At 37.3% G+C, this 144,179-nt stretch overlaps 4 protein-coding genes across 5 annotated transcripts; 2 read left to right on the top strand and 2 right to left on the bottom strand.

Annotated features, from left to right (window-relative positions):
• Positions 1 to 40,136: 40,136 nt before the first annotated feature.
• On the bottom strand, positions 40,137 to 49,030 carry LOC130228248 (mothers against decapentaplegic homolog 1-like). Its single transcript, XM_056456771.1, has 4 exons — positions 48,984 to 49,030; positions 48,852 to 48,868; positions 42,909 to 43,165; positions 40,137 to 40,501 (listed from the first exon to the last, which is right to left on the bottom strand). The coding sequence occupies exons 1-4, from the start codon at positions 49,028 to 49,030 to the stop codon at positions 40,358 to 40,360; spliced, it is 465 nt and encodes a 154-aa protein (XP_056312746.1). The 3' UTR covers positions 40,137 to 40,357.
• An 11,908-nt stretch (positions 49,031 to 60,938) lies between these two features.
• On the bottom strand, positions 60,939 to 100,950 carry smad1 (SMAD family member 1). The gene is made up of 7 exons (XM_056457834.1): positions 100,845 to 100,950; positions 88,849 to 89,433; positions 80,562 to 80,840; positions 78,017 to 78,133; positions 66,976 to 67,197; positions 64,903 to 65,159; positions 60,939 to 62,461 (listed from the first exon to the last, which is right to left on the bottom strand). The coding sequence occupies exons 2-7, from the start codon at positions 89,246 to 89,248 to the stop codon at positions 62,318 to 62,320; spliced, it is 1,419 nt and encodes a 472-aa protein (XP_056313809.1). The 5' UTR covers positions 89,249 to 89,433; positions 100,845 to 100,950; the 3' UTR covers positions 60,939 to 62,317.
• A 22,432-nt stretch (positions 100,951 to 123,382) lies between these two features.
• LOC130241358 (transcription elongation factor A N-terminal and central domain-containing protein) lies at positions 123,383 to 125,102 on the top strand. Its single transcript, XM_056473105.1, has one exon. The coding sequence runs from the start codon at positions 123,617 to 123,619 to the stop codon at positions 124,799 to 124,801; it is 1,185 nt and encodes a 394-aa protein (XP_056329080.1). The 5' UTR covers positions 123,383 to 123,616; the 3' UTR covers positions 124,802 to 125,102.
• A 2,529-nt stretch (positions 125,103 to 127,631) lies between these two features.
• Positions 127,632 to 143,930, top strand: mmaa (metabolism of cobalamin associated A). 2 transcript variants are annotated; one of them, XM_056457821.1, is made up of 7 exons: positions 127,632 to 127,870; positions 131,489 to 131,911; positions 132,007 to 132,129; positions 136,645 to 136,815; positions 136,919 to 137,004; positions 137,445 to 137,594; positions 143,379 to 143,930. In XM_056457821.1, the coding sequence occupies exons 2-7, from the start codon at positions 131,518 to 131,520 to the stop codon at positions 143,664 to 143,666; spliced, it is 1,212 nt and encodes a 403-aa protein (XP_056313796.1). In that variant the 5' UTR covers positions 127,632 to 127,870; positions 131,489 to 131,517; the 3' UTR covers positions 143,667 to 143,930. The 2 variants fall into 2 exon arrangements, with proteins under 2 accessions (XP_056313796.1, XP_056313787.1); XM_056457812.1 differs by lacking the exon at positions 127,632 to 127,870 and adding an exon at positions 128,471 to 128,629.
• The last annotated feature ends 249 nt before the right edge of the window (positions 143,931 to 144,179 follow it).

Here is a 144,179-nt window from a genome sequence, read left to right as displayed (position 1 = left end):
TTGAACACATCAGAGACCTCTGCTCTTCACATAATAGACTTTCAACATGAGGTCAACAGGTTGTGAGGGAAGGATTTTTTTTGAAATGTCACAACATTTGAGTAATATGTCATATTCAGTATCTCCAAATGACATACATCAAGCCATATAAGGAGTGTAAATGCATTCCAGAATAAACTGTGGCAGATCAAAGCCTTGTCTGCAAGTAATCATCATGCACACAAACGTTTTTGATTTTTAAGGCAAACAGATGGTGGCAGTCCCTGTACACATTACAATAATTCTTTCAGTGACCCCAATTTTAGACCGTTAAAGGGATAGTTCACCCAAAATCGAAAATTCATAGTTGATAATCCCTCCAACATCTGGTTTAGCCTCAACAAAAATTATTGGGCCTGCCAATCCTGTCCGGCCTCCTCCTCTGCCAGTGGATCCAACTCACCATCAGGTATACCAGTGTCCAAGACATACAGTCGGAGATCAGATGAAGCAACCAGAAAGTAAATGATCGTCCTCCAGCCTAGTTGCCATGTGCACTGATGGACACACTCATGCTAAAACATGGTTATGGATATGGTTATGTTATGGACAATCTGTTAATAGCATAGAAATCCAATAACAGGACACCACTCTTGACTGTCTTAGGCAACATGGGCATTGTTCTAAATAGAACAACTGAGACCCCAGTCGGAGCACAATCTAGTGCCCCTACAAAGAACTCAAAGACAGTTGGGTTTTCTGCACAGGTACCTGTTCCTAAAGCACAAACTACTGTGAGAGATCTTTCACCAGCCTGTGGGCACTACCAGGTATAGTTAGTTAGTGATAGTTTACCTATTTAATGAAAACTGCTATCATAATTCTTTCAGCCTAATGTTACTTTAATTTAAACTGGTGTTACATCGTGTCTTTTGTGAAACATAAAATTATATTTTGACAAATGTCTTGTATTTTGTTCATGGTGGAATTCACTGAAACAGTTTTCTAAAACTTATTCAGTGTTTCATAGAAAAACAAAGTCTTTGTTTGCATTCATTTTAGTTAATGAAGCAAAAAACAAACTAATGAACAGCCAAAATGGTGTATTACATATTTATTACTCAGTATTACATATTTAAGTATTTTAAACAGTGCTTAAACTACACAATCGTGTCATCTTTCTTCAAAATACATATTTTTTGTGAAAGAAACTTCAAGGTTTGGCAACACCTGGCTTCAACTCCTGTACATTACTGAAATTATCTTTATCTTGATTATCATTCTCATCTATTAGCATATTAAGAAACAGTCATTGCATATTGCAATTAATAATTCATTGAAAACTGTCAGTTTTCATTATACAATCAGAAAATTTTAGAAAAATACAATACAATTTTTTTATTTTCTTTACATTTACTTTGTGTGCTGTTTTGGCCAGAAAAATAATGAACATTATCATCAGCACAAGGAATTCAATGAGTGACCTTCTGACTCCAAAAACATTTAAAATTATGTTTTATTGTGTAGTTCTTTGACGTGATGTGCAAATAGTAAAATCATCTGGTGGGTGGCATCACATCAATCTTCTAACCACACACTGTGACAACACAGGAGCTTAGCATCGCCTCTGCATGATAACACACTCGCTCAACTACCAGGATTATGTTTAATTGCGTTATCACGATGAACAGGCTCTGAGGTTTGGCGGAGTGTCAAAGGCAGATAATGCTTACAGGTCTTTCTACCCACCCAGTGATGTGCAACGGTGCACTTGACAAATCCAAAGCTTCACACACAGTGAAATGCATCCGAAAAGTGCTGTTCCTCTGCACTGATTGTGTCATTGTAAAGAGTAAAAAAAGGTGCTTGTGGTTGAAATGCCACACATGCTTTTATACAGTGCCATATGAGACTGATTTGAGTTCTGCCTTAAGGGTGAGTCTGCAGTAATCTCATAATTAGCATGGTGCACTGTCACTTCTATGCACCTCCACACATTCAGTGAGGTTTATACTTGTTGAAGCTATATTATCCCTTGCAGGTTAAACAACCATAATTTATACAAAAGCATTTGTTGTTGTTTGAGGACAGTATGTTCAGGCAGGGCCATCCACAGGGGGGTGGCCCAGTGGCTAGAGCCACTGCCCCTTTGCCCTCATTGGCTGAGGTGCCCCTCTTGCTCAATCGCCCCCCCCATCCCCCCCTTCACTTTGCGATCAGCAAACATCCTCCCTTACTTTTCGATGGCTGACCGTCCACTATAACCCCACTGACCCCCCCACCTCCCCCATCCACCCCTCACACCTGCCCCTGTGTTTAGGTACTCCATTTGTGTCAGACATAGTGGTTTTGTACTTCGCATTGATGTGTCGTACACCACTATGCATGTATAGAGGTTAATAACAGCGACCACTTCATACTAAAGCTGTTTATCCGGTTGATACACCATTATAAATGGAATTTTAATTTCCAATTCATTACAACACAGGAATTACATAAGATACATAGGTCTGAAGTGTCATAGACCTGACTCTGTTGGTATACTTGTCATGCTAACTATAAAGATTATTTTTGCTATTGCAAAATAAAATAAAAATTTATATTTTTACACGTAATTTCCTTTAAATTACAGTTCTATTTCCCGCCATTCACATTTAAAATCCAATTCACCTTTTCTATTGTGTGGGCAATTCGCTTAAAAATACATGAAAAGAAAGTTGATTGAGTTTTAAACAAACCTGTAGTTTGTAATAAACAATGCTTCCTAATGAGATTACTAGAGTGAAATAACAATAAACTTCTTTTCCTATTTTATGATAAAATATATTTTATGAAAAATATGTTACAAATATAGGTTGACTCCTCTATGAATCACCATTTGGGTTTGAGTGCCAGACTGATCCTGAGAGCTATGTTGTCGGGGGCTAATGACCCTGAAAGGCTCATTCCCCTACAGGGGGTGCCGTAAGGGGTCAGTGCATTGACGAAAAGGTGGTGGTCAAAGGTTAGAACCACGACAACCTGTTCAGGGATAGGTCTCTCACTGTGGTTTGTGCCTATGAGCCAAACACCAGTGCAGAGTACCCGCCCTTCTTGGAGTCTTGGGAGGGGTGCTGGAAGGTGCTCAGACTGTGAACTTTGTTGTACTACTGGAGGACTTCAATGCCCATGTAAGTAAAGACAGTGATACCTGGAGAGGCGTGATTGGGAGGAACGGTGCTAATCAGTTTGTCCATAACAAACACCATGTTCAAGCATAAGGGTGTCCTCCAGTGCACATGGCACCAGGACAGCCTAGGGCGGAGGTTGGTGATCAACTTTGTGGTTGTATCATCTGACCTCCGACCGTATGTCTTGGACACTCGGGTAAAGAGAGGGGTAGAGCTGTCAACTGATCACCACCTGGTGGTGAGTTGGATCTGCTGGCAGGAGGGAAAGCTGGACAGACACCGGCAAGCCCAAAGGTATCGTAAGAGTCCTCTGGGAATGTCTGGCTGAACCTTAAGTAAGAGGGATTTTGAACTCTCACCTCTGGAACAGCTTTGACCACAGATGTTAAGGGAGGCTGGAGACATTGAGACCGAGTGGGGTCCTTGTTTTCCAACTCCCTTGTTGACGCGGGTGTGAGAAGCTGTGGCAGTAAGGTCTGTGGTGCCTGTCAAGGTGGCAATCCACAAACCCTGTGGTGGTCACCAGAAGTAAGGGGTGCCGTCAAGCTGAAGAAGCAGTCCTACAGGGCTTGGTTGGCCTGCAGGACTCCCGAGCCAGCTGATGGGTACCGAAAGGCCAAGCATGCTGCAAACCGGGCAGTTGTGGAAGCAAAAACTTGGGCCTGGGAAGAGTTCAGGGAGACCATGGAGGAAGACTACCAGTCAGCCACAAAGAGATTCTGGCTAACCATCCGGTGCCTCAGGAGGGAAAAACAGTTCCACAATGACATCGTTTACAGTGGAAGTGGGTAGCTATTGACCTGTACTGGGGATGTTGTCAAACTGGGGAAGAAATACATTGATGATCTCTTCAACCCCACTGACATGTCTTTCATTGAAGAAGCAGAGACTGGGGATGCAGGAGTGGACTCACCCATCACCCAAACTGAGGTCACTGAGTTAGTTTGGGAGCTCCGCAGTGGTTGAACCTATGATCCAGGAGGAACAATGCGGTTTTTATTCAGGCCATAGTACACTGGACCAGCTTTATACCCTCCCCAGGGTGCTCGAGGGTTTATGGGAGTATGCCCAACCAGTCCACATGTGTTTTGTGGAGTTGGAGAGGTATTCTGTGAAAGGTGCTCCGAGAGTATGGCTGTTTCGTCCCTGTATGAACAGAGTAGGAGGTTGGTTCTCATCGCCGGCAATAAGTCAGACTTGTTTCTAGTGAATGTTGGACTCCGGCAGGGCAGCCCTTTGTCACCAATTCTGTTCATAATTTTTATGGACAGAAATTCAAAGCGCAGCCTTGAGAAGTCAGCTGAGGTGGCTCAGGCATCTGTTTCAGATGCCTCCTGCACACCTACCTAGGGAGGTGTTTCAGGCATGTCCCTCTGGGAGAAGGCTTCGGGGAAGACCCAGGACACGCTGAAGGGACTATGTCTCTCGACTGGCCTGGGAATGCCTTGGAATCCCCCTGGAGAAGCTGGCAGAAGTGTCTGGAGAGAGGGAAGTCTGGGCTTCTCTCCTAAGACTGCTGCCCCTGCGACCTGACCCCAAAAAAGCGGAAAACAATGAATGAATGAATGAATGAATATATTAGATTAGATTAGATTAGATTAGATTAGATTCAACTTTATTGTCATTACACATGTACAAGTACAAGGCAACGAAATGCAGTTTCGGTCTAACCAGACTTGCAATAGCAGCAAGTGCAGGATACAGGTATAAATTATAAAGTGCAGTTATAGAAAAACTATGGTAATATTTACAGATGGATGTACTATGAACATTATATACAGGTTGTATTAGCTATGAACAGAGATTAACAATAAATGAATATATGTACAGGATGCTATTAATAATCAGAAGTGTGCAGATAGATAAACATAATTACAAATGTTTATGTACAGTGGGTGTGTACATAATTACAAATGACCATGTGCAGTGGGTATGTACAGTTCAAATGAATGAATCAGTGCAATGAATATGTGCAAACTTTAAATGTGCAAATGTTAAATAGTGTAGTGATTGTGAGGAGTATAAGTTAGAGGAGTGTGGGGGGGTGTATTGGGGGGGGGGGGGGGGGGGGGGGCAAAAGAGTCAGTGAGGGGCAGAGTTCAAAGGGAGACAGCTCTGGGGAAAAAGCTGTTCCTCAGTCTGCTGGTTTTTGTCCGGGGGAGCCTGAAGTGCCTGCCGGAAGGCAGGAGAGAAAACAGTCTGTGAGCAGGGTGAGAGGTGTCCTTAAGAATACTGCGTGTTCGGCGCAGACAGTGTTTCTTCTGGATGTCCTCAATGGCTGGCAGTGTAGTCCCTGTGATGCGTTGGGCGGTTTTCACCACCCGCTGCAGTGCCTTCCGCTCAGCAACAGAGCAGCTTCCACACCAGACTGTGACGCAGTTGGTCAGGATGCTTTCTACTGTGCAGCGGTAGAAGTTCACCAAGACAGCTGATGAAACCTGGTTCTTCTTAAGTTGCCTCAAGAAGAATAGGCACTGGTGAGCCTTCTTGACCAGGCTGAGGTGTTGGTGGTCCAGGAAAGGTCCTTTGAGATGTGGGTCCCCAGGAACTTGAAGGATGAGACAGGCTCAACGGTCATCCCATTATTGTGGATGGGATCATGTGAGCCTGTTCGTCCCTTCCTGAAGTCCACAATGAGCTCCTTGGTCTTGTTGGTGTTAAGGAGCAGATTATTGTCAGTGCACCAAGTGGCCAGATGCTGTATCTCCTCCCTGTAGGCAGTCTCATCATTATTGCTGATTAGACCAATCACTGTGGTGTCATCTGCAAATTTGATGATGGTGTTGGATCTGTTCACAGGCCTACAGTCGATGGTAAAAACGGAGTAGAGGAAGGGATGCAGCACGCAGCCCTGTGGTACACCAGTGTTGAGTGTGACGGTGGTGGAGCAGATGTGGCCTGATCTAACATTCTGAAGTCTGTTAGTCAGAAAGTCCATAACCCAGATGCAGAGAGACGTGTCGATATCCAGGTCTCTGAGTTTGATCAGTAATTTAGAGGGTATGACAGTGTTGAATGCTGAGCTGAATTCAATAAACAGCATTCATGCTTTTTATAAGTGTTTTTATTGTCCAGGTGTGTGAGAACAGAGTGCAGTGCTATGGAGACGGTATCTTCTGTGCTCCTGTTGCCACGGTAGGCAAACTGATGTGGGTCCAGTGTGGATGGCGGAGAGTCTTTCAGATGTGCCAGGACCAACCGCTTGAAGCACTTCATGAGGATGGGTGTGAGTGCTACAGGGCGGTAGTCATTCAGGCATGTTGGGCTGGAGTGTTTGGGCACTGGCACAATAGAGGTGGTTTTAAAGCATGTTGGCACAGTTGCTAGGTTAAGCGACAGGTTGAAAATGTCTGTGAATACCAGTCCAGCAGCCTTTCGCACATTGATCCGACTCAGTGCGGTATAGACTTCTGAGGAGGTGAGTGTGATAGGTGAGCGGTCGGTTGAGTGAGTGTTCCTAGTGTAGGGTTCTGTATTGTCTCTTGCAAAGCGGGCATAAAAGTCATTTAGCTCGTTCAGGAAGGAGACATTTGTGGCTGTGGGGGTGGACTGGCTGGGTTTGTAGTTGCTGATGGCATGGATGCCCTGCCACATGCGCCGAGGATCAGAGTTGGAAAAGTGCTCCTCTAGTTTTAGCTTGTAACAGTGCTTGGCCTTTTTGATGTCCCTCTTCAGATTAGCCCTGGAAGTGCTGTAGGCCTGTGCATCCCCTGATCTGAAGGCAGTGTTGCGCATCTTCAGCAGGAGGCGCACCTCCTTGTTCATCCATGGCTTTTGATTTGGATATGTGGTGATCTGTAACACTGTCTATGGTGGTGTTGATATATTCCAGAATAGAGGAAGTGTAACTGTCAATGTCTGTGTGAGAGCCACATGTGGCCTGGGAAGCAAACATACTCCAGTCTGTGTGTTCAAACCTGTCCTGGAGTGTGGAGTCAACCCCCGCTGGCCACACTTTGATGGTTCTTGCTGATGGCTTCACACGGTTGATAAGGGGTGAGTACTTGGGGGTGAGAAACAAAGAAAGGTGATCTGATTGACCCAAGTGGGGGAGGGGGGTTATAGCGTATGCTTCAGCCATGTTTGTGTAAACTTGGTCTAAAGTTTTGCTTCCCCTTGTGTGGCAGAAAATGTTTTGATGGAATTTGGGGAGCATTGTCTTTAAGTTTGAGTGATTAAAACCCCCCGCAACAATAAAAGCAGCCTCCGGGTGAGCAGTCTGTTGTTTGCTGATGGCTGCATGAAGTTCATTCATAGCAAACTTGGCATCAGTATTGGGAGGAATATAGGCAGCAGTTATTATGGTGAAGGTGAACTCCCGTGGCAGATAAAACGGTCTACATTTAACCATTAGAAATTCCAGGTTAACAGAGCAATGTCTCCCAACGACGACAGAGTTTGTGCCTAAAGCTTTGTTAATATAAATGCATAATCCTCTGGTCTTACCGGAGTCATCCGCTGTTCTGTCTGCTCGGAATGTTTGACGCTCAGTTAGCGATACACTGTTGTCTGGTATCCCGCTGTTTAGCCATGTTTCTGTGAAAATCATGACATTACAGTTCCATGATCTTTTGCTGTGGTTGATGCGCAGTCGCATCTCATCCATTTTGTTCACCAGTGACCGTACATTGGCAAGAAAGATGCTGGGTAAAGAGAGCCGGTGTGGTGTTAGCTTTAGCGGCGACGGTGCTGTACATCAACCACATGGAGGGTATCTGCTCTCGCCGCAAGCTCCTCTGGAGTCATTCATGGCTGAAATAGCTGCATGCCATTCACGGTGAGCTCAACCATGCGGGCGATGCACTCTCATGCCCAGATCTCTGGAACCTCCACATGTGGTCTATAGACGGAGCGCAGAAGACCTAGGTGACATACTGGCTGCGGTGGTTAACACCATTACTCAGGGCTTGGCCCCGGACCTGGCAGATCAGCGTTGTGCTTTCTTTCCTTTAAGATAGGTTGGAGCAGAGGCTGTCACCCTCCACACTAAGGGTTGCTGCCATTTTCGCTCATCATGACACAGTGGATGGTAGAGTGGTGGGAATGCATAACCTCATCATCCGGTTTCTCAGAGGTGCGAGGCAATTAAATCCACTTGCCCCCCTCTCATGCCCTCTTGGGATCTCTCTGTAGTGCTCACAAGCCTACAAGGGGGTTTGTTCAAACCACTCGACTCAGTATCCTTAGGATATCTGTCCTTGAAGACAGCTCTGCTGGTCGGGTTGGTATCGATCAAGAGAGTTGGGGACCTGGAGGTCTTTTCGGGTCAGTGATTTGTGCAGTTCTTTGTTACGGCAGTCGGCAGAAGGGAAGTGCCGTATCCAAACAGAGGTTGGCCCACTGCATAGAGGATGCCATCTCCCTCACTTGTAAGTGCCGTGTCCAATGGGAGTGAGAGCACACTTAATTAGGAGTGTTGCATCCTTTTGGGCGTTACCTTGCGGCGCCTCTCTAACAGACATCTGTAGAGCTGCAGGCTGGGTGACACCTAATACATTTGCGAGATTCTATAATCTTCGAGTGGAGCCAGTTTCCTCACTTGTGCTTGACAATGCCAGTGAATGAGAAAATTTGGTGTGGTATTGTAACAACCTTGTAGCGCCTTTCTCTCTAACACAGATATCTAACACCTTTCTTACTCTGTTCTGTTGAGTTCCCCATTTGGCGAATCCTACAGAGTTCCTCTGAGGCCCCCTGCACCTGACTCAGAGGAGGAGGTGGGTGCGGGGGACTAGAAATGCTATGTTCCTTCACCACTGTGGTTGTGCCTTCAGCTTGAAAAGGTGCTTAGCAACGCAGATCTAGCATTCTTAGGCTAGCAAGTAGGCTCACTGGAGAAAAATGCGTATTTACGCATGGCCCGGGGTCAGCTGTGTAAGCCAGTGCACTAGAACGCACCCATAATAGCCATGGGTGGAGTGTCAATTTTGCCAGGCATGAGCTGCCATGAGAATGCATCGGCTGCACGTTTGAGCACATCGGGGAAGAATGGGATGCAGCGATTCCACCGTAGATGACTCAGGAAGAGCAGGCAACGAGCAAACTGAGACATGCGGCGAGGGTGGATATCCCTCATACAGTTGATATATGCCATCGTCACCGTGCTGTCCGTCCTGACTCGCACGTTTCCCCTCTAACAACAGAAAAAAACGGCGCAGCGTGAGAAACACTGCCAGCAGCTTCAGAAAATTAAAATGCCAATGCAACCAGGTTCCTTCCACGGACTCGCAATTGCATGCCTGCAACACTTAACCCCCAAGCGCATACTGGAAGCATCCATAGAAACGGCGACATGCCTGGACACTTGTTCTAGAGGCACACAGGCATGAAGAAATGCAGGGTCTACTGCTGCAAACCAATCCTGAGGACGGACGCACCAGAGGATGTGCCTCTGCGTGATCATTCTGAACAGCAGCCTTTGAAGACAGTGGTTCAAAACTTGCAGGTCTAGGATTGGCCGTAGCCCACCTCTCTTTTTGGGTACGATGAAGTACGGGCTGTAAAACCCGCGCCTCATCTCTGGAAGGACCAGCTCAATTGCATCCTTCGCCAGGAGGACAGCAATCTCCTCTAGCAAAACAGGGACAGATTCAGGGCTGACCCTGGTGAAATTCAAGCCTGTGAACTTGTGAGGCCGTTGGGCGAATTGAATCATGTAGCCGAGTCTATTCCTGCGAATGAGCCATTGCGAAGGGGTGGTCCGCGCTAACCAGGCCAACAGAGCCCATGCAAGTGGCATCACAGGCAAGATCGTTGACGTTCAACCAGGGAGTGCTGGGTTCCCGCGGAGGAGCAGGAGGCGAGAGATTCACTCCCAGGTTCCTGAGGGGGGGCTGGGAGTGTGAGAGAAGGGGGACTATCCTCCAACACTCTGAGAGCCACTGGCGAGGTGCACTGATCATGCGGGCTGGAAGGCATAGCGTCACAGAGACTGGCAGTGTTCAGGCTGACACATCCAGGGAAGAGGAAAAATGCTCTGTCACTGAGAATTTGAGGAGTGGGAGGTCCGCAAGCCAACTCCCACTGTGACACTTAGATCTGCCCAAGTGCAACCACGTTGCGGGGGACAACTGGGGTGGGTCACCCTTTAGCAAGAGCGAGCCGCGATCTTCATTGCCCCTTTTATTACTCTTTCAGATGACTGGTTTCTGACAAAATCCCCACAGTGGAAGTTTCCACATAGCATTGAAGTTCCCCTCCCTCCGAACATGCTTCAAAAATTAAATGAAATTTGCAATGTTATTCAATATAAAAAGAATGCACACTGAACAGACCTGATCTGAGCAATGACACTGTTGTCTTTAGAGATCCTTTTGAGATCCATGGAACTGTTTCCATAATTGACCCTTCGCTAAGCCACACCCGAAAACCGCCACACACCAATTGTGGCTTAGCAACCGTGTCTACGTGCGGGAGGTCTGTCAAGCTTTCGAGCGAGGGAAATAAGCCAAAGCGTTGTGCATATGGATTGTGCAAATCTGATACCCGGTATCCTAAAAATTTGGACAGAGTGGTGGAATTTTTTTCCCTTTCCAAAACCTAAAACCCATAGGGAGAAATGCCAGCGTGGATCAAGCTGTGTCAGAGGCCATAAAAGCAGCATGATCCAGTCATTTTTCCATCTGTTTCAAGTTACGAATATTTGCATTAAACATTAACAAAACAAAACAGAAATATGATCACAAACTGAGCATTTGCAATCAACTTACTTCACCTGCAGCTGCTTTTCCATTATTTATAATCCTTATGTCCATGTCAGAGCTACAATTCACTGATGTTTTCTTCGGTCTTTTGGAGATTTAGTCACTGGTGATGACGTTTAGTGTCTGCTTTTTTGATGTCGGATTAAAATTTGCTGGTAGGGAAAATCTATTTGTTCACTTCTGCTATTTATACTTTGATTTGCTTTGTAATTAATTTCATCCACTTAACTGCAAGTTAGAATAGAAACTGTATGAAAAGCACACAAACATACTGACAGTTATAGGTGCTGTACATTGTTATGGGTCATTGATGCTAATATTTGGCACAAATCCATAAATTTCCCCTTTCTGGCTGTTCTTTCTATGAATGAATTATGTAGAAGCACTGCTCATGTATGTTTCCTTGTCAGTTAGTAACGCTAGATTTTATTGCCCAACAATTACACTATGCTATGTTCCTCTATCACTGCTAAAAAATTCTATAATATAATCTTATTTATTTTTTGCCTAAAAATATGTCAAAGGGATTAAGGTAAAACAATGAGCCCAACTACACACAGTCACATCCCACCGGACAGAGTCTCCTTTCATCTGCACACAGGTGGCATGACCTGTCTACACTTGCACACAAACACAGACCGTTCCCATGTTTTCGTCAGGGACTGTACTGTGTCATATCTGACACAAATGCATCTCCCACTAGAGACCTATTAGACAAACACAAAACATTTTCAATGTATTTTGAACTTTACTATATACAATGCCATTTAAAAGCTATATAAATGGCCGCGTCCATCAACAAGTCTTGATAATTGGACTTCTCTTTGTATTACCTGATACAGTGATTCCTCAAAGGTAAGTAGAATATTTTTTCCATCATGAAAATCTTTGTTTGTGGCTTCATACGATCTCTACATGAGTATATCTATATTTTATTTGTGATAGTTCAATCATTAAAATAAGATAGGTGTAACAAGCTGTTCACAAGCTGTGTTTGATGGTGCTATTATGTATCAAAATGTGCACGTTCGCAATAGTCACATCACAGGATCTGCAATGTTAAGTCTGAATTATAGTTGACCAGAAGCCACCTAACACATGTGGTTTGTAGAATCACTGTAAAGTGTAACCTCAATAAATGGAAAGTTTTGCATGTGTTTTTAAGTCCTGTGACTGTGAGCACTTCAAAGAGAGTTTAAAACATTTGGACAGAAGATATTTGAAGTTTGTAGGTGTAACAATGATTAATTATATTAAATCATTAAATTAGGATGACTATATAGTGTTATTTTACATTTGCACTGAAAATAAAATGCTTTTCTTACTTAGAATTTTTGTCTTGTTTCTGTTTTGTCCAAATATCTTATTTGCCTCTCTTATGGAAATGCTCACTTAATTTAACTAATTTAGTTTGAAAGTAAAAAACAAAACATAATTTTTACTTTTTGATATTTTTGATATATTTGGACAAGAAACAAGACAGAGACAAGTGAGAAAAGCATTTTTTCTATTGTGATTTTTTAAAATTTCTTTACCTGAACACTTTTAGACTTGCAAGAAAAATGTCAGAGCTATTCTGTTGAAACTGTATTCATAATAATTATCTCAGAAAATAAATAATAATGGTAAAATCAGATGTTTTTCCAATATCACGCAGCCCTACTATCCATCTACACTTCAAAATTGTAAATCTTACCAATTTTAACTGAAGATAAGTACATAGACTTTTGTTTGAAATAAAAAAAATGGAATAAAAAAAATCTCCACAAATATTTTTAGAGCGGAATTTCTGAACCATCCAAAAGTACAATGCAAATTTTCAGATTTTTTCAGATGTAGAAATTGATGGTGCTCAATCTTCTATCAGACTAAAGACAAAGACAAATCTGCTATCAGAACAGAGGGCACCAGGCATTTGTGGATTAGAGCCATCTATGACCTGCTGCTATGGATGGAGGAACATTAACGGTGTCTGTCAACGTGAGCAATCTGATCATTTTACTTGAGTTAAACCATACACATGATCCTTATAGAGTATAGTCTACAAGATATACTGTAGATAACACAGACTAATTATATTCTGATACAATTCATGGGCTTTTTATTTTAAAAAACCCTTTCTAATTAGTGACTTTAATTAAATAATAAAATTATATAATTGTTGCCACCCAGCTATATGTAAGAGACCCTGTGAGAATGGATTCTGTTTTGGGCCTGACCGGTGCTTATGCATGGAGGGCTACAAGGGCAAAGTGTGCAGCGAAGGTAAGATGCAATATTTCAAACAATTTGCTGTAAAAGAGTAATGAGAATATGCTTTACACTAAATAAATTTATGATCAGCTTTTACTGTACTCTCATGCTAGAGTTAATAAAGAGAGAGTGACAGATACCCTATTCACTGACATCAGAAGAACTAACCATAAGAGTAATTTGTTCATTCTTTAATTTTCCTTCAGCTTAGTCCCCGATTATCAGGGATAACCACAGTGGAATGAACCACCAATTATTCCAGCCTATATTTTTTTTTAGGCAGCAGATGCCCTTCCAGCTGCAACCCAGTACTGGGAAACACCCACACACTTTCACATTCACACACGCATGCATTCATACATTAGGTCCAATTTTGTTTACCCAATTCACTTATAGCGCACGCCTTTAGACTGTGGGGGAAACTGGAGCACCAGGAGAAAACCCACACAAACATGAGGAGAACATACAAACTCCACACAGAAATGCCAACTGGCCCAGCCGGGACTTCAACCAGTGACCTTCTTGCTGTTTGGCAACAGTGCCGCCAGCAAAATTGTTAGCACAATAGAAATAAAAAATACTTTAATAAGTTGTGTGAGCACCAATATCTTAAAAATTCCAACCCTCTGAAACATTGAACTCATTCACAAAGTACAAGGTGCCTTTTCAAATTAATTGTTTTTTCCTATGATTGTTGCTATAATGTGTATGCACACAGACTGTTGGGGATAAAGTGAGGTGGAGAACAGACGGAAAAATATATGAACATTATATATATAGACTGAATATATGATCCATTTAGGGCGATGCAGTGGCGCAGTAGGTAGTGCTGTCACCTCACAGCAAGAAGGTCGCCGGTTTGAGCCTCGGCTGGGTCGGTTGGCGTTTCTGTGTGGAGTTTGCATGTTCTCCCCGCGTTCTCGTGGGTTTCCTCCGGGTGCTACGGTTTCCCCCACAGTCCAAAGACATGCGGTATAGGTGAATTGGGTAAGCTAAATTGTCCATAGTGTATGAGTGTGAGTGAGTGTGTATGGATGTTTCCCAGAGATGGGTTGTGGCTGGAAGGGCATCCGCTGCGTAAAACATGTGCTGGATAAGTTGGCGGTTCATTCCGCTGTGGCAACTCCAGATTAATAAAGTGACTAAGCCGAAAAGAAAATGAATGAATGAATGAATATGATCCATTTGAAGTATTGCAAGCATCAAAATGTGTTTTATTGTGATCAGTTGCCATGTGGTCTGCAAATGTTTTTTTGTTTTTTTTTGTTTGTTTTTTAATACAGATGTCAATGAATGTGGGCTCCCAGAAAGGCCCTGTTCACACAGCTGCATGAACACAATGGGGAGTTACCATTGTTTCTGCAATAATGGACACACTCTGGACACTGATGGAAAATCCTGCATCAGTAAGGCAATTCAATTCAATTCAATTCAATTCAATTCAATTCAATTCAATTCAATTCAATTCAATTCAATTCAATTCAATTGCAAAGCAAAAGGCATTAAAGGGCACCTATGGTGAAAAATCTACTTTTCAAGCTGTTTGGACAAAAATGTGTGCAAGTATAGTGTATAAAATGTCATATTGGGGTGAAATAAACACACCCAGTGCTTTTTTTTTTTTTCAAAATTTAACAACATAAAAATGGTGGACCAATTGGAGCTGTTTTCAGATCGACCGCAACTTTACGTGGTAGAGTGTGGTCCCCCCGCCCACCAATATTGATTGACAGCTGCGCGGATTAACATGTCCGGTAGTCACGTGTATAATCATATCAACAAGACAGGACGAGCGCAAAGCAACCGGGAATAAAAGGTGTGTTCAGTTCGCTAGGATCATCAATCATCATCAAACGTGATCAAGAGTGAGTTTCACAAGTTTAACATGTTTTAAAACAGAGCATGTGTGTAATGAATTACAGCGATTCACTTCAGATCCATTTAATCAGCACAGCCGCGTGTCAGAACAATTATAAAAGAAGACGCTTCAATCGCGGTTTGTGGACGTTAAATCAGGTTTATTTTGTACATTAATATAAGAGATATCCATACAGCAGTGGAGATTACCAGTATCATGTCACATAAAAATCTTCCAATCATGCAAAGCTTAACGCGCTGTCTCTCTCTCTCTCTCTCTGTGTGTGTGTGTGTGTCTTCGTGTCTGAGCTGTGTGTGTGTGTGTGTCTGCGTGTCTGAGCTAAGTGTGTGTGTGTGTGTGTGTGTGTGTGTGCGTGCCTGAGCTATGTGTGTGTGCGTATGTCTGCGCTACGTTTGTGTGTGTGTGTGTGTGTGTGTGTGTGTGTGTGTGTGTATGTGTGTGCGCTATGTGTTTGTGTCCTTGCTGTGTGTGTGCGTGAACTTTGTAATGACATTGTGTGAGACTCATTGTTGCAAATCCACAAAAAATGCATCAAATACTGATTGTTAAAGTTCTTACTGTAGTATTTCTCACACACGTTATGTGAGATCTGCTTCCTGAGGCAGCCGAGGGCGGCGACTGCTGACAGGCACGTGGGAACGGTGGGCGGGGAGGACTAGCCTTAAAGGGCCAGTACAAAAAAACAGCAAAAACTTTTTTCCAGCTATAAAATAGACACTTCAAACAGCTTAAATAAATAATCTGATGGGTGTTTTGAGCTGACATTTTACAGACACATTCTGGGGACACAAAATACTTAAATTAAATATGAAAAAAGGGGTAACCTATGTGCCCTTTAAACTATATCTAGTGAAATGATCGCCATGTTTTTAATGAGAGAAAAACAACAAAATAAATTCAGGGTTTATACGTTTTATACACATCTTAATTCTTTCCCATTTATATGCCCCAAAATGTGCATGCCTGTTGCATATTCCTGATTTAAATACTTGCATTTAATTTGCTTTCCAGAGAAACTGGACTGCACCTCCCTTCGCTGTCAGTTTGGTTGCCAGATTGACAGAAATGGTGAAGTGGGCTGTGTCTGTCCTCCAGGGTTACAACTTGCACCAGATTATAGAACCTGCAAAGGTGATCTCACCTTCTTTTGTTTAAATCTCTTTTATAGACATAATCCTTTTATATAACATTATCAGTTTTAGTAAAGCTATTAAGGTTAATATAGGTATTATTTAATTACAATAACATTTGATAGTTTAACATCTGCTCAGTGAGAACTACTAGGCCAGTAACAGGAGCATAAATGGTACTGTTACAAAAATGAGCCATTTTTACATGAGTGGGGGTAAAAGGCTATGGTTGTTAAGCAAGCAAATGTGTAAGAAACAGTCTCCTGTGCTGTCAGATTTGTTGGAGTGAGGTGAAGCAGCTATTGCCAAAAGATATGACTTTGGCATCCACTGAGAACAGGTAGGGAGACCGCTTCCCATGCGGCGTACAGGACATTTCAGCAACTCCCACATAGCAGGCTAATGGCTCCTACCTACACAGCCAGAAAGTCTGTCATTAGCATCTCTCAGCCTAATGTTCATGATGCTCTCCTCCAGCCCAGGAAATTCATCAGAACATCTCAAAAGATCTCTAAAGTTGAACAACAAGCTTAGCAATCAATAAGTGCTCTTCCAACTTTTGAAAAATATAATAAGGCAGGTCAGTCTTCTTTTTGGAGTATATGGAGTCACGCTTTTAAGCTATTTTTAAGCCTTTTCTGTCACTGCACAGTCATTTAAAACATTTACTTTGTTCTTTTTATTATGAAATTACTAGCCAGTGTTTATGACTCAATAGATGAGCGTCTAATGCAAAGGTCACAATTAACAATGAGCAAAAGCATCTCAGAAAATCTATATAATGCTGTAGCAGACTTTCGGGAAGCCTTTAATTTACTTGTTTAAAGAGCATATAAGTATCTTCCGGGCTTTTAACCTACTTGTTATCATACTGTAGATGCACATTTCAGTGGTTAAAGCAATTGTGTTTCCTGGTTCAGTTTTATTTGAAATGTAGTTTTTTTTTTTTTGGAGTCTGTTGAAATTTCAACGCTTGATTTTGAAGGTCCCCTTCAGACAATCTGCTATCCAGTTGCCCATCACACATTTATGGGTTCACTTTATCAAATGGCAAGGCAAACAGCAATTGCCGCTAATACATCCAATATACAGATGCTGTGTTTTAATACTACCAAAATGCTAGTAATCCAACTCCATTGTGAAATTGAATTCAGGGATACAATTTTTTTTTAAGCATAGCTTGAGTGTGCGATATAAATAAACAGTGTTCAAATTGGCTGGTGAGAGAGCATTCTCAATAGAAATAAGTAAAACCTTATAAATTTATAGATATAAACTGAACGTTATAAACATTTTTAAGAACATCTTCATCTAAAATGTCATCACAATCTTTGAAAAGACACAACACATAATTCCAATATTTTACTGAAATATTAATTATGTCATGTAACTGTTTCTAATTAAATACTAATCAGTAACATTTTGTTTGTTTGTTTGTTTGTTTGTTTTTTGCAGACATCAATGAGTGTGACAGTCCCTCACACACCTGCACAGAACACCAGTCCTGCAAGAACACTTTTGGGAGTTTCACTTGTGTCTGTAAAGAGGGATTTATCCTGGGAACACTTCAAGACACAATCACTTGTCGAGGTATTTTTATAATTTTTTTACTCAGCGACTGTGAAAAAGGAGCTAGAACTTTCTCTCTTACCACTCCTATATTAATTAACCATTTTAACATGTTTGGAAGTATTTGGTTTCAATTCCAAGTCTAAAAACATAAAAAAAATTATTTGTATCATATTTTACAAATAGTGTTGGCTCTTAAATTAATGAATTAAGAATAAGTTGTATTATTATCATAATTTGGTATATAATTAAATATATTCATTCATTCATTTTCTTTTCGGCTTAGTCCCTTTATTAATCTTGGGTCACCATAGCGGAATGAACCACCAACTTATCCAACTTCCAACTGCAACCCATCACTGGGAAATATCCATACACTCTCATTCACACACATACAGACAATTTAAGCTTTGGACTTATGGGGAAACTGGAGCATTTGGAGGAAACCCACATGAACATGGGGAGAACATGCAAACTCCACAAAGAAATGCCAACTGACCTAGCCAAGGCTCGAATCAGTGATCTTCTTGCTGTAATGTGATCGTGCTACCCACTGCGCCACTGTGACACCCCTAAATATATATCTTTTTTATTTATTTCTTTATATTTTGTGCCTTAATATTATTCTCTTTAGTCACAGTGAAACATGAGTTCATAGATAATGTAAGGAATCACTCTGGCAGCCCAAAGTGTTTGAAGATATTTGTCACCCCACAAATACTGATTGGATAGTACGTTTGCCATACATACATTGTCTACTTGGAAATTCTGTCATTGCTCAATTTCTCATGCTTTGGGCAGATTTTTGAGAACTACAACAAAACAACCTAAAAAACTGTAAATATAAGATCCAAGTATAGTTGGATGCAAAATAATGTAAAACATTGATTTTAAATATTATCAAATCTAGCATCACTCCAGTCAGCCACTAAAATATGAAGAAAAAAATAATGAATGACAAAATAATACTATGACATGGCTTGGATGACCGTGACAAAATAATAACCATTTATTGTGTTGTAAGCTACTAACATAACCTTAAATCTAGAGAAAATGTTTTATTCATAAATTATTTGATTACAATGTGTGCTGACTGAACCTAAAATATTGTGGCTGCAACAAAAATGGCAAAATTCCTACTGCATATGCATCCTCAGCATAATCTTACATAATAAATAAATAAATACATCCTTCTCTCTTATGTTACAAACAGATAAAGATGAGTGTCTGACTGGCACCCATCGCTGCAGCCCCAAAGCCAGCTGTGTGAACACTGAAGGCTCATTCACCTGCCAGTGTGAGAAGGGCTATGCTGGAGATGGTTTCAGATGCCGGAAGAAGAACAACAGACGGTCACTGGCAACTATGTACTTAAAGTATAAACACTTCAAACACATGAGGCCAGTATACTACTTAAACAGTGTCAGGATGGCTGTTAATAGGGTTTAAAAGGAAAGTCGGAATATGTTTCATCATGTTCTGCAAATAGGTCTTTGATATTATGCATCTTCTTATTATATGCATTGTCAACGATACTGAATTATCAGTTTTACCCTGAATGGAATGTTTGCATAATAAATGTAAAAATTAAACTATTTTTTCCAATTTTTTTTTCATATTTGACATTTCCCTACTGAAAAAAACATCTTAAACCAGCCCAGGCTGGTTGGCTGGTTTTAGCTGGTCAACCAGCCTGGTTTTAGAGGGGTTTTGGCCATTTCCAGGCTGGTTTCCAGCCATTTCCAGCCTGGTCTTAGCTGGTCAGGCTGGATAATGACCAGCTAAAACCAGCTTGACCAGCCTAGCCAGGCTGGGAGCCCAGCCAAAACCAGTTAAGTCCAGCTTAAACCGGAAATGGCCAAAACCCCTCTAAAACCAGGCTAAAACCAGTCAACCAGCCTAGGCTGGTTTAAGCTGGATTTTTCAGCAGAGTTTTCCACTCAAAGGCTAAAACATACTGCTTAAACAATGTGCCATGCTTCTGTAGCTGTCAAAATCATGTGATTATGGCTAGTTTGGCTGTCAATTGCTAAGAATATAGCAGCAATATTGTAACATCGGTTTAAGCTGACACCAAAAGCAGTGAAAACTCTGCTTTGAAAAAGGATTTTATAACCCTGGGTCAAAAAGCATGGCTAATCCAGATTCTAAATTACAAATGGGAAACCTTCTCTGAGGTAAGGTGACCACACGTCCTCTTTTTCTCAGATAAGAGACTTAAAAATGCGGTCGACTGGGATTTCTCTTTCTTTATCCAGCATATGTTTTACACAGCAAATGCCTTTCCAGCTGCAACTAATCACTGGGAAACATACATACACACTCGTTCACACACATACACTACAGACAATTTAGCTTACCCAATTCACCTATACCGCATGTCTTTGGACTTGTGGGGGAAACCGAAGCACCCGGAGGAAACCCACGCGAGCACGGGGAGAACATGAAAACTCCACACAGAAATGCCAAATGATCCAGCCGAGGCTCGAACCAGCGACCTTCTGCGACAGCACTACTGCGCCAACGCGTCGCCTCAATTTTTACATGTGATACTTTAATAAGAACACTGCACCAATGGGTAGCACCATCTAGTGGTAGTGTGTTGAGCTATCCTGAGACTGATGGCAATTTTTTAAAGGTGCAACCATGCAAGTACAGGTTGCCAGATTGACAACACTAACTGGAGGATGTCTGACTATCGAGCCTACATTGTGTTCTAGTGCACAGAACAACACATGACAAAAGGAGTATTTTCCATTTTAAAAGGTGTTTTTGTCCTAACCATCACCCGTTTTTGAAACAGTTTCTATTTCTTAAGGCTGAACAACAGTATAAACTACTATGACAATGTGTGCTTTTTTCAGTATTAAAGAGCCCCTATTATGGCTTTTTGAAAATGACCTTCCAGGCAGTGTGTAGCAAAGCTCTAAGTGAGCACCTAAGGCTTAAATCTGAAAGTGGACAGGTTTTAAAACTACTGATTCGTCTAAAAAAAGAGTCGACTCACAGTGGTTCGAATGAATCGTCTTGATAACGAGTCTTTAGCCGTTTCGGCGTGACTTGGCTACGAAACATAAACCCTGCCCAATTGTTGTGCGTGTAAACCTGGGAAAATTTTAATCTGTGGTCCTGCCCACTAACACAGCAGCAAACACAAACAGATCCTGAAGTCATGAGTCACGAAGACGCTGTGCTTACTTGGATATTATAAGTGTGAGGGAAAGGAGTGCTTCAGCAATCTACACGCTTACAATAGGCGATTCATCGGCCGTTTGTTAAAGGAAGGGTCAGAAAAGACTACTGATGTATGAGACTTTGACAGAGCTGGACAAGAACTATCAGTACACAGCTCATGGATTAGTTTCTTCCTCCATTTTGTAATGGACAGACAATCTACCAGGGGTGCACGCAAAATAAGGACAGTTTATTAAGCACACAATCAAATGAAGGCAGGCTGCTGCGCTGGGCTTCGGCTAGTGCGCAGCTCTGGAAAGGCTCAGGGTGAGCGTGATGGGAGCCCGCAGAGATAGCTTGTCAGAGGGCAGATGAGAAGAGCTGGTGAAATCAGACCTGGCCCATGACACATTTCATAAGTGTAAGTAAATGGTTGCCTCCTTGTTGTCTCTAGCTTGCAAATAATGTATTTAATTGTGTTTTGTTACTTGTAACCGCTTGTACTGTATAAGGTTAACGCTTTATATTCTCATATTGCGTCTAATGCCATGTTGAAAACGCGACGCAGCTGTGTTCATGGATTTAAATGCGTTTGTGAGCTCGCGTTCCCCTGCCGTTTGTCGTTGCTATGGCCACCATCAGCAGATACTACACATGTGTAGCGGTCAAGGTTCAGAATAATTAGCTTTTGCTGCTGTGTGGAAAAATACTGAATGTGTGTCTTAGTTAAGAATGGAGCAATATGCTGGTGTTTAACTGCACTGCTTTCCGGGGTAAGGTGTCTGAATAACACTGTTGAGAATTGGGTACTGTTTACAGTGGTGTTAGTAAGTTTACTATGACGTGTGTTTCGGGCGTCCGGTGCGATCGGATCCTATACCAATGTTGGCGACCCGGGGGCTTGATAAACCACGGCGCTGGGCATTTTACTGTCTCGCGCTGAACACTGTCGACCAATCGCAACAGGCTGTCTTTGATCCAATCAGCGCAGATTAGCTTCGCGCTAAGGAGGGGTTTGGGAACAAATGAATCACTGAACGATTCATATGGGAAACTGGGATAATTAGGTAAAAATAAATGCATATTATAAGACCATGTAAGTGTTTTTTGACCTTGCATGCATATTAGACTGTTGTTGGAGATCCATAAAACTGAAATATGACCGTTTTTAATAAATAATAGGGGCTCTTTAAATGCTACCAAAACACCAATATGCGAGTTTGAATAATATTTTATATATATCAGAATATCAGAAAGAGCTTTATTGCCAGGTATGTTCACACATACGAGGAATTTGTTTTCGTGACAGAGCTTCTACAGTGCAACAGGATTACAGAGACAGGACAAAAAACAGATAATAAATATATTTTAAAAAATAGAAGTAAGTAGTGAGTGCAAATATACAGATTGACAAGTGTATGTACGTGTTTATTACTATATACAACGTTATATGTGCAGCTGTTATGTGCAAATTGGCATGTAAAGTGTGTTGTTAAATAAGTGTATATGTGTATAAAAGTGTATGGCAAGTAGTGATGTTGGTTCCACAATTATGATCATCAAGTGTTCATGAGATGGATTGCCTGAGGGAAGAAGCTGTTTCTGTGTCGGGCTGTTCTGGTGCGCAGTGCTCTGTAGCGTCGACCAGAAGGTAAAAGTTCAAAGAGGCAGTGTGCTGGGTGTAAGGGGTCCAGAGTGATTTTGGCAGCCCTTCTGCTCGCTCTGGATAAGTACAGTTCTTGGGGAGTAGGAAGGGTTGTACCAGTAATTCGCTCAGCAGTCCGAACTATTCTACGTAGTCTTTGGAGGTCGTATTTAGTAGCTGAGCTAAACCAGACAGTTATTGATGTGCAGATGACTGATTCAATGATGGAGGTGTAGAACTGTTTCAGCAGCTCCTTTGGGAGGTTAAACTTCCTCAGCTGACGAAGAAAGTACAGCCTCTGTTGAGCTTTTTTGACAATGGAGTCAATGTGAGTGTCCCACTTCAGGTCCTGAGAGATGGTGGTGCCCAGGAACCTGAATGACTCAACTGCTGCCTGCTTTATGTGACATTTATTGCCATACGGATAGCATGAACAGATAAATAAAAGGAACCTATACTTAGTTTGAAAATCAATGTTAGAACTGTGACTTGGTGCACACCAACAAATATCAGCCACACAGCATGAACTTTTAATAATGTTAACGAGGTTTAATATGTATTAATTTGATTCTAAACCCTACCATTTCTTTGGAGTGGAGTGCAGTGTACTATTCTGTACTTCTGAATGGCAGTGTTTAATATAATAATTTAATAATATTTCTGTCATGTTGCATCTGGTACAGACTGACAAATTGCTTGTCACTGGAATGTTGTTGTGACATGGTGTTACAATGTAACCTGCTCGGCTAATATTTACATTTGTAATATTTATATTATTTTCAAATTAAAAACCACCTCATGTGGAGTTTTATAACTTTTTATCTGTGTCTCATTTTGAAAGCTGTTTCTGTCCTCCATAGCATGTATTTTTAGCCAGCGCCATATGCATCGAGAGCCATCAAGACTAAAATGTAACATGCTATTTTCCACCAAGGCAACCTGGGGTGCTGAAATATAATTGGGTAAACTGGCAGTGGGCAAGGTTATGGAGACCAAAACAAAAACAGACATTCCGACACGGCACGCACTGACTGTAGCATTGCTTTTCAGATAAACAAGAATGCTCGCTGAGCATGTTTTAATATCTGCAAACATGTTTTTTATGCTAAAGAGTCAAAAACATACATACAGCACCTTTAAATTTACCATTACTATAAGTCAGACTTTAAGTTTTAATTTGACTCCACATAACTCATAACTCCATAATGAATATGCAAATGTCTGGACATAATTATTATTATTATTTTTTTTTTTGTGCCATTGAATTTATATTTAATCAATTCAAATCTTCAATTGTTATTAAAATACTTCAATGTATAACATTTATTTTGAGGGAAGTGTCTCATTACTGAAAACTACTCCATATTGCACTCCCTAAATATCAGTACTGCTTAGTAAAATACTGACCTCTGGTGGAAAGATGTTCTCTAGCTCTTTATCAAGATACTTCATTGAAACCTTTTATCTCACAGACCTCAAGTTATCTGAATTCTGCATTCAAGAGTACAGAAATCGTAGATAAGCTGACAATAAAATATTAAAGAAAATAAAAATAAAATGTAAGACTTAGATGAACTTGCTTGTATGCTGAAAGCACTGGCAGAAGTGGGAATGGGCAGCTGCATCCAGACTCTTAAACTTGTAGACAACTCAATTTAAGTTCACCACAGCAGGTGTCACATTGGACCTTCACAGGAAAAGAGAGAGTACTCCAAACCCTGGAACTACTTACGGGACAGCCGAGAACAAAGGAATGAAATGGGGGAACATAGAGCCACGTCGAATAATTCTGACCACAATGCCTGGAGAGGGGAAAAAATTCCACAAACTCACCACAAGAAACGCGATAAAACCTGCTCTTTTTCATTCAAAGCTGTCAGAAAGCATCTATACAAAGGACACAAACAGAAAACATTTCAGATAAAAGGTTCCAGGCCCCTTTTTATGAAGCAGACCTCACACCAAGTTGTATGTAATTCCTACCAGAAACTGGTTTATTTACCGAAAAATAAGATTTAACGCCAAGCTTGGCACTACAAATAAAAAGCAAACAAGTGGAGGAAGCTACAAGAGGAAAGGAGGGAGTGAAAATGAACCTGGGGAGGAAAAGAAACGCACACAGCGGTGGAAAGTTTCTCTCTGTCTTTCTAGTTATTTTTCTCAGTACTGTTTATGTGACACTCAGGCAGAGCGAAAGGGCGGACACTTGTGCTAATGTAACACTGTTTGCTGCTATTGCTGCTAGGTTAAGTGAAAATAATTAATATGTAAATCTAATTTGGACATCTGCAGCTCCAGCAACTCTTTGGCCACATCTATTTAGGAATTCAGCCCTCAGCTCGGCTTTCATTATATAAAAAAAAAACAATATTACCATTTTCCAAGCAGCTGAGTAATGAGTAGAAGGGCTGCAAAGAGCCAATGACAATACAGAGCTGAGGGGAGTTGGAGGGTGGAGGGATGATAGTGTAACCCGCCACCCACGTTGCTGAAAAGAGCGCACGCTCAAAACACAGGCACTGAACTATAAAACCACACAGACCCCTGTATTACTCGTGCTGTCCCATTCACTTAGGGTGATCACAAACAGCCTTTTTCATCCTCAAGACTTTCCACGATTACTGCCGCACTACAAGTTTCCCGGTGGGGACTGTTCTCCAGCACGCACCCACTCTGTGAGACGTAACACGCTGTTTCCGAGAGCTTAGCCCGGTGATTGAAGTGGCCACCTGCCCGGTTATAGAAGAAAGTACTACAAGTCTTAAGCATTTCCTGAAAGTCCTGAAAGTACGTCCTGTTGTGACACTGAGGCTTGTAATGTGGACATTTTAACCCTATATTGCACAACCCAAAAACCTACACTAAAGTGGGTCAAAATCATTTACAATCTCTTTAAACTAAACTCATCCTATAATAAGGTTATATATAACAAATAAATAAAATCATAAATATAAAGCAAAACAAATAGCAGACTTTCACATTTCAAAGAAATATTGTAAATTATAAGGGATCTCTTGTGTGGTTTTAAACTTTTATGAGTTCATTTCCAAATGTGTTGGTCATAGTTTTAGCTGCCATTTGCTCATCTTTCACTTGTTCAAAACTTATTTGAGTTTCTTCTAGAGCTGGGCGATATGGCAAAAATGCAAAGCCGATAATTATTTTCCATATTAAACGATAACGATATATATTTCGATAAAAGTTGTTAATGCTTACAGATTTAAAAGAAAACACCAACAATGACTGTAAGCCACAATAACTAGAGGGTCCATTAAATGGCATGACATATTTTCGGCTGATAAATTTTTGGTGGCTGAAATTTCGAAACATCTCTAATATTAACACACTTTTAGATTCCCATTGTTGCACATTTCTGCTGTGTGATTGGCTCTTAGATCATTCATTCATTTATTTTTTCCAGCTTAGTCCCTTTATTAATCTGGGCTGGCCACAGCGGAATGAACCGCCAACTTATCCAGCACGTTTTACGCAGCGGATGCCCTTTCAGCTGCAACCCATCACTGGGAAATACCCATACACTCTCATTCACACACATACACTACGGACAATTTTAGCTTACCCAATTCACCTATACCACACGTCTTTGGACTTGTGGGAGAAGCCAGAGCACCTGAAGGAAAACCATGCGAACATGGGGAGAACATGCAAACTTCACACAGAAATGCCAGCCGAGGCTCGAACCAGCGACCTTCTTGCTGTGAGGCGACAGCACGATTTACTACGCCACCGTGTCGCTCCACTTTTAGGTCAATATAGAGTAAAAAGTGCAGGGCTTATCATTGTTATTGACATACATTTTATCATAATTCGATATAATATCATTTATCAGCCCAGCACTAGTTTCTTCCTTCTTTTTTAACAACATGAAAATATTTTTAAGTATGCTGGCCACTGATACCTATCAACTTTATTAGTAGGTAATGAGAGTTAATGAGTGCCAGGTACAAGCGTATTTCAAAATATTTCCTTTTGTGTTAAAAAAAGAAAGAAGAGACTCAAATTAGTTTTGAACAACTGAAGGATGAGCAAATGACGGCAGAATGTTATTTTTGTGGTAACTGAACCTATGGCCAACACATTTGGATATGACAGTGCTTAAGCTCACATCTAAGATCTACTAGAATTTTTTTCAATCAGTCTTGGGTCAGTTTGACCACGTTTATGGAAACTCCTCCATGATAAAAACAAGAAACCAAGTCATTGTCCTTTGAAAGACCAAATCATGTCATAAGTAATCAGGGTCAAAGAACAAACAGGAAAAGTTGCCTAACACTCTAGCGCACCACATATTTAAGAAGAAATCTAGACATCCACAAAGTCTACCATTGAGCTAATCATTCCTTAAAGCTAGAAAACACAGACCTGGAACTATTAAAGTGGTCAAACCGGCAAGAATATGAAAGCTGTAATGATGTAAGATTTGTTCACAGAGCACAATGCCACAAGGATTATCCTGCAAGAGCAGGAAAGATTTTCAAACTAATCTAGAACGGTATGCTTCTTTGATGTTCAGTTTACCTTTTTGTGCCAGGATGTACCGTACAGCAGGGCTGGCCAGTATATCATGTCTTAGAGATATATCAATATTTTTTTAGACAATAAATATAGATATGGAGGGATGGGGGTTGTTGTGGTTTAAGCAGCTGTCAAGAACCATGGTGAATGATGTGTGTATGACAGTCCTTCATTCACTCACTCCGCACATGAACTGAGGCCTGAAAAATCTATCACAAGCTTACTGGGGCCAAAATAGCAAACTTAACTCCATATCCTGTGTGCAGAGAAAGAGTGTGGGATGATCGGCTGAAGTTGCACTGCACATCTCAAGTGCTTCACTGTTACATACTCAGGAAGCATCAATGTCAGGTAGCATCGCCACTTCCACATCAGCAAATCGACAAATCTCCTTTTCATTTTCAACACAGAAAGCAGCAAATCTGTGGTTTTAGCAATGGCGAAGCGATCATGTGTTTAATCATTCAAAGCATGTTAGCTCTACACAGTTGTTTGTGTTAGTTTAATAGGTGAACCACAATGATTCCTTTCTAAAGTGCACTCACTATTCTTCAGCTTAGTCCCTTATTTATCAGCGGTCGCCACAACAGAATGAATCACCAATTACTCTGGCATATTTTTAATGCTGCTGATGCCCTTCCAGCCACAACCCATCACTGGGAACATCCATGCACTCTTTCATTCACACTCACACGCATACACTACGGCCAATTTAGTTTCTCGAGTTCACCTACACCGCATGTCTTTGGACTGGGTGGGAAAACCAGAGCACCCGGAGAAAACCCATGCAATAACAGGGAGAACAGTGACCTTCTGAGACACTGGGCCCAAGGTGCATATTGTCCTATGTAACTGATGCAAAATATTGATATATGTAATATTAATATGTATAATTGAGGCAAAGGGCTCCGGATAGTTTCAGGCAGGACGGGAGTCGACACACTGTAGCAGGTAATGCACTCACAATGACCCATGTTCAATTCCTGCCTTGTTATGTACAGTAGCTTACTGTTCTGTACACACAAGCATAGCATTAACCCAAAAACAGCTAATAAAAAAGAGTTATTAATGCAGTGTAAGGGTGGCAGAAATAAAATCTGGTCATAATCGTAATGTGATTTTTAATCATTTCTCAAAAAGTTTAAAATTGATTAGATCGTGACCTTGCCAGCCTGCTTGGGCATGAGCTAGAAACAGAAAAATAATAAGTGTTGACACGCGATTTGGATAAACTTAAGGACTTTAAAAACCTGCCATGGTGTAATCTAATGCTCTATTTTTGGAATTAACTGTACTGTTTGTTCTTAATAACTTGCTTTTTATAATCTAGCCTTTCAATGTTACATTTGAGTTTGTTCATCCTAAATATAAATTTGTTAATAAATACATTTTTAAGTGGAAACACTCATTCATAGATTATATACAATCAAAAACAAAATAATAGAAACCCCATGGTTAAAATGTAAAGTTGTAAAGATGCACAGCAGAAGAGATTGGAAAAAATTTGATCAAGAATCGATCTGGAATCGAATCGTGACTCCCAGAATCAGAATCAGATCTTGAAGTTCCTAAAGATTCCCTCCTTTAATGCAGTGATGTCTTGTTGATATGATGGCAATGATATGAGAGCCACGATTCATTCATTCATTAATTTTCCTTTGGCTTATTCTTTATTTTAGAGGTTGCCACAGCATAATGAACCGCCAACTATACACCTATACCGCTTGTCTTTGGACTGTGGGGGAAATCGGACCACCTGGAGGAAAACCCACGCAAACACGGGGAGAACATGCAAACTCCACACAGAAATACCAACTGACCCAGCCAAGACTCGAATCAACGACCCTCTTGCTGTGAAATGACAGTGCTAACCACTGAGCCTCTGTGACACCAATAGCCATGATTCCAATTGTGTGTCTAATAACAATAAAACATATTATTTTTACATTTTACATGATAGAATTATTTGCGACTATATATTTCAAATAGGGAAGAAAAGCTGTATAATACATGTGATTGTGACAAGTCACATTAAGCTTTGATTTGCAAGTAAACATTTATTCCATTTTATAGAAAATACTGAAATATTTTTCACCTTTCATCCCTTTCATATGAATTACAGTCAATATCACTCAGCCCTACTTTACAGGGGTCAAGAATGAAGTCAAATAATCAATTGAACCACTTCTCTGCAGATACAAATCCAACTTCTGAAACAGGAAAACAATCCCAACTGCTGCATAAATGTGTCATCTCCAGAAGCACTTAAACCGGGTCTAGTTATTATCAAATCACTTTCGTTTAAAAAAAAAAGTGTTTAAAAAAGTGTAATTTCCCAGCTTCTCTTCTTTTTCTCACACATGCCCACACAGCTTTTAAAGAATAAACCACAAATGAGGCAAGATTGAATCCAAATTTTTCTTTTTATGAGGACGGTGCATGTGTGGAGGTACTGTGCATCTGTCATCCATTCACGCTTCTTCTCATGCAGACGTTCACAGACAATCCTGATGATGAATACTGTGTCACAAGAACAGTATGTGACACATGGACAGAATTTGGGGCTTAAAACGCACATTTGAGATGGAGGCGTTTATGGGGTTTGTTTGATTAGCACATGGGATGAAGCTGTTGCATCTAATATATAAATTCACATGCATAAATAAAAAAAAAGTCTAAATGCAAAATCTTTTGTGAGAATTCCAGTCTCTTTTCTTTAATAAACATTTGCAGTTTTAATTGTCGCACTGGACACTAATCATTCTCAAAGAATAAAGCTGACCAAATATTAAAAAGTTTTATGCCCATTTCAAAAAAATGATTTGCTATAAGCTATGTAGAGTTCATAAAGACTCTGGAAATGTAATCCATATGAAGTTGACAACTTCTGGAGAGACACTTTATAATGCTGAACAGATTTTAGGCTTGTATTCACATATAAACAATGCCTGACATGAGAACAAACCAACTGTGGGTTTGCTCTTATATGTAAGGGAAACGAACATATCTTTATAGTTGGTAAAGATAGAGTTGTGTATATATATTTTACTTCTGTCACACATGCACTCAATGTGGACAATGTTACTGTTTCTGCCATCTTCAATTTACAACAAATTGCTAGTGATTATGGAAGTCAACATAATGTCTGTTTGCATACATTCATTCAATCATTCATTTTCCTTCAGCTTAGTCCCTTTATTTATCAGGGGTCGCCACAGGGGAATGAACCGCCAGCTTATCCAGCATTTTTCAGCGGATGCCCTTCCAGCTGCAACCCAGAACTGGGAAACACCCATACACACTCATTCTCACTCACACACACACACACACACACACACACATACACACACACACACACGCACACACACACACACACACACACACACACACACACACACTATGGACAATTTAGTTATTCAATTCACCAATTCAGTCTTTGGACTGTGGGGGAAACCGGAGCACCTTGAGGACATCCACGCCAACACCTGAAGAACATGCAAACTCCACACAGAAATGCCTTGAACCAGTAACTTTCTTGTTGTGAGGTGACAGCGCTAACCACTGAGCCACCGCAGTATGCAAATATATACTGTTGAAGTCAGAATTATTAGCCCCCCTGAATTATTAGCCCCCCTGTTTATTTTTTCCCCAATTTCTGTTAACAGAGAGAAGATTTTTTTTTCAACACATTTCTAAACATAATAGTTTTAATAACTCATTTCTAATAACTGATTTATTTTATCTTTGCCATGATGACAGTAAATAATATTTGACTAGATATTTTTCAAGACACTTCTATACAGCTTAAAGTGACATTTAAAAGCTTAAACTAGGTTAATTGGTTAACTAGGCAGGTTAGGGTAATTAGGCAAGTTATTGTATACCGATGTTTGGTCTGTAGACTATCGAAAAAAAAATAGTTTAAAGCGGCTAATAATTTTGACCTTAAAATGATGTTTATTCTAACCGAAATAAAACAAATAAGACTTTCTCCAGAAGAAAATATATTATCAGACATACTGTGAAAATGTCCTTGCTCTGTTAAACATCATTTTGGGAAATATTTAAAAAAGAAAACAAAATTCAAAGGGGGGCTAATAATTCTGACTTCAACTGGACCCAATATTACATTATGATTTCCTTCACAAAACAGCATGACGTCTGATGTTTGTATATGCATGCATATGCGCACACACTGAGTCACACATTCAAAAAAATAGTGAGGGTGCTTTCACATCTCTGGTCTGGTCCATTTGGTCTGGACCACGCTCAACAAACGATACATTGAAGCATTTCTCTGTATGTTGGTTTCTTTTTACACCACACCGATTGTCTTGTCTGAACTAGTTTAAATAAACCAAAATAAAAACTGAAAATGGGGGAAGGCATATCATTAGTACCTTCAGGAGTCAGTGTGAAAGCTGCATTTACACCTGCCCAAATGAACAGCATCAAAGGGGAAACTGAACTCTAGTGCAGTTCAACCAAACCAATTTATGAAGGTGTAAAAGCACCCTAAATACAGAAATTTAATTGGTTTCTGTGATTGCTGACTTGTTAACACAGTCAAACTTATTGGGAGCTTCTTATAGGGTTTCAAAAATTAAGTTCTCGAGATCCCTTAACACTGCACAGTTTGCATGTCTCCTTGACACCATTTCAAATCACTGAGTTTCTACTTATGAATGAATAAAGACATGCAAAATGTGCAGTATTGGGGGTATAATCACAGGAATCACAGCCCTAAAAATACTTAAATGAGATACATTTAGGACTAAAAAAGAACTGGCCAATAACTAAGCCCAGACAAAATGTATGCACAGATTTCCACAGATTTTTGAGACTGTCTCTTACTATATTTCCTTAATATATTAATTATATATAACAGTAATTTTGATCTTTCATAAGACTTTTGTCAACCTTTACATTTTTGAACTGCATTTAATATATATATATATATATATATATATATATATATATATATATATATATATATATATATATATATATATATATAGTATTATTAGTATATATTTTATTAGTGTGTATATATACATATATATATATATATATATATATATATATATATATATATTTTTTTTTTTTTTTTTTTTTTTTTTTTTTTTTTATCAACTGTGTAACACGCCGTTATATATATTCCTGCTTTCCAATGCAAGGATCAGCTGCAGCGTGTTGCACCTCTTCTCTTTCTTTGTTTACTGAAATAAACAGAGGCTGTTCAGCAGCATGTTTATTCTGTTTCTACCATCAGTGAGAAAATGGTTCATTGCACTGAATCTCCATCACTGTTTTTCAAACGTACATTACAACATTAAAATATTCAAGACTCCCAATCAGCGACTTCTACTAAAATGTTCTCATTTACATTTCCAGATGTAAAAAATTGTTTCGATAAACCAGATAAGCGGCATCTTTAATGGCTGCTTTTGCTTGAACTTGCTTGGCAATGACTTTCACTTTCACTCACTAAATTAGTGGGTATACTAAACAAATACAGTCATAATGAGTAAAGAAGGCAATTTGTTCAGGTATCAGAACCACAAAATGCAGGTATCAGAACCCACAATCTGACAGCTTATCTAACAGCTGTTTACTCTTATTTGGTAGTTGCATTTTTCATGCTGACATTGTGATTGACCGTTAGCTGGTCAAAGTGGGAGCTTTGGATAGTGAAATTTCATTTCTGTTTTTATAATTAATTGCACTAACAGTATTTCACTATTTTTGAAAAAAAAAAAAACATTAATGGCTGTGTTGGAGCGGGGAAACATTTTGTCCCCACCAGGAAATAAAAAAAAATAATTCAACAGAGGTAGGGATATTTAGGTTAAAGGGGGGGGAATAAATCTGCAGATTTATTTTTACAAATTCTGTGCAGAAATAGTATAAAGTCTCGGGAGATTTCACCTGACCCTGCCAATAACTCATAAACTCATAGATTACTTGCGGGTAAGTCAAAAGGTGGATATTTTCCGGCAGCACAACATATTAGAATGTACACAAAGAACAGTGAGGGTATTGTGGAGCATGACAGCTGTGGCACAATTCTACTGGCTTGCAGCATCTGCAGACTAAATCGTTTGGTACAGATATGATTTTGTAAAGTTTCTCAACATAAACTACAGATATAGCATCATAGAAACATACTTTTGGGACATTGGGAATCTGTTAGATGTGCATCATCTACTGCTGGATAACTTGCCAACACTGAAAAAAATTATTCAAAGATGATTCCTTGGATTTACTCATTTTTTTACGTTAAGGGGTTATAAACATTTTATTTGGGCTGAATTTAAACAAAGAAATTAAGTTGAACATTATTAAATTTAATTTGTTTGTTTAAATTCAACACAAATAAATTGTTTACAACAGTTTTGCAGACATCATTTTTTTCAGTGAACTTCCTTTCACTTAGAAACCTTGACAAATTTGGACAAACTACTAATGACAAAACAAACAGGCACAATTAATTGTGCAATAATAAAGTTTAGTTATTCATGTGGTTCTGAGTAACTGTTTTAAGTGTAAGAAATCAGATTGTCAGTAGTGTAGTCAAAGTATGTATTTGTTTTTGCTAAGACTAACCACTAGATGTCTGTAATGTTACACTTACCAGCGTGTGTTGATTGTTAGTGAGAAGTGAAGCGTTGTTGCTGCTGCTCTGGTTCCCGTGCTGAAAAAGATGATACAAAAATCACTTTGATACAAATCTGTTACTTTATTGAACTAAGAAACATTACAAACAGAACTTAAAACAATTGTTCATCACTGCATCCCTCCAAAAAATCATAACTTCCAGTTGGTCAGGTCAAACATGCAGGAGAGATATTAAACGGTCCAAATGTTAATAAAACTCGATGACCATTTTAAAGAAATGTCAGCTTCTTGTGGTAAATGAGCTACATGACATTCAAAATGTTATAAATAAGTTAATAGTGAATAGGGGTGGGGTTAGGTGAGCGCATTAAAAAGCATTGGATGCAGCTCAGATTCTAATCAGCACGTGTCCTCAAAAGTGAAGTCAGAACATCTCCCTCTAGTGGTTAGCCTCAGTATGTATCGAAAATAAAATACCACCCTTTTCACAGTTGCACCATAAAGAGTAATTGTAAAAATCTAATTTTACAGTTAATATTTCACCCCAATAAAAGATTGTTTGTGTATCTTAGGTAGTTTTTCACACACTGATGTGCTGACGTATTGTTTTTTGTAAAAAGTGTGATTTAAATTATTAGATACGACACTAAAGGGAGCTGTTTTCCGCCGTCGGCATAAAAGAAATTAATTATTTAATGCATATCACATTATGTCCAGTAAGAAGACTTTTTCAGAATGTCCGCACATCCAAATGTTTCATTGTTTGTTAGAAGATTCTAAAATTTGACATCACGGTGGAAGATTTCCCTCTGGCGAAACAGTTTATAGCAGCATGAATTGCTTGCTACATGATGTGACGGGTTGTGAGGGTTCCACCGTGACGGTACAGGAACTCTTCAAGATTTTCGCAAGGAGATGGACATTCGAGGATCAAGACATGGTCCTCATGGTTTTGCCAGTGTAAAAGCTTGATGATGTAGGGGTTGCTGGGCCCTTATTAGCGAGGATGGTAAAGGCAATTTTCCTTTGGGCAAGGGGTTTGGATGACCAGGCTGGAAGATATCATTGTTAGATGGAGGTGGGTTCCTCTGTGAAAATGCTAATATGATATATTTGATGTGTTTTGTACAGTGCGTTGAACTTCCTGTCCTGGCTCTTGGTAACGTATTTCACAAGCCACCTGAGTGAACAACACAACATTTTTTTACTTAGGGTATAATAAGCTGGCTTAGAGTAGAGGATGAAGATATGACAGAACAAACATTTGCCTGCTTAATAATGTTGTTACTTTACTGTGTTTATAATTTACTTTACCTTATTAATTTGTGGCATACAATAAGGGTCAACATGCAATAGCCAATCAGCTTTCTTTTACTGAACACGCGGCGAATGTGACGACATCGCTGTGTTTGCAGAGGTTCGCTTTGGGTGCACGCGACATGAGCTCCGAGGGGGAGCTTGTATAATCTCACTGAGCGAGCAGTGTACTGAGAGCGCGCAAGAAAAATTGTGCATGAGCAGTGCATATTTGAGAGTGAGAAAATTTGCGCGCGAGCAGCGTATTATATTTGAGAGCTCGGACTCAGTTTTGTCTACAAACAGAGGAAATCGGTGCACGAGCAAGGTTATAATAGTTTTGGATTTTTCATTAGTTTTAGTTTCTATTTCGTTTTGACTTTTTGTTTTCAAATTTAGTTGGTTTTAATTAGTTTTAGAGGGAGATTTATTAGTTTCTATATTTTGAAATGACTTGGTTTTAGTTTAGTTTTTATTAGTTTCAGTATTAGTTTTAGTTTTTTTCTAAATGAGGATATTTGTTAGGTGCAAGGTTTAAAATCATCAGAATAAATATTGTATAATAAAAAATCAGCCATACATTTTTTTGAAACCTGTATTCAGAGGACGCATGAACACTATCATCTACCACTACCATCTAGCCATCTTCAAATTCAAATACAACAGCCCACAAGACAGCACCCTTAAGTACAATATGTGTGCAAGGCTGATTCTGATGTTAGATAAACAGTAGTGATGGGAAGTTCAGATATTATCGCGGATTTTAGGACTCAACATTATGTGGTCAGCAATAGTAATTTCAGTCAATTAAAACATCACCATGATTTGAAAAATGTCCTACAGTAAAGTTTTGCAACCCAACTGAAGCATGATTCACCTAATTAAACTCCATTACGATTTTCTCTTATGAAATAAACTTACGTTTCACCAGATCCTCTCATTCAAGCCCTCGGTTTACTGCGCTGCAGTTGTTGAAGTTTAGTTCAGTCACAGCAGGCTGTCATGTACTGTTTGTGCTCGGTTCACTGAATCACGCATGCGCAGTTTTATCGGTTAACCGCTTCTCAAATTTGATCTTAGTGTAACGTCACTGTTCTAATAACTCAATAAGAGTATATATTGGCTTATTTAGAGTTAGAGGGGGTATTGGGCTTGTTAAAAAGTAATTAGTTTGTGGACGAGTGCTTACTGAAGACGCGAATCGTTTCAAATGATTCAGTTCGATTAGGTGAACTAGTTCAACCGGTTCACTTAGAAGATCCGGTTAAAAAGATTCATTCGCGATCGCGATACAGAAATAAAACCCATTATTCGGCACAAACGTGTTAAAGTAATAGTTTTAAGTCTCTGTATGTAATGCTGTACCGTGCTGCTGTCATGTCCACTCGTTGTTTTTGTCGCGGGAGCAACTGCGAGGATGACTGGAGGAGAACCGGCTCGTTCTGGCCAATGGCAGCAGGACTGTGCCGTACGGGTCAAACACCTGCAGCGCGGAGTAAATAGATTTACTTTTAAAAGGCTTACAGTAAGATTATGTACACAATACAGTTTCAGTTAGCTCTAGTTTTTTGAAAAAATCTCGTTTTTATTTTAGTTCAGTTAACGACAATTATTTTACATTTTAGTTTTCGTTTTTTCGTTCGTTTTTGTTAACTATGTGCACGAGCGCTCGTATTACATGAATGCGCTCTTGACTTGTAATACATCATTGTAATTACATCATTATACACACATTTATTTATTTATATGTATATTTTTTAATGGAATCAGCCTGTATTGGTAGTTAATTCATTCATTCATCTATTCGGCTTAGTCCCTTTATTAATCTGGGGTTGCCACAGTGGAATGAACCACCAACTTAATTTATGGAGCGGATGTCCTTCCAGCTGCAACCCATCACTGGAAAACACATACACACTTATTCACGCACACACATACACTACGGACAATTTAGCCTACCCAATTTACCTGTACACATGTCTTTGGACGGAGCACCCGGAGGAAACCCACGAACGCAGGGAGAACATGCAAACTCCACACAGAAACGCCAACTGGCCCAGCCGAGGCTCGAACCAGCGACCTTCTTGCTGTGAGGCGACAGCACTGCCTACTGCACCACTGCGTCATACTGTTAATGTTTTTATTTTAAAATGAAAATTAAACAAATATCATTTGATATGATATTTTAAAGAATGCATTTGTTTTGGTAACGTGTTTGATGCCGAGACATTGTGGTTAAAAATTTATTTATTTTTTGCATGTAGGCCTGTCGGCAGTGTATGAGACACGTTGTTAGTTTCTCAGAGGGGGTCTCTTCTCCATATTGTTAATAATGTATGCAAATGTTTTTATTATCTTTGTTACAATGTACAACAATAAATAATGTTTTTTGGGGATAGGTGTAAAGTAGACAACACAACACCAAGCGAATGACATTTTGTGTGGCACAAATTCAGCCATTCATTATAATAGACCGTGAACAGTTCAGTTATCTGACAGTCAATATAGAACCAGATACTACCTGTTTGCCGGCTGAATTTTGTAGAGATATATAAACGATGTAAATTGGACAGGTTTAATTTATATAATGGGTTCATTATAATGAAAGAAATAATAGCAAGCTATGTATCTTTATATGTTTAATACATCTTTTTTACATTTAATAAATGTATGACATTATAGGCCTAATATTTTACCCGAGTGATTGAATAGTATTTGCTTAATTTTCAAATAACGTTTTTATTAAAGTTTTCCCACAATAAATACTGTAGCATTTAGTAAATATTATAGATTGCAAAGACATTATTTTTGAACCATATTAAAATACTTGAACTAATCTGTGGTAATTATAGTTGCAACAAATATACTAGAACAAATTAACTGTTAGTAGTTTTAAATTATTCCGTTTGTTTTCTTTATCTCAAATGGTGTCAGAGTTTAATTCAAGTGTGTCCGATATAGGCTACTGAAAATATGGATTCAGTACTGTGAATAAAAACAACAGCATAACTGTAAGCTTGTGCATCAAAAATGTTTAGAACATTTTACTGTTGATTCGATTGCTTTATCTCAAATGATGTCAGTTTAATTTATATAAGTGTTTATATACTGAAAATATGGATTCAGTACCATATATAAAAACAACAAAGGCTGTAAAAAAGAGCAGGTCTTGTGCATCACAGAGAATACTAGAAAAATTTTGTTTATTTATCTCAAATGGTGTCAAAGTTTAATTTATTTAAGCGTTTACAATGTATCCGATATAGGCTATATGTCCAGTGACAGCGTCTAAATAGCTCTGTTTATGTAGCCTATACATTTGTTTATGTATACGTTTGTTTGTTTTTGTTTTTTGTTTTGCGTAAACAGGTGTCTTATTTAATATTTCTCTTAGCTTACATATTCGCATTATAGAATCTTAAAATAGGTACTTAAAGTGTATGGTCTTTAGCACATGTCCTCAAAAAGCGAAGTTAGAACATTCCACAGTTCTTAAGTCATGTGAGTTATTAACTAATTTTACAGTTAATAAATAATTCACCTCAATAAAAATCGTTTCTGTATCTTAGGCAGTTGTTCACACACTGATGTGCTGACGTGTTGTTTTTTTTATGTTTTAAATTATTATTTATTATATATGTTGTATGTACACATTCAGATGCGACACTAGAGGGCGCTGTTTTCCGCTAAACGACTTTCAGATTCAGTCTAGTACCTGTCATTTTATGACAACCAAAATAGTGTCATGTTGTCTTGTAACAGTAAATCAATGAAATTTTATCTTTAACAAATTTGCCTTTGCTCGTCATAGACCTACATCTATATAACTGTATTATTTATTTATTTGGTTATACATTGTTTATGTTGTCATATGAGGCTTTAACAGTGTATCACACATTACATTGATGTCTTAACATTTGCATTATTGGCACTGTATAAACAACAATACTTCCACTAATTAATAGGTTTACTCATTAGATGTCAGTATTTGCTTTAAATATTCTGCTTCTAAAGATGAAGGAAAAGAAATAGACAGAGGTAAATGAAACACTTTTATTGAATCTTTCCAGTAGAGACTTGATATTCATGGAATAAAACTGCTTTCTGAGAGTACAGGTAAGCAAGAACAGCACGAAAAAAAGGACAGAGACAAGAAGCCACTTAAGAAAGTGCAAATATGAAGGAACAACATTATATATTTTCTTCAAAAAATACAAAAATGTGTACATTTTAACAGTGGATGGGATTTCACTATGGATAAAAAAAAATCTGAGAGCAAGTTAATCAAAATGAACTATTTCTTTTTACAAAACAATATCACTAGTGCCATTTAGAAACATAGTCAACACAAAGTAATCATTTTACTCTCTAAAATGCACAGGCATTATGTATACTTTTCCTCCTGCGTTTCTAAAGGTGTTTTATGAAAACATATTCGTGTCATTTCAGAATAAAAGTAACAGGATGTTCTTCTGTGCAGCTCAGTGGTGAGTGCACAATACTGTACATGGACAAAGTAAACGATGCCTGCTTCTGCTCTCATTTGTAGACATCAAACTTGCAATCCTGGGGATCAAACCACACTTGCAAAAAAAACAACAAAAAAAAACCAGACTGCACAACACTTTCCTTACTAATAATAAGTACATTTACACCCACTTTTAAAATCAGTCGAACACAACTGTGATAAAAGTCGCACAACATTGCTTGAGTTCCCTACCCACTACTTACATGCCCAACTCCCCATACATTTATCCCATTCAAAGGTTTTCGTATTCAAATATATGCATTTTTCATTCTACGTTAGACATTGTTGTCTAATTTTGCTACATTTTTTTCTTTCCAGCTGTGAGAAATGTTGCATTAATAACCTCGTAATCTTTCTCACAGCTTCATGCCGCTCAGTTCATTTAAAGCATTATAATTCTGCACAAGATTTATTTTGTGGTCTACCAGACGTGTTCACGCTACTCTACTCTGTACAACACTGTTCTAGTCTCTAAGCTAGGATGCAGATCTTTTTTTTTTCGCCAATGGAATACTGATTGTAAACTGGGAAAAGGAGAAGAAATGCAAAAGAAATAGAAAGAAAACAAACAGATTGGCTTTAAAAAAGTCAAACTTCTCTTACAAACAAGACCAGAGGAGGATACTCGCCACAAGTATGGCCTCATCTAAACATGCTTGGTCACATGGAGTTATCAAGTATCTTCCAGATTCTCACGGGCTGAAAACTGAGGACTCTTCGGCCAGATTTGATGACCCCCACCCAAACAAACTGCCTTCAAGTAGTACACAAAGCCCACCCTCTAGTCGTCTCCCACCCCTTCCTTCAACCAATCAGCTACTGCATGCGAACCCAGACTGACAGGGTTACATCAGCAGTTGCTTTATGTCAGCTCGGTCTAGGACACAGAAGAAATGGGGTTGTGAGGAGATCCCATCTGGGTGAGGACTTTATCCAGCCACTGCAGGGGTCCATGAAGATGAATCTCAATCCAGCACGGGGTGCTGGTCACATCCTGCCGATGGTACTCTGCACCCCAGCCCTGGAAAACAACAACAGATGTCAGTAAAAGATTGTTTCCAAACAAGAATGAATTTACTTCAGAATCTAAGGTTTTTTTCATTTATAGAAGTAAGTGGATTCCATAATGTGTGTATTAATACTGTATGTCCGGAATAATTAAGATTCTCCTACACTCATTTAGGCTGCATTTATTTGAAAAAATACAGCAAAACAGTACTGTTGAGAATGTTGGACAACTGTCATCAGTATTATCTTAATGCTTAATGCAAATAGTTTTGTCTCTCTCTCTATATATATATATATAATATATATATATAATATTATATATAATATATATATAATAATAATATATATATAATATATATATAATATATATATATATATATATATATATATATATATATATATTATATATCTATATATATATATATATATATATACATACACACACACAGTTGAAGTCAGAATTATTAGTCCCCCTTTTTTTTCCCAAATGATGATTAAGAGAGTAAGGAAATTTTCACAGTATGTCTGATAATTTTTTTCTTCTGGAGAAAGTCTTATTTGTTTTATTTCAGCTAGAATAAAAGCAGTTTAAAAATTTTTTAAAACTCATTTTAAGGTCAAAATTATTAGCCCCTTTAAGCTATATATTTTTTGACTGTCTACAGAAAAACCAAACATTACACAATAACTTGCCTAATTACCCTAACCTGCCTAGTTAACCCAATTAACCCAGTTAAGCCTTTAAATGTCACTTTAAGATAAAATAAATATTTATAAATGAGTTATTAAAACTATTATGTTAGAAATGTGTTGAAAAAAATATCTGTTAAACGGAACATGGGGAAAAAAAAAACAGGGGGGCTAATAATTCTGACTTCAACAATATATATATATAATCATTATTAAGGTTGAAAATAGTTGTGGTGCTTAATTTTCAGTGAAACTGTGTTTGGAGTTAATTAATTCATTTTGTACAAAAGCAACAGCAAAGGCATTGTTACAAAAATAATATTACAAAAATATAAAACAAAAATAAGATAAACAATTAAGAACATGTATATTTTTTAGGAGGGCAAAACATACAAACATATGGTAAACACATAAGTGAAAAACATATGACATAAACAGCAATAGAACCAACATTGAAATAACAGGGATGTGTATAAACAGCAATGGCAATCAGAATATTGGTAGTACTTCAATAGTATCATTTATGCTAAAGACTACTTAATTAACCTGTATATTCTGCTATGTTGTGTTCTGTTTGGGTTTCTCTGTTTTTTTGGTGCTGTTTTCCAAAATGAGATCTCTAGTTAGTTTACTGGATTATTACAGTATATTTAATTTCCATACCTGTCCTGTTTTAGACTGATTACTTCCTCATGTTTTTAACCCCCAATTTGTCCTTAACTCCCTCTCCAATATTGTTGTGTACATTAAAGTTTAGTAAGGTACTGTGTTTTCTCCAGTGTATTGCTTATAAATTAAAACAATGAAACTGGTGACCAGAGTAATGACTGCTTAATATTTAACTTTGCCATCATGTACAAATAACTTGTAAACTACATGAGGGTGAATAAGTTATAGTATAGTTCAAGAATAAGTATAGTTCAGACTGCATGATTTTAGACTCGCTGACAGGTTTTGAGAAATCGTGGACAAATGCCTGAAATCACAGGCAAATCGGTGCTCATCCACGTGAATGACAATCCCACAGTGTGAACTCTCAAAGACATAATCTGAGAGAATCGCCGATGAGTCGCAACACCCGTGAGATATTTGCCATGCTAAATATCTGGAGCTGATGGCGATGCAATCACGATGTGTAAAATGTGTTCTGATTGAAAATAACAACAGCGATTACCTACAACCAATGAGAGGACGGTATCCACTAGTAGCATATGGGTATCTGCAGGCCAGCGGGAGGTTGGGGGAGAAGTTAAAAGCGCTAATTTTCAGTTTATTTGGACCCAATAAATTGGGAAAATTTTGTGTAAATTTGGCAGGAACATCCATGTCTGCTTGACGTGTCATCTGAGCAATACCACAACCAAGTTGAAAAAGAAATGGAGTTGAGGAGAAATTGCTAATTCCCTTCAAAGCCAGGTGAGAAAAATAAGTACATTTTCACCCACTTATTTCTCATTATGTAGTTAATAATAAAATATATCCTACATGCCCTCGCGTTGTTTCCTTGTCACTTGTTGCATGTGTTTGGTTGTGAGATGTAGTTTGCAGACCGAAACAAAGTTGTTGGCGATTGTAAAGTCATGCAATGTGAAACCCCTGTCACAATACATCTGCAGTGTAAACACAGCCGCACGATAGAAAGATTTTGAAAATCGTGCAGGCTGAACTCGGCATAAGGAATGACAGTTTCAATTTCCAGGTAAACCTTGTGTTTATCTTGTGCAGCTTACCTTTACAAAGCTCATGCGGATGGTGCACATCTTGGTGAGTTCATAGACAGCTTCAAAACCGTGATTGACTGACTGTGCCAAGAGCTCTGCAAACTCCTGGTTGTTGAAGATCTTGAGGCTGCAGCGACTGGGGATCTTGCATACGGTGGTGGGGTGGAAACCATGGTGGTAATTGCAGTTGCGGCTCTGGACAAAGATACTGCTGTCGCTCAAACATTCGGCATACACCTCTCCTCCCACATAGTACAAATGGACTCCTGCAGAATGTATGAAAAGTGATTGACAGTTTACATTATGAAAATTATACAGCTATTCTAAAGCAGACCAGACACTGCAAAAAATTGCTTTACTTGTTTACAGATTGTGTCTTGTTTCTAGTCCAAATATTAAAAAAAAAAAATCTTAAATCAAGAAGCATTTTCTAACAAAATAAAAATGATAATAATAATAATCAACAGAAATAATAAGTCAAAATTAAAATAAGTAAAATTTATTTAGCTTGTTTATCGGAAAACTCATGTAAGGATGTCCGAGATCAGGTAGTTCTCGAAAGTTCCTTCTGGTCATATAGAAAAAGAGGGAGATAGGTGGATGAGGGGAATTCTTCAAAAGCAAAGATAAGGGAAGTAAGGTGAAATGGGCTATTTATTGTAGGTTTGGATTAATCTCGGTACAGTTTATCGATGATTGCAGATGAGGACCAGCCGCGATCATCATATCACATGCTCCTCTAGAAATTAGTTTATAAAACTTCACATTGACTTACTGTCAAATTTTAATCATTAAAATGTGCAAGTCAATGCAGAATATTCAGTATATCCATAGCCAGCTCTCCCTATAAGCGAACTTAGAGCCCCGCCGCCACTAGGGGGCCCCACAACCCACTAGTGGTGCTAGCCGCTTCCTTGCTGAAATAATTTTTATTTGCATTTACAAATTATCTTCATGACAGTACTTTAGTCATATGGGAAATGGGATAATTAGGTAAAAATAAATGCATATTATAAGACCATGTAAGTTTTTTTTTTGACCTTGCATGCATATTAGACTGTTGTTGGAGATCCATAAAACTGAAATATGACCGTTTTAAAATAATAGGGGCTCTTTAAATGCTACCAAAAACACCAATATGCGAGTTGAATAATATTTATATATCAGAATATCAGAAAGAGCTTTATTGCCAGGTAGTTCACACATACGAGGAATTTTTTCGTGACAGAGCTTCTACAGTGCAACAGGATTACAGAGACAGGACAAAAAACAGATAATAAATATATTTTAAAAAATAGAAGTAAGTAGTGAGTGCAAATATACAGATTGACAAGTGTATGTACGTGTTTATTACTATATACAACGTTATATGTGCAGCTGTTATGTGCAAATTGGCATGTAAAGTGTGTTGTTAAATAAGTGTATATGTGTATAAAAGTGTATGGCAAGTAGTGATGTTGGTTCCACAATTATGATCATCAAGTGTTCATGAGATGGATTGCCTGAGGGAAGAAGCTGTTTCTGTGTCGGGCTGTTCTGGTGCGCAGTGCTCTGTAGCGTCGACCAGAAGGTAAAAGTTCAAAGAGGCAGTGTGCTGGGTGTAAGGGGTCCAGAGTGATTTTGGCAGCCCTTCTGCTCGCTCTGGATAAGTACAGTTCTTGGGGAGTAGGAAGGGTTGTACCAGTAATTCGCTCAGCAGTCCGAACTATTCTACGTAGTCTTTGGAGGTCGTATTTAGTAGCTGAGCTAAACCAGACAGTTATTGATGTGCAGATGACTGATTCAATGATGGAGGTGTAGAACTGTTTCAGCAGCTCCTTTGGGAGGTTAAACTTCCTCAGCTGACGAAGAAAGTACAGCCTGTTGAGCTTTTTGACAATGGAGTCAATGTGAGTGTCCCACTTCAGGTCCTGAGAGATGGTGGTGCCCAGGAACCTGAATGACTCAACTGCTGCCTGCTTTATGTGACATTTATTGCCATACGGATAGCATGAACAGATAAATAAAAGGAACCTATACTTAGTTTGAAAATCAATGTTAGAACTGTGACTTGGTGCACACCAACCAACAAATATCAGCCACACAGCATGAACTTTTAATAATGTTAACGAGGTTTAATATGTATTAATTTGATTCTAAACCCTACCATTTTTTGGAGTGGAGTGCAGTGTACTATTCTGTACTTCTGAATGGCAGTGTTTAATATAATAATTTAATAATATTTCTGTCATGTTGCATCTGGTACAGACTGACAAATTGCTTGTCACTGGAATGTTGTTGTGACATGGTGTTACAATGTAACCTGCTCGGCTAATATTTACATTTGTAATATTTATATTATTTTCAAATTAAAAACCACCTCATGTGGAGTTTTATAACTTTTTATCTGTGTCTCATTTTGAAAGCTGTTTCTGTCCTCCATAGCATGTATTTTTAGCCAGCGCCATATGCATCGAGAGCCATCAAGACTAAAATGTAACATGCTATTTTCCACCAAGGCAACCTGGGGTGCTGAAATATAATTGGGTAAACTGGCAATGGCCAGGTTATGGAGACCAAAACAAAAACAGACATTCCGACACGGCACGCACTGACTGTAGCATTGCTTTTCAGATAAACAAGAATGCTCGCTGAGCATGTTTTAATATCTGCAAACATTTTTTATGCTAAAGAGTCAAAAACATACATACAGCACCTTTAAATTTACCATTACTATAAGTCAGACTTTAAGTTTTAATTTGACTCCACATAACTCATAACTCCATAATGAATATGCAAATGTCTGGACATAATTATTATTATTATTTTTTTTTTTTGTGCCATTGAATTTATATTTAATCAATTCAAATCTTCAATTGTTATTAAAATACTTCAATGTATAACATTTATTTTGAGGGAAGTGTCTCATTACTGAAAACTACTCCATATTGCACTCCCTAAATATCAGTACTGCTTAGTAAAATACTGACCTCTGGTGGAAAGATGTTCTCTAGCTCTTTATCAAGATACTTCATTGAAACCTTTTATCTCACAGACCTCAAGTTATCTGAATTCTGCATTCAAGAGTACAGAAATCGTAGACAAGCTGACAATAAAATATTAAAGAAAATAAAAATAAAATGTAAGACTTAGATGAACTTGCTTGTATGCTGAAAGCACTGGCAGAAGTGGGAATGGGCAGCTGCATCCAGACTCTTAAACTTGTAGACAACTCAATTTAAGTTCACCACAGCAGGTGTCACATTGGACCTTCACAGGAAAAGAGAGAGTACTCCAAACCCTGGAACTACTTACGGGACAGCGAGAACAAAGGAATGAAATGGGGGAACATAGAGCCACGTCGAATAATTCTGACCACAATGCCTGGAGAGGGAAAAAATTCCACAAACTCACCACAAGAAACGCGATAAAACCTGCTCTTTTTCATTCAAAGCTGTCAGAAAGCATCTATACAAAGGACACAAACAGAAAACATTTCAGATAAAAGGTTCCAGGCCCCTTTTATGAAGCAGACCTCACACAGTTGTATGTAATTCCTACCAAAACTGGTTTATTTACCGAAAAATAAGATTTAACGCCAAGCTTGGCACTACAATAAAAAGCAAACAAGTGGAGGAAGCTACAAGAGGAAAGGAGGGAGTGAAAATGAACCTGGGGAGGAAAAGAAACGCACACAGCGGTGGAAAGTTTCTCTCTGTCTTTCTAGTTATTTTTCTCAGTACTGTTTATGTGACACTCGGGCAGAGCGAAAGGGCGGACACTTGTGCTAATGTAACACTGTTTGCTGCTATTGCTGCTAGGTTAAGTGAAAATAATTAATATGTAAATCTAATTTGGACATCTGCAGCTCCAGCAACTCTTTGGCCACATCTATTTAGGAATTCAGCCCTCAGCTCGGCTTTCATTATATAAAAAAAAACAATATTACCATTTTCCAAGCAGCTGAGTAATGAGTAGAAGGGCTGCAAAGAGCCAATGACAATACAGAGCTGAGGGAGTTGGAGGGTGGAGGGATGATAGTGTAACCCGCCACCCACGTTGCTGAAAAGAGCGCACGCTCAAAACACAGGCACTGAACTATAAAACCACACAGACCCCTGTATTACTCGTGCTGTCCCATTCACTTAGGGTGATCACAAACAGCCTTTTTCATCCTCAAGACTTTCCACGATTACTGCCGCACTACAAGTTTCCCGGTGGGGACTGTTCTCCGGCACGCACCCACTCTGTGAGACGTAACACGCTGTTTCCGAGAGCTTAGCCCGGTGATTGAAGTGGCCACCTGCCCGGTTATAGAAGAAAGTACTACAAGTCTTAAGCATTTCCTGAAAGTCCTGAAAGTACGTCCTGTTGTGACACTGAGGCTTGTAATGTGGACATTTTAACCCTATATTGCACAACCCAAAAACCTACACTAAAGTGGGTCAAAATCATTTACAATCTCTTTAAACTAAACTCATCCTATAATAAGGTATATATAACAAATAAATAAAATCATAAATATAAAGCAAAACAAAAGCAGACTTTCACATTTCAAAGAAATATTGTAAATTATAAGGGATCTCTTGTGTGGTTTTAAACTTTTATGAGTTCATTTCCAAATGTGTTGGTCATAGTTTTAGCTGCCATTTGCTCATCTTTCACTTGTTCAAAACTTATTTGAGTTTCTTCTAGAGCTGGGCGATATGGCAAAAATGCAAAGCCGATAATTATTTTCCATATTAAACGATAACGATATATATTTCGATAAAAGTTGTTAATGCTTACAGATTTAAAAGAAAACACCAACAATGACTGTAGCCACAATAACTAGAGGGTCCATTAAATGGCATGACATATTTTCGGCTGATAAATTTTTGGTGGCTGAAATTTCGAAACATCTCTAATATTAACACACTTTTAGATTCCCATTGTTGCACATTTCTGCTGTGTGATTGGCTCTTAGATCATTCATTCATTCATTTTTTCCAGCTTAGTCCCTTTATTAATCTGGGCTGGCCACAGCGGAATGAACCGCCAACTTATCAGCACGTTTTACGCAGCGGATGCCCTTTCAGCTGCAACCCATCACTGGGAAATACCCATACACTCTCATTCACACACATACATACGGACAATTTTAGCTTACCCAATTCACCTATACCACACGTCTTTGGACTTGTGGGAGAAGCCAGAGCACCTGAGGAAAACCATGCGAACATGGGGAGAACATGCAAACTTCACACAGAAATGCCAGCCGAGGCTCGAACCAGCGACCTTCTTGCTGTGAGGCGACAGCACGATTTACTACGCCACCGTGTCGCTCCACTTTTAGGTCAATATAGAGTAAAAAGTGCAGGGCTTATCATTGTTATTGACATACATTTTATCACAATTCGATATAATATCATTTATCAGCCCAGCACTAGTTTCTTCCTTCTTTTTTAACAACATGAAAATATTTTTAAGTATGCTGGCCACTGATACCTATCAACTTTATTAGTAGGTAATGAGAGTTAATGAGTGCCAGGTACAAGCGTATTTCAAAATATTTCCTTTTGTGTTAAAAAAAGAAAGAAGAGACTCAAATTAGTTTTGAACAACTGAAGGATGAGCAAATGACGCAGAATGTTATTTTTGTGGTAACTGAACCTATGGCCAACACATTTGGATATGACAGTGCTTAAGCTCACATCTAAGATCTACTAGAATTTTTTTCAATCAGTCTTGGGTCAGTTTGACCACGTTTATGGAAACTCCTCCATGATAAAAACAAGAACCAAGTCATTGTCCTTTGAAAGACCAAATCATGTCATAAGTAATCAGGGTCAAAGAACAAACAGGAAAAGTTGCCTAACACTCTAGCGCACCACATATTTAAGAAGAAATCTAGACCTCCACAAAGTCTACCATTGAGCTAATCATTCCTTAAAGCTAGAAAACACAGACCTGGAACTATTAAAGTGGTCAAACCGGCAAGAATATGAAAGCTGTAATGATGTAAGATTTGTTCACAGAGCACAATGCCACAAGGATTATCCTGCAAGAGCAGGAAAGATTTTCAAACTAATCTAGAACGGTATGCTTCTTTGATGTTCAGTTTACCTTTTGTGCCAGGATGTACCGTACAGCAGGGCTGGCCAGTATATCATGTCTTAGAGATATATCAATATTTTTTTTAGACAATAAATATAGATATGGAGGGATGGGGGTTGTTGTGGTTTAAGCAGCTGTCAAGAACCATGGTGAATGATGTGTGGTATGACAGTCCTTCATTCACTCACTCCGCACATGAACTGAGGCCTGAAAAATCTATCACAAGCTTACTGGGCCAAAATAGCAAACTTAACTCCATATCCTGTGTTGCAGAGAAAAGAGTGTGGGATGATCGGCTGAGTTGCACTGCACATCTCAAGTGCTTCACTGTTACATACTCAGGAAGCATCCAATGTCAGGTAGCATCGCCACTTCCACATCAGCAAATCGACAAATCTCCTTTTCATTTTCAACACAGAAAGCAGCAAATTGTGGTTTTAGCGATGGCGAAGCGATCATGTGTTTAATCATTCAAAGCATGTTAGCTCTACACAGTTGTTTGTGTTAGTTTATAGGTGAACCACACATGATTCCTTTCTAAAGTGCACTCACTATTCTTCAGCTTAGTCCCTTATTTATCAGCGGTCGCCACAACAGAATGAATCACCAATACTCTGGCATATTTTTAATGCTGCTGATGCCCTTCCAGCCACAAACCCATCACTGGGAACATCCATGCACTCTTTCATTCACACTCACACGCATACACTACGGCCAATTAGTTCTCGAGTTCACCTACACCGCATGTACTTTGGACTGGGTGGAAAACCAGAGCACCCGGAGAAAACCATGCAATAACAGGGAGAACAGTGACCTTCTGAGGACACTGGGCCCAAGGTGCATATTGGTCCTATGTAACTGATGCAAAATATGATATATGTAATATTAATATGTATAATGAGGCAAAGGGCTCCGGATAGTTTCAGGCAGGACGGGAGTCGACACACTGTAGCAGGTAATGCACTCACAATGACCCATGTTCAATTCCTGCCTGTTATGTACAGTTAGCTTACTGTTCTGTACACACAAGCCATAGCATTAACCCAAAACAGCTAATAAAAAGAGTTATTAATGCAGTTGTAAGGGTGGCAGAAATAAAATCTGGTCATAATCGTAATGTTGATTTTTAATCATTTCTCAAAAAGTTTAAAATTGATTAGATCGTGACCTTTGCCAGCCTGCTTGGGCATGAGCTAGAAAACAGAAAAATAATAAGTGTTGACACGCGATTTGGATAAACTTAAGGACTTTAAAAACCTGCCATGGTGTAATCTAATGCTCTATTTTGGAATTAACTGTACTGTTTGTTCTTAATAACTGCTTTTTATAATCTAGCCCTTTCAATGTTACATTTGAGTTTGTCATCCTAAATATAAATTTGTTAATAAATACATTTTTAAGTGGAAACACTCATTCATAGATTATATACAATCAAAAACAAAATAATAGAAACCCCATGGTTAAAATGTAAAGTTGTAAAGATGCACAGCAGAAGAGATTATAAAAATTCGATCAAGAATCGATCTGGAATCGAATCGTGACTCCCAGAATCAGAATCAGATCTTGAAGTTCCAAAAGATTCCCTCCTTTAATGCAGTGATGTCTTGTTGATATGATGGCAATGATATGAGAGCCCCGATTCATTCATTCATTATTTTTCCTTTGGCTTATTCTTTATTTTAGAGGTTGCCACAGCATAATGAACCGCCAACTATACACCTATACCGCTTGTCTTTGGACTGTGGGGGAAATCGGACCACCTGGAGGAAAACCCACGCAAACACGGGGAGAACATGCAAACTCCACACAGAAATACCAACTGACCCAGCCAAGACTCGAATCAACGACCCTCTTGCTGTGAAATGACAGTGCTAACCACTGAGCCTCTGTGACACCAATAGCCATGATTCCAATTGTGTGTCTAATAACAATAAAACATATTATTTTTACATTTTACATGATGAATTATTTGCGGACTATATATTTCAAATAGGGAAGAAAAGCTGTATAATACATGTGATTGTGACAAGTCACATTAAGCTTTGATTTGCAAGTAACATTTATTCCATTTTATCGAAAATACTGAAATATTTTTCACCTTTCATCCCTTTCATATGAATTACAGTCAATATCACTCAGCCCTACTTTACAGGGGTCAAGAATGAAGTCAAATAATCAATTGAACCACTTCTCTGCAGATACAAATCCAACTTCTGAAACAGGAAAACAATCCCAACTGCTGCATAAATGTGTCATCTCCAGAAGCACTTAAACCGGGTCTAGTTATTATCAAATCACTTTCGTTTAAAAAAAAAAAAGTGTTAAAAAGTGTAATTTCCCCAGCTTCTCTTCTTTTTCTCACACATGCCCACACAGCTTTTAAAGAATAACCAACAAATGAGGCAAGATTGAATCCAAATTTTTCTTTTTATGAGGACGGTGCATGTGTGGAGGTACTGTGCATCTGTCATCCATTCACGCTTCTTCTCATGCAGGACGTTCACAGACAATCCTGATGATGAATACTGTGTCACAAGAACAGTATGTGACACATGGACAGAATTTGGGGCTTAAAACGCACATTTGAGATGGAGGCGTTTATGGGTTTGTTTGATTAGCACATGGGATGAAGCTGTTGCATCTAATATATAAATTCACATGCATAAATAAAAAAAAAGTCTAAATGCAAAATCTTTTTGTGAGAATTCCAGTCTCTTTCTTTAATAAACATTTGCAGTTTTAATTGTCGCACTGGACACTAATCATTCTCAAAGAATAAAGCTGACCAAATATTAAAAAGTTTTATGCCCATTTCAAAAAAATGATTTGCTATAAGCTATGTGATAGAGTTCATAAAGACTCTGGAAATGTAATCCATATGAAGTTGACAACTTCTGGAGAGACACTTATAATGCTGAACAGATTTTAGGCTTGTATTCACATATAAACAATGCCTGACATGAGAACAAACAACTGTGGTTGCTCTTATATGTAAGGGAAACGAACATATCTTTATAGTTGGTAAGATAGAGTTGTGTATATATATTTTACTTCTGTCACACATGCACTCAATGTGGACAATGTTACTGTTTCTGCCATCTTCAATTTACAACAAATTGCTAGTGATTATGGAAGTCACATAATGTCTGTTGCATACATTCATTCAATCATTCATTTTCCTTCAGCTTAGTCCCTTTATTTATCAGGGGTCGCCACAGGGGAATGAACCGCCAGCTTATCCAGCATTTTTCAGCGGATGCCCTTCCAGCTGCAACCCAGAACTGGGAAACACCCATACACCTCATTCTCACTCACACACACACACACACACACACACACATACACACACACACCACACGCACACACAACACACACACACACACACACACACACACACTATGGACAATTTAGTTATTCAATTCACCAATTCAGTCTTTGGACTGTGGGGGAAACCGGAGCACCCTTGAGGACATCCACGCCAACACCTGAAGAACATGCAAACTCCACACAGAAATGCCTTGAACCAGTAACTTTCTTGTTGTGAGGTGACAGCGCTAACCACTGAGCCACCGCAGTATGCAAATATACGGTTGAAGTCAGAATTATTAGCCCCCCTGTTTATTTTTTCCCCAATTTCTGTTAACAGAGAGAAGATTTTTTTTTCAACACATTTCTAAACATAATAGTTTTAATAACTCATTTCTAATAACTGATTTATTTTATCTTTGCCATGATGACAGTAAATAATATTTGACTAGATATTTTTCAAGACACTTCTATACAGCTTAAAGTGACATTTAAAAGCTTAACTAGGTTAATTGGGTTAACTAGGCAGGTTAGGGTAATTAGGCAAGTTATTGTATACCGATGTTTGGTCTGTAGACTATCGAAAAAAAAATAGTTTAAAGCGGCTAATAATTTTGACCTTAAAATGATGTTTATTCTAACCGAAATAAAACAAATAAGACTTTCTCCAGAAGAAAATATATTATCAGACATACTGTGAAAATGTCCTTGCTCTGTTAAACATCATTTTGGGAAATATTTAAAAAAGAAAACAAAATTCAAAGGGGGGCTAATAATTCTGACTTCAACTGGACCCAATATTACATTATGATTTCCTTCACAAAACAGCATGACGTCTGATGTTTGTATATGCATGCATATGCGCACACACTGAGTCACACATTCAAATAAATAGTGAGGGTGCTATCACATCTCTGGTCTGGTTCATTTGGTCAGGACCACGCTCAACAAATAATACATTGAAGCATTTCTCTGTATGTTGGTTCCTTTTTACACCACACCGATTGTCTGGTCTGAACTAGTTTAAATAAACCAAAATGAAAACTGAAAATGGGGGAAGACATATCATAAGTCCCTTCAGGAGTAAGTGTGAAATTTACACCTGCCCAAATGAACAGCATCAAAGGGGAAACTGAACTCTAGTGCAGTTCAACCAAACCAATTTATGAAGGTGTAAAAGCACCCTAAATACAGAAATTTAATTGGTTTCTGTGATTGCTGACTTGTTAACACAGTCAAACTTATTGGGAGCTTCTTATAGGGTTTCAAAAATTAAGTTCTCGAGATCCCTTAACACTGCACAGTTTGCATGTCTCCTTGACACCATTTCAAATCACTGAGTTTCTACTTATGAATGAATAAAGACATGCAAAATGTGCAGTATTGGGGGTATAATCACAGGAATCACAGCCCTAAAAATACTTAAATGAGATACATTTAGGACTGAAAAAGAAACTGGCCAATAACTAAGCCCAGACAAAATGTATGCACAGATTTCCACAGATTTTTGAGACTGTCTCTTACTATATTTCCTTAATATATTAATTATATATAACAGTAATTTTTTTGACTTTTGTCAACCTTCACATTTTTGAACTGCATTTACTATATATATATATATATATATATATATAATATATATATATATATATATATATATATATATATATATATATATAGTATTATTGTATATATTTTATTAGTATATATATATATATATATATATATATATATATTATATATATATATATATATATTTTTTTTTTTTTTTTTTTTTTTTTTTTTTTTATCAACTGTGTAATAAGGCGTTATATATATTTCTGCTTTCCAATGCAAGGATCAGCTGCAGCGTGTTGCACCTCTTCTCTTTCTTTGTTTACTGAAATGAACAGAAGCTGTTCAGCAGCATGTTCATTCTGTTTCTACCATCAGTGAGAAAATGGTTCATTGCACTGAATCCCCATCACTGTTTTTCAAATGTACATTACAACATTAGAATATTCAAGACTCCCAATCAGCGACTTCTACTAAAATGTTCTCATTTACATTTCCAGATGTAAAAAATTGTTTCGATAAACCAGATAAGCGGCATCTTTAATGGCTGCTTTTGCTTGAACTTGCTTGGCAATGACTTTCACTTTCACTCACTAAATTAGTGGGTATACTAAACAAATACAGTCATAATGAGTAAAAGAAGGCAATTTGTTCAGGTATCAGAACCACAAAATGCAGGTATCAGAACCACAATCTGACAGCTTATCTAACAGCTGTTTTACTCTTATTTGGCTAGTTGCATTTTTCATGCTGACATTGTGATTGACCGTTAGCTGGTCAAAGTGGGAGCTTTGATAGTGAAATTTCATTTCTGTTTTTATAATTAATTGCACTAACAGTATTTCACTATTTTTGAAAAAAAAAAAACATTAATGGCTGTGTTGGAGCGGGGAAACATTTTGTCCCCACCAGGAATAAAAAAAAATAATTCAACAGAGGTAGGGATATTTAGGTTAAAGGGGGGGAATAAATCTGCAGATTTATTTTTACAAAGTTCTGTGCAGAAATAGTATAAAGTCTCAGGAGATTTCATCTGACCCTGCCAATAACTCATAAACTCATAGATTAGTTGCGGGTAAGTCAAAAGGTGGATATTTTCTGGCAGCACAACATATTAGAATGTACACAAAAGAACAGTGAGGGTATTGTGGAGCATGACAGCTGTGGCACAATTCTACTGGCTTGCAGCATCTGCAGACTAAATCTTTTGGTATAGATATGATTTTGTAAAGTTTCTCAACATAAACTACAGATATAACATCATAGTAACATACTTTTGGGACATTGGGAATCTGTTAGATGTGCATCATCCAATGCTGGATCACTTGCCAACACTGAAAAAAATTATTCAAAGATGATTCCTTGGATTTACAATTTTTTTATGTTAAGGAGTTGTAAACAATTTATTTGGGCTGAGTTTAAACAAACAAATTAAGTTGAACGTTATTAAATTTAATTTGTTTGTTTAAATTCAACACAAATACATTGCAACAGTTTTGCAGACATAATTTTTTTCAGTGAACTTCCTTTCACTTAGATACCTTGACAAATTTGGACAAACTACTAATGACAAAACAAACAGGCACAATTAATTGTGCAATAATAAAGTTTAGTTATTCATGTGGTTCTGAGTAACTGTTTTAAGTGTAAGAAATCAGATTCTCAGTAGTGTAGTCAAAGTATGTATTTGTATTTGCTAAGACTAACCACTAGATGTCTGTAATGTTACACTTACCAGCGTGTGTTGATTGTTAGTGAGAAGTGAAGCGTTGTTGCTGCTGCTCTGGTTCCCGTGCTGAAAAAGATGATACAAAAATCACCTTGATACAAATCTGTTACTTTATTGAACTAAGAAACATTACAAACAGAACTTAAAACAATTGTTCATCACTGCATCCCTCCAAAAAATCATAACTTCCAGTTGGTCAGGTCAAACATGCAGGAGAGATATTAAACGGTCCAAATGTTAATAAAACTCGATGACCATTTTAAAGAAATGTCAGCTTCTTGTGGTAAATGAGCTTCATGACATTCAAAATGTTATAAATAAGTTAATAGTGAATAGGGGTGGGGTTAGGTGAGCGCATTAAAAAGCATTGGATGCAGCTCAGATTGCGCTGAAGTGTTCAGCACGTGTCCTCAAAAGTGAAGTCAGAACATCTCCCTCGAGTGGTTAGCCTCAGTATGTATCGAAAATAAAATACCACCCTTTTCACAGTTGCACCATAAAGAGTAATTGTAAAAATCTAATTTTACAGTTAATATTTCACCCCAATAAAAGATTGTTTGTGTATCTTAGGTAGTTTTTCACACACTGATGTGCTGACGTATTGTTTTTTGTAAAAAGTGTGATTTAAATTATTAGATACGACACTAAAGGGAGCTGTTTTCCGCCGTCAGCATAAAAGAAATTAATTATTTAATGCATATCACATTATGTCCAGTAAGAAGACTTTTTCAGAATGTCCGCACATCCAAATGTTTCATTGTTTATTAGAAGATTCAAAAATTTGACATCACGCTGGAAGATTTCCCTCTGGCGAAACAGTTTATAGCAGCATGAATTGCTTGCTACATGATGTGACGGGTTGTGAGGGTTCCACCGTGACGGTACAGGAACTCTTCAAGATTTTCGCAAGGAGATGGACATTCGAGGATCAAGACATGGTCCTCATGGTTTTGCCAGTGTAAAAGCTTGATGATGTAGGGGTTGCTGGGCCCTTTATTAGCGAGGATGGTAAAGGCAATTTCCTTTGGCAAGGGGTTTGGATGACCAGGCTGGAAGATATCATTGTTAGATGGAGGTGGGTTCTCTGTGAAAAATGCTAATATGATATATTTGATGTGTTTTGTACAGTGCGTTGAACTTCCTGTCCTGGCTCTTGGTAACGTATTTCACAGCCACCTGATGAACAACACAACATTTTTTTACTTAGGGTATAATAAGCTGGCTTAGAGTAGAGGATGAAGATATGACAGAACAAACATTTGCCTGCTTAATAATGTGTTTACTTTACTGTGTTTATAATTTACTTTACCTTATTAATTTGTGGCATTACAATAAGGGTCAACATGCAATAACCAATCAGCTTTCTCTTACTGAACACGCGGCGAATGTGACGACATCGCTGTGTTTGCAGAGGTTCGCTTTGGGTGCACGCGACATGAGCTCCAGCGAGGGGGAGCTTGTATAATCTCACTGAGCGAGCAGTATACTGACAGCGCGCAAGAAAAATTGTGCATGAGCAGTGCATATTTGAGAGTGAGAAAATTTGCGCGCGAGCAGCGTATTATATTTCAGAGCTCGGACTCCGTTTTGTCTACAAACAGAGGAAATCGGTGCACGAGCAAGGTTATAATAGTTTTGGATTTTTCATTAGTTTTAGTTTCTATTTCGTTTTGACTTTTTGTTTTCAAATTTAGTTAGTTTTAATTAGTTTTAGAGGGAGATTTATTGGTTTCTATATTTTGAAATGACTTAGTTTTAGTTTAGTTTTTATTAGATTCAGTATTAGTTTTAGTTTTAGTTTTTTTTCTAAATGAGGATATTTGTTAGGTGCAAGGTTTAAAATCATCAGAATAAATATTGTATAATAAAAACTCAGCCATACATTTTTTCGAAACCTGTATTCAGAGGACGCATGAACACTATCATCTACCACTACCATCTACCCATCCTCAAATTCAAATTCAACAGCCCACAAGACAGCAGCCTTAAGTACAATATGTGTGCAAGGCTGATTCTGATGTTAGATACACAGTAGTGATGGGAAGTTCAGATATTTATCGCGGATTTTAGGACTCAACATTATGTGGTCAGCAATAGTAATTTCAGTCAATTAAAACATCACCATGATTTGAAAAATGTCCTACAGTAAAGTTTTGCAACCCAACTGAAGCATGATTCACCTATTTAAACTCCATTACGATTTTCTCTTATGAAAAAAACTTACGTTTCACCAGATCCTCTCATTTAAGCCCTCGGTTTACTGCGCTGCAGTTGTTGAAGTTTAGTTCAGTCACAGCAGGCTGTCATGTACTGTTTGTGCTCGGTTCACTGAATCACGCATGCGCAGTTTTATCGGTTAACCGCTTCTCAAATTTGATCTTAGTGTAACGTCACTGTTCTAATAACTCAATAAGAGTATATATTGGATTATTTAGAGTTAGAGGGGATATTAGGCTTGTTAAAAAGTAATTAGTTTATGGACGAGTGCTTACTGAAGACGCGAATCGTTTCAAATGATTCAGTTAGATTAGGTGAACTAGTTCAACCGGTTCACTTAGAAGATCCGGTTAAAAAGATTCATTCGCGATCGCGATACAGAGATAAAACCCATTATTGGGCACAAACGTGTTAAAGTAATAGTTTTAAGTCTCTGTATTTAATGCTGTACGGTGCTGCTGTCATGTCCACTCGTTGTTTTTGTCGCGGGAGCAACAGCAAGGATGACTGGAGGAGAACCGGCTCGTTCTGGCCAATGGCAGCAGGACTGTGCTGTACGGGTCAAACACCTGCAGCGCGGAGTAAATAGATTTACTTCTAAAAGGCTTACAGTAAGATTATGTATGTACACAATACAGTTTCAGTTAGTTCTAGTTTTTTTTAAAAATCTCGTTTTTATTTTAGTTAACGACAATTATTTTACATTTTAGTTTTCGTTTTTTCGTTCGTTTTCGTTAACTATATGCACGAGCGCTCGTATTACATGAATGCGCTCTTGACTTGTACATCATTGTAATTATTGTAATCATTGTAATCATTATACACACATTTATTTATTTATTTATATGTATATTTTTAATGGAATCAGCCTGTATTGGTACTGTTAATATTCATTCATTCATCTTTTCGGCTTAGTCCCTTTATTAATCTGGGGTTGCCACAGTGGAATGAACCACCAACTTATTTTATGCAGCGGATGCCCTTCCAGCTGCAACTCATCACTGGGAAACACATACACACTTATTCACACTCAACTCATACACTACAGACAATTTAGCCTACCCAATTTACCTGTACACATGTCTTTGGACTGTGGGGGAAACCGGAGCACCCGGAGGAAACCCACACGAAAGCAGGAAGAACATGCAAACTCCACACAGAAACGCCAACTGACCCAGCCGAGGCTCGAACCAGCGACCTTCTTGCTGTGAGGCGACAGCACTGCCTACTGCACCACTGCGTCATACTGTTAATGTTTTTATTTTAAAATGAAAATTAAACAAATATCATTTGATATGATATTTTAAAGAATGCATTTGTTTTGGTAACGTGTTTGATGCCGAGACATTGTGGTTAGAAATGTATTTTTTTAAGCATGTAGGCCTGCCATCAGTATATGAGGCACTTAGTTTCTCGGAAGGGGTCTCTTCTCCATATTGTTAATAATGTATGCAAGTGTTTTTATTATCTTTGTTACAATGTACAACAATAAATAATGTTTTTTGGGGATAGGTGTAAAGTAGACAACACAACACCAAGCGAATGACATTTTGGGTGGCACAAATTCAGCCATTCATTATAATAGACAGTGAACAGTTCAGTTATCTGACAGTCAATATAGAACCAGATACTACCCGTTTGCCGGCTGAATTTTTTAGAGATATATAAACGATGTAAATTGGGCAGGTTTGATTTATATAATGGGTTCATTATATTGGAAGAAATAATAGCAAGCTAATATGTATCTTTATATGTTTAACACATCTTTTTTACATTTAATAAATGTATGACATTGTAGGCCTATTAATATTTTACTCGAGTGATTGAATAGTATTTGCTTAATTTTCAAATAACGTTTTTATTAAAGTTTTCCCACAATAAATACTGTAGCATTTAGTAAATACTATAGATAGCAAAGACATTATTTTTGAACCATATTAAAATACTTGAACTAATCTGTGGTAATTATAGTTGCAACAAATATACTACAACAAATTAACTGTTAGTAGTTTTAAATTATTCCGTTTGTTTTCTTTATCTCAAATGGTGTCAGAGTTTAATTCAAGTGTGTCCGATATGGGCTACTGAAAATATGGATTCAGTACTGTAAATAAAAACAACAGCATAACTGTAAGCTTGTGCATCAAAAATGTTTAGAACATTTTCACTGTTGATTCGATTGCTTTATCTCAAGTGGTGTCAGTTTAATTTATATAAGCGTTTATATACTGAAAATATGGATTCAGTACCATATATAAAAACATCAAAGGCTGTAAAAAAGAGCAGGTCTTGTGCATCACAGAGAATACTAGAAAAATTTTGTTGATTTATCTCAAATGGTGTCAAAGTTTAATTTATTTAAGCGTTTACAGTGTATCCGATATAGGCTACATGTCCAGTGACAGCGTCTAAATAGCTCTGTTTATGTAGCCTATACATTTGTTTATGTATATGTTTTTTTTTTTTTGTTTTTGTTTTGCGTAAACAGGTGTCTTATTTAATATTTCTCTTAGCTTACATATTCGCATTATAGAATCTTAAAATAGGTACTTAAAGTGTATGGTCTTCAGCACATGTCCTCAAAAAGCGAAGTTAGAACATTCCACAGTTGGGCCGTCATGCGAGTTATTAACTCATTTTACAGTTAATAAATAATTCACCTCAATAAAATATCGTTTCTGTATCTTAGGCAGTTGTTCACACACTGATGTGCTGACGTGTTGGTTTTTTATGTTTTAAATTATTTATTTATTATATATGTAGTATGTACACATTCAGATGCGACACTAGAGGGCGCTGTTTTCCGCTAAACAACTTTCAGATTCAGTCTAGTACCTGACATTTTATGACAACCAAAATAGTGTCATGTTGTCTTGTAACAGTAAATCAATGAAATTTTATCTTTAACAAATTTGCCTTTGCTCATCATAGACCTACAGCTATATAACTGTATTATTTATTTTATTTGGTTATACATTGTTTATGTTGTCATATGAGGCTTTAACAGTGTATCACACATTACATTGATGTCTTAACATTTGCATTATTGGCACTGTATAAACAACAATACTTCCACTAATTAATAGGTTACTCATTAGATGTCAGTATTTGCTTTAAATATTCTGCTTCTAAAGATGAAGAAAAGAAATAGACAGAGGTAATGAAACACTTTTATTGAATCTTCCAGTAGAGACTTGATATTCATGGAATAAAACTGCTTTCTGAGAGTACAGGTAAGCAAGAACAGCACGAAAAAAAGGACAGAGACAAGAAGCCACTTAAGAAAGTGCAAATATGAAGGAACAACATTATATATTTTCTTCAAAAAATACAAAAATGTGTACATTTTAACAGTGGATGGGATTTCACTATGGATAAAAAAAAATCTGAGAGCAAGTTAATCAAAAATGAACTATTTCTTTTTACAAAACAATATCACTAGTGCCATTTAGAACATAGTCAACACAAAAGTAATCATTTTACTCTAAAAATGCACAGGCATTATGTATACTTTTCCTCCTGCGTTTCTAAAGGTGTTTTATGAAAACATATTCGTGTCATTTCAGAATAAAAGTAACAAGGATGTTCTTCTGTGCAGCTCAGTGGTGAGTGCACAATACTGTACATGGACAAAGTAAACGATGCCTGCTTCTGCTCTCATTTGTAGACATCAAACTTGCAATCCTGGGGATCAAACCACACTTGCAAAAAAACCAACAACAAAAAAAACCAGACTGCACAACACTTTCCTTACTAATAATAAGTACATTTACACACCCACTTTTAAAATCAGTCGAACACAACTGTGATAAAAGTCGCACAACATTTGCTTGAGTTCCCTACCCACTACTTACATGCCCAACTCCCCATACATTTATCCCATTCAAAGGTTTTCGTATTCAAATATATGCATTTTTCATTCTACGTTAGACATTGTTGTCTAATTTTTGCTACATTTTTTCTTCTTTCCAGCTGTGAGAAATGTTGCATTAATAACCTCGTAATCTTTCTCACAGCTTCATGCCGCTCAGTTCATTTAAAGCATTATAATTCTGCACAAGATTTATTTTGTGGTCTACCAGACGTGTTCACGCTACTCTACTCTGTACAACACTGTTCTAGTCTCTAAGCTAGGATGCAGATCTTTTTTTTTTTCGCCAATGGAATACTGATTTGTAAACTGGGAAAAGGAGAAGAAATGCAAAAGAAATAGAAAGAAAACAAACAGATTGGCTTTAAAAAAGTCAAACTTCTCTTACAAACAAGACCAGAGGAGGATACTCGCCACAAGTATGATGCCTCATCATTAAACATGCTTGGTCACATGGAGTTATCAAGTATCTTCCAGATTCTCACGGGCTGAAAACTGAGGACTCTTCGGCCAGATTTGATGACCCCCACCCAAACAAACTGCCTTCAAGTAGTACACAAAGCCCACCCTCTAGTCGTCTCCCACCCCTTCCTTCAACCAATCAGCTACTGCATGCGAACCCAGACTGACAGGGTTACATCAGCAGTTGCTTTATGTCAGCTCGGTCTAGGACACAGAAGAAATGGGGTTGTGAGGAGATCCCATCTGGGTGAGGACTTTATCCAGCCACTGCAGGGGTCCATGAAGATGAATCTCAATCCAGCACGGGGTGCTGGTCACATCCTGCCGATGGTACTCTGCACCCCAGCCCTGGAAAACAACAACAGATGTCAGTTAAAAGACTTGTTTCCAAACAAGAATGAATTTACTTCAGAATCTAAGGTTTTTTTCATTTATAGAAGTAAGTGGATTCCATAATGTGTGTATTAATACTGTATGTCCGGAATAATTAAGATTCTCCTACACTCATTTAGGCTGCATTTATTTGATCAAAAATACAGCAAAACAGTACTGTTGAGAATGTTGGACAACTGTCATCAGTATTATCTTAATGCTTAATGCAAATAGTTTTGTCTCTCTCTCTATATATATATATATATATATATATATATATATATATATATATATATATATATATATATATATATATATATATATATATATACATATATATATATATATATATATATATATACATATATATATATATATATATATATATATATATATATATATATATATACATACACACACACACAGTTGAAGTCAGAATTATTAGTCCCCCTTTTGATTTTTCCCAAATGATGATTAAGAGAGTAAGGAAATTTTCACAGTATGTCTGATAATATTTTTTCTTCTGGAGAAAGTCTTATTTGTTTTATTTCAGCTAGAATAAAAGCAGTTTAAAAATTTTTTAAAACTCATTTTAAGGTCAAAATTATTAGCCCCTTTAAGCTATATATTTTTTGACTGTCTACAGAACAAACCAACATTACACAATAACTTGCCTAATTACCCTAACCTGCCTAGTTAACCCAATTAACCCAGTTAAGCCTTTAAATGTCACTTTAAGATAAAATAAATATTTATAAATGAGTTATTAAAACTATTATGTTTAGAAATGTGTTGAAAAAAATATCTGTTAAACGGAACATGGGGAAAAAAATAAACAGGGGGGCTAATAATTCTGACTTCAACAATATATATATATAATCATTATTAAGGTTGAAAATAGTTGTGGTGCTTAATTTTCAGTGAAACTGTGTTTGGAGTTAATTAATTCATTTTGTACAAAAGCAACAGCAAAGGCATTGTTACAAAAATAATATTACAAAAATATAAAACAAAAATAAGATAAACAATTAAGTAACATGTATATTCTTTTTTAGGAGGGCAAAACATACAACATATGGTAAACACATAAGTGAAAAACATATGACATAAACAGCAATAGAACCAACATTGAAATAACAGGGATGTGTATAAACAGCAATGGCAATCAGAATAATATTGGTAGTACTTCAATAGTATCATTTATGCTAAAGACTACTTAATTAACCTGTATATTCTGCTATGTTGTGTTCTGTTTTGGGTTTCTCTGTTTTTTTGGTGCTGTTTTTCCAAAATGAGATCTCTAGTTAGTTTACTGGATTATTACAGTATATTTAATTTCCATACCTGTCCTGTTTTAGACTGATTACTTTCCTCATGTTTTTAACCCCCAATTTGTCCTTAACTCCCTCTCCAATATTGTTGTGTACATTAAAGTTTAGTAAGGTACTGTGTTTTCTCCAGTGTATTGCTTATAAATTAAAACAATGAAACTGGTGACCAGAGTAATGACTGCTTAATATTTAACTTTGCCATCATGTACAAATAACTTGTAAACTACATGAGGGTGAATAAGTTATAGTATAGTTCAAGAATAAGTATAGTTCAGACTGCATGATTTTAGACTCGCTGACAGGTTTTGAGAAATCGTGGACAAATGCCTGAAATCACAGGCAAATCGGTGCTCATCCACGTGAATGACAATCCCACAGTGTGAACTCTCAAAGACATAATCTGAGAGAATCGCCGATGAGTCGCCAACACCCGTGAGATATTTGCCATGCTAAATATCTGGAGCTGATGGCGATGCAAATCACGATGTGTAAAATGTGTTCTGATTGAAAATAACAACAGCGATTACCTACAACCAATGAGAGGACGGTATCCACTAGTAGCATATGGGTATCTGCAGGCCAGCGGGAGGTTGGGGGAGAAGTTAAAAGCGCTAATTTTCAGTTTATTTGGACCCAATAAATTGGGAAAATTTTGTGTAAATTTGGCAGGAACATCCATGTCTGCTTGACGTGTCATCTGAGCAATACCACAACCAAGTTGAAAAAGAAATGGAGTTGAGGAGAAATTGCTAATTCCCTTCAAAGCCAGGTGAGAAAAATAAGTACATTTTCTACCCCACTTATTTCTCATTATGTAGTTAATAATAAAATATATCCTACATGCCCTCGCGTTGTTTCCTTGTCACTTGTTGCATGTGTTTGGTTGTGAGATGTAGTTTGCAGACCGAAACAAAGTTGTTGGCGATTGTAAAGTCATGCAATGTGAAACCCCCTGTCACCAATACATCTTGCAGTGTAAACACAGCAGCGATAGAAAGATTTTGAAAATCGTGCAGGCTGAACTCGGCATAAGGAATGACAGTTTCAATTTCCAGGTAAACCTTGTGTTTATCTTGTGCAGCTTACCTTTACAAAGCTCATGCGGATGGTGCACATCTTGGTGAGTTCATAGACAGCTTCAAAACCGTGATTGACTGACTGTGCCAAGAGCTCTGCAAACTCCTGGTTGTTGAAGATCTTGAGGCTGCAGCGACTGGGGATCTTGCATACGGTGGTGGGGTGGAAACCATGGTGGTAATTGCAGTTGCGGCTCTGGACAAAGATACTGCTGTCGCTCAAACATTCGGCATACACCTCTCCTCCCACATAGTACAAATGGACTCCTGCAGAATGTATGAAAAGTGATTGACAGTTTACATTATGACAAATATTACAGCTATTTCTAAAGCAGACCAGACACTGCAAAAAAATTGCTTTACTTGTTTACAGATTGTGTCTTGTTTCTAGTCCAAATATTAAAAAAAAAAAAATCTTAAATCAAGAAGCATTTTCTAAACAAAATAAAAATGATAATAATAATAATCAACAGAAATAATAAGTCAAAATTAAAATAAGTAAAATTTATTTAGCTTGTTTATCGGAAAACTCATGTAAGGATGTCCGAGATCAGGTAGTTCTCGAAAGTTCCTTCTGGTCATATAGAAAAAGAGGGAGATAGGTGGATGAGGGGAATTCTTCAAAAGCAAAGATAAGGGAAGTAAGGTGAAATGGGCTATTTATTGTAGGTTTGGATTAATCTCGGTACAGTTTATCGATGATTGCAGATGAGAGACCAGCCGCGATCAATCATATCACATGCTCCTCTAGAAATTAGTTTATAAAACTTCACATTGACTTACTGTCAAATTTTAATCATATATAAATGTGCAAGTCAATGCAGAATATTCAGTATATCCATAGCCAGCTCTCCCTATAAGCGAACTTAGAGCCCCGCCGCCACTAGGGGGCCCCACAACCCACTAGTGGTGCTAGCCGCTTCCTTGCTGAAATAATTTTTATTTGCATTTTACAAATTATCTTCATTGACAGTACTTTAGTACTTCAATATTTATAAATTCACAGAAAATTATATACCATTATATATACATTATATACCTGATTTATTTTGGCGAAACTAACGTTGTTCTTCAGGTGTTGAAAAACTGACAAGCACAAAATCATTTTAGCATCACTTTTAAGTGCTAATGATGATGTTAAAGACATAATCTAGTAGCACATTTATTGAAAATAGGCAATTACTGATTAGTAAACGTCATCTACTTATATGAAATATTTTATTTTTTCCTGGTTTTACAGATTCGTTTTTTAGTCTAAAACGCATTTTACTGAAATGCAATATTGAAGCGTGTTTCACAGACATATTTTGCACACTGGTAATATTTTTTCTTGAGACATGTTTATAAAAGTTATGTCCTAATTGAATTATTCATAGTTTAATATAAGCTCTGGACCCTGCATCTCAAATGTAAGGAACAGGGAAGGAGATATATTTTATATTATTTGCTTATTGATTTTATTTTTTATGAATCAATCTTTGCATTAATGGAATTGTTTTGTTGCTGTTGTTTTTTTTGTTGCTGTTGTTTTTTTTGTTGTTGTTGTTTTTTTAGTTTTTAATGAGTTCAGAATGTATATTTTATTACTAAGTAGTGCATTTTAACTTTTGACTAATTATTGCTCACTGTCTTTTATTGCAGGGTTTTACTTTTGGAATTTATTAAAACAAACAACAACAAAAAACTCAACCTAGAATCTTTTATAGAATCATCAATCTGTTTGCCAAATTAATCAAATATATTTTAAACACTCCAGAAGGATGCAAAGTAGGAATCACTGGTGCCTTTATTAAAGATAGTTTAATTCTTCACTTTTGAAGCTGCAAGTTGACAGAAACAGTGCTGTTTTAAAATGTCCTTCAGAGAGTTATTAAGTAGAATAAATCAGGCTTTACTTTTCTGTTTCATCAATTGTATTTAATAAGCAATAAAATCATTGTGGGCCGCTTTGCTATGGCAATACTCCACTATTTAGAGCAAGGTAGGGCCCCAAAATCACTCTGCTTAGGGCCCCCAAATGTACAGGGCCGGCCCTGAGTATATCCTACTGGACATAGAATACTTCTATATAGACAAAGCAAACCTTTTCCGATGTGACGCCGGGTGTTTTCGATGGTTGAGTTCCGGTTGACATTTGACAGCAGACCCAGGCAGAAGCGGTTGCGGTTGTTGGACGGGTCAGTAAAGCCGTCCACCAGTACACTGGTGGATGAGGCCAGAAAGGCTTCACCCACACGATTGTTCAGCTCATAGTACACAATGGAGCACCAGTGTTTGGGTTCCTGATAGGCCACAGGATGAACATCTGCACACAAAGTTGTGACCTCAATAAGCACAAGAGCACATTTGCTTGAAAAGTTAAATTGGTCATATATTATAATGTTATTTATTTACAGAAGAGCCTCAACTGCTCTGGTTTTCAGAAATGAAATTTGGTTCCCAAAAATAAAATTAGCCCATGATTTACCAACCATTAATGCATTCTAGGTGTATATGAGTTTATTTATGCATTTATGAGAGACTGCTTCCGGGCAGATGTTCACTACCGGTAAAAAGTTTGGAGTCAGTAAGATTTTTAATATAAGCTTTTCCTGCTCATCATGGCTGCATTTATTTCATCAAAAATACAGTACAAATTCTAAAATGTTATTGAAATGAAAATGTTATTGCACTATAAAATAACTGTTCAAAATAATTTATCCTAGTGAATTTATAGATGAATTTTCAGCTTCATAAGTCCAGTCTTCAGAGTCACATGATCCTTCAGAAATCAGTCTAATATTAATAACTATTATTATTACTATTATTATTATTAATGGTAATAGTAATAAAAGTAACAATGACTGGAGTAATAATTTCTTTTGAAACTACATACAATAAGAAAGCAGTTATTCAATATTTTAACAAATATTTAACAATTAAAAAAAATTCATTTAATAAATGGCGCCTTAATGAACAGAATAATTGTCTTTTTAAAAAAATATAAAAAAAACGACCCCAAACTTTTGACCGGTAGTGTATGTGTAGCAGATGCAATGTAAAATTGTGTTTTTCTGTGCTAAGCATACTTTCTATGTAAATGCAAATATGACAGCTAGCGGAAATTGCATACACCTTTTAAAAAAACTAAACTGGCAATAGTGTAAGAGTGTGTGAATTCGAGAGTGTATGGGTGTTTCCTAGTACTGGGTTGTGGCTGGAAAGGCATCCACTGTGTAAAACATGCTGGAATAGTTGGCGGTTCATTCCGCTGTGGCGACCCCTGATAAATAAGAGACTAAGCCGAAGGAAAATGAATGAATGAATGAATGAAATATGGACATTTTTCTTTAATAAAACACTTATAATGTTTTAATAAAAAACATTTACTACAGTGAGACCTAATATTCACTCCCTTGTGCCATGTGAGTACATACTTCATTGGACTTGTTTTGAACTGTTGCAATCATAGAGCTTAAAAGACCAAGGAGATTTTTTTAAGTAACTGAGATTGAATTATAATGAAAAAGAAAGTTAGTAAATCATGCTGTAATTATCATTTTTAAAGGGCACCTATGGTGAAAAATCTACTTTTCAAGCTGTTTGGACAGAAATGTGTGTAAGTATAGTGTATAAACTGTCATATTGGGGTGAAATAAACACACCCAGTCCTTTTTTTTCAAATGTAACAACATAAAAACGGTGGACCAATTGGAGCGGTTTTCAGATCGACCGCAACTTTAGGTAGGAGTGCGGTCCCCCCGCCCACCAATATTGATTGACGACTGTGCGCATTAACATGTCCCGTTACTCACATATTTAATCATATCAACAAGAGAGGACGAGCGCAAAGCCGGGAAAAAAAGGTGTGTTCAGTTCGCTAGGATCATCAATCATCATCAAATGTGATCAAGAGTGAGTTTTACAAGTTTAACATGTTTTCAAACAGAGCATGTATGTAATGAATTACAGCGATTCACTTCAGATTCACTTCATCAGCACAGCTGCGTATCAGAACAATTATAAAAGAAGAAGCTTCAATCCCAGTTTGTGGACGTTAAATCGGGTTTATTTTGTACATTAACATAACCAATATCCATACACCAGTGGAGATTACCAGTATCATGTCACATTTGCGTGCAAAACGAGTGCAAAGCTTAACGCGCTGTCTCTCTCTCTCTCTCTCTCTCTCTCTCTGTGTGTCTGCGTGTCTGAGCTATTTGTGTGTGGGTGTATGTGTTATGAAGCGGACAGGAGACAGAGGTAAGGAAACGTTAGGGTGTTTATTGAATAACAACAAGGAGCACATGAAGGATAGCCAGGAGGATCAGGAATGATGTTGGGGTCTTTTCCTCCGTGGCTGGGTAACAGGAATACACGAGGATGGACAGCACACACCAGATACAGCTGACAGAGGATGACACAGACTTGGAAGGACTGGAAGACAGGACGATTCGGGAGGACCAGGAAGACTAGGAGGAATACAAAGAGAACAGGTAAGTAAATCGTTTGTTTAGCTGAGGATGACTACGCTGAGTGGTCGCTCAGTTGTCCGCTTTCGTCGAGACGAGCCCGGACAATGAGCGACTGGAGTGCTGTGCTTTTATCTGGTGCTCGTGAATGTGATGCAGCTGTGTGCTCATTAGAAGTCAGGTGATGGTGATCTTCGTGAGTGGGGGTCGTGAGAGCCTGACCAATCCATGACAGTACCCCCCCTCCCCAGGGCCCGCTCCTGAGGGCCGACACCTCCGACGCCGTGGTGGTCTCCCTCTGCCTCTAGGCGCTGGGAACTCAGGGTGGCTCTCATGAAACTCCACCATGAGACTAGGATCGAGAATATCAGCTCTGGGAACCCATGTCCTTTCTTCGGGGCCGTACCCTTCCCAGTCCACCAGGTACTCCAACTGGCCACCACGACGTCGGGAACGCAAGATCTCCTTCACTGCGTAGACGGCTCCTTCTTCTAGGAGCAGTGGAGGAGGGGGTTCCTCTTCGTGGTCAGGCTCTGTGGAGGGAAGAACAGGATCGTGATAGGGTTTCAGGAGTGATACGTGGAATGTAGGGTGAATACGGTAGTGAGAGGGTAATTGTAGTTTGTAGGTGACGGGGTTAACCTGTTCCACGATGGTGAAGGGACCAACAAATCGGGGACTTAACTTGCGAGAGGGCAGTCGCATGCGTATGTCCCGGGTGGATAGCCACACCTTTTGTCCGGGTGTGTATCTGGGTTCTTCAGACCTTCTTCTATCGGCGGTTACCTTGCTTCGACGGACTGCCCTCTGCAGATGTTGATGAGCCTCGTCCCAGACTCTCTCGCTCTCCCGGAACCAGTGATCCACTGCGGGGACATCAGATGGTTCGCCATCCCAGGGAAAGAGCGGTGGTTGGAAGCCCAGGACGCACTGGAATGGCGTGAGTCCGGTGGAGGGTTGCCGCAGTGAATTTTGGGCATATTCTGCCCAGCCCAAATACTGGCTCCAGGAGCTCTGGTGACCACTGCAGAAGGTCCTCAGGAACCGTCCCACCTCCTGAATCTTCCTCTCTGTCTGCCCGTTGGTTTGGGGATGATATCCAGAAGAGAGGCTGACGGCCACACCTAGGAGCTTGAAGAAGGCTTTCCATAGACGTGAGATGAACTGTGGACCTCTGTCCGACACAATATCTTCTGGAATACCAAATGACCTGAAGACTTGATTAAAGATATTGTCGGCTGTTTCAAAGGCTGTGGGAAGACCTTTCAGAGGGATTAGTTTGACAAACTTTGAGAATCTATCTACTATGACTAGAATACAGGTATTACCTTCTGACGAAGGGAGATCAGTGATAAAGTCCACTCCTAGGTGTGACCAGGGACGGTTCGGAATCGGCAAGGGATGGAGCTTTCCAGCGGGTAGATGACGTGGGCTCTTGGATTGGGCACAGTCCTTACAGCCCTGAACATATTGCCTCACATCCCTTGCCATGTTTGGCCACCAGAATCGTTGGGATACTAGCGAGAGAGTATTGTTGATCCCTGGATGTCCAGTGCCTAGCGAGGTATGTAAGGAGTGGATCAGATCTACCCGGTGTTCAGGTGGTATGAACTGCCGATGAGGAGGGCATCCCGGCGGAGCAGGGGCTTCCGGAGTGGCAACGACTGGAGGAGCGTTCCAGGTGATCGGACAAATGGAGATGTGTTCGGGAAGAATCTTCGTTGGGAGTTCTTCATGATCGTGATGCTCGTGTAAACGAGAGAGAGCGTCTGCTCTTAGATTCTTGGGTCCTGGACGATAGGAAATGGAGAAATCAAAACGTGAGAAGAAAAGTGACCATCTGGCTTGACGTGGACATAGTCTCTTGGCCTCTTTGATATATTGGAGGTTTTTGTGATCTGTGATCACCTGGAACGGATGTTTGGCTCCCTCCAACCAGTGACGCCACTCCTCCAAGGCTAGCTTGATTGCTAGCAGCTCCCTGTCTCCTATGCTGTAATTCTGCTCCGCCGGGCTCAACTTCCGAGAGAAATAGGCACAGGGATGCAGTCGGGGCGGTGTATCATGATGTTGAGATAATACTGCCCCGACGCCGGTGGTGGATGCGTCCACTTCCACCACGAAAGGAAGATTTGGGTCAGGATGAGTCAGGAGTGGGGCCCTTGTGAACTCCTTCTTAAGAAGGCGGAAGGCTGCGGCTGCTTCTTTGGTCCACTCCAGTCCTTTGGGTTTACCCTTGAGGAGATTAGTGAGAGGTGATGTAATCCTGCTGTAGTCCTTGATAAACCGTCTATAAAAGTTAGCAAACCCAAGAAACCTCTGGAGCTCCTTAATGGAAGTGGGTTCTGACCAGGATAGAACAGCCTCAATTTTCTTCCCATCCATACGTATACCGGTTTGATCAATGATGTATCCCAAGAAATGAATCGACTTCTGGTGGAATGAGCATTTCTCCGCTTTGAGGTAGAGGTGATGTTCTCTCAATGTGTGTAGGACCTCCGCAACGTGTTGGCGATGTTCGGCCTCACTCCGGGAGTAAATGAGGATGTCATCTATGTACACTATTACAAAGTGGTGAAGAAACTCCCGGAGGACTTCATGAATGAAGTTTTGGAATACGGAGGGGGCGTTGACCAGACCGTAAGGCATGACCTCATATTCATAGTGGCCAGTAGGGGTCACGAATGCTGTCTTCCATTGGTCCCCCTCACGTATTCTTATCAGATTATACGCGCTGCGGAGGTCCAATTTAGTGAAGACTTTAGCTTCTCGGAGCTGTTCCAAAGCGGCTGGTACCAGAGGAAGGGGATATCGGTATTTTACTGTACCGTTATTTAGGACCCTGTAGTCGATGCATGGACGCAGCCCTCCGTCCTTCTTGGCCACAAAGAAGAAGCTTGAGGCGGCTGGTGATTTGAGTGACGTATGTACCCCTGACTCAGAGCCTCCCTTATGTAATCTTCCATTGCCTGATTCTCTGGAAGCGAGAGCGGGTAGATCCTACCTCTTGGCAACTGGGCATCTGGAACTAGGTCGATCGCGCAGTCCCATGGCCGATGCGGCGGTAGCTGGGAAGCTCTCTTGGGGCAGAAGACATCATGAAAGGAGCTGTACTCCTTAGGAATGTGGATAGACTGCTTCTCAGGAGGGCTCTCGACCGATGTTGCAAACAAAGAAATGGGGTTCCGACCTTGAAGAGGGAGATTTGGAAAACAGGTAGGTGTACATCCAGATCCCCATTTCTTTATCTCTCCTGTGCCCCAAGAGATGATGGGATCGTGCTTCACCAGCCACGGGCGCCCTAGAATGATGTCCATATTTGCACCCTCCAGAACCAGAAATTGAATCCTCTCTTGATGTAACAGCCCCACTTGAAGAAGGATGTCTTCGCATTGTCGATGGATACGGGTCGAAGATCGAGTGCACTGGGTTATCGGTTGTATCTGGTATATATGCGAGGACGCCTCAGTACGGAGGTGGAGTTGACGACAGAGGGATTGGGAGATGAAGTTCCCTGCTGACCCGGAGTCGATGAGGGCTGTGACAAGGAGAGAAATAGAGGCAGTAGTTATTTGTACGGTGGTGGTAAGTGGTTTACATTGTTCAATATTCGTACTGAATACACTCACTGAAGTCCGAATGGGACGAAGGGGACACTCCATACGGGTGTGTCCACTGACACCGCAGTATAGACACAGACCCCGGGTCAGCCTCCTCTGTCGTTCCGCTGATGTCAGTCTTCCAGACTCTATTATCATGGGTTCTGGTTCTGGAGAGGCTGTTGACTCAGGCGATTGGAGGAGTGCAGACGAGGGGGTGATGGTGTCCTGTTGATAGGAACGGAGACGATCGGAACATCGGAGAGAATGTTGGATGAATCTCTCCAGACCCATTGTATCATCTAATGTGGCCAGCTGGATTCGGAGAGTGGGTTCCAAGCCGAGCCGGTACGTGGTCAACAACGATCTCTCATTCCATCCACTTGCAGCTGCTAGAGTGCGAAACCGGAGAGCATATTCCTGTGTAGATAGAGTACCTTGCTTTAGATGATACAGCTGCTCTCCAGCGGCTACTTCCCCATCAGAACGTCCAAACACCTCTTTGAAATACTCCGTGAAGGTAGTGATGGAATTCATGACCGGCCCGGCTTGGTTCCAGATCGTCTCAGCCCATTTAAGTGCAGGTCCAGAGAGTAGTGATACGATGTAGGCGATCTTTGACTTATCTGTGGGATATAGAGAAGGTTGCATTTCGAATATGAGGGAACATTGTAACAGAAAACCATTGCACTCCCCCGCTCCGCCTGAGTAGGGCGCTGGTCGGGCCATGGGACTGGAAGGAAGGGCCGAAGAAGAAACTGTGGAGGCGGAAGTGCTCGGTGCTGGTGGTGCGTTGGAAAGTGGAGCTGGTGGCTGTAGAATCCGCTTCAACTGGTCCACCAGCTCTTGAAAGTGATCGAGGGTGCTCATGTTGTCGTCGTTATGGGTCCGGGCTTCTGTTATGAAGCGGACAGGAGACAGAGGTAAGGAAACGTTAGGGTGTTTATTGAATAACAACAAGGAGCACATGAAGGATAGCCAGGAGGATCAGGAATGATGTTGGGGTCTTTTCCTCCGTGGCTGGGTAACAGGAATACACGAGGATGGACAGCACACACCAGATACAGCTGACAGAGGATGACACAGACTTGGAAGGACTGGAAGACAGGACGATTCGGGAGGACCAGGAAGACTAGGAGGAATACAAAGAGAACAGGTAAGTAAATCGTTTGTTTAGCTGAGGATGACTACGCTGAGTGGTCGCTCAGTTGTCCGCTTTCGTCGAGACGAGCCCGGACAATGAGCGACTGGAGTGCTGTGCTTTTATCTGGTGCTCGTGAATGTGATGCAGCTGTGTGCTCATTAGAAGTCAGGTGATGGTGATCTTCGTGAGTGGGGGTCGTGAGAGCCTGACCAATCCATGACAGTATGTCTGCGCTACATTTGTGTGTGTGTGTGTGTGTGTGTGTGTGTGTGTGTCTGCGCTGTGTTTGTGTCCTTGCTGTGTGTGTGCGTGAACTTTGAAATGACATTGTGTGAGACTCATTGTTGCAAATCCACAAAAAAATGCATCAAATACTGATTGTTAAAGTTCTTACTGTAGTATTTCTCACACACGTTACATTAGATCTGCTCCCTGGGGCAGCCGAGGGCGGCGATTATTGACAGGCATGTGGGAACGGTGGGCAAGGAAGACTAGCCTTAAAGGGCCAGTACAAAAAAACAGCAAAAACTTTTTTCTAGCTATAAAATAGACACTTCAAACAGCTAAAATAAATAATCTGATGGGTGTTTTGAGCTGAAACTTTACAGACACATTCTGGGGACACAAAAGACTTATATTAAATATGAAAAAAGGGGTAACCTATGTGCCCTTTAAACAATTAGTCTTTTAAACAATTGTGTGGCCTACTATTTATGTGAAAATATTTGAACTTTTAAGTCTTTTATGAATAGAAAGTCCGCGATTCATCAATTTAATATATTCTTGCTGAACAAATGTTTTTTTTACTTAGTGACCCCAAAAAATTAAATAATAATGTAAAAATCTGTGTAATTTTATAAAAAATTTAAAGTCAGAAATGAAGACTGTCATTATTTATGCACATTCAAGGGCCCCTAATACTAATGAAGTCAATATAATATTTAATTAATATATGTGTATATATGAGGGGGTATCACAGTGGCACAGTGGGTAGCACAATCGCCTCACAGCAAGAAGGTCGCTGGTTTGAGCCTCATTTCTGTGTGGAGTTTGCATGTTCTCCCCATGTTGCCGTGGGTTTCCTCCGGGTCCTCCGGTTTCCCCCACAGTCCAAAGACATGTGCTACAGGTGAATTGAGTAAGCTAAATTGTCCATAGTATATGTGTGTGAATGCAAGAGTGTATGGATGTTTCTCAGTGATGGGTTGCAGCTGGAAGGGCATTCGCTGCGTAAAACATATGCTGGATAAGTTGGCGGTTCATTCCACTGTGGCGACCCCAGATTAATAAAGAGACTAAGCTGAAAATAAAATAAATGAATGAACGTATATATAAATAAACATAATTAAAGTTTGACAGAAAAAAAGAAACTAGTTTGGAACATTTTTGGGTGAACTCTCACTTTGAAGACAAGTTTGTAATTTCACAGATTGTGTTTTTTTACTTGCTTTGCACTTTTGACAACCACAAAAAAAGTCTTGTTTTGTTTTGGAGCATATGAATGGCTCTCCAGCGCGGTATTATGTCTTTGAAAGTGATTTAGCAATATGATTAACAGAATTAGACTCGCATCTCATCTCTTACAGCAGAGGGCATATCGATTTTACTAGGGTATTTCTATGAGGTCACTGTTGCTAGGCTATTAATGGTAACACTTCAGTAACAGGCTGCAGTGATTGGCTATAACCCTGCACTATTCAAGGGCCAACAAAATACAACTAAATCAGCAAAATACTAGTGAGATCACTGTCCGTATCAAATCCCACTATAGTGCAATACTGCATAGTGTTTGAGGGTCACTAAAATAAATCAAACGTCCTCCTTCCACAGCTCATCAACTATGTTAATCCCAAAGCGAGTAAAATGTGTTTATCTACAGCATTTTTTTTAAGTCAACTTCCTCTGATCTGTGACACTGGGCCACAGGTGTGTTTTGTCTACTTTTTTTCATTAGCCTGTCACAATGGAAGTTGACAGCAGTTCACAGGATGCAGCTTGAGTGTGCATCCCAAAACTGTACCGCAACTTCCACAAATATTTCAACAGTTCTTCTTCACTATGCACACCCCCACGCCTCCTGTGGGATGCTGGGATACACTATATGTAGACTGGGATCCATACAATTTAGATGGTTTTTTAAAACATGCAAAAGAAGTTAAAATAATTAAGTTAAAAATGGTAATTCGATATCCCATTAACAGTTTCCAATATAATTGTGTGAAATAGAAGAGTTTATTTACAGTAAACTGTGCAAACCTGTTAGCAAGCTACATTTCACATTTATTGGATAACTTATAATTGGATAATTTGGATAATTTATTTTTGCTCGTAATAATGTACACTACCTGACAAAAGTCTTGTTGTCAATCCCAGTTGTAAAAGCAACAAATAATAACTTGACTTCTAGCTGATCATTTGGAAAAGTGGCAGAAGGTAGTTTTTTCAGATGAATGATCTGTTGAACTGCATCCCAATCAAATTATGATTAATCATAATCATATATAAATACTGCAGAAGACCTATTGAAACCCACTTGAACCCCAGATTCTCACAGATATCAGTCAAGTTTGGTGAAGGAAAAATCATGGTTTGGTGTACATTCAGTATGGGGGCGTCCGAGAGATCTGCGGAGTGGATGGCAACATCAACAGCCTGTGGTATCAAGACATTGGTGCTGCCCATTACATTACAAACCAGGATAGCAGGATAGCACTCCTACTCATGCTTCAGCCTCCACATCAAAGTTCCTGAAAGCAAAGAATGTCAAGGTGCTCCAGGATTGGCCAGCCCAGTCACCAGAAATGAACATTATTGAGCATGTCTGGGGTAAGATGAAGCAGGAGGCATTGAAGATGAATCCATAGAATCTTGATGAACTCTGGGAGTGCTGCAAGAACACTTTCTTTGGCATTCCAGATGACTTTATTAATAAGTTATTTGAGTTATTGCAGAGGTGTAGGGATGCAGTCGTCCAATATCATGGTTGTAATACACCGGATTAATTCTTTTTCCACTGCAGCATGACTTTATATTCTATACTGTACATTATTTCTGTTAAGTGAAAAAACTTTTGTCAAAACAAAGTCAGACTTGACTGTCCTAATTAAATAGTTAAAATTCAAGGCATGATCATATTTTATTTTGGTAAAATAAGCATAATCTAGAGGTCTTGGCCTTTCATACAAGCCACTTCTGGTACAAATGATCAGCTAAAAGTCCAATTATTATTTGTTGTTCCTAAAACTTGGAAACAAAACTAGGCAACAAGACTTTTGTCAGGTAGTGTATAGTACTGTGTAATTAACTGAATATGTCACTTTTTATTACAATTATAATTATTTATTTTTAGCAGTCAATTTTTCGGCAGGTCAATGTGATCAATGATTTGTTGCTGTGGTAAAAGAACAAATTACTTTTTTCTCTCTTCTCACTTATGACAATGCAATTTTGACAGGCTGAAAATTTTGGTCATCTGTGATTTACCTCTTCCAGGAAATCCAGTACTCTATGTGTGTGTATACTACAATGATTTGGTACCAATAAACTTGATGATTTTGTTTGAGAATAACATTGATCAGCAAGTATATGAACTCTCTTTTTCCAACTAAAACGCAGTTATTTAAAGAACCACATTATTTGCCAATTTCTAACTTGATTTTGCTCCTAACCATGCCACATACTGTACTGCAAGAACCCCCACACACATTTAAGGGACAAAAACTCAGACTGTCTGTGACGCTGTGCGCGCGTATGTTTGTGTGTGGACTTCCTGCACCTGCAGTGTGGGTCGGCAGCTGCTGATAGCTATAAAACGCCCATGTGAGACTGTAAGGAAGGAGCAATATCTGTGCTGGTGTGACTGAAGCTTAGTGGAGTGTCATAATGTAGTGTTATTTTAAGGTGTTTTTTTATCATTCAAATGAAGGGTACCTGTTCGGTTGCTGATCTCCAATGGCAGGTTTGGAACTAACAGGTTAGTGTCCATTGGCTGGGGACAGTCCTGCGTCATTGGCTCCTCTGGAGGCATATATGCAGGTGGAGGGGTTTCTTTTGAAGCAACACCCAAAAACACAAGCAACACAGATGAAGATGAATGACAACATGTATGTTATCCCCCAAAATCCATATAACACATTCATCTTGTATATACACACTTACAATGAACTCTTTTGTATTTCTACATTTGAAATATTGACTTATAGAGGGTTAAACATTAACTTAAGTGGACAAAAAGAGTCAGTCAGAAAAAAAAATACATGTCAAATGTACAGTCTTCCCCTTAAAAGCAGTGGAAGTTTTGCATAGCTTAATGCCAGAACAGTAAAATCAAACTAACATGAATTTGCAAAACTAATTAGCTAAATTCAGTGCAAGAGTGTGTAAATAAGATCGGTATGAGATTTAACCAAGCGGCAACCTCCCGCTCTCTCTCGGGAAGCCAATACGGAAGTAACTGAAACTGCAATTCATCAAAATTCCGCTAGTCCTGGCTCCATAATAGAGCAAGTTGCAATTGAGCCCACTGTTAGAATGGCCAATTTTACAACAGAAAAAAAGGTGTTTACAGCCTGGTACAAAGAACGATTTTGGTTCATATAGCTATTATTACCCTCCATGACAACTGTGAGGGGGGTGAATTTTTTTATAACTCATCCATTTCCTTTATTTTAGGTTATATTAAGTTTGCATAATTAAGGGCGTGGCCACTTGAGTGACAGCTAGGTCTCGCTGGTCGCCGTCACTTCACCTCAGCTGAATCCGGCAGATTAGCCACTGATCTCGGCATATTCATCGTATTTTTGTTCTGTTTTATGTGGCTTTACACAGTCAGCTGCCTTTTGGACTTATTTCTTACAATTATCAGATGATATGGGATGCTGTGTGCATTTAATTGTGCTCACAAACCATTCACGTGGCCTCGTTTCCCATGTGAGTAAAGTTATATACTTGTATACCATCTCTATAAATGTAATAGTTTTATTTAAGATCATTTATCATTAATATTTTTCTTTAGACCCATAAAGCACTCCAGAATGTGACAGATTGATTAGCTGTAGGCTCTAGAACAGTCATCTGAAGCGTTATCATACAGTGTTATGCCTGGAGTTCATCAATAGTCTTGCATTTACTAACACAGACTATATTTGAAGTGTTTGGAAGTAATTCGCGTTTCCCTCCTGTAGAAAAACGTCATAAGAGCAATGTTTAGTGGCTCAATGTATTACTACAGTGTTTTTAAAAGTCTAAACACTTTATTGATATAGTGTACAGCCAAGCACATGTGGTCAGAACACAAACGAGTCGCAGGTAATGAAGTATCAAGCGTTTCTCCCAAAGTAAAGTCTGTCTGCTAGGTCTAAGCAAAGTGCCAGCAGGCATTTGTAGCTCCGCCCACTCTCCGCCTCTTTGCCCTTATTTGGTATCCCGCCGTGGGTGCGATGACGCGCGAACAAAATGGCGACGGTTGGCCGCGCCTACTAGTAGCTTCTTTTGCAGTGTTCAGAAACCTATGAGTGACGTCACGGATGCTCCGTCCATATATTTTACAGTCTACGGATTTAACTAACATAAATTTCAACTAAAAACATACTGTAGGTGAACTCCTTACAGTAATAATGCTTTAATAATATTCATAAATATTTCTAGAGCACCATTAAAGGGGTGGTCCACTACGATATCATATTTTAAACTTTAGTTGATGTGTAATGTAGCTGTGTGAACATAAACAACATCTCTAAATGTACGACGCTCAAAGTTCAATGAAAAGGGTGACCATGGTTTTTACAGAGTTAGCTTAGCAAAGCCTACAATGAACGAATTTTGGAGACTACAAAAAAATACTTCGGGGCCAGTGAGATCACAAACGTACTTTTACCGCGCACACACACTGCGCAGCTAAGGGGCGTGGCCAGAGGCACTGTAATGTTACAGCAGTGAAAGCTGAAATGTCGTCTAAACGCTGCTATATCCACAGAGCTACTTCTGTTTCTGTATTTGGGCTTCCAAATGACATGACACAAAGACAGAAGTGCTTACAGTTCAATATTAATTATGTTTCAGAGAATTATAAAATACATAGCAAGCATGATTTGACAAAACACAGCTTCCAGAATCTTTCTCATTTCAGCGCTTGATTCGGTTAAAATCTCCTCAAAGAAGGAGCAGCTCCAACAAGCAGAAGCTGTAGCCTGTGAGTTTTTATTTGTTAAGCCGATCCGCGAATCACACCACATTGTGACAGATGACCAATCAGAGCCTCTTGAGGGCGGGCCTCTCAGAGGAACTAGGAAATATGACAGTCGTTTTCATGTTAGCTGAGTAGCTGTATCTAATCAAAGTGAGATTATGAAAAAATAACATGATTTCCTTTAAGTGAAACATAAGCACACGTTGCTTTGCATCTTATAAACACAACCAAGCCTTAAAAATACACTGTGGACCACCCCTTTAACATGCAGGTTAAGAGCTATCTCACCTGGCATCTGAAAAGGGCTGCCTGGATCTGAGCTGGATGGCGAATGTGGAAAGGTGGCAGTGCTGCCTGAGCCGCTGTTGGGCGAGCTGGGGTAACTGTTGGTTGGGGAGTTTGGGGTGAAAGGAAGGGCATTTGCTGGCTGCTGGGGGAAGGAGTCGGGAAAGGTGGCGTTCTGAGGCATGGGGGGTTCCGTCTGGTGGAGTGGGTTACGAAAGCGTGGCAGCATGGAGAGTTTAGCGTTGAACTCGCTGTTTCGTGGCACCAGCACGGGTGGCAGCACTGCAGAAAAACGGGAGAAATATGTCAACCATAAGAATCAGAACTGAATAGGTAATCCATTAAAGAGAATCCATTGAACTGAGATATGAATATAATCATACACACTCTTATTAATGAAAGAGGTTTTCACAGTAACTGAGTTTCCATCACACTGTGTTAATGCACATTTTTTGAAGTATAGCATGAGAAACAAGATATTCTGAACAAAAATGAGCAAAAAGTTTTTTATGCTTGGTTGAGATGGTTTTGAATTTGTGCAAAAAATGATGAACGTTAATAATGGGAGATGCAAATGCATTTGCTGAATAAATTACACCAATGTGACTGCAGTCGCCTCCTTTATGCTTGCCTTGGTTACTGTTGGTTACTAGATTACCAATACTACAGTCGACCCCTCCAACAACTTGATGGAAATGCACATTTCCCAATAATTCACACTTGGGATTTTGTCTTTTTGTGTAAACTTTGAAAAGATTTGCTACACTTCGGGATGGAAACATGGCTACTGACGCCTTAGAAGAACCCCAAATCCATTTCAGTGATCAGTTCAGAAAATAGATCTAAATTTCTACAGTGTTTTGCAAAAATGCCAGAAGGGTGAGAAATAACAGAATACTTGAGTTTGTTGTCCACAATTTTCAGTATTTTAGTAAAATATCAGTAACCTCCAGGATTTTGCGATTTTTTTTTTTTGCAGCCTAAAATGACTGATTTTGCTGCGGCTTTTCTTAAAATTTGCAGCAATATTTGCAGAATTATTTTGTGTTGATTTGCTGTAAAAAAATATAGCACAGACAAAAATCTTTATTATATATATTTTCATTACTCCTAGACTCCAGACATTGGGCTCTGTAACTTATTAAATAACACTTAATTTCTATATTTAATATGTAACCAAATTAAAATGTAATCTTTCTGCTCTGCTGCTTGACAAAAACTTTCGACAACTGTTACTGGCTGCTGTGTCTTTCATATAGTGTAAAGATTATTATGTGTTATTGAAACATCAAGCAGGATGCAGCAAAGAAATGTCACTTATAAATTAAAACTACTTTATTATTTTAAGCAACACCCTTACATTTAAAAGAGAAACATAAGAGCGATTATAAGCAAAAATACCCCTAGCTTAAACTGACCAGCTATGTTATCTTAAACTGACCAGCTATATGTTTTTTCTTTCCCTTATTTATTTATTTATTTTTTTGCCGCATGTACTCCTGTGCTTTTGGAAAACTAGTGTAATGGCGGCATGCCATCTTTACCAGACTTGGGCAAACTCCGCCTCTCTTTTCACTCCGCCCCAAAGCCCCAGCTGGCCCTCTTTGGCCCAAGATATGAAAAAAGGCCAGCTGTAGGCCCCGAGGAAGTCCCACTTTGGCCCGATCAGGCCCCGGAAGTGACAGTGGAAATGTGACTAGCCCTGGCACGTCCACTTTAGGTGCGATAGTAGAAACGCGGCTTTTGTATGTTCACTTATATTTAATGTGTGGTGTCTTCTTCCTCTGCTTACATGTCGAGTTGCAGACCAGCGTAATGGTATTGCCAACTAAGTTATCGATGTGTGTAAAATCATGGCTTAGCAAGGGTTGTTTGGATCCACATGACCTTTGTTTTGGGTGAATCCGTGTCTTGATGACATCATAAAAAGTGTCTAGTCCCCAAATTTGCAGAAATTCCAAATTTCAGAAAAAAATGCGAGATCCGCACAATTTTGCAGAGTGTGCATTATTTTGCGATAAATTCAGCAATCGCAAAATCCTGGAGGGACTGAAATATGCACACAAGCTCATCCAAGAATCATATTCACAGTTGTCGCACACACCTGTCCACGCCAAAATAGTAAAATGATAAAATGTGACAACTGGTGTTTTGATTTTTAACAGCAAACATATTTCCTTCCATGTTGCCCACGCCTTTTCATTTAGACTAGCTCATATTTGAAACAATCAAGACATTTCCACTCAGATTGGAAACTTGTATTTCAGTGATATAACAACAAGTGATCTTAAACAATGGATGTGGACAGCATGCTGCGGTTCTGAAGAGGAGGGGAAAGACAGGTGTCCAGTCATCCGCACCCCAGCACTACACAAGCGTGTGCAAGGCGGGCAACCATGCTTTCCTGCTATTGTCTGTGTGGGTGACAGGAGTTCCTGTAAAACTCTTCCTCTATACAGCCACATGTTTGCATGTTTCAGCCGCCACACACACACACACAAATGTGTACACAGGCCCCGAACAAAGCCCTCATTCTGCCCCCGCCTGGAATTTCCTGCTCTCATAATGTGCACACACACATACTGTGGACAGCTGTTTCTGTGTTGTCAGCTGACCCTCATCTTCTGCTTAGCCAACAAAAAGAGGGCTGTGCGTTTGAAGTTCATTCTTTCACAATAAGAAGAGGTAAAAAAAAAGAAGAATATAGTTTCCCATTAGGATACACACACACACACACACACAGCACAGAAGATTTTAGACTACACAGTTTTCAATTCATCCAAATTCTCTCAAGCAATATCAGGATCAAACAAATGAGAAAAGCACCTGGCAGAGGCCAGAGAGAGATATGGAAGGGGAAGGACAGAAAAAAAGAAAGAGACCATCTGCAGGAATCTCCATGGGAAAAGAAAACCCAGAAACATGCGTGGAAAAAGGTGCATATGGGAAAAATATTTCCACACACTATTCACTGACAAAATGATTTTAATCACTTGTTATTCTAAAGACATTTAAAAAAAAAAAAGTTAGATAAAATTGAAATCTGTTTTTAAATGAATGTGTATATGCTTAGTAAAGACAACATGCATCTTATCGGCAAGCCACATCAGCATAATTTTCCACATTAGGAAATGACGATGTTTACATTTGAAGGTATTATTAGCCTGATTTATCAGCCATTCAGATAATACAGTGCAACTGTTAAAGTCTGTGTGTTCAACCCAATGGATAATAACAATCTGTTTGTTATCTGAGCATGCTGAACTGAACAGGCTGCCAATGTTTAGGGAAAATATATGGTACTACTACAGCAATACTTGTGGCCTAAACTTCCCATTGTCATGGAATTCTATTGATTGACATATATTTACTGTGTGCCTATATTAGTAGTGCATTAAAATGGTCATGAAAGGCATTCTTCATAATCTTCTCTGAGGTTCTCTTATAATATAGCAAGAACTCAAGATCAAATAAAATCACAATTTAGAATTGTCTACGTTCTGTTTTTGACCCTCACTTTGGACCATACAATTTTGATAGATGTTCTAGAAGATTTTGAAGTAAACTGGGTAATAGATTTGCATGCTAAAATAAAAGTTGGATGCTTCTGCAATGTAAAATATGGGTTATTTTGGTTGAATAGTACATTGCAAACAAAAAAAGTGACCAAATAGTGATTTTGATCGTGATAAACAGTGTTGGATAAAGCTACTCTTAAAAATATGTGACAATCTTGAGTCACTTTAAAAAACAAAACTTAGTTAGCTAAGGTTTTCCTTCTCAAACACACATTTTAGATGCCATTCATCAAACTCAAGTTAATGAACTGATTCTTTCACTATATTAGACATGTCAGGATACTGAATTTCGGTACTGAAATAAAAAAAGTCCATTCCCCGTTAACATTTAAGGTACTGTTGATGTAGTTCTTAAACAGTACTGATTTGCCATTGTGACTCTGATTGGCCGTGAAGGTCATCAGTTCACTGCACTTTACCGATGTCACAGAGCAAAAACACATCCGAGCGATCCGCTGATGAATCGACTGATCTTCACGTCTTTAAACGCTGAAATGTCCGTGTATCTGTGTTTGCACTCGGTGAAGAGCAGTGAACTGATGACCTTCACGGCCAATCACAGTCATTTCTGTTGAGCACTGGTGAATACTATGACAAATCAGCGCTGTTTAATGAGTGTGCTCAGCGGCGCTTAAATGTTAGCTGGAAATGGATGTTTTTAAAACTTCAGTACCGGGACAACACTATTACAGACAACACGAGGGTGTGCTACAGAGGACTGCATGGTTTTATTGCTCACTGGGTTACATAGGCTGGAGCTGGGAAGAGTCCAGACGGTGTTTACCTGCTGCCATAAACTGAAGCCTAGGAGGACACTTGGCCATATTACTCTGAAAGAGATTGTAATGTTGTTTGATGCCTAATATGCTTTTAATTGTTTAAATTAAACTGAACTGACTGATATTAAAGTGATGTTTACACCATATCTGCATTTTGAAATCGTGGCAACAGCTGGGGGTTTGTAGTACACAGCATGATCTTATACTTCCAGGTTTCTTCCCACCACAGCCTCGCTTTCGTGTTTTAACATGGCGGCCATACACTATGGCCAATTTAGTTTATTCAATTCACCTATATCGCATGTCTTTGGACTGCGGAGGAAACCCATGCAAACACAGGGAGAACATGCAAACTCCACATCGAAATGACAACTGGCCCAGCCCGGACTCAAACCAGCGGTCTTCTTGCTGTGAGCAAAAGTGCTAACCACTGAGCTACTGTGACGCCATTGTTAATTCAATGTTGCAATATTATTGTCAATGCAATACAGTCAGCACAGCATCTTTTTTATTTTCCAATTTAAACTGTTGTGTTTAAAAAAGAGCCAGCAGTAAAATGTGTGATGCAAGAGACAACAGAAAACAGAAGAAAACAGAAGCCATTATAGTCAGTAATTCTGCCTACGCTGGATGCAGTGTGGTGAGACATGACAAATGCAGACTGTAGACTCATGCCCTGATCTATTTCTGACCTACTCTAAGCACTTGTGCTACTTTTGAGTTGTAGGAGAAAATGAATGTGTGATGCAACACAACAAGGGTCAGACATGTAGACATGGTGTCAGAATCACATGGAAGTCAAGTGAAACACTGTATTTTTTAGGGGTAGAAATCACAGGTTAATTTACAATACAATATTATGCTCCCAATAATGATGTATCGTGATATCAGTGATTCTGCAATATATTTACAGTTGAAGTCATAATTATTAGCCCCCCTTTGAATTTTTTTTTGTCTTTTTTTTAATAATTTCCCAAATGATGTTTAACAGAGCAAGGAAATTTTCACAGTATGTCTGATAATATTTTTTCTTCTGGAGAAAGTCTTATTTGTTCTATTTCGGCTAGAATAAAAGCAGTTTTTAGTTTTTTAAAAACCATTTAAGGTCAAAATTATTAGCCTCTTTAAGCTATATTTCTTTTCGACTGTCTACAGAACAAACCATCGTTATACAATAACTTGCCTAATTACCTTAACCTTCCTAGTTAACCTAATTAACCCAGTTAAGCCTTTAAATGCCAATTTAAGCTGTATAGAAGTTTCTTGAAAAATATCTAGTAAATATTATTTACTGTCATCATGGCAAAGATAAAATAAATCAGTTATTAGAAATGAGTTATTAAAACTATTATGTTTTGAAATGTGTTGAAAAAAAATAAACAGGGTGGCTAATAATTCAGGGGGCTAATAATTCTGACTTCAACTGTATATATCACAAGAAAAACGTTCATGATATATCACAATATTTGTAAATGAAAATGGGAAAAAAACGCATTAAAAAATTATAATATTTATTTCTTTTATTAACAGCACATACGTTTTATAGAATTGTATGTACAATGACAATGTACAGTTATGACACAAGCTGGAAAATGCTGATGTGAAGAGCGAAGCTTGTGACTAAAAATTGCTTGACTCTAAATTAATCATAAAAGCACTATTTATTCATGTCACTGCACAATAGCCTGTTATTCCCAGATGCATCACTATCATTTCATTAAGTAATCTTGTGTTTTTCTATGTCTTATATTATTTACCTGCTACATCATCTAAAGGAGTAATGTAGAAATAGGGATTGATCTTTTTCTGTGGATGTGGTCTTTCATCACACTCAAGTGATATTGATACTGACACAAAATTCAAAATGAGATGTTTCAGCTCCTTGGATTACCAAAAAGAGTTTACCAAAAAAAGTCTTTCAGACAATTAGAGTTGTGTTGTTTATAATGCAGTTAGGGCTGAGCGATATAACAGAAAAAGCTCTTATCACAAAATAAGTCTTATATCCTGATGGAAGGATATATATCATGGTATAGTAGCATTTCTGTAAATTTCGTATATTTCATATTATATTCAGTTTATATTGACCATGTATATAAAGTATAAATTTATTTATGTTTATCACTTTATTTAGAACTTCAGGGGAAAATGTTTGATAAAAAATCTAGAAATAAAAAAATAAATATGAATAAAATATAAAACACATTTCAACTAATGATTACAGGTCCAACATAAGATGTAAAAAAACTTTCAAGATTGCAACTTTCTCAAGATGCTGTTATTCATGTTTCTGTCTCCATCCATGTAATAGCGTGTAATATTGCGCTTATATATATCAAAAAAAGTATTACCATACACAATGTATTTTACCGTAAACAATTTTGTGACAGCACAAAATAAATGATAGAGCATAATGGTAAATGATAGATTTTTTTTTTAAATATATTGTGATATTGCACAGCCCACAAGTACAACAGCTTCTCATATTTTCTTGTTTCTAGTCCAAATTTCTGAAAAAGAATAAATCAACAGGCATTTTCTAGACAATAAAACATATTGTCTTGTTTTCAGAAATAGTATGTCAAAATTATGTGATTGAAAAATAATCAGCCAATGGGGTAAGCAAAATAGTTTTGTTTTCATCAGAATAAAAACAAAAATCAGTCCAAGGCATTTGAAAAATGTGGAAAAAATATTAAAAAGCCTTTATTGACCTGGCTATTCCTTAAAACTGCACCTACGCATTTCGGCAAACACTTGCCTTCATCAGGGTAACAGTGATCAGGTGCGTCTGGAGTTTTTTTTACTATGGTCTCATGACTCTTAGAATATCTAAACAATACAAAAATAATATAATGAACACAAGGTAAACTCAACCATCATTATTCATTCAGCATCGAGAGAGAGAAAAAACGTAATAAAAATTCAATAAAAAATATTATGGACGTTATACAACATGTTGCTTAAATAATACAATGTGAATGTATATAGAATGAAACCACAAAAAATATGTGTGTGTGTGTGTATATATATATATATATATATATATATATATATATATATATATATATATATATATATATATATATATATAGGCAAATAAATCAGTATAGTGTACAAATAAATGCACACAAACATGCACGTACATATACACATGCAGTTGAAGTCAGAATTATTAATTAATTATTAGGCAGGTTAGGGTAACTAGCCAAGTTTTATAACATTGTATAACAATGGTTTGTTCTGTAGACTATCGAAAAAATGTATAGCTTGAAGGGGCTAATAATTTTGACCTTAAAATGGTTTTTAAAAAATTAAAAACTGCTTTTATTCTAGCTGAAATAAAACAAATAAGACTTTCTCCAGAAGAAAAAATATTATCAGACATACTGTGAAAATTTCCTTGCTCTGTTAAACATCATTTGGAAAATATTTAAAGAAGAAAAAACAAATCAAAGGGTTTTGTTTACCCCACTGACTGATTATTTAGCTTGTTTTAAGAGAAAATAACTCACTTATTTTTGATTTATTACTTCTGCAAACTAGAAAATCATTTATTCTTTAGAAAATGCTTCTTGATATAAGAATATTTCGATATTTTGACTAGAAAATAGACAAAAACTCTAAATAAGAAAATTAATAATAAGTAAAATTAATAAGATTTTTTGAATTCATGACACCTTTAAGTCCTTTGATTAATAAAAAGGGTGAATGAGTGAGTCAGTGAATAAATGAATTTATTATATTAATTGCTTAAAATGATTCAATCATGTAACCAGTAATCATGTAACTTGATGTAACCAGTGTCAATGGACAAATTTAAATGATTATGTTTGGTAAATAGATTAAAACATTTTGTGTTACCTAGACTAATTAAAATCCACGCCATTAGCACACATTGATCTATTTATTTTAAAATTTAGCCACGCTCACCTGGACTGTCCACCCTCTTGTAGTGGTAGGGGTTGATGCACACATCCTTCTGCTTGGATCCAAATGGGAACTCACAGCACTCTAGGGCCTTGAGCTCATGGTGTGATTGCAGGTCAGGCCATCGCCACACACGGCAGTAGATGACATGAGGAAGCCCCTTTCGGTGCGATACCTGAAGCCTCCCATCCAATGAGCGCGGGATAGTGACACAATTGCTTGGCTGACCGGGGCAGCTAAGTGCCCTCTCCAGTTCCTCCATAGCGCCCTTCTTCTTCTTCAGCTTCTTGACCAGTGCATCCACCGCCTTCTCTGCCCACTTTTCTTCTTCATCGCCTTGCTTCCAGCCCAGCAGTCGTTTGACCGCCGGGCTGGTGAAGGAAAAGAGTGATGTGACATTCATTGTGGCGCCACGTGCGCCCCAGTCAACACAGTCACAGTTACTCCGTCAGATTCAGCTCACCAGAACAGGTTATTTCTGCAAGTGCCTCCTCCAAAAAATCAAAAACTCAGCCACGGTTGTACAAGAACTGGGGTATTTGCTGAAACCTATATTGTTCCACAGTTTGGACAGGTTGTCAAGTGTACCTGTAAAGACACAGATCAGTCAGAACTACAGTATATACTTTAAGATCCGTTCAAAATATTCCAGCACCAAAATTAAAGGCTGAAATAACATTGCACCAATTCTACTCTTTTTTTTTAAACAAACTTTTTATTGAAAGATAACAAAAAAATAACAATATAATAAAAAAAATTAAAAAACGAAATAGGCACAGGCTGTTTTAATCAGTTGTTTTGGTGTGTCTCTTTAAATGCAAATAAGCTCCTGCTCCGCCCCCTAACCAGAAGAGGGTGGAGCCTTTAGACGTTGTGCCTTGGAATTCTCTGCCAAAACAAAAATATCAGCTTGTAATGTCACAATCAAGCTCACATTCATCACCATTAAAGTTTATTTTATGGATGGATTTTAAAGCCATATCTGTTTAAACATATGGTTACTTATGCCTATTGCTGACAATACAGCTAATATAAATATTTAAAAAAAACATTCTACACTCTAAACTACACTCATTATACTGTTTACTGCAAAGTTCATCTGGTTTCATTTTTACAAGCTGTATAGTGTATCCAACATTAACCTTGCAAATCTAGAACCAATGACACAATAAATTACCCTGAAAACACTGTGATGATGACATCATTCTGTTACAGCTTCTCGGAATGGCTGCCGATGGAGTCACAGTGCAGACATTCCGGTTATATCTGCTTTACGGTAAGTTCTCGAAATGGTTTCAGCATATGCGAAGTGGGATGTGTTCATACGGGATGCTAAACGATACTGGCCTGACACATTGCTGAGTGATGCTGTATATCCATGAACAATGTCCTGACTCATATCAGTTTCCTCATGCGTAAAGATGCTACAGCTTATAACAGGATGCCATGCAGTAGACCGCCGTATAGGCTTTGGAGCACAGCTGTTCATAACGAGGAAAAAAGTTTAAAAATGGAAGAATTGGGGCCTATTCACATTCTGGGAATAGAGAGGAAATGCATTTGGGATAAGGATAAAAGTGACCATTCAGAAAGTTCCCAAGGCAGCCTTTCAATAGCCAGCATTCATAGTCATGAGAAGGGAAATAAGAGTGACAATGCAAGATTTCACCCTTCTTTTCAAGTTGAATCTCAGATGGTTTAGCATAGCGTTCTCGTTTAAATAAAGCAATAATACACTTATATAGCTGGACACTTTCACATCAAATAATAACTGAACCATCACATTGTAAAAATGTGTGTTTTATTTCTTGTGATTGATTTGAATACCGGGCGACGTAGTGGCGCAGTGGGTAGCACGTTCGCCTCACAGCAAGAAGGTTGCTGGTTCGAGCCTCAGCTGGGTCAGTTGGCTTTTCTGTGTGGAGTTTGCATGTTCTCCCCGTGTTCATGTGGGTTTCCGGCGGGTGCTCCGGTTTCCCCCACAAGTCCAAAGACATGCAGTATAGGTGAATTGGGTAAGCTAAAAAATTGTCCGTAGTGTATGTGTGTGAATGAGTGTGTATGGATGTTTTCCATTGATGGGTTGCGGCTGGAAGGGCATACGCTGCGTAAAACATGTGTTGGATAAGTTGGCGGTTCATTCCGCTGTGGCGACCCTGGATAATTAAAAGGGACTAAGCCGAAAAGAAAATGAATGAATGAATGATATGAATACCATTGTTTGAGAGTCTGAGTGGCAGGTAAGTGTTATCCATTGACTCTGTTCTGGCCCATCAACACCAGATAAGTAAGGTGACATCAGAGAGCAGCTATTTGAACTATGCTGAGTGCTAAGAATAATGTTGTCCTCGGTAAGTTTGACTGCCCTCAGCTACTGTTTCACTTCAGAAAGCTTGTCTGATGTAGGTTACAATCAGGTGTGAAAATTCACAAAAAAAAAAACTTTACAAAATGAAGTTTTCCACAATAATATTCTAACTCAAGTCTTTTATGTGTAAAAATGATCATGTTCTAAGCAACAACAACAACAAAAAATGTGTTTTCCATGTAAACTAGCGTGAACTCTGCACATCAGAGATGGAATCATCCATTGAAAACAGGTGCTATTTATTAACTGGGAAGGAGTAAGTAGTATTTTTTGTCATGGACCACAGCAACAGGGAGGCAAAAAAGCTGCTCCTATTTTTAGCGTGATCTTGCAGCCAAAAGCTCATTTAAAAGCCTGGGACCGGTTGTTGTCAGGGAGGAGATGACCAAAGGGTAGGAAGTGCATCAACAACTAACCTACAAGATAGATTTGATTTATTTGCTCAGTTGTTTTTGATGGGTTTGGGCTCCTGTTAACTGACACAAGGGACCTAATTTCTGTAGTTTTAGATATTTTAAAAAAATCTACATTTTCAGCACAAATTTATTATGTTTTTTTCCTCAGAGCTTCTTAGGACAAGCGAAGGGAGATAACGGATGGGTTAAAGAAGAATGTGTGGGGAATTTTTCAATTTTTCATTTTTTTCATCTTGCGGAATAAGGACCAGGTGAGCTTACAAAGACTTCTTGCCATGGAAGATCTGTCAATGAGTCAAATATGTGTGGATGCATCTGCTACCTAAAGTTTTTTTTTTAATGGAAAGTTCACCCAAAAATTAAAACTTACTCAACATTTACTCACCCTCGAGTAAACTTTTATACGTTTTTTTTCATTTTGTTGAACAGTAAAGAAAATATTTTGAAGAAAGTTAAAAACCTGTAAACTATTAACTTCCATCGTAGCAAAAACAAATATTATGCAAGTAAATGGTTACAGGTTTTCAAATTTCTTTAAAATAGCTTCTTTTTAACAGAAGAAATAAAAGTAAAACAAGTTTGGAACAAGTTAAGGGTGAATAAATGATGATAGTAGGGCTGGGCGATTTGGAGGAAATATCTAATTGCAATTTTTTTGACAGATATTGCGATTGTGATTTGATTTGCGATACAATTTTATAGCCAAGATTCAGCTCAACAACCTGTATCGTAGCTTCTACGATATTTTTTGAAGTGTTATTTAAAAAAAGAAACTGAAAAGATATTAACTTAATCCAAAATTTATTCAAATGTATTTTTTAATATTCAGAAATTAAACAAATTTTTCTCTAGAGCAAACAGTAAGCACAAATAAAATGACCTTACCTCCTGTAAATAAGGTCCACTTAAATTAGAGAGATTATGTAGCTTATTATACAAACAAATATATAATAATTCTAAAAAGACAGAACACTCAGCAAACTAACATAGCAGATAAGAGGCAGACTGAAAAATTCTGAATGGGCAGAACGAAAGTGTGCTCACTCAACTGGCTAGTAAGACTGTCACACACAGATGGCAGTCACGCATTTGCTCTGAGTGAGGGTAACTACATAATACGCATATATTACATATCACAGCTTTATGCGATTAGCTAATCACAATGTTTCAAATCGCAACTGCGATTCGATTTCAATTAACCGCACAGCCCTAGATTATGGAATGTTTATTCTGGGTGAACTATCCTTTTAAGAAATTTAACTTAACTGTTACAGTTCTTTCAACTCCACAAACAAAAATCAGATTTGGCGTAATCTTTACAGACCAACTAAACAAAACTATACTCTTACTAATAGTGCAATTTGACTCATTTTGACCTAATAATAACTTCTAAAAATTTGGTTGGTGGCAAAAATCAATAGTAACTGTGGGAATCAAATTTTGCAAATGTGCTAACACTATTCAAATAGGCATCATTATCATTTTGGGCAATCTGATAACAAGTATTAAATTGCTTTGAGCTTATCCACTGAAAATTTTTATTTTTTAAGTTTAAACTTGTATGTGGTCTAATGTTCTCTAACAGCCACAAAAAAATCAATTCTCTGACAACTGACCAATTGTATGATCCTAATGATCCTGTGAGAAAGCCAATCAATACAAGGTGTTAATACTTTACTGTGTTGTACTGTACCAAAACACAATGATTCCAATCAAAACCATCTGTAAGCTTCCAGTTCATCTGCTTTACTACTTGATTTTGAGCTGCATAACTTGGGTTTATTCAATAGTTGTTGTGCCTCACACTAAGCGCTCCCAAAAACATGATGCAGAGCGTGAAATAATAAAAGCAAAGGGTCAAAACAAAATCCAAATATAAGTGCTTATGAAAGACAAATTCAAAAGCATCTGACCGGATCATTGAAAACAGAAACACATTATAATGTTATGTGTAAAGGAGGTCTAAAGCTTTGTCAGGGAATAGAAACTCTTCCATGTGATCGTTACGAGTATCTCTTGACACATCAAGACTAAAGCCTCTTTATCTTCTTGTATCACAGGCAGCTCGAGCTTTTCATTGTTAAAGGCTCTAGGCCACTTCAAGCTCAAACACACTTGCAGCTGTTCCCTTATGGGAAGCTGTCATACATGTTGAAAGCAGAAAGCACCCTTCTTAAACCCAAACAACCTACAGATTCGGAATTCCCACAGCAGGTGTTGTTTGAATATCCCTTGACGCTGTTCTCACACCAAGACCTAAGCTCTTCTTGTCTGTCCAGTTAGAGTCATGACAGGTCTCATGCCCTGTTTCCACATGTGGTTAGTCGATATGCATAGCTATTTCCAACTATTGTTTCCATGCATTCAAATGTGTTTTTTAATCACTTGTGTTAGATTTTATTAAGTGTGTTTCATTTTTATGCATCTTAAATCATCCATTAGCGATAGTGCTACAGTCCAGTAGCCAGAGGGGTTCAGGGTTTTGAAGATGAATGACCAATGACAGAATTTGTTAATGTTTTTGTTCCCTGCAAGCACTCTTGTGCTGTTCTGACTGCTATACCTTCACACATTGTGGGGTAAAAAGCAGTTCAAAGAAGGATTTAGGACCAAGCAGAATCCTTTGCCGGCTGCTTGCTCCAGTTTAACAGCAAGTGACACACTACACCATTAAACCAGCCTGAAATTGCCATCACAGTCCATGCTTTTGACTTCAGCAAATCAGTTTGGATGAATGCAATCAATTATTTTATGAGTCTAACATCCAGCTAAGCAACAAAATGTGCAATATAGCTCAAAAATTATCTATTTAAGAGGCCATCTTTCGTTTTAATGTGAAATACAGAAAAACATTTCACATGTAGCATTATTAAACTTGTATTTATTCTTAGACCACAAAATGACCAATAAAAAAGTGTCATGTCCATTTTACACTAAAATAAAATGAGGCTATTTTTGTTATCCATGAAGTTTCAAGTTCACTTTTTTAAGAAAGGCAGGAAAAATGGTGACGCCCTAGATTATTTATAAACATTATTATTTAGTTTTATTAATATTATTAGTATCATTATTTTTATTATTATTTATATGACAAAAACGGCTTTTGAGAAAATATGCTGGCCAGTTTGTTTGCCTAATAAATGACAAAGGCTACAGTTTTTACAAGTTTTACTGATTTATTTACAGATTCCTGAAATATTTGTGTTTTTCTTGGTCACTCTTTGTACTATAGTACTGTATATACCAAAATGTCATATTTTTCATTCAAAATATTTTATTTAAAACATTAATCTCTCAACATTATATTTATAATTGCAATATAAAACATTTTAAATAATATTTAAGAATAAACTTTAAACTTTGTTTAAATAATATTTTTCAAACTAAATACTTAAGTAGTAATATAGTATGGTAAGTAATTTAACAAAACAATTCTGATTTTTGGTAACAAACCATTGGCCATTTTCAGCAGACAGGCTTCCAAGCAAAAGCACAAATTAGTAGATAAAATGCTACTAAAATGCTTTTGATCACTATATCTCTGGAAATAGTTGAAAATGATCAATCTTAAAACATTTTTAATCCTATTTACACCTGTATTAAGCATTGTCCATGTGTGATTGTAAAGATGAAAACACACCTTACCATCGCTTATAAACAGGCCCTCAGACTTGCTGTCCAGCTGCCTTGTTTAATTCAATTCAATGCCAATTTGAGAGCAATTCCACCATCCGATTATTAAAGACATACAAAGTCTGTTGGAGTGATGGGAATTGATACATATTATTGAGGATTCATAAAATCTGACCACTAGTCTGACCACACACTTACATAAAAGGTCAATATTCCATTGTATTGGCTCAGACAATGTTAGTTTGGGCTGCCTGGAGCCCAGTCAAAACAACTGATGCTTAGAAGCAAGCTCACTATATGGGCCAAATGCATGGATGAAAAAATTGGGGAGACAAAATTATCGTAAGATGAGCACAGAGTGAGCCAGGAGTGAGCACTTGCTGCTTGAAAAATTGCACAAATTGTTCAAAGCGGCAGTTTCGTTTCCACATTTGCAATGCAGGGCAGCCATTAAAATGCAATCATTGGGCATTTCTGCTAGTGCTTTCCAGGCCTGAGTGCATGTAAATATTAGCATCAGCTTGAGGGCTGGTGCAGCGGGCAGAGCTAATGTGGCTCCCATCACGCAACTTTGACAGCCTTGACCCCCCGCATCATCTCCATGTATCATTTTGCGCTGGTTCAGTGCCGTTAATCAATTTAGGAGGCAGTAATGATGCTCTCTCTGGCCTCCCAGGAGACTCTGCATTATAAAGAACTTACATTATTTATCAAGGGCTGGATCTGAGGCCTCCATTAAGCACCAGCGCAATTGCGATGTTCTCTAATAAAAAAAAACAAAGGTTGGGGGTTGAACAAATGTAAAAGGCATGAAAAGAAAGCGAGAGTGAAAGAAACAGACACTCAGGCCATGAACAAGTGCACTGTAAACTCCACATGATGCCATATGTATACCAAACACAACATGCACATTAGCTAATGCGCTGTAAATGATGGCTAATCTTATATTCTTAGTATGTTGAAGAGAGGCTGTGGAGCTTCAGGGATACTTTGCACCAGACAAATCTCCAAGATGACACAAAGGTAGTTGTAGATATTAGATTATTACATTTTCATCAATTACTACATATTTAGATTATTAATTATAATAAATTACATTACTATAAAAACACTCCTTGTGATAAGTCCATATACAGTACAGACCTGAGCATGTGACGAACACATTTACTATCTTTAATAAGTGTGGTTACTGTAAACAAGTACACTATAGTGGTTTGAATAAATTTCCTTTTTGAAGATTTCCTGCCTGACAAATAAATCGTTGTGGTCCTGACCTTCGACCAGCGCCTGTTCTACAATGCACCGGCTCCTTACGGCTCCTCCTGCAAGTGGTGGGCCTGAATAAGGATGGTACCACATCGCACCTTCGGGGTGAGCTGAATAAAATTTGGGCTCCATTGAATAAAACCCAGCCACCAGGTGCTTGCATACGATCCCCAACCCCGGGCCTGCCTCTAGGTTTGGGCCCCAGCTGCATCATACAAGGGATATCACAGTTCTCTATGTTTTATTAACATCTTGAGAGACCCAACCAGGGACATTATAACTCCGATAAGATAACTCCTCGTCCTCCGATAAGATAACTCTTAGGATCACTTAGGCACTCAAACCCCTCCACCACGATAAGATGGCGATTCATGGAGAAGACACTATAAGTGTGACCCAGCAAAGATGACAATCAGCACCTCCAAGTCAGAAACCATTGTGCTCCACCTTGCCAACTCCAGGTTGGAGGAGAGTCTTTACCCAAGGTGGAGGAGTTCAAGTATGTTGGGGTTTTGTGAAGGAGGGATGGAACGTGAGTTTGACAGGTCGATCATTGCAGTAGCAGCAGTAATGCTGTCGATGTATCGGTCAGATGTGGTAAAGAAGGAGCTGAGCTGAAAGACAAAGCTCTCGATTTACCGGTCAATCTACGTTCCTACTCTCATCTATGGTCCTGAACTTTGGGTCATGAGCGAAAGAATAAGATCTCGGATACAAGTGACAGAAATGAGCTTCCTTTGCAAGGTAGCAGGGCACACCATCAGAGATAAGGTGAGGAGCTCTGTCTAACAGGAGGAGCTTGAGGTAGAACCGAGGCTCCTCCACACTGACAGAAGCCAGCTGAGGTGGTTTGGGCATCTGTTTCGAATGCCACCTGGATGCCTACCGAGGGAGGTGTTCCAGGCTTGTCTCACTGGGACGAGGCCTCGGGGTAAACCCAGGACATGCTGGAGGAACTATGTCTCTCGGCTATCCTGGGAATTTCTAAGGATACCCCTGGAGAAGCCGGAGAAACTGTCTGAGAAGAGTGAAATCTAGGGTTCTCTCCTGAGACTGCTGCCCCTGTGACCCGGCCCCAGATAAGAAGAAGAATGTGAATGAATGAATTAATGAATTAATTAATGTTTCCTGTCATTGCAATATTCTAGTCATAGCAGATAGGTAAAAATTTTACTTTTTTGTTTTATTATTGTTGTATTTTTGTTTCATTGTTCTTACTGGATATTTGCTTCCTCATTATTATTACTACAACTACTATTACTGCTGCTACTTACTGCAAGAACTACTACTACTACAACTAATAATAATAATAATAATAATAATAATAATAATAATAATAATAATGAAAATGAAAATGAAAATGAAAATGAAAATGAAAATGAAAATGAAAATAACTTTTTAGGTCTGTGAACAATGTCTGTCAAATGTCTTATAGGTGGGATGTTGATGATTATTCTCTATTTTTAGCTATAACATCAATAATTAATATAATAACAATAATATATAATAACAATATTATAACAATAACAACAAAAGTGATAATAATACTAAAGAATTAAAAGTAAAAAGTACTGATTCGTAAAACATACAAAATATATCTAAAATATAAATATAAATAATATAAAAACAAGTGTTACTTTAGGATGAAAATATTACACAAAAGCATGTAAACATGATTGGAATGCAAATATTGAAGTTTTATATCGAATATTTATTTACCAAAGCTGTGGGAAAGAAGCAAGAACAATTTTTGGAGTTATGTTTTTTTTAAACGTACCCCTTTCAGATTTAAATACACAAATATAGACATAGTCTTGTTAAAGCATTTCCTACAATGGTCTTAAACAGCTCAATCTTTCACAGCAGATTTAGTTTAAAAACATCTGATAACCAAAAACAACTTAAATATTTCAAGTTTTCATTTGAAATAATAAATCTAACATTTTGCATTAATTACTAACATTTCCCAGAATCCTTTAAGGAGCTACAAGGACCTGAGGTTATCCCATTCTTGGATCAGTTTAAATCTTGAAATGATTCAATAAATTGATTAAAAAATTGATTAAATAAATCAGTGAATCATTTGCTCAAGAACAGGTGTAGTTCAATGATCTGAAAATGAATCATACAGTGTGATATATGAAATTTTTCCACAGGTTAACTGAAAAGGATTGTGAATCTGACACCTCCATCATGTTTTGAAGTGGGTGTCAGTTTCACATTCATATGAGGAATTACACTTTTATGAACTGTGGAGGAATATATAAAGTATGATCATGTGCTTTGGAATTTAGTAAAATAGTAGATAAAAATGTTTTTTAAAATGTAAAAAAAAAAAATCACTTAAAGACTGTAATGAAATAAAAATATCAACTACCAACAATAAAATAATGATCCAAATAATGAAAGTATTTAAAATATTAAAATAGCCCCCCCCCCCACCAAATAATTACATGTACTCACTATTTACTCACATTTAACTGGTTCCAAACCTTTTTCTGTTAAACACAAAAGACGATGATTTGAAGCAAGCTGAAAACCTGTAACCATTGACTTCCATTGTAGGAAAAACAAATAGTATGAAAGTCAAAGGTTACGGGTTTCCATCATTTTTTCAAAATATCTTCTTTTGTGTTTAACAGAAGAAAGAAACTCATAAAGGTTTGAACCAAGTAAATGGTGATTAAATGATGACAGATGCAAACAAGTCTCAAAATGCAAATACTCTCCAAAATCGTATTAAAATTTGTGGAATGCAAATAATGTATGATGGCAAACTTTTTTTTTGCTTAAATGTTAACAATATCCAATGAACTAACATTAAGTTGAGCTAAATACAGTGCTCAGCATAATTGAGTACACCCCATTTGAAAATGAATATTTATATCCATTTCTCAGTGAATATAGGCAATGTATTGTGGTGCATTTAAACAAAACAGAATAAATAGATATATTAATTCAAATAATATTACCAAATACATTTAGAAATTGAAAGATAATACAATTAAATTCAAGCTAAAAAATTACAACCTACAAAATTTTAACTAAAATTTAGATTTTTCCTCTTTCTTAAATTGGTATTTAATATTTTTCTACAACATATAAATTTGGGTGTACTAGTTTTTGGACCGTTATCGTAAGTAATTTTTTTTAGATAAGCTACAGATATGGCTTCAGTACTGACTAATCTAATGTATGCACAAATATGATATTATATAGCTTCCTATTAAAATATGAATTTAAAAGATAGATTGGTGAGGGCTGTACTTATATATGCCGAGCACTGTATTTCATTGCACCACCTACTTGAATGTATTGAAAATGTAATGTACATATAATGTCTCTGTACATTCTATAATGATCAATGCACACATAATGTACTTGGAGGCCATCCTTAAAATCCAGCACACAATTCTATACAGTCACTGCTCAGCTCTGTCCACTTTGTCCACTAAGACAACTGATCCCCAGACATCCCCAGACAACTCATCCAAACAAAATGATAAGTTTAATGCTGATATAAGAAAATGACAGGCACTATTTTCCTCTGTCACACACTCACACACACATACACACACACAATGAGTGAGAATAAAACAATCCAAGCAAATCATGGACAAGGACAAATTCTTGTCCTTTGAGTAATCTGATATGTCATCTTCAATGATGTCAGGAAATCTGGCTCAGGTCTCACAGGCTCTGCGTGCATCATGTACAGGGCAAATATTCGCTGTAAGTGATGTGCATGATTTATTAGCATTTTTGTGCATGCAAAAAATAAAAATCCCCTCCAACTGCACAATAATAAACCAAATTGACCGGTAATGCACGAGATACAGTAATGACTTAATGTACAAAATAATAACTAACAAACAATGAAACACATCTGTGTGAATTCAATAGTCAAGGTGAGAATCAAAGAAGTAAATAAAACAATTTGGAAACAAAACATTTATAATATTGAAGCTGCCTGACCCTATACTGAAAAACAAAACATCAACAACCGCAATCAACATCATGTGACAGTTAAATAAATATTAATAATGTATGCCTTACAAAAAGCACAACTATGAGTAAAGACTAGCTGATGTGCAGACACTCCACATGAGCCAAAACAGATCCTGAATGATTTACTCTCTTGACTTGTTGTGAGGAACAGCTAAGTTGGATGCTTCATTATTGCTCTTATTACAGGATAATCACTTGGAAATAAGTTGTAAACAGCGCGTTCCTCTGAGAGTCATTCACAAACGTGTCATTGGCAATTTCACAGGTTGTTGACGCGTTTAAACAGAGTAAAGTAAAGTTTACTGTACCTTGTGCGCCACCTCGACGCGATCCTTCACAGCATTCATACAAGCAGACTCGCTGTGCTCTCGCCTGGCGTCAGTGTGACGCGGGCCGCCGCACCCTCCGCACTCGGCCCGTATCACGCCGCGGGATGGAGTGAGGGAGCAATAGGCGGAGCGCAAGTTCTAACAAGTCCTACTTTTTTTACACATTCATCGTTTTCAAAGTACTGTGGGATAAATTATGCAACACTGTTACTCTGTAGCCAACTCAATCTGGGACCAAGGAGGCTAGAATGGGATCCATCATGGTGCTGGCCTAGGCAGGACAATGGGATAACTGATTCTTTATCAATCTAATTTTTGACTTTACGCAGATCCAATTTAATTTAGATGTGCCAGTTTCTAAGGTTAGTTCTTTATAGCATGATTGGAAAGGCTTTAAGGATATTAGGCAAGATAAATGTTTAGGTCATTTATATACAGTAGTACGTACATAATAGTAGGCTAATTCAAAGTGAATTACATAAACAAAAGATTAAAAGAGTGCAATAAGTGAAGAAAATAAACATTAAAAACTAAATTAATTTAAAACTGATTTAAAATGGGTTAAAATGGGTTTAAAAGGAGTAAGTAAGAAAGAAAATCAAGGCAAGATTGCACTATAAAAATGCTGGGTTTCACACAATCAATTTGTGTGAGGACAACATGACAGAATCAGTTTATTAGTTTTTACAAATTTAAGTGGATTGAACATAAAACAATTAGGTTGTTGCAATAAAAACTCAAGAAATGTGTTGTTTAAGCTCTATTTAAAAAAGTAGTTTGAACAAACAGAAAAAATAACTTTTTGAGTGTATTTTGAAGTAGTCTAGCCTAATTAGATTTGTACACGATGAAAAAAAATATTTATTTCTTTCTTTATTTATTTATTTTAATGCAAATTGTAGGGTATAAAAAGTGAGCTTTAATAATGTGTGCTGATGATGTTATTTATTACTGTGCAGTCAAGTACGGTTGGTGGTAATTCCTAAATTTCTAAAGTTCAACCTTTAGTTTATCCCAGTGACAGGATAATATTGATTCCATTTATATTTGTATATTTTAAAACTATTTTTATTTCAAATTATTAGACAATGTCTCCTAGGTGTCATGTATAATTGTCCTAATACGTTCCATAATTAAGAAATTAATTTTTTATTAACTTTTCCACCTTTAAGTTCATTTAGAATATGAGAATTCTATATTTTGTTAATAATAATCTAAACTAAATTATGATATTATTTTTCGCTTATTTGTTTTAATAAAACAAACTTTTATGATTCACCATGGACATTTTATGAAGCAACTAGTAAAACAGAGAACGCCACATCCTTAAAATAAAAAAAAATAAAATAAATAAAATAAATAAATAAATAAATAAATATAGTTTTTGCATAATTATATCATGGCAGTGATCAGCAAAAGTCTTGATAATATGTTGAGAGTTAATGTAAAGAATCAGCTTAATTAGATGTATAGTTAGATGTAATATATATATATATATATATATATATATATATATATATATATATATATATATATATATATATATATATATATATATATATATATATATATATATATATTTCAATCCAGTCCTGTACGTTATATAATGTTTGTTATGAATGCTAGAGCGCATGGTACTATATTATCCTGTTGCGGCGGCGGCGGAAGGAGACCATCGAGAGTAGAAGTGCTGCTCGCGCGGATTACGTCACGCGGTTGGCGACAGAATGTCTGAGTGAGGCGCGAGTAAGCTACACGTGAATGTGAAATCTGGGAAAACACTGCGAGCTGAGAGTGCGTTTCAAGAAGTGTGCAGAATTACTAAACTGCTCGAATATGTCAGAATTTGGTCGTATATTAACTATATATTATGGTAAGATATTTTGTTTTAGACTATCATCTGTCCTTCATTGTAAAGCCTATATTTTCCCTTTATTTCTGATATGCAAACGAGCTGCATCTTAGTCTATTCTTTTCATTGCATGGCTTCACATCACCAGACTTTTGAGTAAAAATTTGACAGGTTTTTCCATCATATGCATGTACTCAAAATAATATAATTAAAGCTTAGCAAGCACAACATGCCATGAAATTTAATAACAGCTTTTTATAAATTATAGTTTAAAAATGACTCATCTAATTAACTGATTTTAAGGCAAATTTTATATGTAACATTACAGAATAAATCTAATACATGTAGCCTATTTACACCAACAAAACTGTGCTTATGGGTTAAATCACTGCTTTCAGTAGTGTGGCAGCTCCGCTGAGCATATTTAAACTATACCATCTACAAAAAGAGGATATATCACAGACATTAACATATTTTCAAACACTGATCAATGTCTTAAGAAAATTGTTTTGCTGGATGATGCACAACTGAAAGTTTAAAGATAATGTTGCCTCCTAATGAGCGAGCAAACTACAATGCTCATCTGGTCTCCCACTGAGCTGCTGTCAGGTGCACTTTCAATTTGAGTCCATTTGTCTTAGCAGTATCACCCACTGCTGAGGAGGGAGGAGAGGTCGTGGAAGAGCCTTTCACCTCTGCCACTGAGCCTTCATTCACCCTCATCACAATGGAGCCGGACGCTTGTGCTGAAAAACTCTCTGAACTGATCGAAGGCTGGACTCAATCTTAAAATCAGTGGTGTTTTCATTTCTTTGAGGGGTGCCAAGCTGTGCGTTTGCTTACATATGTGACTCATTTGTGCATCGGTGCCATCAGCGGTCTTTGGCACAGCACTGGTGTTTTCAGTAATGCTAAGTATGATGGCAGAGAATCAGGCAGCTCGCATTTCAAACAGGCGCCTCCATTGACACTGTGCTCCTGCACTTCTAGAAATAATGTCTGGAGTGGTAATATTTAAATGCTGTCTCCAAGGGCTTTTTATTTATGCTGTAGTAGACCTTCGTATGTCAGCGCAGTAACTAACATAGACACTGAGGGGCACAAGAGCCTCCAATAATTAGAAAAGGGCCACACCAGTATTTGATAATGATGCTGCTCTGTTTGTTTTTGGGGATTACAGATAGATTTTTGGGCGGTCTAACAATGAGGTGCTTAAAAAAATGTATGAAAAGTTTAGAGAGATGGCAGTGTTGTAAAAATGGTCCTTTTACAATAATTTTTTAAAACGCCATAATAAACACTTTATTAGGTACACCTGTCCAACTGCTCGTTTATGCAAATTTCTAATCAGCCAATCATATGGCAGTAATAACTCAATGCATTTAGGCATGTAGACATGGTCAAGGCAATCTGCTGCAGTTCAAAGCGAGCATCAGAATGGGGAAGAAAGGTGATTTAAAGGACTTTACACGTGGCATGGTTGTTGGTGCCAGACGGGCTAGTCTGAGTATTTCAGAAACTGCTGATCTACTGTAATTTTCACGCACAATCATCTCTAGCGTTTACAGAGGTTGGTCCGAAAAAGAGAAAATATCCAGTGAGTGAGTTCTGTGGGCGCAAATGCCATGTTGATGCCAAAGGTCAGAGGAGAATGGCCAGACTGGTTTGAGCTGATAGAAAGGCAACAGTAACTCAAATAACCACTCGTTACTACCGTATGCAGAAGAGCATCTTTGAACGCACAATACGACAAGCCTTGAGGCAGATGGGCTACAGTAGCAGAAGACCACACCGGGTGCCACTCCTGTCAGCTAAGAACTGGAATCTGAGGCTATGATTTGCACAGGCTTAACAAAATAGGACAATATAAGATTGGAAAAACGCTGCCTGGTCTGATAAGTCTCGATTTCTGCTGCAACATTTGGATGGTATGATCGGAATTTGGCATCAACAACATAAAAGCATGAATCCATCCTGCCTTGTATCACTTGTATTAACGGTTTAGGCTGGTGGTGGTGTAATGGGCTCAATCCCAATTCTATTTTTGTACCTCTACCCCTTTCCCTTGGGCCTTAAAACCGAGGGTTATGGGGGAAGGGCTTCAAAATTTACCCCTAAGAATTGTTACAGCACTACAGCACCTGCACACGTCATCATATGTCATCGCGATCTCATGCTTCATATGAGATCAGACGTCGCGACTGTTGTAGGTATTTCAGTTGCTTTATTTTTTGGTATTTATCTTCAAGAAATCACTTAAGGCATATATCATGTTATCATAGCAATCTAATGTGGCAATAAGATCGTAATACTGTGCATTTACACAGTGGCCATATTCATCTATGTAAACACACAAAAATAACACTAACATTATAGCAGACACTGTAAAAAGTTCATTCTCAGTCACTAGACTTTTCTGACATGGTATTCGAGTGTCATCGAGTGACAGAATGTTGTGGGACTACTGTACAGGAGTTATTATTAGGGATCATAGATCGCAAAACATTTTTTAAAAAAGCATGACGGTAAAAGACGGACGTGGTTATGAATATATTAAAACATGTGCTTGTTTGTAGTAAAAATTTGTAATAATGACAAAAAATACAAATTTGTGGATCTCCGGGTTCAGCGATACTGCTGTTATGGAAGGAGAAGCACTTTAGCATCGAGAGCAACACTGTGTAAGTACATTTAGACCTATTTTCAGTTGCTGTGTTTGGTTAGAGAACACTTAGACTTGTTTTCAGAATGCTTTGCTTCTTAGACTTTACACACCTGAAACTTGTCTATAGCACTTGTTCACTGCTGCTCTCATAGTTGTGTAAATTGCTTCCTTGTCCTCATTTGTTAGTCGCTTTGGATAAAAGCGTCTGCTAAATGACTAAATGTAATGCAAATGTAAGGTGTATTCTGGAAATTTTCTTACAACTTGGTTTCGAGTGTGGTCCTGAAAAATCTTTGTTCGAAGGGGTATTCACCCCTTCCCCTTAGCCCTAACGTTACGCCTTAACTTAGCCCTAACATTAAGCTAAAGAGAATTGGGACACCCCTACCCCTTGACGTGAATGCGCAAAATGAGGGGTAGGGGTAAGGGGAAGGGGTAGAATTGGGATTGGGCCATGGTGTGACGGGGAATATTTTCTTGGCACACTTTGACCCCATCGTGTCAACGCCACAGTCTACCTGAGTATTGTTGCTGACCATGTCCATTCCTTTATGACCACAGTGTACACATCTTCTGATGGCTACTTCAAGCAGGATAACGCACCATGTAATAAAGTGTAAATCATCTCAGATTGGTTTATTGAACATGACAATGAGTTTACTGTACTAAAATGGCCTCCACAGTCACCAGATCTCAATCCAATAGGGCACCTTTGGGTTGCAGAGGAACAGGAGATTCGCATCATGGATGTGCAGCTGACAAATCTGCAGCAACTGCGTGATGCTATCATGTCAATATGGACCAAAATCTCTGAGGAATATTACAGTACTTTCCAGTATACTCCAGTACTAGTAAGGTGTACATAATAAAGCGGCTGGTGAGTGTATAATGCATACCAGTTGTGACCACATACATTCTTTTACATTTAAACAGAATCCATAGTCCACCATTTTTGCTGTGGTTGACAAGTATTATTGATAATAATATGAACAATAATGCACATATTGTATGCAAATGAATTCTACTGTTAAAAATTTTTTAGTTTTTATTGTCATGGCAGCTGTAATGTTGGATATAATTTCACTGAGAAAAGTTTTAAAATGAAATCAAAATGAAAATAATATTGTCAAGATCAAATTTATTGTATTTATCTTGTATTATTTGTATGTATATATATAGATATACAGTTAACAGAGAGTTTTTTTTCAACACATTTCTAAACATAATAGTTTTAATAACTCATTTCTAATAACTGATTATAAATAATATTTTATAATATATTCAAGACACTTCTATACAGCTTACAGTGACATTTAAAGGCTTAACAGGGTTAATTAGGTTACTAGGCAGGTTAGGGTAATTAGGCAAGTTATTGTATAACGATGGTTTGTTCTGTAGACTATATATATATAGTGTTTATTGAAGCAATATATTATCTTTACAAATATCCCATTTGACCTTCATAGTATTGTACCATGTTTTTTTAATTGCAAAAACAAGATTTTTTTAATTGTTGCGTTTTTTGTGCATTTAGCTACTGTAATATTTCTGTAATCTGATGTTCTCTGAATTCCATAACTATACAATAAAAAGCACAGAGTTTTTAATCCCTAAAGAACACCAGTAGCTCTGGAAGTATGTGGGTAAAAGAAGAGAGAAAGCACAGCAGTCTTGACAGCTGACTGAGCCTCCTATTTTCCTCCCTGATAGGATAACAACTTTGCTGACTGGCATTTGTTCAAATAGACAATATGTTATTTGTAAATGAGCGGCATGTAAGATGAAGACCCCCCCCCACCCGTGGCCTAGCTGTAGTTAACCCCTTTCCCCATCATCAGCAATCCCCATGGCTGCTAGGAGGGTGGTCTGCCTTTACCCCGGGGTGGAGAGAGGAATAAGAGGACAATTGTGGGGCTTTGCATAAAGCTCAAGAGGCTGGAACAGCTGCCATGGTCACTTGGTGGAGGGCTTGCATACTGAAGACCACGCTAGTGTAAGCATTTGCCAAGGTCATCTGTGGCATTTGTGTGATAAAATGCACGTAGGACATTGTTTTGTGAACACATTATTAATGTAAATGTTTAATTATTAGGGGATTTTTTATTATTTAACAATGCACTATATTCAAATTTAACAATGAAAACTTAATCGGTGAACTGCAAGCTACAATGTTGTTTGGTATCTATGTAATATGTCATTTAAATACATGCATTTAAAGATATTGAAATTGCATATATGGATGTATAAAATACACTTAAATGTAGTATTTTTTTTCAAGTAAATCTTGATGTACCATAGAATTTGTAACAGTAAAATCACGATCCTGGTGTACTTATAAAACTAAATTCTGGAGACAGAAATAATGTTTCGTTATGTTTCTGGATGAGTTATTGTGTTTAAAATCATCTTTATACAGCTGCTTTTAAAATGCATTTACATCATCTTTATTTATGTTTTATTCTATTCAAACATAAATGTCGCCACTGGCTTGCATGGTTCGGGATCTGTAGAGCTGCGCATCGTTGGATTTGCTCTTCAGTATTTGGACTCTCAGTAGTGATTATTAAACCACACTGAACTGAGCTCAACTGAACTGAACTTAAACACTACAAACTGAACTACACTGTTCCTATTTACTGTTACTTTTTATGTGAAGCTGCTTTGACACAATCTACATTGTATAAGCGCTATACAAATAAAGGTGAATTGAATTGAATTGAAAATACTTGTACAGTGTTTTGACCAATGGCGTAAATGCACACGGAATTTTCAGTCAGCCAGCCAGCCCAAGCACTTCCGGTGAACTGTCGCACCATTACAAAATTGCTAGGTTTCAAATCTGATTTCTTTAAAAGTCAGTGTTCTTCTTTGACTGATTGATATATTAAATAAAGTGGGTCTCAGACCTGACAGAAAGCACTGAGTTAAATTCCATTTTTCTGTACCATGTTTTTAATGTATGAAAATGTATTATACTGCAGTATTTTCAATGGAGTTTCTGTGCTAGCCTGCTGCTATACCCAACAAACACACAGCATTGCCTTAACGTAGCGACCTTCCTCCAACGTTGTACCAATCTTGTAAAAAGGTTGAGGATCTATCAGCTGAAAGTTGTCACAACAGTGTCATAATGTTACCATTTAAACGGCAGTTGTGGCTGCTGTGGCTCCATCTCTGAAACTGGATTCTCTTGAATTTGTTTATTTCTCTGACTGTCTTCTCCATACTATGCCTGGCCTTCGGTTGTGCTCCGCGGGCTGCTGTATTGTTCAGTCCAGAGCTTCGATCCCCAGTGTTAATTATTTATTGTAGCCTCGGCTGGGTCAGTTGGCATTTCTGTGTGGAGTTTGCATGTTCTCCTACATGGGTTTCTTCCAGGTGCTCCAGTTTCCCCCACAAGTCCAAAAACATGCGGTATAGTTGAATTGGGTAAGCTAAATTGTGTGTGTGGATGATTCCCAGTGATGGGTTGTAACTGGAAGGGCATCCGCTAAGTAAAACATATGCTGGAGAAGTTGGAGGTTCATCCTGCTGTGGCGACCCCTGATTAATAAATAAGTCGAAAAGAAAATGAATGAAATACAGTTTCAGTAATTTTCTTGTGATAGTCCAAACACACACACAATTGCACACACGTTTACCTTTCCATTGTTTTTGCACATCTATTCGCTGCAAATGTGCCAGAATACAAGTAAATATACACTGCTGTATGGATATCAATTATGCTACTGTACAAAAGAACACAACATAACATTCACAAACTAGGACTTCTGTTGTGCGATAGAAGCATCCTTGTTTATAGCTGTGTATACTATACAGTGATATAGAGTTGCGCTGATCTCAAAAAAGTTAACAGATCTTTTAATCCCAGTTTCTTTGCAAATCCTGTCTTGTTATAATACACATTATTGCTGAGACATGGTAATACATGCCTGTCAATCAATGCAGGGAAAACGCTAATTATAAAATCACTGGGATTTGGATCCTGATTTAACATTAGAATATTAAACAATACTTGATGTGTTTATACCACTATAATATGACTGTGCACACACTATACTACACACTTCTGTCCAAACAGCTTCGAAAAGTTGATAGGTGCCCAATTTTAGTTCAGAGAGAATTTTAGCTGTTTTGTGCCCGTGCCTTTAAATATAAACGAGCAAATGTCAGTTAAAGTAAACACAACGCAATGATGTACAGCAAATCATCAGACACTGATGAAGCAGACACCCACTGTCACAAATACCATAGGTAACAACAAACCAGGTTCTTTCTGAATGGTTATTTGATGTAGTTGTAGATTACTTTTCAGCTTTTCTGAAATAATGAATAAGCCCACAAATGTACAACATAGGCTCATTCTGAAAACGTAGCCCTATATACATTTCTGGAGATTGTGAATTATGTAGCCAGAAGTACATATGGCTGCGTTTCGCATTTAAAACGAACACAAGACAAAAACAGAATCCAAAAAATAAAATAAACAAGTTAATAACAGGGTGAGAATGTGGTAAAATCTAAAAATGTGGTAAAATACCTTTTCTTTTTTTTATTGCTTTTTAAAACTGACCCAAAGGAGGTTGGGTCAGTCCATCACTTAGTCGGTCAGTCGACAGCAGCCTCTGATGGATTTACACAAGAACGGCAGCCATAAATGGCACTCGCAAAAGAAATTTGAGATCTTCAAAAGCATACACAGCGCCCTCTGGTGGATTCACTAAAACAAAAACTGCAAAAATATACCTCCTGGGATGTATTTTGCTGCTCTCTAGAAATGTATGTAGTGGTACATTTTCAAAATGAGCCTGGGTTGCAAATGCTGTCACAAAGTTTGCTGTGTGCTATACACACATACACGCGTTTAACATGTTGAGCTGTTTTTGCACATCTACTCTGGGAGATCTGTTACAGTTACTGTACAAAATAACCATAATTTAACATCCTCAAACCAGGACTCCTGTTGCGTGTTTGAAGCGTCCCCATTTCTCATTTACAGTTGTACTGGCACTATACTATTCACCTTATTCCCCGTGTACGAGCGGGCACAGCCATCTGAATCTTTTTGGCTTGAGAGTTCCCGTCTTTATAGTCATGCAAACATTTGTTTGTAGAGTAAGTAGTTTGACCGTTTTCTTCGGTTTATTATTTCTAGTCATTTCACCCATAGGCAACTGAATCGGACGTTATAAAACAATAGCACAAACTAGCGCACTTCTGCATTGCAGAATAATGTCAATACAGCTGTGGTGATTCGTGCAACTACATGGTGATTATGGGATGATAACCAGTTTCAAGGTTTACCGTGGTTTAGACAAGTTAAAATTTTAAAACCATTCAAATGTTCTGTTTTCGTTCCTATGGCATATGTAAGATTTTTGTCGTTGTTTTTTTTAAACAACAATTTTATTCAGCTATTAAGGGCAACAGTATCTCCAGCAGAAAAGAGTATCCACATCGCAGCCCACGATTCAGCAAAAATGTAAAAAACAAATCACTTATACATCAACATCCTAGCATACAATTCCTTTTTTATATCCAAAAAAAAAAAAAGAAAGATGTCCAAATATGCCTTTTGAAATTGTAAAGAAATCTGTATTTTTAAACTAATGGAGACAGGAAAAGTCAATGATTTATTTTAAATATTTATCCTAACATGTTTACAGTTCCAAAATAAATACTTTTAACGTTTCTTAAATTAAAATATATTGTGTTAAATGGGGAAAAAGATGTTGATTTTACCCAGACGTACTGTATTTTAGAGCAGTAATCACAATACCGTAATACCATGAAACCGTGATATTTTTATCCAAGGTTATCATCCCGTCAGAATCTTATACCGGCCCATGCCTAATGGTGATTTGTCTTTTCTTTATTAAAAGAAGTGGTATTATTATATCTTGAATTTTGACAAAAAAAACTGTTCATTTTGCGGCAAAATTGTTGAGTTGATAACTCACGGTATAGTTGTTGCATCAGTTAATCAGAGCTCACTTGTATGCTGATATGTGGTGATTGTTTAAACATCTGCTTTAATACATCCACACACAAATTCAATTGAGCAGCTGTCATATTCACCTTTCACATACTGATGATGATATTTTTGCTGGGATAATGACAAGACGTCAGATAGTAGAGCTAACTTGCAAAACCAGCTAACCGACCTACTGCAGAAATCATAATTTTGTCAACTATTAATAGGAAAAAATGTTATGTCACATCAGCAAAGCTACTCTCTGTTTATTTGACAGGTGTTGGTGGTACTGTCAGCAAATATAACTCCAGTCTTACATCAAAACATGCAGCTTTGCAGACGAAATGATATTTTTACTCCACACTCGCAGATGTTCCTTCAATTCTACATTGTAAGATCATTTCTCATGAGACAGAGCCCTGGTGCAGTGTCCATCTGGAGATATTGTAAGCGATAGTCCACTGACATCATCCCTTCCTGTGGAGTATTCTAAACAGAGCTCTGTGTGGTGAAAATAGCTCTGGCTGTAAACAAAGCTTCCATGTCTGATCTGCTTTTCTTAGAAAGGAATAATAGTATGTGCATGCACTATAATGCCAAAGAAAACATAGGAGGGAAGACTACAACAGTCAGCAAGAGAAGAACTCAGCATTTACACAATGAAGCTTCTAATACAACAAAAACCAGATCCACCCTAAACTCAATTCCGCATAGCATGTTAAACACATTTACAGCCTGCAAATGTGCATGGTAAGCCTGAGCTAAAACCAGCAAGAAATACCAGGCCTTTTAAAATGAGGATATTTGTTGGAAACTGCAGGTTACACCTTATAATGAAATTGCAAATGTTACTGTAATTACAAGTATACAGTTTGCTCACTCAAAAAAGTGAAATGATTGTTTAAAGGATTGTTTAAATGTGTATTATAGACCATCAAAAATGGTTGAGCCCCCTTCCCAGTGCATTAGAAAAAATATGACATTTTTAGGTGAAGAATGTAAATCTTGGATGGCCTGGCAAAGAATGAATTGCCAAATCATTTTACTACAAAAAACAAAAATGTGTAATATGACGTTTTATCATTAAATTGTTATTAATTAACATTTCATATGTGAATATAATAAAAATATGATTAAAAATAACAAATAGTATGTAATATTAAATCAAACTGTACAAAGTATATATATAATATATATAATAACTGATTTATTTTATCTTTGCCATGATGACAGTAAATAATATTTTACTAGATATTTTTCAAGACACTTCTATACAGCTTACAGTGACATTTAAAGGCTTAACTGGGTTAATTGGGTTAACTAGGCAGGTTAGGGTAATTAGGCAAGTTATTGTATAATGATGGTTTGTTCTGTATCGGGAAAAATATATCACTTAAAGGGGATCATAATTTTAACCATAAAATGGTTTTGAAAAATTAAAAACTGCTTTTATTTTAGCTGAAATAAAACAAATAAGACTTTCTCCAGAAGAAAAAATATTATCAGACATACTGTGAAAATTTCCCTGCTCTGTTAAACATAATTGGGGAAATATTTAAAACAAAGCAAAAGAAAAATTCAAAGGGGGGCTAATAATTCTGACTTAAACTGTATATATTTAATAGCTAAATAGAAAATGTATTTAATACAAATAGTATTTGTATAGACATTTCTGATTCATATATACATTTTCTTTCACATGGTGTATGTCCCCAAGAAACATAATTTCATCATGAGTCTGGTCATATTTTAGGATACCATGGTTTCTAAAAGAATGAAAATCCCTGAGTTAATGTGATAGGAGCAAAGATAGGCAGATGATTGCCAGTTTGCCAACAAATACGTGAGAAAATTATTGAAATGTTTAAAAAAAAATGTTTCTAAAAGAAAGATAAAAAATATATTTGGAATTTTCACCTTCAACAGTGCATGATAGTTAAAAGATTCAAGGGATCTAGAGGATTTTCGATGCATAAAGCACAAGTGCGCAAGCCTAAACTGAACAACCGCAATCTCCATTTCCTCTGATATCGCTTATCATCATTCATCTATAAGCGATGTCACCACATGGGATCAGGACTACTTTAGCAAACCTTTGAAATGGCAGTTAAAGCTGTACTGTGCCAAAAGGAAGCCCTATGTTAACAGTGTCCAGAAGCGCCATCGACTTCTCTGGGCTCGGAGACATCTAGGATGGACAATCACACAGTGGAAACATAAATTGTGGTCAGATGAATCAGTATTTCAGGTATTTTTTGAAGAAACGGACGCAGTGTGCTCCAGACCAAACAAGAAAAGGATCATCCAGACTGTTACCAGCAAAAGTCCAAAAGCCAGGTTCTGTCATGGTATGGGGTTGTGTTAGTGCCCTTGGCAATGGTAACTTGCATTTCTGTGATGGCACCATTAATGCTGAAAAGTACATAGTGATTTTGGAGCACAATATGCTGCCTTCTTTTCCAGGGACACCCATGCATATTTCAACAAGACAATGAAGAAGCACATTCTCCACACATTATAAAGTCCTGGCTGCGGAGGAAAAAGAAAAAGGTACTTGACTGGCCTGCTTGCAGACCCGACCTGTCTCCAATAGAGAATGTGTGGTGCATTCTGAAGCACAAAATTTGACAACAAAGACCTCGTACTGTTGCTCACCTTAGGACTTGTTTGCATGAATAATGGGACAAAATTACATCTGAAACATTTTCATCGCTTGGTGTCTTCAGTCCCTAAATGTCTATTAAGTGTAGTGAAAAGGAATAGCAACATTACAAAGTGTGTCAAATGCTTTACTGTTTCAACTTTTTAAAAAATTAGTTGCAAAAACCAAAATTGGAAAACGTGTTTATGTTTTTTAAAATCATGCTGAAAGTCCCTGCACATCCTGATAACAATCGTTAAATTAATTGGTCCAAATGTATTTATATTTTTGATATTTTGTGGAAGTGTAGGACCAAGAAAAGGTCGTCCAATTAAAACACATATTATGAGCATTATGATACCTGCAGAAAGGATTACATCATCAGCTCACTCATGACACATAGTACAAGAACACATAATCTAATATAAATACTCTAATAAAAATGTGCAACAGTAATGCATTGCATACAGAACATTGCTGTAAATAGATATAGACACTTCATACAGAGAAAACAATGCAAGAAGCTTGAAAGTAAATTAAAAGCTATCTTAGCTGCAAGGGTTTTCCTTTGAATCATCAGCTGAGAGCAAGACATTGTGCTCTTCATTGATTGTCGTTGCCATGGCCACAGTGCTGTAACTGTAGCGGCGTGAGGTTAAAGGTCACAGAGATAGCCCAGCAATTGAATTTATGGGAGGGCTTGTAGGTATCAGGTTTTTCTATGCACCCCCACCCCACTTTATTGATGTTGAAGCTGCCTTTCTCTTCCAGTCCTCCTCCTCCTCTCTCTCTCTCTCTCTCTCTCTCTCTCTCCATCCTTCATTCAATCAGTGGCAATTAACCACAAAACGCAGAAAACACTGAAACAAAACACAACAGCAAACGCATCCAACCAGCAACCTCTCTGATGATAACCTCTGCCCAGTCTGCTAACATTGATGCAGGAATGTTGTGTTATTCGCCAATAGTAGTAAGCTAAATATGATAAATAATTGTTATGTCACTGAGAACATACAGTGGGGAAAATAAGTATTGAACACATTATGTTTTTTTCCTGGGATTAGTATTTCTAAAGGAGATGTTAACATGGAATTGAACCAGATTTTGGTAAAAACCCAAACAAAACAAAAATAAAACAAATAAAAAAATGTGTGCAATAACAATGAAATGACAAGGAGAATGTACTGAACTACCGAAATGTACTTATTACTTTATATATAAAGCTTAAGAAGACACCTCTCAAATGGAGAATGAAGTCACATGCATTGCTCAGGTGTGAGTTTTTCCCAGACTTCAACAGAATGTAAAAATCTTGATGGCTCTGTGGGTCTCGTCTATCAAATCTGAGCTTTAATTTGTATTTTATATTGGATTCGAGTCAGGTGATCGCCTGGGGCATTCTACAGCTTGGTTTACTTTCTCTGAAAGCATTTGAGGGTTTCCTTGGCTGTGTTTAAGATCACTGTCTTGCTGAAATGTTCACTCTGGTTTCATCTTCATCATTCTGATAATGTAGGTGTTGGACGGAAACATTAGTTTACACTGATGAAGGGCAGAGTGTTGCTGAATAACTACTGAGACATTTCAGCTGCTGTCTGGGCTTTCACTGCCTTTCTACACCTCCCTTTCTTCATGTGTTCAATACTTTTAGAAACTTTATTTGTAAACTAATTAGTTTTCTTTTCTTTGAATATATGGATTTCTTTAGTTGCTATCAACATCCAGTGAAAATTTCAAGTCAACAGCACCTTTAGAAATATGTTTTCTGAGAAAAATGGTGACGTGTTCAATACTTAATTTTCCCATTGTATTTTAATAACAACAATATGAACCACTTAGTTTAACCAGTAATATTACATCCATGCTTTTTCCAAAGTGTTAAAGTGGAAAAATATGTTGCTTTCATAACTCGTATAGGGGTTATGTAAATATGTCTTGTACAAATTATCCATGTACACTCCATGTCATGACCACTTTCGAAATAATAATAGCCACTTTTTATTTTGATGATCCTCAAAGGGCATTACATAGTAACATTTTAAACAACAGGCTGCCATAACATACATTGTATATGCTTCTAAAATTGTATAACACGTTTAAAAAATTTTTGTAAGGTGTATATCAATTATAACATTTCAGTCCATTAAAAAATTTTAATAATTTAAAAAGGCAATAAAAGAATTAAAGGCTGATGAACATATGCAACACAGTGGTAAATGCATTCTACTTTCTATCTGTTGGTACAGCTAAAACATTATTAAAATTTATGTTTCTGAATGGCTCACACCAATCATAATCATAAAATAAGGAACTCAATCATCATTAATAATCTAGCAGTTAATTTTTAAATAAAAAACTGGGTGTTTCCCAGTACTGGGTTTCAGCTGAAAAGGCATCTGCTGCATAAAACATATGCTGGATAAGTTGGCGGTTAGGGTCGCTGTGGCGACCCCTGATGAATAAAGGGACTAAGCCGAAGGGAAATGCACATTACAAACACATTACATTTACAGCATCACATTAGAACGCTAACCATAAAAAGTGTGTGAACAGCTCCCTCTGCAGATAGGAAATGATCATTTAGTTCCTATATTTGAACTGTATTGTTCAATATTCTTCCTCAGCTTTGTAATAACGTATTGAAAAAAAAAATTGTATCTTCTGGTTCAGTTTTAATAATGTATGCACATTAGTCTATAATTAACACAACTGCCTGTATTATAAAGAAAGAAAATGTCAAGACAAGAAACTTGTTTACATAAATGGAGAGTCTTTTAACGTATAATTAAACCATTTTAGTAAAAACAGTGTTATTAAACGGTGCTTATTTTAATTTCTTTTTTTTTTTTTTTTACCTCAAATTGTCAGCAGCCAGCACGCTCTATTAGTGTGTTTTTTGTAGTAGAAATTCTATAACATTCAAAAGCATCCTGTATTTAGCACAGGTATGAGCTGAGTGAAATGTTCTTTGATTGGATATTAATAATCTGTTATTGACTGGTTAAAGTTAATGTTTAGAAAATAAGTGTACATTTTTATATCAGCATTTTTATTCCAAATTTGGGTGCACAAGCATCACTTTTTTTCAATTCTATGACAAACAGAACTGAATGCAACTATACAATCATATGAATCCTATTTAATTATGTTAAAATTCAATATTGTATGCCAGTTTTGTAACCTAAATATTGAAACAATTGAACACTTGTTTTTGGTGCAAACATTTTAGGATGATTTTTTAGGATACAACATAAAATATCTCTAAGACTTATCTTTATGGGAAATTGTTAAGTTGGTTTAATACTTAAGGATACAAAGATATCTTATATAATAAATAATTTGTTGATATTATTAAAATTTTATAACAATATTACTAAAATGTCATAACTATATGCATAAATGTAAAGTTGTCAAAATTTCTCCAAGTCTAGTGGTGTTTAAAGAAGAATTTGTGATATATTTGAAGACATGATGAAGAGAGAAGCAAGAATATGGTTTCATATTTTGAGAACTTCATCTCCCCTGCTCCTTTTTTATCGTTTATATTATTTGTTAATTTTTGTTATTGTATTTATGTATGTATATATGGTGTATTGCTATTATTAATGTAAATAAAAAGATTGTGAATGTAAACCGATTGTTATCTCAGTCTTTTGTGTAATTTTAAAAAGTGTTAATGCCTTCTGTTATTGTTCAAGCATTGTTAGTAAAAAAAGAAAAGAAAAACAGTATCTAGCAAGACAGGACATATAGAAATATTCCAGACTCTGTACAGAATGTATTACTTGGGAGTTAAGGTATAAAGTATGAAATAGCAGGTGAGTTGGCAAAGAAAGCACTAAAGTATACTCTAGAGTAAATGTTAATGTCCCATTGGGAAAATCTGAAATGAAGGAGTTAATTAAAAAGTCAGTTTAAAAACAAGATGGTGAAAGATATGGACTCGGGTAGAAAGGGGAAGACAATTGTATCAAATATATAATGAGGTAAGAAGGGTATGACAGGTTTGTGGCAAAAGAAGGGATGACAATATCATGCCTCCGTGCATTGAACCAATCACTATTTTGAAATTGGCCAACACGATACAAGTATGTGCAGTATATTGTGGAAATCCAGAAACAGTTGAGCATGCTATTCTTAATTGTCATAGTTATAATGAGGAAAGATCTCAGCTTATGGAGGAAATGAAGAATGAAGGCAGTATAAGTTTAACACCAAAGTGCTAATAACTTTAATACCAAAATAAGTAAAGGGGCGACACAGTGGCGCAGTGGGTAGTGCAGTCGCCTCCCAGCAAGAAGGTCGCTGGTTTGAGTCCCAGTTTGGGTCAGTTGACATTTCTGTGTGGAGTTTGCATGTTCTCCCTGTGTTGGCGTGGGCTTCCTCCAGGTGCTCCGGTTTCGCCCACAGTAATTATGTAGTGTAACTATGTACACAGTAACTATGAGGTGTATAGGGGCTATATCCGCTGTGTAAAACATATGCTAGATAAGTTGGCGGTTCATTCCACTGTGGTGACCCCTGTTGAAGAAAGGGACTAAGCCGAAGGACTGGCGCAGTGGGTAGTGCTTTTACCTCACAGCAAGAAGGTCGCTGGTTCAAACCTCGGCTGGGTCAGTTGGCGTTTCTGTGTGTAGTTTGCATGTTCTCCCTGCGTTTGCGTGGGTCTCCTCCGGGTGCTCCGGCTTCCCCCACAGTCCAAAGACATGCGGTACAGGTGAATTGGGTAAGCTAAATTGTCTGTAGTGAATGAGTGTGTATGGATGTTTCCCAGAGATGGGTTGCAGCTGGAAGGGCATCCGCTGCGTAAAAACATGTGCTGGATAAGTTGGCGGTTCATTCCGCTGTGGCGACCCCGGATTAATAAAGGGACTAAGCCGAAAAGAAAATCAATAAATGAATGAAGCTGAAGGAAAATGAGTGAATGAATGAATAAATAAATTTAATAACTAAAGATGGTAATTTAATAATAACTAAAGTATCTAAAAAGACATATTTAACAAGACGAATTTAAATAATGTATTTAATTAAATAATTTATTTGCTTGGTCTATCTCTGTGTTCCTTTTTATGTCAACGCCTCACACTCCTCCCCGGTAGGTGGCGGAAACGCACTAAAGCTGCCAAAGTTTGCCAACCCCGATTGAACAAGAAGAAGAAGAACGACAACAACAACTGTAATGTGTTGATGAAATACATGGCTGTACGCACGGAAAGGATTAAAATAATAGTTAAGGCAGCGGAGAAATACTTGGGCATTAAAGGAATCTCTTGGGAAACAGTGAGAAACACATTAAATGAAGAAGTTCAGCAACAACAATCACAAGCATGGGGTGGAACTGCATAATGGTAATAATTTTACTGCAGTGGAATGCGAGGAGTTTAATTTCTAATGGTCAGGAATTTAAGAAATATATAGATAATTTAAATGAAAAACCCGATATAGTGTGTGTGCAAGAGTCATGGTTAATATCAAGATTGGACTTTAATATTAAAGGGTACAATGCAGTAAGAATGGATAGGAAAATAGGTAAAGGTGGGGGAATTATTACATTTATACAAAAAGGTATCCAATATAGAGAAGTAAAGAGAGGGAATGAATTAGAATATATTATTGTAGAGATATGGTCAAATGAAGGTAAGGTAAAAATAATAAATTTTTATAACCCATGTAGAATGTTAGAAAGGGAACAGTTGGAGGAGATATGGGAGGATATTAATGGAAAAACAGTCTGGTGTGGAGATTTTAATGCCCACAGTACATTATGGGGAAACAGAAATGACAATAATGGGAGAGTAATTGAAGAATTCATAGAAGAAGAAGAGCTAATTTGCATTAATGACGGGACAGGAACTAGATTGGATATAGCAAGAGGTACAGAATCAGCAATAGACATTACAATAGTTACCAAAGATATTGCAGATAGATGTGAATGGGAAGTATTAAGAGGTAGTACAGTTGGGAGTGATCATTACCCAATCAAAACTCAAATAGGAATAGAATGTGTAAAAGAAATTGAAGTGAGAGAGGAGAAGTGGATTTTAGAAAGAGCAGACTGGGATAAATTTAGGGAAATCAGTGAAGATCGTTTGCAAAAGATTGAGGACAATTTAGATATTGAAAGTATGTGTGTAAGAGTTAGTGGAGGAATAATTGAAGCAGCAAACATGGCAATACCTAAATCTAAACCTAAAATAATTAATAGAATTGTTCCATGGTGGACAAAGGAGTGTAAGAAAGCTATAAAGGAGAGAAATAAAGCATTTAAAAAAATGAAAAGAACACACAACTTTCAAAACCTTATTGAATACAAAAAATCACAGGCAATAGTAAGGAAAACGGTCAAAAAATCAAAGAAAGAATATTGGAGACAATTTTGTGAGTCTATTGGCAGAACAACACCAGTAGAGAGAGTATGGGGAATGATTAAAAAAATGAAAGGAAATGGAAAAGAATATGGATATCCAATGCTGTTGGATGGGCAGAGGGTTATTATTAATAATAAAGAGAAAGCAGAAGTCATAGCAAGGACCTTAGTTAAAGTACACAGCACAGACAATTTAAGCCAGGAGGAGAAAAGAGGTAGGGAGGAAACTTGTAAAAGATATCAGTTTGGTTTAGGAAAAGATGAAGAGGACCAGGTACTAAATATACATTTCTCAGGGACAGAGCTTAATAGGGCATTGAAGAAATTAGGGAAAACAGCTCCAGGAAAAGATGAAATTTGTTACACTATGTTAGAAAATCTAACTGATAAAGGAAAGGAGGTGCTGTTAAGGTTATATAACAAAATATGGGAAGTAGGGGTTATTCCAAAGGAATGGAAGAAGGCAGTAATCATTCCCATTAAAAAGCCTGGGAAAGATCCAAAACAGCCAACCAGTTATAGACCGATAGCCTTGACATCACATATGGGGAAAACGATGGAAAAAATGATTAATGACAGATTAGTTTACTGGGTTGAAACTAAAGGAAAATTAGGAAACTACCAAAGTGGATTTAGGAAAGGTAGAGGGACAATGGATCCAATTATAAGGTTAGAAGATGATATTAAAAAAGCACAAGTAAACAGGGAATCAGTAATAGCCGTATTTTTAGACATAGAGAAAGCTTATGACATGTTGTGGATAGATGGAGTGTTAATCAAACTTGACCAGTTAGGAATTAAGGGACGAATACTGAGATGGGTTAAAGAATTCCTTTCAGAAAGATCTATAATAGTAAAAATAAATGGTACATTTAGTGGATGCTACAGAGTAGAAAATGGTACACCACAAGGAAGCATCATTAGCCCTTTTTTGTTTTCTGTAATGTTTGATGGGATCTTTAAGGAGATAGAAAATAATACAGGGGTTGCATTATTTGCAGATGATGGTGCGATTTGGAAAAGAGGGAGAAACGTAACTTTTATAATAAAGAAAATGCAACAGATATTAAATTCAGTGCAGGATTGGACAGTTAAGTGGGGATTTCGAATATCTCAAGAAAAAACAAAAGTAATGCTATTTACCAAAAAGACAACAAGAGGGGAATTAAAATTAAGATTGGGGGATAAAGAGTTGGAGAATGTTGAATCATTTAAATATCTGGGACTGTGGTTTGATAGGAGACTCACATGGAACACACATATTAGGAAAATGATTGATAAATGTAAGAGAGTGTTAAATGTGATGAGGTGCCTATGTGGTGTTGACTGGGGTGCTAGTAGAACGGCATTAAAAACAATTTATACAGGGTTGATAAGATCAGTGATTGACTATGGGTGTATGGTGTATGGATCAGCGGCTAATACAACATTAAAACAGTTAGATAAAATCCAAAATCAAGCACTAAGAGTATGCTGTGGAGCCATGAAAACCACACCAGTAGCAGCATTACAAGTTGAGATGGGAGAGATGCCTTTACACCTTAGAAGGGATCAACTGGCAGTAGTATACTGGGCAAACTTGAAAGGTCATAATGATAATCACATAACACAAACAGTTCTAATGCAATGTCAAGAACGAGAGAAACAGGATGTTAAAGGTTATGGATGGATTATACGAAATAAAATAAATGACATGGAAATAGATACACTAACAGTTTCGCCCACTGTAGTATTTCCAGTAGTTCCCACATGGCTGCTTGGAGATTTGGAAGTTGATTTTGAAATACTGAAAGAAAAACAAGAAAGTGAGATCGACAGTAAACGAGTAGAAAATTATATAAAGGAAAAATACAATGAGACAACTGAAATATACACAGATGCATCAAGAATTGGACAAAGGGTAGGAGTGTCATACACTATTCCAAAGTTAAAGATTGAGGCTGCAAAAAGAATTAATAATAATTTAGCAGTGTATACAGCAGAATTGGTAGCGATATGGTTGGCTCTAAAGTGGGTTGAGGATAATAAACCAATTAAAGTAGTCATTGCGTCTGATTCAAGTTCAGCACTTATTAGTATAAAAAATTTAGTATCAGAGTCACGGCAGGACATCATTTATGAAATAGTGCAGATGGGAAATAATCTCATAAAATCAGGAGTCATCATTTCATTGTTGTGGGTACCAGCACACATAGGGGTCAGTGGGAATGAGATGGCAGACAAATTGGCAAAACAGGCAGCACAGCAAACTACAATAGACATTAACATCAAATACAGCAAGTCAGAAATCAAAAGTATTGTTAAAACTAAAGTATTGGGAAAATGGCAACAGATATGGAAAAATGGGAGTACAGGACGTCAATATTACAACATACAGAACAAAGTTGGAAAAGGTAGGGAAACAAGGAAAAGCAAACAGGAAGAAGACAAGTTCACAAGAATGAGATTTAATCACACAGCACTCAATAGTACATTACACATGATCAATAAACATGCAGATGGGATGTGTGAATGTAATAACAACCAGGAGACTGTAGAACATGTATTGATGCAATGCCCAATTTACCACACAGAAAGAAATATATTGTTCACACAGTTACAGGAAAAACAAGTGGAACCTAAAATAGAGAATATCTTAAAGTTGAGCACGGGGGATATATGTTTTAGATACGTGTATAACTTTTTGAAAGACACAGGGTTAGGTAATAGAATATAAATGTACTTATGATCAAGGAAATGGGTATTTTTAGGAAGGAATTTGTATTAATTTTTTTTGGGTGGGGTTTTTTTTTTGTGTAAATTTTGAAAAAATTTTGTATTTATTGTTGTTTTTTGTTTTTTTTTTGGAATGAGCTTTTCTTTTGTGCCGCTTTGTTACACTATAAGGAATGCATAATTTAGCCAACTCCTGATTCACACTCCAATCCAGATGGTGGCGGTAATGCTCCAAAAAGCTGGTTGCCAACCGCCAAACAACACACAAGAAGAAGAAGAAGAAGAAGAAGAAGAAGAATACATGGCTGTAGCAGTAGCGCCTTTGTAAAAAAAATTCAACTGCTTAGTTAATCAAGATACGTGTTTGTTTAGATGGAAGACTTGCGTTTATCTGCAATTTGGATAGCGGTCATTTGTTATTACGCTAACAAACTAACCTAACGCTTCGGAATCTTCAAGAACAGTGTTTTTTCCAGGTGTACCCCTGAATTTCCCTGGATTAAATTGTCTTGCTTTCCTGTTAATTTCGAAGACGCCATGCATACTAGAGAGATCATATATTATGCTACACAAATCGAAAGGTTACACAAGGATGGCAGATATGAAGATGTTGTATCATTACTGACCGAACTCGACAACACTTCTATCGCCTTAGAGCAGATTCAGACAACGGATATTGTAAAGGTCCTTTACAGGCTGCTTAAGTCCTGTCCTGCTGTGAGTGCTAAAACAAAAGCAAAGAGCTTGCTGACAAAATGGAAGAAGTTGTACAATTTGTCACATGCAACGTTACTGAAAAATAGTGACAAAAACACACGGGAGGACATGGAATTAGAGACCCATAACATGTCTAAGGTTGAGTTACCATTAGAATTTCCATTTATAATTAATGGATCTCAACCCTTAAATGAAAAAGGGAACGAGAATAAAGCATGTAACACAAAGCAGCTTGACATAACAAAGGATGCAAACCAGGGGAAATGTAATATTGTATGCTTTAATGCATCTCCTAAAAAACTTTGTATAGCAACTGACTCTGCAGAATCTCTCCAGCCACAGCTTGAGCAAGAGAGACGCACTCCAGCCGTGGAATCATATAGATCTGATACAGAGGAAGATGCTCAAACCTCAGTTCCTCAAAACACAAATCAGCACAGAACTAACTGTGACTCTACAGCACTGAGATCCAAATGTGTCCATCTGATCCTTCAGGCTCTTGGCTCAAATCAACAAACTGACCCACATTATATAAACAAGCACAAAGCTCTTGCTCAGAACATTGAGATGCATGTTCATGCTCTTCATGGACGAAACCAGCATAAGTACAAGTTTCATATTAGGAGCAAGGTTGCCAACTTAAAGAACCCTAACAACCCCCACCTATGCCAGGGCCTTATTTCAGGGCAACTGACTCCAGATGCATTCGCCCAGATGTCAGTGGAGGAAATGGCAGGTGAGAAACTTCGACAGCTCAGAGAAACGTACACCGCTTTGGCCATCAGTGAGCATCAGTTACCAGAAACAGTTGAAGGCACACCTACCAATAAAGTTCGCTGCAGGCAATGTGGCGGTATGGATTGCAAGGTGACTCAAATCTCACGAGGGACGCTTTTCTTGCCATCCTGGGTGCAGAGTGGCAGTGCGGATAATGATTCTATGACTTTTATGACCTGCGCTAATTGTGGAGAACAGTGGTACCACAGTAATTGGGTTTGCCTTTGAGCAAGTGCGTATAGATAGCATCATTGTTCTGTATTATTTGATCTGTACTATTGAAGTTTTGTGTTCACAATTATGTAAAGATTGTCAGTTATGTGGCCTTCAATTTGCTGCAGTGCAGATTCAGGCCTGTTTTTGAAGAGATAAATGCACCATAATAATAACTATAATCTCTTTGTCTAAACACTGGTTTTAGGTATTAAAGTTTAACAATTAATAAGTGAATTCATGTCTATTTTAATCTAAGTATCAGTATGGCTAGACACATTATTTTATGTAGACTTTTTAGATCTGTTTTATTTTTCCTCCAAAAAACTTAAATATATTAAAAATAAACTATACATAGGTATTTAAACTAAAATATATTTAGATACTTTATAGTTAGTTAGATCTAACTAACTGTTAAGTCTGTAAATATGGAAACGAATAACTTGATAAAGTGCTTTAAACATAAATCTATTATTTATTATTAGAAATGTAATAATAAAGTAAAATAATTTCATTATCAATATATAAGCACTTCTTTTCTCTATAGTTCCAGAAAATTCAAAGTAATAATATGGTAAAATGGTAAATGTAATAATGTGGCTATTTTGCTAATATATATATATATTAGCAAAATAGCCATATAGTGACTGGTTTATAAACTTTCAAGCACACTGGAATGATAAAATCGCAAATGTTTAACTTAAGTGAAATTTGTTTTCAATTTATTGTTTTTTACCTTAAACTCTTCTTACATCAAATTGTTTTGTACTTTACACATCAGCCGATTGTCTGTTGTTGTTTTTTTTTTTTTTACTAAAACAAGTTTCCCACACTTTTAGAAAGTACTTAAAAACAAACATAAGTCCTTAAGGTTTGTGAATTATTACATTTGTAATAAAATTTGATTATGCTGATATTTCAACAATGTACTGTCCTGCTTGAAACAAAATGAAAAAAGAGAAATTCTTAATCCACTATAATGTTAAATTTAAACTATGACAAATAATGCACGTTTTAGCAAAATCTCAGAATCTGCATTTGAAGATTACCAGTAGTGAATTCAACAAATTTTATTAAAGTTCTTTGAACGTAGCTGTTTAAAAACTTTTTTATTTCAAAATTTTTTTTTAAATGACATTTTAAAAAATCATGATCATTATGCACACATTTTTATTGTGAAAATTAAGTATAAATGAAATTTTTAGTACAGTAGGAACTTTCACGGGACTACACATGCTGGCAGCAATTTTAAAAGTCATTGAAAGTCATTGAATCTGGTTAATGAAAGAGTGGGAACCCTGTATTACTGTGATGTTCTGTTATGGCAGTGATCACAGTCTTAAACATGAACATGTTACTTTCAGATCACACACATAAAGGAAACAGCTCAAATGTGATCTTGTATCTAAGCTTAGCAAATGAGATGGAAAGTGTGCCACATCCAGAAAGCATGTCAAGTCTGATTTCTTTGAGTAATAATAATAATAAAACATCTTAGGAGCTCAGTTCTCTTACTAATCAGTTGTTACTTTGAGTTGTTTTGTTGTTTATGCATCTGTATTTGTAATGAAATTACATGACTGTATGTGTTTTATAGAGGTTGTGTTGCTAATATGTAACGTTTTATGAATTACAGATGTAACCATCAAATAGAGTGATGGAATTCAGCTGATATATATAAAAAACGTCTATTTTTTGTTTGTTTTGACTTTGCGGTGTGTGTTTCTCTGAAAAGTTGGTCATAGGCCCACACGGAATCTGCACGCGCAGAATTCCGCAGATTTTTAGCCTAAGATTAATTCTGTTTATTTACTTGTGTAAATGTGTGTAAATCTATATTTATTCAGTTTTAAATTAATTTCAGTAATATAATTGATTAATATGAAAATGTTCATCTGATTTATGTACAATGCTGTTTGTAAATGAATGTTTTCTGTCTTTCAGTAGACATATTATATGAGAGACTTGCTTTGTTTACCAAATAAAGTGAATCTAATTGGATTTGCATTTTAAACATTAAATAAAAGTTCAAAAGATATATTTTTATTTCACATATTAAGGTTTTAGTTATGATACTCCCAAAATAATTTCGCAGAAATCCGCAGATTTTTACCAAAATTCTCAGCAGAAATACCAAAAAATGTCCGCAGATTCCATCTGGCCCTAGAAATGTTAGTCAGTTCAGAGTGATTAGGCTTTTTATTTTAAATTCAGATTACGTTATCATGCAGCTGTACAGATGATTTAATTTCCAATGTTTATTTGGTTTATTTAAAATTGGCAGGATTTACCTTCCATACTATGAGTGCACACTCTACTTGAAATGTGGAGATATTCCATGTCCTATTATTTCAAGGTATAAACCCTTTCAGAATTGAAATTCCATTCATGAATTTTTAGTATGATTAGTCACCATTTAAATAAGAGCTCCAATTGTGTAAAACATGACAAAGTATAACACATAAATATAGTTTGTTAGGCAGATCATTCAAAAATATATAAATATACTGGAAAAACATCCTTGGCACGAACTCTGACATAGCACCAAATCCCCCATCCCCCAGTTTCTTGTAGTTTGAGCAGATGTCTGTTAAAATAAATAGTTTTAGAGATCTACAATGTAAAAGTAAAACTTTATTAGCATTTTATCTAATTATTAAAGCCATAACTAAGACAATATGATATATAATAATAAAATAAAAAAGCTAATTAAATACCTAAAACCATTACACTACTTAATAAACAAAACAAAGCAGCCGAAATCATTCAGTGTCACATCCATGGTGTCTGTGTTTACTAATAGTCTCTCCATTTTAATGTCTCTATGGAGAACATCCTCGTGCCTCAATGACCTGTACCATCACATGCCGTGCAAACACGTCACCTGAGATGCCCCCATAGCTCCCCAAAAAGTCGAAGAGACTCTGGCACGGCAAGAGGCGCTGCAAGATTATAATATAATGTGTCGAAGAGGTCCTCCCAGTCCAACAACTCGATGATGTTGGGTGAGCTGGGACCCTCCTTCACCACCCGGTCTCTTCTAGCATCCTCTCCACTAACAAGACGGCTATCATCAAGCTGGAGGTGATTCTTTTGATGAGGCGATTTTCTTTATAGTTGCATTTCATTTCACAACCTCTTGAGGGCGTCAACATCACGTTATCTAAACAGGACCGACAGTGACAATCTAAAACTTCCCATTTATTTTGTATTTATTTCTGTTTACTCGAAAAATAAATAGAATTAAATTAGTTTTGTAGTTATTAATCACAAATTAATCATTATAATCAAGCTGTGTGTAAATAAATCTAACTCCTTTTTAAATCTATGTTTCAAAGGTTTTTACAAAAAGATTTGAACCACAGATTTTTTCCATTTGTTATAGTTTTTGATAAGTTAAAATAGAATACAACTTAATCAGTTATTTTACATATTTTAATACGTACAGAATTTGTCAAAATAAGAATGCTTCATTTTAACATAAGTACATCTATTGAATTGAATGATTATGGAACTTAAGCAATCAGAACTGAGGGTCTGACCAAAAACATAGAAGCCAAGAGCATCTTTATTTATTAAGAATGTTTAAAAAATAGGGTAGGTAATTTTCTCATTTGCGACAAGGGACTTTAATTTTGGAGAGAGAAAACTTTTATTTTTAAAAACATTGTCGTTCGTTGCTTACACGACCTCAGCAGCAGCAGCGCTGGTGTCACGGCTAATGTGGAGAAACCACATGAGATACATGACTAAAGATTTCTCATATTCAGCAATATGGCTAAATGAAAATAGAACCTGGAGTGTAGATGGGGTTAAGGTTAAGATACGGTGTCAGAAAACTTGGTGAGGTTTGACTGATATTGTTTTTATTCCATATTGTCTGTCACTTTATTTGTCTAAACACGTTGTCATTTCTGCAATGTTTACATGTTATGAACTGATGTAATCGATTTAGTTAATAACAGAGATCAGCTGTTACCTTATTATTTACCACCATAATATTCTTTTTTAATGGCGTAAAATCATAATGAACTAAAGGTATTTCCTCATTGTTATAAACTAACTGAACCTGCAATTCTGAAATGTAACTTTAGTTTGTTACCGCTGGCAAGTTATGTTAGTAAATATATATATATATATGGTTAATAAATATAAGCAAAGCAAATATGGTAACTTTTAAGTCCCCAAAGCAGCCTAATTTTAGCAGCCTAACAAATATCCATTTATTGTTTTTTGTGTAAAATTTACAGCATAGGCCTTCCATTAACTTCAAACATTTGTTCTCAAACTAGAGACATTTTAACCTACAACCGTGTAATTTATGTCATACGTTTTGTCTGATTATTGTTAGAATATAAAAATTATGATGACTTTGTATAACAAAATGGATTTTGGGATTATTATTATTTTCTCTCTCAAATAGTCAGTTAAATATTGATTTTCAAAAGCCTTAATGTGTTTTTTTTTACCTTTGCCATTTCAAATGGCCACAAGTGTGTGAAGTGTGTGTTTATTTATATGCTCATTTGTACCCGAGGCTCTTAACCTTTATGGGTAGGGCCAGACGGAATCTGCAGACGTTTTTTGCTATTTCTGCAGAGAATTTTAGGTAAAAATCTGCAAATTTCTGCAGAATTATTTTGAGTGTATCATAGCTAAAATCTTAATATGTGAAATAAAAAGTAATATCTTTTTAACATTTATTTAATGTTTACAAAGCAAATCCAATTAGATCCACTTTATTAGGTGAACAAAGCAAGTCTCTCATATAATAGATCTACTAAAAGACAGAAAATATTACTGTACAAACCGCATTGTACATAAATCAAATGAGCATTTTCACATTAGTCAATAACATTACTGTAATTATTTTAAAAACTGAATAAATATAGATTTACACACATTTACTCAAGCAAATAAACAGAATTAATGATCGGCTAAAAATCTTCGGAATTCTGTGCGCGCAGGTTCCGTGTGGGCCTATGGGCTGTTGGGGATGCTTTCATCCATTCTGGGGTGATTTTGTATCTTAATTTGACTGTAACTTTTTTGTGTTTCAGCTAGCAGAATGATTTTTGGTGACATTATGGTGACATTATTTTGACACATATTTTGAAAATGCTTAAAATGTTTTTTTTTTAAACCTCAACAACACACTCTGAGTAAATTTACTACCCTTTTGTTATGTTCAAGATGAAAAGATCCACTGAATTAATCTGCTGTTTAAATGCATCAGATAATTTTTTAAAATAGTTTTTGCATAAATCTGTTAATTAACCTCAATCCTGTTCAAAAGTACTAAATTGCTTAGAAAATTACACGGTTTTAACTCTTTAATTGTCAAAATCATAAATTATGTCACTGATTTGGTAAAAAAAAAAAAAAACACACAACATGACATTTTATGTATATAAAAAGTAATTGTGGACTGGATTTTTTAACCTTTCATCAAAGTCTTGGACATGTGAAACAACATTGCCTTCGATGCATTGTTTTTGATTAATTTTCACTTTTTTCACTAATTTGCTCTTTTTTTATTACAAATCCATGACACCATATAATCATGCATTTTTGATTGTTGGTGGTTTTTCATGTTGGGAAGAGGTACAATTTGTAATTTTTAATGTTGATCATCCGATGGTACCATTAACCCTTTAGATAGGCCTGTGCAAAAAAAGCTTTGTTTCTGGATTTTATATGAAGTATAACAGCAAATTAAAGTGCGCGTATGTGTGTGAGTGTGTGAGAATGACCTTTACGCAGTTACCTTGATGTGTCTGAGAAAATCAAAATATGCATCTCAGCTCTCAGAACTACATGGAGTAAACAAAAACAAAGACTGTGTATTTATGCACCATCAAATGTGGTTATAATGGAAATCAACAAAGCCAATGCTGCTTTTAATCTTTCACATGTCCAAGACTATGATAAAAGGTAAAAAAATCCAGTCCACAATTGCTTCTTATATTGAAAATATGTCATTTTGTGTGTTTTTAAACCAAATCAGTGACATTTTTTATGAATTTTGCCAATTAAAGAGTTAAAATCCTGTAATTTTCTAATTAATTTAGTAGTTTTAATCAGGCTGATTAACATATTTATGTTAAAAAAATTTATCTGATGCATTTTTAAAGCAGTTTAATTCAGTGGATGTTTTCATCCAGAACATAACAAAAGGGTAGTAAATTTAACAGTGCACAAGGGTTCATTTGTTTTTTAATAATTCACCATTTGTAGACTGATGTATACAGTTCATTGTTAGAAATATCAATAGCATCATTAAGATTCAAAACAAATGACAAGGAAAAAAAAACAAGCTGGAAAAGGATAATGTGCAATAGGCTGTTCTTTAATTTAAGGTATCATTAATAATGTTATTAATAATAGTGCGGTTAATGATAGTTGAAGAATACAGCTGAACTTTATTAGTTATTAGCTAGTTATGAAATAAGAACTGAACATTACCTAAAAGTCCAATTGATTTTGACAAATGGAGCCTTTTTGTAAAGTTTTATTGAAAATATGTGTGAAATATGTATGAATAAAATTAAATGTTACATCTACATGCCTTAGTTGTGTGATGCACTCTACAGGAAACACAACTTTATATGTTATTCATGGAAAGTGCTGTAATATTTTTTTTAAATATGGTTTTCCTAATATATTTTAAATCGACTTTTGCCTTTGCTATTTTTTTTACAGAAGTTCTGCTCAGAACAGAAAAAAGAAAGATGGGTCCATCTAGAGTTTTTCCAATTCTTCACCATGTTGCTGCTGTTTCTCCTATACACAGTACAACGGCATTAAGACATTCCCTTTGTAAGCCTTCTGTAAATCTGCGCTATGCCTCCCTCTGCACCCTCCAACAGACCAGATCTGTTTCAACAGAGACTGCCATAAGCCATCACATTTCAGGCCTGACTGACAGGGAGAAAAGACTACTAACTAAACTTTATGATGGACTTATTGGGGGTCAAAGGGCAGCTCTTGCTGAATCTATAACCCTTGTTGAGACCCAGCATCCGAGGAAGAAGGAGTTAGCCCAGGTTCTGCTTCAAAGAGTGCTGGCCTTCCGTCAGGAGCAGGAGAGACGCAGCGGTGGAAAGCCAGTGGCCTTCAGAGTTGGTCAGTAAGGTGATATGAACAATAGGAGTGAGGTTGCTGCTTGTGTGAATGTCCTCCTCAGTCCTCAAATTGCCTCTCTGTATGTGTGACTTCAGGACTGTCTGGTCCTCCTGGTGCTGGAAAGTCTTCATTTATTGAAGTCATCGGGAAGATGCTGACAGGACAAGGACATAAAGTGTCTGTACTTGCTGTGGATCCATCTTCTTGCACAACTGGAGGTGAACACATTCAAAATGTCATCTAAATAGGATGATGTCGGTCTTGTTTTAGTACTTGATGTTAAACCGTTATATTTATGTGATATAGAGAATTTAAAAAAGAACAGCAATTATTGTTTAGAAATAGAAATCTGTAAATGTGACCCTTGACCACAAAACCAAACCAAAGTCATAAATCTCTTTTTTTTATGAAATCGAGATTTATACATCGTCCTAAAAAAATTTGCTTTCTAATGATGAATTGTTTGTTAGGATAGGGGGAAAAAGTGAAAATCTGAAGGTTTGAAAAATGTAACTATTGAGACCTTTTAAATTTTGTCCAATATAGGTTCTTAGCAGTGCATATTGCATAAAAATGTTTTGATATATTTACAGAAGGAAATGTACAAAATGTATTAATGGAACGGAATAAATAAATAATTTTGACCCATACAATGTATTTTCAACTATTGCCAAAAATATATCCGTGAAGTGAAAAGGGTCACAAAATTATAAATGTAGTAGTTTACTCAAAAATAAAAATGACCCTATAATTTACTCACTCTTAAGCCACCTTTGATGTATATGATTTTCTTATTTCAGTCGAACACAGTTGGAGCAGTTTTAAAATCTTATCATGGCTATTCCATGCTGTATAATGTAGTAGTAGTTGTGTAGTGGCCATTTTTAGAGCTTAAAAATCCATCATAAAACAAACCAAACTAAACCAGCCTTAATGCAAATCACTGACTTCGGGTAGCTGTCGAATTTATGTTCTTGGCTGACCTTTGACTCGACTTTTGATGCATGACGTAAGATGCACAATTGATAAATCCTCACTTTTTTTTTGGTTTATTTTGTGCTTTATCAGGTCAATTGCTCTAGCAGTTGCTTTACACAGCGGATGCCCTTCCAGCTGCAACTCAGCAGTACAGTGGTACAGTGCTTCCAATAGGTTTGAAATTTACTTGTGGTGGTAGCCGGATTGAAACAACATTTACCCACGTCACATAAATAGTTATAACTATAACTATATGCGACAAACAAAACATAATTAAATGTTTGACTAATTTAATGGATTATGATACTGTTATACACTGTTTCTTTTCAATGGGTTAAATTAATAAAAGACTGTTGAAATAAAAAACACAAATTTATTTTACGTTTATGCTATTTAGGAGCCATGTGCACCGACTGACTGGTCAAATATGCTTCTCTCTCTTTCAAGTTCAAAGCAAACTTGAAGGCCAAAGCATTTTGATATGTATATAAAATAGCCTATCTAATATAGCCTAATGACATCATCAAACTAATAAAATATACAGCACATGAGAAATAAATAATAGAAAAAGAATTAAAAACAGACAATATCTAAAAAAATTATAACTACAAGATTAAAACATGTAGATTATTTTAAAAAGGCTAATGCGTTGATTAACCATTAGTAATTGTGTACATTTTGCAGCCAGTTTAGACCAGTCATTTTGTCCTCTCCGATTATATAGAATCTATAGTATATATATATATATATATATATATATATATATATATATATATATATATATATATATATATATATATATATATATATATATATATAAAGAGAGAGAGAGAGAGAGAGAGAGTTGTTTAGATTCAAGGATGAATTCTTGAATGTTTCTCTTGCTCTCACGACTGTGTGTGCTGTCAGCTGTGAGGCCATGCAAAAGTGGGCTTAAGTAAAAAGGTAATGCAAAAACACATACAATTAATCACAGCTTTAGAAAGCAAAAGCCGAATCCTGGACATTTTAAGAGGTTTAGAAACCCTGGCCAAATGAATATGTTCAGATACGCAATAGTGTAAAAGGATGATAATAATAGTAAAAAAAACAATTCATTAAATATACTTCATTGGCCGTTAACTTTAAAACAACCTGAGTGGACTGCCCAAGTAAAGTCTATGTGTGGTTAGCACTGGAGTACAACCCTCAGTGCTGGGAAACAGCCAAATACTCTCCCATTCACAAACTATAGCCAATTTAGTTGATAAAATTCACCCATACCACCTGGTTTTGGACTGTGAGGGAAACCGAAGCACCGGGAGGTAACCCATCCAGACTTGGGAAGAACATGCAAACTCCACACAGAAAGGCCTCCTGGTCTAGCTGGGACTCGAAAATCGAAAAATTTTATTTACTCTTTCCTTTCTATCTGCTCAATCCAAGCTGTCCATTCTTCTCTGACCACAGGCAACAACAAGGCATTTTCCTTTATCCTCATTCTTAAGTCGCGGTCGCAGTGCACTATATGCCCCATACATTTTAATTCTTACACATGTGAATGTGGCAGCATGGAGGCAAGCTTGTGCGACAAGCAGGGGTACTGCTAGCAGTTTTGGGCCCTTTGAATGAATAATTAAATGTTGGGACCCCTGCTAGTACTGTTCTCTGAAGCAGTTCTCTGGGGCCCCCTGTCAACAAGTTTTGAATGTCGCTGCGTTCCAAAGTTCAGGTTTGTTGAACTAAATACTGTGCATTTGCGTGATTTGCAGATGTGTGATGCTGTGCGACCAATAGAAGCCAGTCAAAACATGACCTCTCTGTACAGAAATTTAAATACGGAGCAGTTACTCATTTTATCAGTGTCACATCATCTTGTTTTATTTTATTCATATTACTATTGTTTTATCCCACTTTTTTCAGGATTGCATGCTCACTCACCTGTGATTTCAACTTTAAACTCATAAGAGTTTGTGAAGATTATTTCTAAACTAATTTCGAGAGGATCACGTGCTTATGATTGACCATGGCTTGTCCCGAATTAGCTAACACATGATTCACCAATCAGACGATTCCTAACTTTTTATAAATAACCAGAGTTCTTTCCTCAGTCATCTTGGTCTTGAAGAATCACCTGTTTCATGGGGCGGCACAGCGGCCCAGTGGCTAGCACTGTTGCCTTACAGCAAGAATGTCACTGGTTCAAGTCCGTACCAGGCCAATCCATGTTTCAGTGTGGAGTTTACATGTTCTCTTTATGCTTGAGTGGGTTTCCCCTAGGTCCCCTGGTTTCCTCCCACCATCCAAAGACATGTAACTTAAGTTAATTGACTAATCCAACTTGGCACCAAAGATGTGCTCCTAGTCAGCAATATATCTCTTCATAGCAATTCCTATTTGGGTATTAGCTATAAACAGTAGGGGAGTTCTCGAGAACTACACGAGCTTAAACTCCCCATTCGCCCTGCAAACGGGAGGGAGCCCCGGGCTCGAGGATCTTATGAGCTCTCTGTGAGGTTTATCGTTATTAAAGCAGAAGACCTGATTGATGGTTTGCGCCTTCATTGCTCATCATTGTGCACAAGAAGGAGCATTAACTGCTTCATTCCAGATGCCATTTAGGTATAATGATATTGTGTAGTCTTATAATGTGTGCATATGACGAAGCCGATGACATTATGCAAGATTATGAAGTCGCTTTGAATGCATGCACGGCTGTGCACTTTTTCCGCTCTCACATTTGCATGTCACGACCACGTGCGCTCTATGTACATTATAAATAAAGCCAGGCCACACTTTTGTTACTATCCTCTGCAAGTAATCTGTCCTGATGTCTTCATTTATTCAGTGCTTCACCTGAAATGTGATACCTGAAATTAGATGATAATACCAATTTATAAAAATATATTTCAAATTAATTAAACCTATTAAAGGCAGGGACTACGCTGAAGAAAGCGAAAATGAAAGTTATAAACTTTTTTTTTAGCAATGTATAATATATTTTTCAGGGTGGAATGTTAAAGCGTATTAGGCTGCTCAATTTAACTGGACTTAATATTTTCACATTTCGAATTGTTGACTGACTAGTAGTTTATTTATCGAGTGGAAGAAAGAGTCACTAAATGACAGAGAAAATTTCATTCTCTGGACACAAGAGAACTAACCGAGTTAGTGCTGTCATCTAGTGGCGGTGTGTGGATCTGTCCCGACATTGAGGTACAATTATAAACCTATTAAATATTACTTATGTCACTATTTAACTGGTAAACATTTAAACTGATAATACAAACAAAAAAACAAACAAACAAACAAATATTAATATAAAGAATATTTATATATTTTTAGAATTATTGTTTGTATTATTATTATATAAACACACACCGATATATATATCGGTATATATTTTTTTTCAAACACAGATATATATATAGATTTTATTTATTTATTTTATTTGGGGGGGGGGTAGCAGAGGTATGCGGGGTCTCGTTTTCCTTCTTTTTTGTCCTCGGCTGATCACATGCCTGTGTGAGTTCTTGAAACAGATTTCAAATGACCATTTTGACACTAAATACACCACCATGTGCATGTGAATGGCTGAAAAAAGCAGTCGAACAGGTGTACCTATACCTAATATAGTGGCTTGCAAGTGTTTATGTGTATACATATATATATATATATATATATATAAGAAGTCACTCATTTACAAATGACTTCTGTAAATATAATCTTGACATTTAATAGTTCAACTTATTATAAGTAGGTTACTTTGAATGCAGGTTCACTGATGGGAGACAAAACACGGATGACGGAGCTTTCCAGAGACATGAACGCTTACATCCGACCTTCTCCCACATCTGGAACCCTTGGTGGTGTGACGAGAACGACCAACGAAGCCATCGTCCTTTGTGAGGGAGCAGGCTATGACATTGTTTTAGTGGAAACAGTAGGTAGGGCTTTGTTCTAGATTTTGTTAAATCGTATCTTTAGTTTTGATAAACGACGTTCTGTGTATGCAATGTATGAGTCTCCGACGTCTAAATCTCTACACAGGTGTTGGTCAGTCTGAGTTTGCTGTGGCTGACATGGTGGATATGTTTGTTCTTCTGATTCCACCAGCAGGGGGCGATGAACTACAGGTATACACATTTACTTGATCTGTTGTCATAGGGCAGCTGCTCTTAGCATGGGGACCGGTGCCCACTAGGAGCCTCTGCAAACTTCTAAAGCGGCTTCAAGATTACTTCAGATGAAATGTAGTTTAAATGTGAATTTTAAAAGTGATTCATAGACCTAGAAGTGTCTTGGACATTATATAAAAATCTATAACACTCAGGAATTTTAGAATAAATACACATTTCATTAGTTATTCACAACACTGCATTTTATTTGGTGGATATTTTGAGTAAAATATAATTGTTATAAAATATTAACTGGAAATTGTACTAAAAATAATAATACCTCAGAGTCAAATAAGTTGATAATGTCTGCCATAGAGCTGAATCTGAGTCTTATATTGTCAAGATCATCATTTTTAAAGAGTCTTGCTGACAATGAAATGAATGATATTTTCAAAAAGGGAATCAAAAGAGGAATTATTGAGATGGCTGACTTGGTGGTGGTTACAAAATCAGATGGTGAATTGGTTGTTCCAGCGCGGAAGATACAAGCAGAATACACCAGTGCCCTGAAGCTGCTTCGAAAGAAGTCCAAAGTCTGGAAACCAAAGGTATGTGACTTTATAATTCATTCATTTATTTTCTTTTCGGCTTAGTCCCTTTATTAATCCGGAGTCGCCACAGCGAAATGAACCGCCAACTTATCAAGCACGTTTTACTCAACGAATGCCCTTCCAGCCACAAGGCCACAACCCATCTCTGGGAAACATCCACACACACTCATTCACACTTATACACTACGGACAATTTAGCCTACCCAATTCACCTGTACTACATGTCTTTGGACTGTGGGGGAAACCGGAGCAGCCAGAGGAAACCCACGCATACACAGGGAGAACACGCAAACTCCACACAGAAACGCCAACTGACCCAGCCGAGGCTCGAACCAGCGACCTTCTTGCTGTCAGGCAACAACACTACCTACTGTGCCACTGCGTCGCCCTGACATTATAAACATGCTTTAAATTCAAATGATGTACATAAGGTACCAGAAAACACACGGAATTAATTGCACACATTTTGTAGTGAACTATAATATTACCATCAGATCTATTTCTTTAAATATTAATCCATTAAAGAATCATTAAAGACTTGCTAATTTTATTGCTGAACATACAGCAAGCAGATTTTGGTAGATTCTCTCTCTCTAATATATACATACAGCCGTCCCTCGCCGTAACGCGGTTCACCCTTTCACTCTCGCATTTTCACAAATTTTTTTTCCGCAATTTGACATGCTTTTTTACAGCGCATTGCGTTCTGCGTCCTGATTAGCGCGTTGTGTTCTGCGTCCTCGCTGTAGACCATTGGTAATTCATCTCCCCGATGTCGTGTCTCCTGTAAAGTACAGAATGCGTTCAAATAAATACATTAATCTTTGATCGCTAGCAAAAGGCAGAGGAAAATGCTAACCATTATACAAAAAGTTGGACTTCTGGACATACTAAAAGATGATAGAAGTTACGTGAGTGTTTAAACAACAGAGGAAAGTGTGAAAATGTTAATGCCTATCAGAGAAAATAGTGTAGTGAGGGGTTTTACAGACTTAAAACATCTATAATAATTGTAAAAAACAATAAAGTGGACTATTTCACAGATTTCACCTATTACGGGCTATTTTTAGAACGTATGTCCCGCAATTAACGAGAGACCACTGTATAGGTATTGTTTAAAAGTAAAAAGTGATTGTTTTAAAGTGAAAAGTTTGTGATTTAGAATAGTTACAAAAGATTTATGTCATATTAGAATGTCAAAACATTTTTTCGTTTATTAATTTGATTCATTCAAACTGCTGATTCATTCAGGAATTAAGAAAATGAGAATGAATAGAAATTGAATTTATCTGTTAATTTGTAAATATGTAAATGAACAAGTCTGTTGATTTAATTTATACATTTGTATTTTATTTCATTTAATTTAAGTGTTTAGAGTGCATCAAAGATGTACTTTTGCTCTTAATATTTTTGTTGGCAAGATTAACAAACTCAAGGCAATATTTTGTCTTAAATATATTTACTCTCACATTTGCACTTTATTTTGCAGGGAAAAAATTGCTCTTTACAAAAAGGTCTTGTTTCTCCTATTGTTGGTTATGTGATATTGCTTTATTAGATATCGTGAAACAAAAACCAATACGAGGCATTTTTGCTCCAGTATCATGAATTTAGACTCATACAACAGCATCCTATACACTGTAAAAAAAATAAATTCGTAAAATTTACGGTAAAAAAACGGCAGCTGTGGTTGCCAGTACTTTACCGTTAAAAAACGGTACAAACCGTAAAAGTAATTTCTCGTTTTTACAGTAAACTACCATATTTTATTCATTTATAGAGGTCATATGTCTGCATTTTGAATTACCAACATCTACACATCTTTTGTTACACAGTTAGACACATTAGCAAAGCCATATGCAGGTGGTGATGAGGAAGTTACAAAATGAACCAACGCTCATCACAAACAACTTTTCCCACAAGCAGAAAAGTGTATCAACGTATAGAAGGTGCTCAGAGTCATTCACACAGCTACTAAACACCAGTATGGTAACACGCATAAAATTAAAGTCATGAAATAAACATTGATTATCAACATTAGATGTAACATAAATCTCTAATGTACATAACTGATGGGGAAACAACTAAAAAGACCCGTAGTAATGTCAACAAAAAGCATAAAAAGTGATGTGCCATGCAGGGAATTCTAGGAAAGTCAATTTACAGTTATTCGCTGTATATATTAAGGAAACATACCGTTAAACAGGTTACGGATTTGTACTGTAGCATTTTTACAGTTTTTTCATGGAGTTGAAATCATGGCCATTTTTTACAGTGTAGGCTTCTTCATGCAGTTAGTTGCTCGCTTACATCATGTTTATCACCAACTGTATGAAATGTAAGATCACATTTGAAATGAAAGAAGATCTCCAGATTGCAACAGAGAAATACTGGGAAATCTCTGTAGACTGATGGCATTTCATGCCGTTCAGCCTTATAATCTTAAAATGAAATGTAGAGCCTAGTTTCTCTCAAGGTTTTTATTTCCCTTGACTTTGTCAATTGGTGAAGTTTTTTTTCCTCGCCACTGGTTTGCTTGAATCAGGACTTGTGGAGCTGCGCTTCGGTGGATTTGCTCTACAGTATTTGAACTTTCAGCAGTGAAATTTAAACCACGCTGAACTAAACTAAACTGAACTTCAACTCTGAAATTTGGTCTTTACTAGAACTATGTTAAGCTGCTTTGACACAATCTATATAAATAAACATGAATTGAATTTTAGCTGTTTTCTTTTTCGGCAATTGCCACCCTTTCATATAAGTCTGTTTAAAAAAAACTTTTAATTATTCTTCATTATTTGTTCATAAGAGCCATCCTGTCCTGTAGAGTAGTCTGTATTGTCATTTCCCATCATTCTCTGCTCTGCGTTGTCAAGTCTTTCCTCTTTGTCTTCTCAGTCCCAGTATTACTTCTACCCGCAGGGCACAGAGCCAACATAGGCAGCCTTTTGAATGGCCAAATGCTGCCTCATGCATTTCACTGATTAGAGGCCACCCACATGGATGAGAAGCGCTAAAGCCTTTGTCTCCTCTCAGCAGCATGATTTCTGAGCTCCATCCCTGTACTGGAGGATGCGACGGTCATATTGATTTTTTTTTCGCCCTCCCTAAAGACTTTCCAGTATAAAGGTCTTCTACTAAAACCAAGGATGGAGTGACATGTGTGGGCGAACACTCTTTACATTTCTGCATTCTTGCTGTTCGGATGGAAAGCCACTGCCTGGCTTCATTCTTTTTCTCCCTCAAAACAAGATGCACATAAGATCTTAAAATGCACTCAAAATTACCTTTGCTGCTTGTTCAAAGTACTCATTTAAAATGGTTTGAAACACCACAATTTGTTAGTTTTTTTTTTGGAGGGACAACTTAATTGTTTTATGTACAATCCACTTAAAATTATAAAAAAGATTAAGTTAACTTTGTGTTGTGATAACATGGTGGAATTGTGTGGAACCCAGCATTTTTACAGTGTGTTTATATATAAAAGCACATCAAAAAACTATCTTAATTTGCCCAAACATAACATTAATATATATTATATTATATTATATTATATACAACAGTTCTGTCTGGTTCTCGAATCTAATTGGCTGATAGCCGTGCGATATTTGGCCATATCAGAACTTATACAGCCTTTTCACTCTTGTGTATTACTCCACTCACAAAGAGTAACAAGCAGATCAATAAACTCACTACAGTTTGACAAATATTGCTGCTGTTGGACAACATAATGTACTTTTGAGGCGTTTTTAGGTGAGGATGTAGTTGTTTAGATTGCAACTGCAGTTTATTTAAAAGGATGGTGCCTATTTTAAATATTTATAATTTTAGAGATTCAGCATCTCAGCATCCATCAGCCGGTCATCAGTGCTTAATTTGTAAATTGCGAGGTCCCGGAACAGATCAGGGTAACGGATCTGGAATGGGGGGCGGGCGGTTGTGGCGAGATGTTGGATGGCGGAGGGGTGTCGCTGATGAAAGTGAAAAGGGTGGGGAGTCGCGGAAGAAAGTGAACAGTGGACTTGGGAGGAGGGCGGTTGAGGAGGGGGATTGATAAAATGAGGTGCCAGATCAGATTTCAGAGGTTCTGGATTGGGCGTGTTCTGGACAGAGCAAAGAAAGTTAATGTTGTCCATCCACAAGATTGCGACAGAGACCAGATATTAAGCCCTTAGAGGAGAAAAACTCAGCGCAATAACCCTGAGTTACTTTTTGGTTGGCCATCTGTTTCTAATGGGTCTCCTGTTTTCATTACTGCAGACTAGTTCAGTAAAATGAAAGAAGAAATGCCCGCATGTGTTAAGCGTTTTCCTTATCGCAAACACAACAGTAATCTGGTAGTGTTTGTGCTGCTTTGGCTTTTTCAGGGTTAATTATTGTGATCTCCAGATTGCAACAGAGAAATACTGGGAGATCTCTGTAGACAGATGGCATTTCATGCCGTTCAGCCTTATAACCTTAAAATGTGAGCAAAATCAACTGTATTGTCATCACTTTAGACATTACGCTAAATAATCATTCAAATACTAGCTCTAAAGTGATGTTGGTGAAGTAGCAACAGCTTGACCTCAGCTGTAAATGTGAATAAATGGCGAAAAAAGTAGTTCATATAAAAGGGTTTTTAGAATCTTCGTGTTTGATTTTCTTTTTATATACATGATTATGCCGTGGGACTGTTGTATAAACGCAATATCACACTCGTAGCAGTGCGATATGGCTATATATTGGCACTGGTGGGACACTAAGGCAACGCACACCTCCCACCAGTGCCTATATACAGCCATCGCACTGCTACAAATGTAATATTGCACATATATTATATTAAACATTGATAATTATTGATTTATTTCGGAACAGGAATAATATAGTTAATTAACATTAAAATGTAAAAACTAAAAACATTCTTGCTTTTTCACATTAACTGACAATAAAATTGAAATAATAATGAAATGTGTATATAGTCAAATAAAAATGTAATAAACTGCTTCTTAAATTTGAATCATAGTTGTCTAGCATTAAAATGAAAACTTCTTTGTTACTTAACATGAACTGTTTAAAACTGAAATAAAATATTAAAATATGGAGGCTTGCAAAATTAATAAATAAATACGAAATCTTTTACGAGGTTTATCATAAATGCTTTAAATTAAATTATAGTTGCAACTTCAAATGAACTGAGAATAAAACTGCAATAATAATTATGATGAAATAGAGCAATTGTGTTTATGAAATATTATTTAAAATAACTTATATTTAAATATTTTTAAAGCATAATTAATTTCTGGGCTGGCAATGCTGATTTCTAATATAGCCATAAAAATGCAATAAATAGCTCTTTAACGTTTTATAATAGTTTACTAGCGCTAAAATCTAAACGTTAAATCTAAAATTAGCCTGGAAAATTAATAATAACTTAAATAAAAATAAAAAAACATGTAGGCATGTTAAAAAAAAAGTTAATTTCCCTTAAAGGGTTAAAAAATGGCCCTTAAAATATTTTTCTGTAAAAGGGCCATATACAGTAATAATGTAAACAAAAAAAAAACAGTTTTTTATTGTGCCTTAAAATTAACTGAGGAATAAAATGAAATCAAATAATGTAATATATTTAGTGAAATTTCAATAACAACTAAATCACTAAACATTTAAAACAATATTTATTCAATATTATTTAATCTATTAAAAATGTCAGTGATAATAAACCAGCACTGTTTCTGATTGTGGTCTCTAGTCAACAAATTTATATTCATCCTCTTTCTGGCTCTCTTCACATATGGTCAGGTGGTGCGCATATCCTCTCAGACGGGGCAGGGTGTGCCGGAGCTGTGGGAAACCATGCTGCACTTCCGGGAAGAGATGCTGAGCAGCGGGGAGCTCCGAGTCCGACGGCAGACTCAGCAGAAGGTGTGGATGTGGAGTCTGATCCAGGAGAACGCTCTCCGCCACTTCCAGCAGCATCCAGCGGTGCGTGCAGAGCTCCCTGAGCTAGAGAGAAGAGTCACGTGTGGAGAAATCTCACCTGGACTCGCTGCTGACCTGCTGCTCAAAGTTTTCACAGACACACAGTGACGGAGGGCTGCTTCATGGGGAGCTACTGGTTGTTTCAGGGATTACTTGAAAGGAAAAATCATTGCAAGATTGAATCTTACAAATGTTGTTTCACCTGGTTTTAAAAGACTTTAATTACTGGTGATTTGATGATTATGTAAACTAATACTGTCTCAGTGATATCTGGTCCTGTTGATGAAATGAAATGAATAATGTGTGTTGGATTTTTTTGAGCAATATGTACATTTTGACACTTGACAATAAAATAAAATTTTCTTCTGATTATTTTTTTTCATTTCTTGATATTTTGTTGCTTACTATCATCAACAGCGATCTGATTAAAAAAATTGTTTTAAAGAATGTTTATTAGCATGAAAATTAGCATGAATAATTCTATTCTTTTGTTTTTTAATCGATATCGTTCTAGAAATATATTAAAAAATTTTGTATTAAACATTTTCTATAAAAAAAACATTGAAGGTTTTCAGGTTTTTCCTAATAAATCAAAATTTACTCTGAGAAAAAAATTTACTC

The sequence above is a fragment of the Danio aesculapii genome, chromosome 1 (genome assembly GCF_903798145.1).
Source record: "Danio aesculapii chromosome 1, fDanAes4.1, whole genome shotgun sequence".
NCBI lineage: Eukaryota > Metazoa > Chordata > Actinopteri > Cypriniformes > Danionidae > Danio > Danio aesculapii.
Note: the sequence above shows the minus strand (reverse complement) of the source record. Positions and strands in the feature narration are given on the sequence as shown.

Bases quoted from the DNA above. Each gene is read 5' to 3' on its own strand.
- LOC130228248 (XM_056456771.1), bottom strand. From the start codon at position 49,030: ATGATATACTGGCCAGCCCTGCTGTACGGTACATCCTGGCACAAAAG. The intron at 40,502-42,908 runs GTAAGCTGCACA...GTTGTTTTCCAG, and splicing joins TCCGCATGAGCTTTGTAAAG to GGCTGGGGTGCAGAGTACCA.
- LOC130241358 (XM_056473105.1), top strand. From the start codon at position 123,617: ATGCATACTAGAGAGATCATATATTATGCTACACAAATCGAAAGGTTA.
- mmaa (XM_056457812.1), top strand. From the start codon at position 128,593: ATGGGGTTAAGGTTAAGATACGGTGTCAGAAAACTTG. The intron at 128,630-131,488 runs GTGAGGTTTGAC...TTTTTTTTACAG, and splicing joins ATACGGTGTCAGAAAACTTG to AAGTTCTGCTCAGAACAGAA. The intron at 137,005-137,444 runs GTATACACATTT...ATTTTCAAAAAG, and splicing joins CAGGGGGCGATGAACTACAG to GGAATCAAAAGAGGAATTAT.
- smad1 (XM_056457834.1), bottom strand. From the start codon at position 89,248: ATGAATGTCACATCACTCTTTTCCTTCACCAGCCCGGCGGTCAAACGA. The intron at 80,841-88,848 runs GTGAGCGTGGCT...GTTTTTCTGCAG, and splicing joins CAAGAGGGTGGACAGTCCAG to TGCTGCCACCCGTGCTGGTG. The intron at 62,462-64,902 runs GTAAGCTGCACA...GTTGTTTTCCAG, and splicing joins TCCGCATGAGCTTTGTAAAG to GGCTGGGGTGCAGAGTACCA.